Source organism: Pseudopodoces humilis, chromosome 4 (genome assembly GCF_049639895.1).
Source record: "Pseudopodoces humilis isolate 2021_Gansu_Grassland_sample_001 chromosome 4, ASM4963989v1, whole genome shotgun sequence".
In the NCBI taxonomy this organism is placed as follows: Eukaryota; Metazoa; Chordata; class Aves; order Passeriformes; family Paridae; genus Pseudopodoces; species Pseudopodoces humilis.
The window spans coordinates 30,835,051-30,957,077 of record NC_142203.1 but is presented as its reverse complement, the minus strand read 5'-3'; the positions used below and the strand labels follow the sequence as shown (position 1 = coordinate 30,957,077).

The following is a 122,027-nucleotide window of genomic DNA, read 5'->3' as shown; positions in this document are numbered from 1 at the left end:
CTTTTGGGCATCCCTGAGTGTCCCCAGCCATGCATTCAGCATCTCAAACGAGTGTCTCTTTGTAACCCTGCTGCTCCCCATCCCTCTTGTTGCACCTGCCCACAGCATAAGGTGCTTCTGTGCCGACAGTGGACAAGTGAACATCTCCTTTTGCACCTGGGCCACAGCACAAGCCATGGATTTGGCCTCAGCAGCATCTGACAGAGTTTATCCTTGGCTTGTGCACTGAAAGCCTTCAGAGCAGGAGGAACACTGTCCCAGACCCCCAAGATACAAGGCACTCAGTACTTACATAAAATAGAGCAATTGTAATTCACTGCTTTACTTCTAAAACATCTCAAAGGGTCAAATTTTGTACTTCAAGAAAAACCCTTTCATTACACAGGCTATTAGGTCCCCCAGCCATGTTTCAAAGCATGATACCACATCTGAAAACTAGCTGACAGGAGAGAATCAAAGTGTAACTGGCTCCTTTCCTTCCTTTTCAATCACATGCTCTTGCTTCTCACATGACACTCCCCCAGAGCCCCGGCAGATTTCCTGCTTATTTGGTTTTGGTGACAGGCAGGAGTTTCAGCCCCACCTGCCTGCCCCAGTGCAAGGAGTGCCACGTCACCCAAGTGACAGTGTGGGTCTGGAGCACAGGAAGCCACATCAGTCTTCACTGACTGGTGTGAGCTGAGGGCTGAGGAAGATGACATCCTGCTAAGAACAGCTCCCAGGTTCAAGGCAAACAACTCTCAGCAGAGCCCTAGTGATGCTCCTGCTTTCACAGGCAGGAGAGGGATTCTCTAGCACCTGGTGGTCTAAGTCCCAGATGGGATCAAGGCTGCATATCCAGCATGGAGATGCTCAGATCAAGAAATACTTGTTTCATGTGGTTTGGTTGGAAGACAGCTAGGAAAAGGCAGCAAGTTTCAATGTAAACACACAGTCTGGATATGCAGCTGGGAAAGGAATTACTACTCAAGGACAGGAAATGTAGAATTTCTGCTTGGCATTCTTTTCTATGCATTCCACAGGCCCACTCACCCTGTTTCACACTGACTTAATCTTACTTTCTTTTCTCTTTATTTTCTTTTCTCTTACAGTTATTGCACTTCAACCATAGATTCTTTCTGTGACATTCTGTTTGCTACAGAGAATGCTCTAACTGGCAGTAAGGCAAAGATCTTTTTTTCCCTATATTATCTTTTCCCATCTACTTCTATTTATGACAACATTCTGATTTCACCTTCTATTTTTCTGTTTTGCCTGTCCACCAGGTTTTTGATGAACTGTAGCATCAAAAACACTCTCTTAGGACAACCCAGAAAAGGTAGCACTGAAATCCACCTGCATTTATTGGAAAGTGAGATTTTATTAAAAGAGGTGCTCTCTGTCCTCTGCCCTTTGCTTACCCATATTATCCTGGTTATCAGTTCCTTGCAATACTTGCTCAACGCTGCAAGTTGCAGAGCAGGTGGCTCTTGCCTGAGTAACACATGGTTGTCTTTCAGGGGCCAAAGTACAGCAGCTGAAGTTCCCACCCAAAAGGCACATAACACATCTCCCTAGAAAATTTCCAGGGAAATAGAAACTGCCCCACCAAGCTGTGGCAGATAACAACCTGCAAATTCTTGGAAAAAGAGTCCAGGAATACCAGCAGGTATGTAGGTACCATTTATGTACCATTTGAGGTGTAAGAGGGGAATTACTATGTAATAATGTAATTATTGTATAATAATAATTTAATTATTACTGTGCAATAATGGTAGCCACAGCTGCATATACATACTAAGGTCAGCTTTGCCTTACTTGTCAAAAACAAACCAATACCTCTGCATCTCAATCTGCTACAATTTATATGCCGTGTCAATAAAATCATGCCATTCATGGAAACCACCCTTTCAAAATGAAATATCCTCCTACACACCACTTTCCTTTTCATGGAGTCTGGCTTTCATAAAAAATGTTGGTACCTACAGGGCAGAAAGGATGCCAGGCAGAACACTCCCCATTTGAGGACTGTGCCTTGCACAGCCCTGTTTGCTGTAAATTTGCAGCCCATTTTTGCCACGGTGACCCTGTCCCACTGGATATCCCACTGAGGATAAAAGCACTCTCAGTCTCATTCACCTAATAGCAATGCCAGCAGTATCTCCGAGATGGAAAGGTGTTACCTATTGTCATGGCTGTGCCACAGAGCTTCAGCAGGACTGTAAAAGATTCAGTGCTTTCTACAACAATCACAGCACCCTCGATAGCATCTGAGGAAGAGCTTAGAGACCGGTTTCCCCCAGCAGTACCATGTGGCAGCAAGGCTGAGCTGTCGGCACAGCTCGCAAGGAGCTTTGTCACATTGGCAGCAATACTGTCCTTAGCTGTGTCTGTTCTGTGCTGTCATTGTCACCACCGGCAGGAAATTGGTTCAGCTTGGCAATAAGCCCTAATCCCTCACTATTGAAGGGGAAACACACCATGTGGGGAGGTGGGGGAAGACAAAAGGGAGGAGGAGGAGGACTGGGAGTACGTAGAATTCGCAGTGTGTTTGAATGTTTTGTGTTCTGTAACTGCAGCTCTGAGACACAGCACGGGGCAGTGGAGGCAGTGGAAGAATTAGCTGCTGAATTGCTGCCATCTGCAGTTCCTAGGGAGACTGGAAGCCTTCTGCGGGTTAATGCATTTTGCCTCATCCAAAGGGCACAGTGCAGCAGGGGCTTGTTGCGCCTGGCTACAAGCCTTCCCAACTCTCTTTGGCTCATTTTTTTTTCCTCCAGGTTCCAAAACAAGAACGAAATGGAAGCGTGCCTTTCCATTTCCACCGTCCTACAGAGCCACCTACCTAACAGTCCATGAAATGAAGGCAGAAATTCTAGCCAACACTCAGTAGTGTTTCTGAAGCTCAGGGATGCTGTGATCTGTAAGAAACTTGATGGATGCTGAGATTTCCCCTGGCATCTGATCTTGCAAAATCCATCATAAGCAAAATTACAGGCTCACTAAGACAATCCCCAGGAAGACCAGAGGTATTTGGTATAAGTGTATTCCCAAAGAATAGACTCCTTAATTCAGCAAATCTTGTCTGTGCTCTGAATTTCTCATACCCTGAGAAAGATCTACCAAAGCATTGTTTCTTTTCTTAATGGATTCAGACAGATTGTACCTTTCACTTCAGGAATGGAGTTCTGTCAAAATAGCACTCCTACCTGCTACCTCAGGATTAATTTAGCAGCTAACCATTCCACATGACCTTCAGTTAACTTCAAGGCTTGTGCTTCTAGCTCTCATCACGAGTCCCCGCCCTGCAAGTCACACAATTCTTTGCTTCATTCTTCTATTAAATTTATGAAACTTGACTTGTTGAGGACATTACACAAAAGTGAGGGTACACAGAATTGTATGACCATACAAATAACTGTGACTGTGTTCCCTGTGACTTCCTCGGCATATGGTATTGATATTCGTCAGTAAATGTCAAACCCTACAGAAGTTGTATAGTTTCCTGTCCTTATGTGTACAGTTAATGACTGTGCACTGTGGAAGCACATGCATTTGTTGAATGAGACACCCCATTAATAACAGACAGATGGTCTGGTGATAGAATTCATATCAGTATGTGAGTGAGCAGTCATCCAAGACCAAAACTGCCATCTTTATTTTTTGATGCTGTGTCATTTGTAGTATTCAACTACATTTATTCCTTTTGTGGCTAACTGATCATTCTCCATGCTGAAGTCTTAAAGATGAAGTGCAATCACTTCTTTTCATGCTCTGCAATCTCCTTTCCTGCTCTATTTCCTAAAATCTGTTCATGCTTGCCAATGCTTTACCAAGATGCAATGGTACAGAGAAGAAGATGATAAGCAGTTTGCAGTAACTATTTTTTTTAATTTGGCCTTGCTCTTCAGAAGGAAAAGACATAACGAAATGCCTTAAGGCCAAGCAAAATTAAATCATACAGGTCCAAAGTGCTCCTGGGTTCTGCATGTTGGACCAGATTCGGGCAGAAAAGAAGAGTATGTTGCAACAGAGTAGTAATAACCTCTGTACACAGAAGGGATATGGTCTATGATCAACAGCAGGTCAGTAAATCACAGACCAAGAGCAACCTGTAAGAGAACCAGTATTTCAGATATTCCAAAAATGCGTTTCAGTAGCACCGGTATGCATAATTACTTCTTTCAATTAGCATGGTTGTTTTAGGAATTTTTACAGAAATATATTCTAATTATGATGCAAAACTATAGCAGCTACTTGCTAAGGATTTTTTTAAGATGGTAGATCATATAAACATTATGGTGTATGTACCTCATTTCATTACTAGTCTGCTGCACATGAAAAAAGTATTTCAATTCTGAGAACAGTTCCTTCTTGTTTCTCTTGTTGAACTCACAGATTTATCTTCAGTTTTTAAATAAGACTATATGATGGCCCAAGCTCCTAGTACTCAAATGAGGTGTGAATTGCTTCTTAACTTCTTTCTCTGTAGTCTTCCCTTAACTGCCTCTCCAAAAAAATCAGACATTCTCCAAACCCTAGCAAACATGGTTTGGTAAAAATTATAAATCTATGTGAAGAAACAGACAGAGGAACCTGGTGGGGTATCTCCCATGACATTTATCATGGAGGACTGGCTGACCTGGGCATCTGCATGACTGTTAACTTTAGACTTTTCTAGCAGTGCCAGGATGAGCCTCTCCAAGATGTCAATTTAAAAATGAAGATTTGCTAAATTTTGCTCTAGGTACTAGAAGTTTGATGGTACTTGAGTTCTTTCACAACTGGAAACTGCATTTTGAGACACAGTGATACATGTGTTAAGTGGCACAGTGCAATCCACTGCAAAAGCCAGCAAGTGAGACTGTGTCAAGGAGAATATACATTTCAGAACTGATGGCTCACATTCTATTTGCATATTTGAAAAAGCAGAGCTTTGAGGATGCAGTAATTCATAGACTCAAAGAATATGTTGAATTGGAAGGGACCCATCCGGATCATTCTGTCCAACTTTTGGCCCTGCACAGCGCCATCCCCAAGAGTCACACCATGTACCCAGGAGTATTGTCCAAACCTTTCTTGAACTCTTGTCAGGCTTCATGCTGTGACCAACTTACCTGGAGTGCCTATTCCAGTGCCCAAACATCTTTTCTGATAATCCCACCTAAACCTCTCCTGACTCAGTCTCATGCTGTTTCCTCAAGTCCTGTCACTGGTTGCAACAGTCAAGAGATCAGTGCCTGACGCTTCCCTTGTGAGGATGTTGAAAATTGCAATGTCTCCCCCTCAGTCTCCTGCAGGCTGAACAGAACAAGTGACCCCCAGCTGCTCCTCACATGACTTCCCCTCCTGACCCTTCACCAGTTTCATTGCCATCCTTTGAGCCTTCTCCAAAAGCTCAATGTCATTTTTCCATTTTATCACCCAGACCTGCCCCAGCACTCGAGGTGAGGCTGCCCCAGTACAGAGCAGAGCAGGACAATCCCTCCCTTGCCCGGCTGTGATGCTGGGCCTGATGTACCCCAGGACACAGGTGGCACTCCTGGCTGCCAGGGCACTGCTGAACCATGTTCAGCTTCCCACTGGCAGGACCCCCAGGCCACTTTCCATGGAGCTGCTCTCCAGCCTCTCATTCCCATCTATAAACACGCCCATGGTTGCCATGGCCCAGGCACAGAATCTGTTGCTTTTCCTCATTGAACTTCATACAGCTGATGCCTGTCCAGCCCTCTCATTTGTCCATGTTTCTCTGCAAGGCCTCTGAGGGAGTAGACAGCCTCTCCCAATTTAGTGTTGTTGGCAAACTTACTTGGTATCCATTCCAGTCTTGCGTCCAGGTAATTTATGAAGGTGTTAAAGAGCACAGGGCTGAGGACGGAGCTCTGCAGAACGCAATCAGTGACAGGTCACCAGTCTGATGTCACCCCATTCACTGTAACCCTTTGTGCCTGACCCATGAGACCAGGTGCTCACATATCACATGATGTGTTTATTTAGCTGAGTGCTGGATGTTTTGTCCAGAATGATACTGACAGAGACAGTATGGAAAGCTTTACTGAAACCCAAAAAGATTACATCACCTGTCTTCCTCTGGTCAGCTAGGTGGGTTATGTTGCTGTAAAAGGAAATCAGACAAGAAGGACCTTCCCCATATGAAACTACTGGCTGTGACTGATAACTGGGCCATCCTCCACGTGTTTTTCAGTACTCCCAGAATAATCTTTTCCATGATTTTACCAGGCAGTGAAGTGAGACTTCACTGTAGTTCTCAGGGTCTTCCTTCTTGAAAACCAGGATAGTGTTCATCAGCTTCCAGTCAGCTGGAACCTCTCCAGATTCCCAAGACTGCATAAAAACCATGGAGAGATGTGATGACATCAGCCAGCTCTTTTGATGAATCCCAATTCCTGGATGAATCCCAACAGGCCCTGTAGATTTGCAGGGATTCAGGTGGAGCAGAAGATTCTGAACATGTTTAGAGTCAACAGGAAATTGTTTCTACAGTCCTCCAGGTCAGGACACTGAGACCCCCTTGGCCCATTAGCTGTGTTAAAGACAAAGAATGCACTGAACACCTCTGCCTTGCCCCTGGTCCCTGTATGTGAGGTGACTCTCCTCATCCTGTAATGGGCTGATGTTATTTCTGCCTTTTGACATTATTACATTTGAAAAGACTTTTTATTGTCCCCATTTCTGGCCAGCTTCCACTCCAGTTGAGCTCTGGCTGCATAAATTTTCTCACCACAGTGGGAAGCAGCACCTCTGCATTCTCCCCAAGTTACCTGACCTTTACTTCCATTTGGCATATACCTTACTTTTTCCCTTATATGCAAGAGAAGATTCCTGCTCAGCCAAGATGGCCTCCTGCCTCACCTGCCTGACTTCCAACATTTAGGAGTTGCCTGCTATTGTGCCCCTAGGACGTGATGTTTAAAAAGTGACCACCATCAATGGACCCCAGCTCTCACCCAAATATTTCCCCAGAGGATTTTACTCACTAGCTCCCTGAGCAGTCTGCTATCCTCATGTCCAGAGCTGAGATTTTGCTGGGATTTCCCCTCCCATCAACAGAGATTTTAAACTCAACTGCTTTGTGGTCACCGTGGCCAAGATGGACACCAGTCTCCACTTACGAGAACCTCTCTGTTGACAAGCAGTAGGTCAAGGAGGGACTCTTTTCCAGCTAGCTCCCTTTGCTAATGTAAAGCTGTCACCAAGGTTTTAAAGAATGTTACAACCTGGGTTGTGCCAGCTGTGTGATGTATCCCAGCTTATTTCTGGCAAATTGAAGTCCTGCGTAAGGACAAGGGCAGTTGATTTGGAAGTGTCCCCTAGCTCCTCAAAGCATCATTGATAAGGGAAGATCCTTACGCTGTTAAATAAAGTCATCTACTCCTGAAGCAAGCTCCTATATCCTCCTAAAGCAAGGATAGCAAAGGCTAGAATTGGACAAAAGCTGCAGCAATGCCACTGCTCCTGAAAAGCCAAGCCCATCTATTGCACATGTAAGATTAAATAAGAAATTAGGAACCCTATCTGTCTTAAGCACACTGTCATTCCTGAATCACTTGATAAGCACTGTTGGCATGAAAAATCACAAATCATTTGCAAGGAAATACCACATCTGAAAGTCAGATGGTCGTGTGCACCAGTGTGAGCTGTGGGACAAGGAAGGTTACAGCAGACACACCAGACACAGAAACTAGAGTTGCAGGCAATAGTTAAAAACAAGACAGGAAAACAAAATCACGGAAGAGTACACAGGATACACTATCTGGTGGCAGTGATATGATTTACTGGAAGTTAGCAACAGAAATTGTCAGCTAATTATTGAAAACACTAGGAGACTCACAAGCAGTGATAACACAGGTTTGTGAGCAAAGACAGACACTGCATAGGCTGAAGAAGATGCTGTGACACAAAGGCAGGGAGCAGGGAGCTGATCAGGAAAGAGGAGGAGGGCAATTCTGCTCCTCAGGCTAGGACTGGGCATTGCCAAATTACCAGTGATGCTGGAAGCTGCTCCGCAATATACTCATGTGCAAAAAGTGTGGCTTTGCAAGTATCTGAGCTCACAGATTGATACCGTTCTCTTTTCCCTTCTCTCCCAAATCCAAAAGGTATGTGTGGGAACCTGCATAAGATTCCTGAAAGCATGAATGAATCTTCAAGTATGTCTGAGTACCAAGAAAACCTGCTATTGATGCAGCTATTAAATATCCTATGCAAATGAATACCTTTTAAGTAACTACATCTGTCAATTTAGTTTACATTTTCTTAAAACCAAAATCACAGAACTTTTTTTTTTCCTTCTTCTTTTATTGTTTTGTTTCACTACCAGTTTCCTGTGTGACCGTGGCTAATGAAACCATTATAACTCAGGATGCATCACTTACTACTGCTAAGGCGCTGCAAAAGTGTAACACATCTTCAGCTGATACACAGTGCAAATAGTAGGCCTAAAAAGCACACCTTTGTCCCTGCAAATTTTCATCTGGTAACTTCTATCTAAGTAAATAAGATCTTTAGAACACTGACCTTTTAGGCAAAGCTTTGAGCATGCCGAATTCTCACACTCTCAAAAATATGGTACAGCATTTCATATCAATTTCTTAGGCTCTCTCAACCTAAGAATAAAGTTGTGTGCTACAGTTAAGGTGGCAAAACACCCCCCCACAACACAAGTGCTGCTGCCAGTAATATTTCAATTTGCATGATCATGCACAGAAATATTCCCAATAATAAAAGAAAACAATACACTCCTCAGAGAAGGAACAGGACAAAAGTGTGTAAGTGTACATCATACATTTATTACCGAACAACTCTCTCAACTCCAAAATTGGGCACAGGGATTAAAAATAAAAATTCATTGCACTACCTAGTAAAGCATTACTAGTAACTCTCATAAAAAATGTACAAATTTTGTTAAAAATTTATCAAGCCTTCAAATGATTTGGTTACAGATATTTATAGTACATTTAAAACTACATGTTAAATGATACAATAGCATATGATTCAAAGAAAACACTTAACAAAATATGATTCCAACAAAAACCATAAGCTTTCATAATAATTAGCAAGTCTGAAACACAAGTAGCAAAATGAGGTAACAATGTACCAAAGGAAAAAACCACAGCTTTTACAAAGGCCCAAAGATAACTCAGTTGAAACTGTTTTCTACAATTAAAACTAAAACAGTTGGTAAGTCTCATCCCAAGTATTATGCATTGTATTAACAGCTGTGAAGTCACATTCAAGAGCCTGTATAAAATGACGTACAACACATGGCCTTACTTCTTTCTAAAGAAAGACAAAAAATGAGACACTGGAATTATCTGTAGGCCTTGATATCCACCAAAATGTCAAACTAAATTGACAGTTTATGCAAAAAAACACAGCAGTGCCAATATGATAAAGCAAACATATTGGAGGTCAGATATTTTTCTTTTTTTGGAGAAAAAAGAGTCATTGGCTGGCAGAAAGGCAATGAATATAAAGGAAGTGTTGCTGAATTCAGGTGCTGTCAGGCACCACGGCAGCTGTGCATAATACATGGCAGTTAAGAGCTGAACATAAATCCCCTGCCCTTGACAGTCACCACAGAGGATGTGGTTGTAGCCTGTCTGAGCTAATTCAAAACACAAGCATGTGTGCTCTTTGTACACACTAACCACGGGAAGCAAGTCCACATTCATCCATGCAAACCGAAGAACCATTCCAGAAGAGATGAGCCATAAGAGTGCAACAATTAATTGCAGGATTTTACCAACTTAGACCCTCCATCTCCTAGATCTCCCATTGTCTCACTGAATTTTAGTGGGGGAAAAGGGACATTTCTCCAGTTCCAGAAAGAGAACTACTTTCCCTCAGCTTCAGAAGTATGTGTCTTGTGCACTTGTATCAAGTTTAGAAAAAGTACCCTCTTTCCAAGCTTTGAACTGAATACTAAACACAGAAATGTTAGTCATGTTTAAATCTGTACATGGATTTTTTTTCTTTTGCAGTTATATAAAAGAGGCTAAGTTTTGTAAGACATACGTGGCATATGCTTTTTAAACATGATTTTATTTGTTAAAAAAATAAATTTTATTACATGTAATTTAACCTGCTAGGTGCTATTGTGAAAAGCCTATTCTTTAACTCCACTGGAAGAGAGGAAAAAGAAATTCTAATATTTTGAAGTGGAAGTAACGGCATTTTTATTTATTTAGTGTTCCTATGTAAGGATGGGTATGGAAAGCTTCACTGTTTTTGAGAGCTACCTGCGTAACTAAAGAGGGAAAAACATCTAAAACAGGGTAAAATTGTGCTTTTATTTAGCTGCACCAAGAGCTGTGACTGGTCTGTAAAATCTTCAAAGAGGAAAACCAGCATGGAGAACACCCAACACTGTTGGAAATTTTAACTGATACTAAAGCATAGCAGCATACAAAAGCATCAGAAATGATAAAGAATAAACTTAAAGCTGAGACTGGCAGCAAGCTGTAGCAATATTGGCAATTGTGCCACTTGTGCTGCTGCAACCAAAGTAATGACACTGTATTTATGAGAAGAGTTTAAATGCAAAAAGTGCATCCTTTTAGTAACTGTGGTATATACAGACCTAAAGATTTTGCTAGAAGACATCAGAGATGTTAACAGTGTAAATATTACAAAGAAAGCTCATTTTTTTCAATAGCCCAAATAAAATATTATTCAGAGCACTTGAATAGACATTATCCCCTCCTATTTCACAGAACTGTTCTGGAAAGTATTCCAAATTTCTCCTCTAGTGGAGCACTCTGGAAACTTGATTGCAAAAACCTATGGAGTTCCTTCTTCCTATTATACTCATCATGAAGTAAGGAAGGGAAGGAAGCAGCATTAGGGCAAGTGAATTCTGCAGTTAATGACCAAACCCTACCTCCTCTTGTGACGGGATGAAAGAAGTATTAAATTCTACTTCTCTGAGAAAACACTAAAAAATGTATTTTATTAATGAAATTGCAGGAATAAAATTGTAACCTTTTACAAGTTATTTTAGTTACATACCAACTTCCTTGTAGATGACAAAGAATGTATGTGATTAAAGCCAATGTTTATAAGCTAAAAGATGATGTCCTTAGCAAGTACAATGGGAAAAGTTAAGAGCTGTTCCACAAGATCAGGACACCCTCAGTGTACTTTCTGCTTCCTTTCATGGAACAAACACATAACTGGTAAACCCAGCTAGAGAATTTAAAAGGAAAACAGAAAAACATTGATATTCATATTAGCAATTGAAAACATTAGTATTGCTAAATGTGATATTGCAACCCTACATTGATAAAATAACTTGTAAATCAGCCATTAAAAAATACAGACTTTGTAACATATGATAAAACCCCCAAGGTTACTCATGTATGAGCAATCAATGCATTCTTTAGTGGTACACACTTAAAGCCTCCAGTGAAAGGGAAGCATAACAGCTGTTTGAATAGTAGTAGGTAGAAAGGTCGTTACACCTGTAAGTACGTTGGGGACAAAATACTAAATGTCTGTAATTGCTGCACCCATTGCATTCAGTGTGCAACTGCAAACACAAGGAAAGGAACCAGTGTACAGTACTAGTACTGTTTAAATAACACACAAGATTATACATTGCAGCATAATTATTACTACACACACACGTTTCTCAGTACATGCTGGTATATAGGTTCTCAAACACGCACACACACCCAGCCAGAAGCGCGCTTCACTCACCCTCTCACAGGCAAACACACATTCACACCGTTCATCCCCACTCACAGTATCTGAAGGCTCTATATAAGGTAGATTGCTATATTGTTTGGAGCTACCACTTTTTTTTTCTTTTTCTTTTATATAAAAGCACATGCTAAAAGATCACATCCACAGTAATCTCGCAGCAATACTCGGAATGATCACACAAAACCCAGGGAATGTTAGTGCACACACAGAATTAAGCTAAAAAAAAAAAAAAAAATTCTTTGGAGTTCCAATCACACTTGTTAGTATAACAATCCCGTAACTGTGAAGACTAGTTATAAGCTTTATAATTGATTAAGTCACACAGTGCAAAGTAAGGTCCATTGACCCTTTTGTGTAAAAGGGTAGGCTGGAAGCCACATGGGTAGGTAAGTTCAATAGAGTTCATATATACATGTGACCAGAAACACCCAAACCAGATCTGTGCTCTTAGATTGGTCATTCTGAATCACGATGCACTTCTGAAGCATCAGCTCTACAAATCGGGCAGGTACGATTTGCCTGTAAAACCAGAAAAACAAAAGAGAGTTAACAAGACTGACAAATACATTGTTAAAAAAATGTGTATGTGACAATGCTATCTGTGACAGCTGAAGAGCAATCCAAGAGAAGACAGAATGTACTTATGCCTTTTCTTATTTTGTTTTGTTATGTTTCGTTTATGTTTGAACAGTGTGATGAGTTTGCCAACTCAGAATTTACAAAAAAATAACTGACCCTTTTATTTTTAAAGACAAAGACAACAAATAAGGCTCTAGCTAAGTGATGGTGGTTTCATTAATGCAGACTCACAGTTACAGTATACTGCAGTTGGATGGATGCAACTAAAAACCTGTACTGTATGCTGCAGAGAAACCCACCAGAACAAATTGAGACATCTTGGGCTGCAAATAAACATTTTGTGTGATGATGTCATATTGTCACCAACTGATCAGGAATGACATCATACTTTGTTTTATTCAGTTATCATAATAGAAAAAACATCATATAGTCTTGGCCAAAGCTGAAAGCAAACCAGGGAAAAAGGGAGGGTCTTTTAGTAAAGTGGAAGGGGAATAAAAAAAAAATAAAGAAAAGATGACCCAACCAAGCAGGTATTCAAGTCATGTGCATCACCAGGCCTAGATTTAGCTCTTCTGTAAAACACACACTGAAAATATGTATGAAAATATAACTTACTTTTCTAGCTTCCTTAAAATTGCAGAAATTGTAAGCTTCCAGGAATTACAGAAATCTACTGTGCCAGGATAAAATGAATACTCATGGACACCACACCACAGCTTTTCAAGTAACTTTTCAAGATCCTACATGAACATCTGCTTTAAATTTAGTTGCATTCTTGTGTCTTTCATGAAATGAACTTCCCCCTCCTGGCATTTAATATGACTCTTTGACGTCAAAAGAGAAGTGAGGGGGACATAATATTGTAATATTGACCTTCTAACTTGCCACTCTTCCAGGCAGACTTAATTTTCTGCTGTAACTACAGAGTGCTGCACAATGAATTGATTGATTTATTTTTTTTTTTTATTTTATAGGAATTTATAGTTAAAATGAACTGCATTTAGAATAATGAAACTATAGGGCTACTAGAATCATCTAAAAACCACTGCACTACTTCGGTGTTAATAGAAGTAAAAGAAGTAAAGTAGTAAACTGAAGTAGTTACAGTTTGTCTTTTTCCATATATAATACAGCATTTCCTACCTAGCATTTCCAAGTACGTTAAATACAAAGGCAGGTTGTCCTTTTAGGGTTGCTCTAAACTCTCTGGGTGAAGACAGGTCACGGTGCCAAGCACTCCTTCGGAATGATGACTTTTATTTCATAGAAGAACACATTTCTCATGTTTCTCTCTTTCTCATACTTGAATAGAGGATATAGGCTAAGAAGTAGCCTAATGTTTTGAAACAAGAGAATTGGGAATACTACAGAAAGTAGAAGGGTAGAAGGGTAACCTCTCTCTTTTTAATTCTGTTGTTTCCTCCTCTGTATTACATCTTCTCTTGTCAACTCTTTAAGTTTGCTCAAATAGGGAACTATTTTAGCTGAAGTGGGCAACCTAATGCACTGTTACAGAACATCTCCTCTTACTTGCTCACCACCTAAAAAGATAGGACTGTTAAATATTCCGTGCATACAAGTCAAAGCTTTTTCAGTTTTTTTACTTCTCCATCACCACCAACATGCAACCCAAGAGGAGTATTTTTAAAGTGCTCAGATTGAATCACTAACCTTTTACTTATATCTTTCACTAAAGTGACATATGATGTAATTTAAAAAAGACTCAATTGCACTACATAGTTCTAGAAATAGTCCTAGATACCAGTCCTAGATAACAATTACACTCTCCAAAGAAATGAGATTGAATCAGTAAAAATAGTGACTAACCAATTATGTTTTTCTTTTTCTACCTTGAGGAATAATATTACAAGTACTAAAAGCTACAATTTTAACCCTCCCTTGTAGAATTCATGAACATGATGTTGGCTGGATGATGTGAACTGGGTGGATGTGGACATAATTATACAATCAAGATGCATTTAAAAAACTCTCAGATTCATAAAGGAATGGACAGAAGCAAAACTAAAGCACAAGAAAAATATTTTCCAGTTATCATCACTTCCAGATGTTAGCTTTTTAATTATAACCAAATTTAGACAGAGGCTTTAACTAAAATAGACTGGTTTTACAGGTAATTCATTACAGCTTCCAAAGCAAAATAGTCTTTATTTCAATATACCATCTCCAAACCACTGTAACTGAACCCACATTCAGTGAAAGTATTGTCTTAACGACCCTACACTAGGATGGGTTAACCTTGTCTATCTTATTTTGCACTCAGCTCTGGAATAACAATGTCAATGCAAGTTTTACTAGACTTAACTGTACCCCTCTACATTTTGATTGCATATCTTGCACCTCATTCTAAAGACTATCTTTAGAAAATACTACATGTGAAGATCTGTTAGGAAATACGGTTTCTAAGGTGGGACAGGAACATCAGCAAAACTACTTCACTGCTAGAATATGCTAGTATACTATGATTATGAAAAATCGCTAACACACTACGATTATGAAAACAGACTAAATTAAATATACTTTTTTTCATTTTTCAGTTCCAAATTCTATTCCCAGTTCATTAGCAATTGAAATGACTAACTCTCAACTTTAAAAGTAACATACTGAGTCCCAAAACAGATTAATTCAACATGCTTGTCTGACTCCTGAGTGTGATGTCAGGTAAGAAAAAGACAAGCATTATACTTTCCTGGTATGTTCTCTAACTTCCAGAAACCTACAGATCAGGGGTTCTATGAATCAGAAGTAAATTTTTTTAAAGTAAATTAGTAGCCTGGAAAGAGCTGTCCTTAAAGAAATCCACATAATAAACCTACAGCATGTACTGTCTCACAGGCTACGTCAAATGGCACTTTGTTTTTTTTTTTACAACATGGAGAGAATACTATCCCTGGATACTCACTGTACACACCACAACCAACTTAAGAGAGTTGCAGTGAAAGATTGACACATGTAGTGTAGATATTGCTTGACAAGGGAGACAATGAGGAACACCACTTCAATACACAGACTCTCCTCCAGAGGAAAACTGATAATATTATGTGGAGTCTGTGCTTGTGGCATTTTAGCATGGCAATAAAACAACCAGATGCTGACTCTTGAGCATGTATGTGAATTCAGATACTTTTGGACCATTTCTACCAAAAATTATGAGCATTACAAATAGTTACACTGGCCCTAGATTTTGCAGAAGCTTTAGACTTAGACTACCATGGGTACTGTAGCCAAAGGGCAATTTCACATCCCATTTTTTCAAATCCTTCTTATTATTCTTGGTATCTTCTCAGCTAAAAAAATACTTTCAATATTAATTTGATTTTTTTCATTCTCTGCACAGCATATTTTAGCATTTGTCTAAGATATGATGCCATATTTATGATGCCATAAAGGCAAGAGGGTTTTATTTCTCTCCAAAACAACGAACACCATCTATAATTTTCTAGGGACCATACCATCGTAAGATCACTGTAGTTTCCAATGTTCCACAAAACAGACTAAATGGATTAAAGCTGAATAGAATAAAATAGTCAAAAAAATGAGTCACGATGGGAATCAATACCTTGCTGGCAGCAGATATGGCTCAGTGCAGCCTGTAGAAATGTCTGCCAAAACCTACTTGTATTTCTTGCTCTCACGTTCTGCACAGCTGCTATTTAATCAGTGCTCTTACAGGGTGGTCCTGATTCTTGAGCCTTTGTTTTTTGCTCAAATTCTCTTGGATGGGTAAATAATTTTGTAAAACTGTAATTTCTATTTGTATATATTGTATTTCTGTGTATATGCATAAACCTAAACGCACACATGTAACCCCTTTATTTGCCCCAGAAACAAACAATAGCCAAGTGGGGAAGGAAATATGTTGGAACTCATTCTTGCACATTATTTTGTACACTGGCTGGGAAATGAAAATTGGTGGATCTGAACTACTACAGCAAGCAATGTAAAACAGTTGAAGCCACCATCACCATCAAACTCTGCATCACACCTCCTATACTATTTACTTTTTTTCAAGTCTTCTTTAATGTTGCATATTACTCAAATGCACAATTATTTTTTTAAGCAAATGGAAAACACAGTAAGAGATGTCAACACAAACAGCTGTATTCATACACATTTTCCCTTGTGCCAAATACTATGAAGAAACAATCTTCGTCAATTATTAGAATAATGTAATATCTAGGCAGTGCTTCCATTCTGCTGGCATTTTTAAGTATCAGAAACATGAAACAAGATAAAATGAAATGGAACAACAAAATATCCCCACCCTCTCCTACAAAATCACATAATCAATTTCATCTAAGATAGGATTACTTTTTCTTACCTTCAGCCATTTATCAACACACTTGGCATGGAACTCATGGTTACAGGGTAAGACTCTAAGTAGCTGCCTTGACTCAAAATCACACATGCACACCACACATCTAGAAAAGACAGTGAAGTTCAAATGTATCTGCTATGCAAGAACAACACAAATATGCAATTCCATACAAAACTTTACAGGTATGATTGCAACACAGTAGCTATTTTACTCTTTCAGTAGCTACAGCGATCTACATATCTGACAATGTAAACTGAGATTTGACTCTGGGGTTTTATGTGTGTTCTGTTATTTATTTACTGTGTTTTCACATCACAAAGCAAGTACTCTCGCTCTTCTGACCTAGCTGTTACTGCAAATTAAAGAAAATAACATCAAGCCACCTAAACTATGGATCTTTGAAAGATACCAATATACTTACAATGTCTGCTCTGACTGGTGATTGTTTGGATTGAACCTGTAGGATGGAAGCTGCTCAATGTCTGCTTTTGTTAATCCCCGTGGTTTGGCTTCTCCCAGACGTTCTGCCAAATTCAGCAGTGCCTGCAAAACATGGAAACCAGACATTTAAAAATTCACTGATCAAACAGGCTCTGGTTCCATTAGTGCTAGGGACTACCATCACATCTCACTACCTCAGCTGCTAGCACAAAACACCCTTCTATCAAGAAACGTTTAGAACTTTAGTTCTCCCATACAATACAAACTCCTTGGAAAGTCTTTCAGAACCTAACCATCTTTGTAATTATGTAAGATATTACCTCTGGGATTTCAAAACCCACTTCGCAAGGACTCAAATTCCAGTTAGTCCTGTGACTACATGCACAGCTCAGTAAATAATTAATTTCTAACTAACTCGCCTCACCCTGCTATGAAATTAACAGTGCTGTTGACCAGAAAAAAATTGCCAACTAATTTCCTTCATAAAAACACATGAATTTGGTCTTCTGAGAGAAATCATAAATTTAATGAGACAGCTTATGATTCCCACTCCATGTCTTGGGCTAGCTGAATTTAAATACGGAGATATTATCTTCAATCTGGAAAACAAATACATATCATCGAACTTTAAGCACTTTCTTGGCTGCTAATTTTTATGTTAATTTTCTGTAATCCAACAATTGCAACTAAAATCCTTTCATGTATATAATTTGCAATCTGTCGTGTATTTAACTCACGCTCCTTCATGAGGGTCCTAGGAAACAACGTCACTGGGATAGAGAATCAGTCTACAGAAAAGATCCTATGAAATGGTATTGATTTCTTAAACTTATGAACTAGGGCCCAAATTCTCAGAAGACATTGCTTCTTCTGAACCACCACAGAAGTTATTACAGAAGCGCTCATTGTTAAACTGAAGACGTGCAACTACAGAGATCTCAACGGGAGCACAGGCAAAGAGATGCAAAAGTCAGCGTTAATGATGACTAACTTAGGAGAAATCAAATGGAATCCATTAGCCTCAGAACCAACAAAGAAACAACAGTTGGAACAGCCCCATAATTATCTAGGATATTTAAGAGGGTTCTGCATCTCTAGATGTGAATTACCATCCTCTCCAGAGAGCAAGAAGAAAATGCAGTAAGGCAATTTTATAAACATTACGTTTAGATTAATTAATCCTATGATATTAAAACTATCCTGAAAGTTACACTCATAAAGCCATTAACTTACCCTTTTCTTTTCAAAGTGTTTCACTTCTGTTTGGTATTTAAAATAAATTAAATTTTGAAAGGAGAAGAGTAGCATGGAGAACATAAAAGTTGAACAATTTAATGATTACTAGACTGGATAGGTGAATTCTGAGAAAGAGCAATAGACAAGAAAGAAAGCTAAACACTTCTAATATCCAGTATTACAAAAAAAAATCTGAAAGAACCATTTTTGGATTCTGTCTTCACAGTCACTACATTTATTTGGAAGACAAAACCAGGATTAAAAGCAAAATATAATAAATTTTTTCCTATTGCTTGAGCTAACATCTGTTCTTTAAAGGTAGTTGTAGTTCACACACCAACCTCATAGTTTTCTACCTCTCCATCTTCCACATCCAACTCAAAGCTGAAAGCTGGTCCAACTGCCGGTGGCACTGGGAGCATTGATCTACCATGAGAGCAAACAAGGATAAGGTTCAGCATCTTGCTGAAGGAAAGCACAGAAACATCTGGCAGAGGTAAAGTAACCTTTCTGATGCCTCTCAAACCAACATGTTCTCAGAACTGGCAAAAATGTTATGTTTGAAATCAAGAACAGACATTTGAAGTGAAAGAGTCACAGGAAAAAGCTTTTTCTGACATTGGGAATGCTGACTTTTTAACTGCATGCACGTTTCACTCGGTACTTTTAACCAACAATAGTCTAATTATCACAGACCATGGAGACCAAAAACTGACAAAAAAATTGAAAAAAATTCTGGTTTTAAACATGTTTTATTTCTCTAAGTGGATAAAAGACCATCAAAGAGGAATGCTAAGTTCATTTAGCTCTCCAACATAAAAGTCTTGCAACTTCTGCAAGCCTAAAACACACAGTGAAGATAAATAGGATTTGCTACCGGACTAACTTCCATCCTGAAAGCAAGCACAAATTCACTTTCTCAGGTACTGTGATGTTGGTTAAAGCAGAATCCTTTCAGACTGAGAGATCAGAGAGATGTTTTTCTGGTTGTATATTAGTATGTCTTTTTACCCCCCTAGGTAGTACAATGGGTCAAAACTTCATCCACAGACATGGAAATCACAAATTCAAAGCACTACTACAGTAGAATCAGGAATTACTGTGCCACATCATGTCCTCAATGAATAGGCAAGAAGCTATGACTTTATTTTCAGACTGCAAGATGAAAAGTCGAACAACTTTGCTGAATCAGTTTTCTGGTGCCATTTTCATGCTACGTCTGAAATTGCACAGAGAGAATCTACAGATCTGGTGTCTTGGTTATTTCCTTGTCAATGTCACCTTTGCCACCAGAAACTTAATCTTTGTTTTCCAAACATTTAAATCTTACTTCCAATATAGAACACAGAAGACTAATACATCTGATGTGACAGACCCAAACTCTCTTCCAGAGAGTCTACTGTAACACACTACAGATAATTCCTAAACATTAATTGTCCCACATCTTTTCCAGAAACAGATACTCAGAGGCAGAACAGAAATATGGCAGCTGTGACAGAGCAGCACTTCAGCCAATGAAGAGTAACACATCACAGAAGTTCCCACTCTTGTGATTTATAAATAAGAACCAAACCAAATTTATTTATTCCATAAGTGAAGACTCCTACAACTTGATCCTACAGTATAACTATGCCTCTGTAAGAGTACCATAGAACTATGATTTAAAATCTGTTGAAGATTTTACCAAGAGTTCAGAAACAAGAGGCTAACTGTGCCTCAAAATACCTACAAAACTACACTGGACAAAAACGATTTACTTGTATTTTTCCTTGCTCAGTGGTGTAGGTTATTCAAAATAGGCTGAAAAGTTTACACAAAAACGGAAGTTTTCCTCTGAAACAGAGGTGAAATATGAGTGGTCTCTGGTAGAGTCCAACCATAAAAAGTGCCAAGATGTTTGCTGACTTCTTAATAGCCTATATGGAAGCAAATGTACTTTTCACTTACAGCACATAAGGTAATAGGCTGGGATGGTAAGGGTGTGGTGGTATTGGCTGCTGTGATCGGTATCTGCTGCGCCCTGTGAGTCTTCGAGGCATAAAAGGTGGGTAAGGCTGCAAGAAAGAAGAAAATAAGCTTCAACTGAAACTTGTGGAACTGGAACTTGAGTCCAGTTTTGAGCTCCCCAGCACAAGACAGACATGGACATATTGGAGAGAGTCCAACAAAGGGTCACTAAGATGGGACTGGAGCATCTCACATGTGTGAAAAGGCTGAGACAGCTGAGCCTGTTCAGCCTGGAGAAGAGAAGGCTCCGGGGGATCCTATCAATGTATACCTGAAGGGAGGGTGCAAAGAAGACGGAGCCAGGCTCTTTTCAGCGGTGCCCAGTGGCAGGACCAGAGACATTGGGCACAGACTGAAACACAGTAGGCTCTGTCTGAACATCAGGAAACACTACTTTAATCTGAGGGTGACTGAGCACTGGCACAGGTTGCCTAGGGAGATGGTGGAGTCTCCCTTTCTGGAGATACTCAAAAGCTGGCTGGACATAGTCCTGGACATCCAGTTTTAGGTGGCCGTGCTTGACCATAAAACCTCCCTTTCAACCTTATCCAGTCTGTGAGCCCATGATTCAACATTTTCTATGCTTAATCTCTACCCTCAGTAATGAAATCTACTTTCAGTAAATCATTATTTTAAAAATCCATACTCTGCTAAAATCTGTAAGAATCTCAGCCTCAATTTGAAATTACTATTCCCATCTATAATATACAATCATACCACTTCAAGTGAGAAAGTGGTAATATACAACAGAAATCCTTACAAGTTCTTGTGTGTTTACTGTTGGTATAGTTTGGGAAACAGGATGTGAATTGTTGACCCTCTTGTAAATAAAAAAGGCTAACGCACCTTATGCAGGCCTGTGCATAAGCAGTTGAGTAAAGAAGCCCTTAAAACTCATTAAAAATGAGAATTTTAAAAAAAATCTGTTTAAAAAACCTCTAACATTTAAGCAATGATATATATTTACGTTTAGGCTTAAAGGCTTGAAGTCTTTCAGGTGTATGTGGGAGGTTTAATCACTATAATTTCTGCAGCTGGACAACACATAGAGAGACACTCACGCCCAAAGTTTCAATGCATTCATTCCACAGAAAAACCAGGGCGCTTTTTGTCATCTTTTAGTAAAATGTTTTTGTGTTTTCTGCAACTGAAATTCATGTGTCCCTACTGAATTCATATTTGAGGGTCTTAAGACTTTTTTTTTAAACAAAGAACACTTATCTAAGCCTTTACTAACACATTTTTCTTACATGTTTGAAATCTAAAATCACATCACCCCAATGACTAACCTAAAATCCCCTAATTTTACATTATATTATAATTACATAAATTATAATTAGATAGCCATACATAAAAATAACATATGAATATAAACACAATGCAAAAGAACCATGTTCCTTTTGGTTGAAGTCTCAAACAAGATGTATCAATTTTGCTGCTTTGTGAATTCTGCAATCCAAAAACATAATTAGAAACTGTTGTGTACATGGAATGAGAAAGAATCAGAAATGCAGCTATTCTACTGTAATGTTAATGCAAATAAAGCCTTTTAAAGACTTATTATTACTTTATAAAAGGCCACATGGTTACTTGTAGTATGTCTCTATTCTACTCCTTAGCAATAAACAACACAGAGCTGAGGCATCAGAGAGGACAAATGCTACAATCTGCAGAAAATGGTATTATGTTCCCTATCTACTTTAACAACCAAACTTAAAAATTAAGGAAGTCTGACTCCAAGCAAAACATGTATGATTAGACTGACTCATCTAACAAGCATACTGAATAAAATACAAGCAGTTTATGGAAGCTTTCAAGTGTCCTGGACTCCAGAGTGTCTCATACTGCCTGAAAACTTCATTCAAAATCAGTACACTTTTAAATTATGAGTAAGTTGATCACTTTTTGAAATGGTGGACATTAATGTGAACCTTCATAAAAACTGCAGCAAGTATTTGTCTAGGTTCTGTGATTTCAAGGAGACTCAGTAATGACAAGGTATCTGCATATTCCGCAGCTGCAGGGCCTAAAATTTAATTATTATTTAAAATTTAAATAACAATATGCCCCTAAAACCACTGACAACTTCATGCACATGTCAAACAATAAAAAATTTCAGCATCTATACTTGGGATCTAGTTTTTTCTCCCAGCACCACACAGGCAGGAGAGAGGGCATTTTGTTTTTTTTTTAAAAAGTGACCCGCATGAAACAACCACAACAACGACAACAACAACAAAAACAACAACAACAAAACCCTGACCCATTTCAGGACTAGTATAATTACAGACTAAAGCAGATGACAAAGATTGTAGAAGTAGCATCACTGAACACACCACAGAAGCACACAATTCAACAAAATTCAACACAGATTTTATCCTGCACCACTTTAAATTTTATTTTGTGCCACTGCAGTTGAACTGGCTGTCAATCCCCTGAAAGCTGACTTACATCCAGCTTTATAACATGGCTATATTTATAATATATGGTGTGGTCTAAATCATGGAAGCACTCTACAACTGCTTAAAGAGAAAAACTGCTTTTAAAGCATTCTGGCTTTCCTGAGCTGTGGAAACTCAACATGATGAAGAATTAACTAAAAGAAACAATGTTTTTTTCTAAACTGTACTAACCAATTCTTGCAACCGAAGTCCTGGACTATGTGACAACATGGAAGTTTTCTAAGTAAATCCTGCTGCACTCTGCAGATAATGTTACTGGAAATAATTTGCTGGTGCCATTAAATTACCCTTGACTTGATTAACATAAGCTTAAAAAAAATACCACAGTATGCAGCTATTCCAACAATGGAATATGATTGTAAAAGTGTGACTTTTCAACCAAATGTACTACAGAGTAAGGATCGAGAATGTTAATGCAGTATGAAAGAGAATGTAGCATAGAAAACAATACTTACTACCCCAAATGACACCTCCTGGTGTAATGGATCATGGGCTAAGAACTGAAGAGGAGCTGAGGGAGGCAACGTTGGTGGATGGGCTGAGGGAGGGTATGTAAAACCTCCTACAGGAAGATGTTCTCCAAGCAATTCTACATCATTTTCTATCCTTTGAAGTGGCTACAAAAAAAACCAGAGATAGCCTTTGTTGCAATAATAGAGATGAAATCTTTTCCCCAGTAAAGAACTGCAGTCCCAGCTATATATTCTGTGCTGCTGTGATCAATTTTATAGTAACTCTGAACAACTCCTAGGTCATTAAAACTAACCAAAAAAAGCAAAGACAACACTACACATTTGATATAAATTCACCTTTTCCAGATAGCCATGCTTATAGACCAGGAATTTATGTGATCTAGCAAATATAGGAGTGACTGTAATTTCCTGTATCTTGCATTTTTCAGGACAAATATTAACTCTCCTTCTTGTCAGGCTGCTCTAACTGTATAATATGCCAGACAAAAAAAAAAAAAAAAAAAAAAGAACAACCATAGACAAGAACTGAAACTGTGCCAGAAAAACCGAAAAAACCGAAAAGTAGAGGGAAATCATGGTGGTTCCAGTAGATGAAACTGATAATGACATCCAGAAAGTAAGTAGAGACTTTCCTAGGAGGGTCATGCAAGCAGTCCTAACAAGTAGTCCTGAGGTTTTAGAACCATGAGATTCCAGAAAAGTTTTGTTTTCTAGTCAAATCTATTACATCAGTCAGGTCCAAAAGTGGCCAAGAAACAACCAGGAATTCTCACGGTTTCATAAATCCATAATTTTCTGTTACTGACACTGAATTCCACCATTTCAAGAAATTCAGCTAAGAAAGCCACCTTGTGGAACCAAAGGAATATTCTGTTTTCCTGCTACACACAACAAACAAGATATTCTTAAATCACTATGATACAAGCTTTTTGGCAGAACTGAAAGCTGACAGGCAAGTCTAGTTAGAAAACTAAGTAAGCAACTTGAGCTGAAACATGAGTCCATACATTTTCTAAAGCTAAGTCATGTAAAGATTTCTACCATAAAAAAACCACTTTGTTAGAATGATGGAAACTGTTCTCCCATCACTGTAATGAAGTGATTTCAATCCTATCCACACCGGAGATATGGCATGAAGGAGTCTCAGCAGTGTTTGCAACAATAAAGTTATATTCTATTTCTGTGTTACTGAAATATCTGCATCTTCTACTCAGCAGGGCAAACAAATGGACAAGTACTCAGATAACCACATAGAAAGAGTGATAGGCCAGAACTACAAAACCTGATTTCCCCCTAAATCTAAAACAGGGTCACATTTTCCCATGTCTGCACAGTCCATTTCACTAAGGTAAATCTGCTTAAGCGACAACATCAGTAACTTTCATAAGTGTAAAGGAAATGTCCTAGGAAAAGGACTGGTCATTTAAAAATTAATCAGGAAGTAATCCAAAAGAAACATGCAATTAAAGCAACACTGTGCTTTTGTCTCTGCTAAGCTTTTCTCCAAAATGCCTACGATATGCTTATACAACCTCCTCCAGATTCTATTCTGCCTCCTGGGAAAGAAATACCGGATGGTGAAGGAAATACCCATCCTTCTGAGAAGTAAAAGACTATGGAGAAACAGCACAGACAATGATGAAATCTGAAGTGAAACAGTGTAGAAGTATTTTTTCATTTTCATACCAAGCAGGTATTTCAACAATTTGAAAGAAAATCCTTGTTTCCTCACTCAGGTGTCAGTACTATGTGCCCATCCAGCCCACCAGTTCTACTGAGGGTGGAGTAAGAAGCATTACTTACCGACCGTGACTGCTGTGCTTGGAAAGGAACAAACTGTCCTGGAGGAGGTAAGTGAGGAGGGTGGTGTGTAGAGATATGAGGAGGATGCAAAAGAAATGGGTCACTAGAAATGAGGGGTGGAAATGCTGCATATGGTACAGGTAGGTGCTGGACTGAGCACGCCTGAAGCATCTGAAATAAAATGAAAACAATACATTTTTGGAGTGTACACATTCCCTATACAGTGTTCTATATTCTATGCATTTGTTATGGAAAGACATAATTGCAACAGAACAGTTATTTAGCCTTGCTGAAAAAGCCTCCAAAATGCACATAAATAATAACACATTCAAATACCCAAGGAACAGTGATTACTACAGAACAGGCTCTAGGAAGTAGCAGTGTGACATCTGCCATGAGCTGCTCATGAGGTCACCAGAAGTCTAGATCTTCAATACTCCAGGATTAGACAGGCTCCTAAGTTATGAGCAGACACCGTTATCCTAGTTAATTTTATTTTTCCTCCATATCATCATCAAAACAACATGCCAAAGCAATGGTCTTGCAACCACCTTAAGCTCCAGATGCAGGTGAGGGACTCAACTGTCACATAGTGCCTAAAGACCTCTGCTGCCTCATTATACCATGAATAATTCCTACAGTCTGCTCCATTTTGCACTTTTGGGTGAGTTCTACACTCTAAAATTAGCTCCTTAGTGACAGATACTACAGGAAATAGCTCTTTTTCTCACCTTCTTTAAATTCCTGACACAAGAGCAACTTTAGGCACTTATGTTTGAACACTAAAATGATGCAGGCACTGCAGGGGAACGGCAATGTGCTTTGTGGCATCATTGTTCAGTTTTACTTCCACCTTTATATATGGAGGAGCAAGGAACTTGCATTCTCTTTTTTGTTGCACTTTGATCCATTATGAGAGCATCAGACATTTGTTTTACACTTTTAACAATTACAAGACCATTTAATTAAGATATTAATACCCAATCTTGAAAAGAAAGACCACCCAGTTTTGAGCTCTCACTTTTTTTTCTTATTGGTAATGTCACACAGCATACATTTATATATTGATTATAATAGCATAAAATAATAAAAGGAATTAATTTTAAATTATTATTTCTGTAGTGGAGGAAACTATCATCTCAATTTGCTATGATCATGACCAAATATAAAACTCCAAATACACCAAAACACTAGTAGATTAATTTGATCCAGCTCCTATTTTTAATTTAAATGCTGACTGGTTCTTTTCCCTCAGTTACTACATAATTTTTTTCTAAAAAAACGAAACAAAAAATCATTAACAGTGTTTCTATGGTTATAATAAGTTTTTATTTTATTTTACTAGATTGAAAACTGTCCTCTGAAATAGCTGAAGATAAATTTGCAGGTAGAACACCTCACAGTCTTTTTCAGAACATGAGATTCTTTGGGAAACACTGAAATAGGATTCTGCATGGTAAAGATTACCATAGCTGCTATATGTTTGGAAATGTTTGACTTGTGCTATGCCTATGTCACTTTTTAAAGTTAGGGCAAATGAGCCCACACTAACTTCCAAGCAGAAAAAAAATTAAAATTACATGTTTATTCATTCAAGCTTTTAAAAAGTTCTTCAGTTTGGAGATATCATAGAATGACCTGGGTTGGAAGGCACCCTAAAGATCATTTTGTTCCAAACCCTCTGCCATGGGCAGGGACACCTTTTACTAGACCAGGTTACTCAGAGCTTCATCCCAACCTGGCCTTGAACACTTTCAAGGATGTGGCATCCATAACTTTTCTGGGCAACCTGTTCCAGTGCCTCACCACCCTCATAGTAAAGAATTCTTTTTCCTAATATATAATTTAAACCAACTAATTTTCTGTTCAAAGACATTCCCCATCTTCTTCTGTCACTACATGCCCTTACCAAAACTCTCTGTCCAACATTCTTGTAGGCTCCTTTCAAGTACTGGTGTTAGGGTTCCCCAAGGCCTTCTCTTTTCCAGGCTGAAAAACCAAATTATCTCAGCCTTTCTTAATATGACAGGTGCTCTATTCCTCTGATCATCTTGGTGTCCCTCCTTTGGACTCACTCCTGCAGTTCCATGTCCTTCCTGTGCTGAAGACCCCAGAGCTGGATGCAGGGTTCTAGGTGGCTTTCACCAGAGCAGAGCAGAGGGGCAGAATCCCCTCCCTCCCCTGCTGCCCACGCTGCTCTGGATGCAGCCCAGGACACGTTTGGCTCTCTGGGCTGGGAGTGCCCATGGCTGGGTCATGTCCAGCCTCTCAACCAGCAGCACCCCCAAGGCCTTCTCACAGGGCTGCTCTCCACCTGTTCAGCCCCAGCCTGTGTTGGTACGACCCAGATGCAGCACTTTGTGTTTGGTCTTGTTAAATCATGTGAGATTTCACATGGACCCCTTTCTCAAGCTTGTCTATGTCCCCCAGATGCCATCTTGTCCTTTGAAGAACTTTTAAAACTGATGAAAGTATTTAATAAATGGCATTTATTTACTTCATATTTACACATGCAGTGAGAGAGACAAATATTGTGAAAATAACAAAAGGCATTTGGGAAGTTCACAGATGAAACTGGTGAACAAAGTGACATGCTGGAGTACATGGGCTACCTTGAGATGTATTTTTAGAGGCTGGAGAAATTGGCTGACAGGAACTATGAAAAGTTCAAAGGCAAATGTGAAGTCTGGCACTGGAAAAGAGTAACTGAATGGATCAGGACACTCTTAGACTAATTGGCTGCAATCAGATTTTCAGAAAAAAGTGGGGCTGTGGTGGACATATACACAATACCCATAAATGTACTCAGTCAAAAAGGGCTATGGCATGTTGGGCTGCATGGCTAAGAAAGTAACTGGTGAAGCCAGTGAAGTGATTCTGCCCTTCCATTCAGAAACTGTGACATTAATCTCAAGTCCTGGGCCCAGTTTTCAGCCTCCAGTGCCAAACAGAGACAATGACAACATGATGACCAGGTCTTGACGAAAGTCACGATGACCAGTGACTTGGAGAAAACTGCATAAAAGAGGTGGCAGAATTAGACTTTTTCTTCTTTAAAAAGAGAAAACTAAGCAAAAACCTTATCCCTATGTCTAAGTATTTCTGAGAGTGGACACGAAGACTCCAAGTCCTCCTCAAGAAGCAAAATAAAAGAGCACAATGGAACCAAGATACTACAAAGAAAACTCAAGTAGAAATTCTTCATCGCAAGGACAGTCAAACACTGCAGCAGAAGCTTAGAGGAGTTCTGAAATCTCCATACTTGGAAGTTGGTACTGCAGCTGACAATCTCCAGAAGCCCCGCTTAACTTAAAACTATTCCTCAATTTTATGCTTTAACAGGAGAAAGCATGAAGTCTCCCTGTTAAGGCTACGGAAACTGAACTGTTTATATTCAACTGTACTGGATCTACTCTCTCAACACACTTGATTAACTGCTGAACATTCAAAACAAAAACCAGAGCTTTACTCCTATATGTATTAAAAGGACAGCTGCATTGTTGAATAACAATACATTTTATGAATTTCACAGATAATATACTAACTCAAAACATAGGGTAAGATTATTAGTATCATTTGGATGGCTTTCTCTAAGCCCCAATACAGTTTCAGATTTTTCTCTGTTGTTTCTTAGGACATGTCGCTTTTTACCTTGCTGAATTTACTATGAAAATATTGTTCCAGTCTCCGAGTACTTATTCTGAGATTGCTTTGTTCCACTAACACCACCACTAAACCAAAGAAAAAGGCTGTCTCTCATGCTGCCTCAGGGATACACACCAGCTTATGTAACACACTTTCACCAATTTGATGGGTAAGGGGAACTGATTCTCATTTACCCCAGAGTTGCCAGCAGCATGCTGCAGACATTGGGATAAATGGCACATGGGCATGATAAATGCAAATTACACTTACTTTTCAATGAGCAGCCTGAAGAAATAGATGGGTCATATCAAGGGTTTTGTTTCAGTGCCACACAGGTTTATTCATGTCACAGAATGCACCACAGGAAAAGCAAAGCTACATACTGCTGGCAGAGACCAACATTATACCAACCTCAAAAGTGTTCACTAGACCCTGTATACAGTACCATGTATGACATTATAAATTTATACTAGAGAAATAGATTGAAGCTGGTGTAGTTAGAGAGACCCACTTACTGGGGGAGGCACACTGCAAACTGGAAGGTGCTGGCCACTGAAAACCACTGAGCACCCTGGGACCTGCTGCGTGCTGCAGGCTGGAATGTGCTGGCCAGTGCAAAGTGGTATCCCATGAGGAGCCACAGTTGTCACTGTGTATGAAACAGGAACTGTGCCCTGATGGATCTGCAGCAAAAGGAAAAGAAAATGTATTTAATAACTTATTGCAAAGCCTTAACACTGTTGTACAGCACAGTAAGGTAACAAGCTTTTAATTACAGATCAGAAAAATAATATATTCACAAAGAAAGTATAAAAGGAGGTACACGATTGTAATTTCTGTTCATTAAAATGTTTTCATCAATGGAATATTTATTGATCAGAATTTCTGGGTAAGAGGGACCTCTCAGCTTAACATGTTAAAACGTCAGTGGCACTGTTCAGCCAGACTCGTCATGAACTTACAGCATAAAGCAAAACCATTATCTGATCACTAGCAGAAGTGTTAAAAATGTAAGTTTATTAGACTGCTAGAATGGCATTGGCTTCCATCCTTTCACTTGGCCATGACACCAGTGCTATGCAACTGCACTGAATGCAAACCAGCTTTTAAGCACAGATGTTACAGCTGCGTTCTGTGCACATGCAGCTTCCAATGCAGACATCCACGTAGCCAGGTCTATTCATGGCTATGTAGCAACTAGTGTACTTGTGCTGTGGCCTGTTTATTTAGTAAACAACAACAAAGGTTACCTCAACAGGATCACAGAATCATTTAGGCTAAAATACCCCTAAGTTTATCAAGTCCAACCATTAATCCAGTACTGCCACCCCTAAATCACATCTGTCATTGCCACACCTATGTGTCTTTTGAATACCTGCAGGCATGGTAACTCCACCACTTCCCTGGGCAGCCAGTTGCAATGCCTGACAATCCTTTCCATAATTTTTCCTAATATCCAATCTAAACTACGCTTGTGCAATTTCTTGTTCTGTCACTTGCTACTTGGGAAACCAATGTCCACCAGGTTATAACCTCCCTTCAGGTAGTGTTAGAGAATGGTAAGGTCCTCCCAGAGCCTCCTTTTCTCCAGGCTAAGCACACCCAGCTCCCTCAGCTGCTCCTCATGTGATTTGTGCTCCAGACCAAACCAGTTCCATTGCTCTTCCAAGAACATACTCCACCAACGCAATGTCCTTGTAGTGAGAGGCCCAAAACTTCTTTTACAGGTCCTCAGTTGCATAATTCTATACAAAGTGCTGTCACAGAGAGGAATTATTTACTGTCTGGACCAACTAAGTATAGAATTTTTTCATATAATTTACGGAGGAGTTGATTACGCTTGAAGGGTTAATTTAGGTAAGCAACAAAACTATCATGAGTTCTGCTGTCATATAGACAACCAACTATAGGCAATGTGAATTCTTCCTCTAAATAATACATTTTAACTATTTAATGACTCCTAAGCTAAGGTGAGGTATTTCACATGAAACAGAATACATAATTAATAAGTATCATAGCACACCTTTATCACAGGAAACTAATTACAAAAGCAAAACAACTTCATTTCAAAGGTTTAAGACAGAGACACAGAGAAATATGCCAGTTCACGCATTGACAAATTGGTAAGTACGAATTGTTAAGTATCAATCTTCCTCACTAAAAGTGTGAACTTTTTGGGTTTTTTTTTTCACTGTCTGTGGCAATGCTTCGTACACATAATATGCAACAAAAACCACCACTCTATAAGAAGTCAAATAGAATTTAGTGCTCTGTGACTTCACTGTCAGCTATGAGATGAGGTAAACTATTTGGTGAGGAGAGGGATCTTCAAGATGGAGGGAAAACCCCCCAAAACCAACCACCACATCTTGAACAGCCTTCTGTGCTCTAAAAATTTTACCTGATCATGAATGTCAACCATCACTGCATTCTGCTGTGGTGGGTGAGCAGCTGGGTGCAACATACGAGGAGATACATTCGGTGGGCGAAAGGCTCGAGGCTCTTCTATTGCTTGCTGCTGTCCATAGGAGAGATGGTGATAGTTTTCATCCTGGCTAATAGAATTATGTCTAGACAAACGATCTCTCCTTGTTCTCTGACGTCGAACAGGAGGACTGGAAATGCATTAGAAAAATTAGTGGTTATATAAATGACACAAATTCTTTTTAATAACTAAAACATCAAGAAAATAAAATATCAAGGAATTTTTTAAACTGGAAAATTTTCCTGGAACAAATTTATTAGATTGGAATAAAACTTTTTTACTGACAGAACTGCTAGAATCCTTATAAATGACACTTTTTTCAGTATGGAAATACTTAACAGAGCATAGCTTAATGCTGTTAGGGAAACCAAGAGAAGAACTCCTATGCAAATATTACTGTGTTAAAAAAATGACACCTGGATTGCCACAGCAGTGCTCAAAAGTCAAGATAGCAATCTTCACGACATTCCCATGCCTTTATTCTATCTAAGTAAAAATCCTTCATTAAATGATCACAGATTTCCCAGGGTCTTTGTTTCAACCACACCACAGATGATTGCTTGCTTAGTGACAGCAAAGCAGTAAAGTAACAAATTAATTTTTCAGCTCTCACATGTTCACTACGTAACTGAGTGCATTCTAAGATCCTTTCCAGAAGATCCTAGGGAATTATGATTGTGGTATTGTTTCTTTTTCAGAGTGGAGAACATCTGTAGATAAATTTAGACCAGAGCATATACCTCTTTTGAGCAACTGATCTACAGGTGTAGGATTTGATTATGTATTCTTATATAATGGTGTGTATGTTCTGAGCAAAGCTGCAAAGACCTTGAGTCAGAACTTCTAGAAATCAGAGACCAGTGGTTCAGGTTCAGCACTCAGAAAATGGTGCACACAAATGTGATAAACTTACTATGAGAAGTCTTGAACAAGTCACTTCTCATTTATTTGGAAGGGGAAAGCACTGAAAGCACAAAATGATCTTGCAGTACTTTTAGCACATGCCTTCCAATCTCCACAACATGCTCAAGTTACAGGTCCCAGAAGCAACAGCAAATTAAAGCTACACAGGGTGAAACCGTTTCCCATTTATTGAAACAGGCTAAAGGACCCAAACTGCAGAGAAGAGACAAAAAGGATCTGTGATCATTATTAGAACATGTCGTCTCCAACACTGCATGGAACAGAACTTTTGCTATTACCAAATAAAAATTAAATAAACCACCAAGCTGTTGGCAAATCCTAGATAATTCTCAGGTTGAGTCTAACTTTTGTGCTGCATGGAACAGACATACTCAGGGGAAGTGAGACCACATCACCAGCTACCCAGATCCTACTGTGAGCACATGATACACTGTCTCAAGCCACTATTTGTCGACCCTACCTCACCAGAGACTTAATTACTTCATTGCCTCTCTTAGAACTGAAACAAATTCTCAGCAGGTGAGACAGAAGGCATAAGGCCAGGCTGTATGTAACACAGCAAAGAAAAACCCAAAAATTTAAAATTGCATAACCACCTTAATTTTTATAAACCACATAGCAGAACATACAAGCTGTGTTTTCTTCTAACCACTGAGAACCTAAATTTAAGTTCTTACTAATATATTTTATCTTAAATCCAGTCTTCTTTCCTGAAGTTTTTGTTGCACTCTGTATTGCTTTATTACCAATATGATATAACTTAGACATTCTCCTTAGGTAAAATTAGCATATGTAACTTTTAAGCACAGAACTAGTAATGCAGATGTTTTACTGTTTGGAGTACTCAGGTTGTTTTAAATTTTCTATTTCCTGCAATGAAAAAGAAATGGTCTGAACATTTTAACGTAAAAATGCCTATGTGAGGATTTTTCTTTGGAAAAGCTCCAAAAATATAGAAAAGTTACAAAAGACAGCACCAGTGCTTCAGAACAGAAATTATCTTAATTGCCACCAGTACTTCAACAAGGTGGCTTCTTAGACAAGGTTGCTCTCATAAAACTAGTCTTGCCTCTGTCTTGGTTAAAAGGCCTGGTTTTAGTTTTCTATGAACCCAGAATTATGGAAAAAGCCAACAAGGACTGGCAAAACTTCTGGAATATCTTTTTAAATGAAAGAAGAAGTATCATTCTCTGGCAAAAAGCAAAGCTAGATTTTTTTTCCTGTGCAGAATTGTAAACATACTATCCTTTCAGTCAGCAAAATTCAGAGCATCTGGATACATAATCAGTTTCTGAATTATTGGAAATTACTTCAGAATAATTGGCAAGACATGGGTCTAAACTATTATTGAACTTCAGTAAAGAACTTGTGCTTAAAGACTTCAAAAACAGCCACAAAAAAATCCTCTGTTACTACATGCACAGTATAAACATGGTAAATGCCAGGTTAAAACAAAGAGACAGGATGAAAGTGGTGAAAAAATTGCAGGAATTCCTACCCTCAGGTAAGAACAGCCATCAAAAGGTATCCATAACTGCAGAGTTAGTATGTGCAGATCTTAGTATTTCTAACAAGGGTGATTTCTTTGCAGTAAGACATTCTTGAATCCCTTTAGTTCAGAATTACATTCAAGACAAGGAGGAAAGGAAGCACAGATGAAAGGTAAGGCACAGCAATGGTACAGATCCCCCCATTTCACAATGACTGATAAAGATAAATTGGAATGGACTTCTGTTTCACACAGGCATGCATCATGCTTTTACATTCATAAATTATCTGTGCAATATAAAAGTATCTAGACAAAACTAACCTTTCTGCAAATTCACACCAGAAGGCTATCTTTTTCAATGCACTATTTATTTGCTTACAATGAATCAGAATAAAAAAACCACAACAAATTAGGGCACTCTTGTTTTAGGCACAGTACAAAATTACTGATACCAAGAGGTAAGGTCCAAATAGTGAGGCAGGTAATGAAAAAAAAAAAAATCAAAAAAAAATTCCAGGTAATAAAAAATGCCAAGACAAACTGTCCTGACCAACAGGAGTCAACTGGTAGGATGAAAGAGTTAATGCTGATGACACTGGGGCAGCAATGCCCACACTAGACACACTTCAAAGGTATTGCCTGCACTTGCCCTAGCTTGTTTCCTTGAGTTCAATGACTATTTGCAGCTGGAGTGCACCTTTCATCTTATCTTAACCTGCAAACGTGGTGAACTCTGAAACCATCCTGCAATGAGAAGAGAAAACAAAGCCGGGAAAACAAAAAATTTGCTTCAAAGCATAGGCATAACCTCACTTAAAGCATTAATAACAGATTCACTTATAATTATCTTAAGGAATCAAGCTTTTGATCCATGAGAATGGCTATTAGTTCTGGTATGACTCCAGAGCACTCTTAAGACTCAGAAAGACTCCTGCAAAACAAGAAGCATGTGTGTATTGTTCCCCCTAAAAATCCTGGTCCCCCAATGGGTTAAAAAATGCTTCAACTCAAACGAAGGGAAACAAAGTACTGACACATTCAAATGTCTCTGATTTGCATTAGAAAGACTTGTGTTATTACCCAGGAGCAGGTGAGCTGGCCATAGAAAGAGTAATGTTTGTGTCCATAAAGCTGCAGCCAACCTAACAGCTCCTGCCAAACTGAAGATGACTTTCTAACAGAATGTCTCCCTGTTTACAAATGCTTTACTTGCAAAAGCCACAGGCTACTACCTCGGTAGCACTTGACTGCAACTGAATATCAAGACGCTTGTCCCATGCACATTCACCCCTTACACATTTCCATTTTTATCCTCCATCCCAAAGTATACCCAAACTGTCTAGATTCTGCTATCTAGCATTTAGCTTGTTAAGCATGCTGTTTAACTTTGCAGACGTTAATGCACATTGCAAAGAAATTTGTGTAAATTGACTGGACAACAAACAAAAAAGACTGAATGCACATACTCCAGGCATCTCAGTTCAAACCATTTGAGGTCAAGATCATTTTGTGGGACAAATACCCCTAACAGAGCATCCTTGTACCAAACTACATGAAAGGTATGATCTTTTGTCTTCACAACAACCCTTTTAAATTCATAATTTAACCTTTTTCCTAAATCTGACAATCTGCACCGAGAGCTGCGTATTTACTGACTGAAAGCTTTCAAATTCATTAAGCTGAAGCAAAGATATAAAATTAGCATGCTCTAAACTCTCTTGCTTCAAAACTACTGGCTGATCACTGTTGACAAATTTGATTTGTGGGATCTGAAGAAAACATATACCTTAAGCCTAAAATTCTTATTAATGAAAAAGGACAGACACTTTCTTTTATTTTTAGTACAAACCAAGCTAAAACATTTCATAGAATCAAACAGAGACAGTGTGTTTTAACTTGCATATGATGACTCAGTATATTTGAGGCAGAATGTGAGGCAACGAAAGCTTCTGTTCTGGGTAATTAGTATAACTAGAACAGCAAAAAATCTGTTGGTTTATGTTTTGCTAGAGTATCATCCATCCAGGCCCCAGTTCCAACATCTCTCTTCCATGACCACTGGAACTTACTCCAAAATCTCTGCTTTGAGAGAAGTTAATGAACCACAAGGTAAAACCAACATGAAAATCTAATTACTGTTTACAGGTGAATCACCCACCTCAGCAAATGTTTGACACTATGCTAACCTCCTCATCTCCCTAGCTGGTATCACTCATCTTTATTTTGATTGGTTTTAAGTATAAAAATAATTGTGACTGTAATGAAAATCATGGTATTACATGAGCAACACTTAACACTTTTTAAAGTACCCTGATAAGAGATTTTTCCTTGAGCTTTTTTACATGCTTTTTGCCTCAGTGCAGAGTAATAAAGAATTAGGTTCAGAATAAAACATGGAGCACTCTTTTCCTCAAGCTGACTTTTCACACAAATTACAAGATGATGCACAAGCCTGAATTACTTCCAGTAACTTTTTAGTCACAACTACATTATCTTACTGCTCAAAGGAAATGTTAACATGTTTACCATGTGCAATCTAGTCAGTGCTGCCCAAAACATACCTTCCTTGATCTAAAATCAGAAAGAATAAAAACTTGTTTCCCAAGCTACACTTGGGGCTTGCTTACCTCCTCCTGTTTCGTGCAGGTGTGTTGCATCGTTCCCCTGAGAAGTGGTGTTGGCTGGGTCGGGTCAAAGGAGGCTGCCTATTTGATGTCATCTCCCATGGTCGCATTGGTGGTGACGGGGCTGGTGATGCTGCTGTGTAGTCAAAGACTGAATGGGAAAGGCGTTGTCGCTTGGGACTAGGACTGTCTTCGCTCTACACCAGTGCAAAGAAAACCAAAACAAAACAGAAACAAAACCCACCTCCAAATGAGTGAATTAAAATCCATACTTCAGCACTGCTTTGCACCTAGCGTTTAGGAGTGACTCATTAAAGACTGAAAACTTAAACAACATGAAATTTAGCACCTGCAAGTATTCACCTTTATATTGTGGTTATAAACACAGATTTTTAATGGTTCCCTAACCCCTGGAAGCATTATTATTTAAATTATACTTTAGCAGCACTAAAATACAAAAACTCCAACATCCATGCAAAATTAAAACTCTATCCAAAAAGAGTAACATGAAGAAAATAAGGCATCATCTATTTTACATTACTCCTGCCTTAGCACTTACAGGCTACTGAAGCATGGGAAGATGTATAAACACAGTCTTCACAGCAGTGGAACCTGTACTAGTCAGGAGGCAGCTGCCACAAAGAGCTTGCTCTCTGCATTGCACCCCCTTCCTATCAGGTTTGTACTTGGCTAATCAGACACAGAGATGCTTTATCCTTCTAATTATTCAGGTAATTGTAACCATTCATACACATAACCTGAAAAAAAAAATCATCAATCTCTGGTTAAGTTTGTCTACTTCATTAAAATTCCACAAGGCCAACAAAGAGCCTGAAGTTTCCAGTGCCAGTGATGTGAAGGCTATTCATGTCCAAGCAATGTTTTCCCAGTTGGCTATGAGTACAACTACTTTTCACTGTGTGTCCAGTGCTATCAAACAATTTAATACAGCTGCCGTTCTTCTCAGAAGTTCACACCAATGCCTATGAAGCCAGCAGCAAATGCAATAAACATCCCTCCACCCCACTATTCTGTCAAAATTAAAACACGACATGTTGATAAAAGTCATGACAACCGAAAATAGAGAAAAATACACATCATACTTCAGAGATCACCAACTGAACAAAAACTGTAAGCAGATGAACTACCACTAGAACCATCCTTGAGTCCAAACACCACGTGAACTTCTATGACAGAATTCCTAGTGCAAACAAACTTGTAGTATTTAGTTGCTCTCCACCTTGTCCAGTCACTCCATTTCTCTTTCAGTCCACCACAGCACTATTTCAATTACATTTGCATGTAATTGCAGATAGCTGAAGCACAGAAAACAACCTGTCTGCAATGGCTCCGTGTTCCAGAACTGCCCACTCCCCCTCAATTGCTAGAGGTCTCACTTCAGACTTAATTGTAGACTGGACTGTGGACCTCTCCTGGCTCTTATCTTTACAGGGGCTAAAATTTTATTTTCTGAACTTAATAAAGTTGCTCCTTGGTAGGTTCCCGACATATAGTTTGTACTCCAGCCTTCTCTCCAGTACAAGGACACTCCTTTTAGGAAGTAGTAGTTTTGTCCACGTATTCAAGAGAAAAAAGGTATTTTCCATCTCTTTGACTTGTGGCCATTTTTTACAAAATTTTGGAGCTTTTCAGTCTCTTGTTTTCAAATATTTTAACATAGATTGTACTTTTTCCCTACTGTATCTTCTCTAAAACAGTCAGCTTCCTTAGGGAACCAGCCTAATAATGAATGCATCTGTTTGTTGCTCCATCTCTTTTGAACTCCTCAACCAACTGCACTTTAACTTTTTAGAGAAAAACAGATCAAAAGGCAAGTATGCACCTGATGGTTCATGACAGTAGATGTCCAGGTAAAGGGTGACTGTTCCAGAAGGCTGCTTGCCCTGAGAAGCTCAACGCCAAAAAAACTGGAAGAGATAGCCAGTAAGTGCCTTGAGAGCACAGCTTCTGTGAAAACATGTATTTTATTAGATTTCAGAGAACACTGCCAAAGGACAAATCTTAAAGGAACTATACTACAAGAGTCAGAGAAGGATGATTTGTGGCCCAGCTTTTTACACCATGATGACTAAGCCCATTCAAAGAGAAAGACTAGAAAAATGCTGGTAAATTAGGTGTGCTAGGATTTTGTGAGTGCGAAAGAAAAGGTCAAAAGGAGGAAGAAAAGACTGGATTTAGTGAAGCTAAAGGCAGAGGACAAAACCTTGAAAGAATACAATAACCACTCCTGTCCTAATACAATCTACACATGCCTTTGGCTGGGGATCTCCCGCTGCTACTGCCCTAATTTAAATGTGACACCCTTCCCAAGCATTAACACTAATATACCCTGCCCCATCGAAAGCAGTCTTTTTTCTTTTTTTTTTCTTTTCACTTTGGAAAAAAGGAGTTCTTCTATTGTTGTTATTATTATTATGAGTATTATTAATATTATTATTCTTTTCCTTTTGCATCAGGAGTGCATCACTTCAAAGACTGTGAAGATGCAAACTGCTAAGTAGTTTGCCTTCATCATTACTCCAGATTACTGTCACAGCTATTTCAAACTCCTTAAGTGCTAACTGCCCTCTGCAGTTAGCAGCAGTAATTTTACTCAAAGTTGTTTCCCATTAGAAAGAAAATAAAGGTAAATTTTTTTTTGGAACTACATGTACAGAGATTTTAAATGCAATTGTGTCTTCTTCTGAACTGAAAAAGAAGTAACCTAAAGCTAAGTTCAACTTATTTGCAAACAGATGTTATAAAAAACCCAAATGCAAACCTAATTAATTGGAGATGTGGTGTTATCTTAGTTTTTATTACGAAACCAATTATTGTGTGGTAATTGTATCAAGAGAATACTAGCATGCAGGAAAGTACAAGGAGCTAGTAAGAGACACATATCCCATATAATTTTGTTTTAATGTTATTTTCAATCAGCATGTAGAATAACTATATCTTGACAGTATGTTTTTGCAGTCTACATTATTACTGGTCAGTAAGTTCAGTAGTTTATTTATGGAATATGATACTTTACACAATGACAGGAGCTCTCAAAATCCCAAATCACTCTTACTGTTTCTTGTTAGTATTCAAAATATTTTCTGGGACTATTGCCACTTTTCTCAGCCATACACCATGTGTTTTTCTCATGTCCAACAGGCAACAAGAACAGACTGGATGGCAGTTATCAGGAACACTCTACCTAGCTTTTAAACAAGATAAACTCGCTGCCTGTCTTTAAAAAACACTGAACCAAAAGAGCACGATGAACAGATTACTTCGTATTTAAAGGAAGTAGTATCAGGACAAAGTCATCAGATTGTTACTAGTAAAAGAAGCAGTGTATGTCAGGCTACTAAAACCTGCAATTTCACCCCTGAAAGTCAGCATTTCACTGACACTCCTAAAAGTTATCATTTCACTGACATACATAGTACCATTTTGTCTAATTCTTATCTGTATACCCCATCAACTCTCCTAAGTGTAAGGGTAATCAAGGTGAATAAGAAGTATGCCTATTTGTAAAACACCCTTTAGAAGTGTTTGTTCTATTTCCATATATGTTTCTTGTGGTAATGTTTTATTTGAAGGCTTTTTCAATTTTTTGGGAAAAAGTAGGTATTTTCACCAGGACAACACCCTTTGAGGTGTGTCTTTTTCACTGTCCTTTCCAGTAAAATTATAAATACTGCATCTACACTCTGATTATTAATCATCACAGAAGGGAATTATTATCAAAGCAATTCCTGCAAATATCTGAAAATCAGTTTCCTCTCCAAATCCCTATATATTTCCACTTAATGATCCTACGAAACACAAAAAACTTCTCCATACCCTCCATCTCAAATTCAGAGAATAAACTACATCTATCCTGCAGCCCACAAAATACCTATATTTTAAAAGTAAACTAGTACTTCAAAATTATTCTCATGCATAGCCCACAGAAGGCTTTACACAAGGACAATCTGATGGGTATATCCCAGAAAACCCTACCAGGCTGAGAAGAAATAAATGAGCTGCATGTTTCCTCTTCACAAATACATACTGAAAAGGAAATTATTTTTCCCCACGATACAAGTTGGTAAACATCAACATTTCTAAGCATTTTCAAATTTAACTATAGGCATCTAATGGGCTAGTGCACTCAGTACTCTGCATATCCCATCTGCTCCAACAATTCTAACAACTGTAATTTGAATTACATTTCAACATTTCTGTTAAGGTCTGCTTGTACCTACAGTAACAGTATGTTCTTGGGCTGAACAGTTACATCCAAATGAACTGTAAGTACATTTTTTGGCCTCAGCTGAGTAAGCTCTGGAAGAACTGTACCCCACAGCCCTAAAACCAAGACAAGGGAAATCACTCATGCAATGGGATGGAGCCATTGCAGGCCAGATGGCTTTGTAAACATTACTGCCTTCTTCCATCTCTTCCACAGAAAGCAGCAGCAGCAGTTTAACTTAGGTGCGGCATTACAAGGTAGTCCCCTGTAGCTGGCACTATAGATACAAAATCTGCAGGAAGCCAACAAAGTAATTCAGATAGCTACAGCCCCTCCAGCTCCAGCCACCAAGAGACTCACCCACTTCCACCACAGGCACTGCCAACCTGTTGATGCAAACATCTCCAGCCAGTGAGAATACAGTTGCTGGCCTAGTTTCTACTCAAGCTGGTCTCAGCTAGCCCCTGCAGCACTCACACACATGGTACAGAAAGTGACATTACATGGAGAGACAGTTAAGAAAAGATCTAATAAAACAGGAGAGACTGCAGGGATCAGGCACAGAGCTCGGCCAGAAAAGCATACTACAGTTTACCTGTATCAGCCCTTTTTCTGTCTGGCCCTGTTTTGTCCCTTTCCCAACTCTCCTCCCTTGCAAATCACCTTCTCAGATGGCATAGTCTCACTGACCTGCCCCAACATCCTGGACCCTCAGGTTTGCATCCTTATCAGTAACAGAATTCTTGTTCACGTGCATTTTTCTGACAGCTCATCAGTTAGTGTGAGAGACAAGGTTTTGTTTCTTGTCCCTGTTTCCATGAAGTTTGCTTGGCAGGTTTGTGTCTCTCGCCATATCTTGTTTATGGTTTCCTCCTTTCCCTTATAATGCCATTTGGTGAGGTCTACAATCAAATAATCTCCCTGAAATAAACATTCTTAAATTCCAAACACCCTCTTCAATCAGTGACGGATCAGGGTTTTCTGCCTCCCTCATTTTTTGGTTAAACAGATTTGTACCTCAAAATGTTCCTATCTACTACAGCTTTTTATTCCTTGATCAGACACAACTTACATAAGCTGATGGTCTCTCCTTCCACATTTCTTTACAGATCACAAAATCCTTTCACAAACAACATGGAGTACAATTGTAACCACTCTGTCAACTCAGGAAGAGTGAAATGAAGACTGATTATTAAAACAGTAAAAGCTAAGAAGAATATGGGAATAAACAACAGCCCTTTACCCTTGTCCTAAACAAGAATATTTAATGAAAATGCAAAGGTTTGGTGTAGCGGATGAGAAGAATTTGTTATGGTAAGTTTGTCTCTCCCATCCTGTTGGAAATGGAAAAATGGAAAATTCCACAGATGCTGAAGGGTTCAATCTGCAGCCTTGGAAAGAGCTTAGGTTAATGCAGTGATGAAGGTACGCAGACATTGGGTAGAGAAATTATTAACTTATGTTTCTATAGTTATAAGTAAGAATGTCTTGAGTAAGTAAGAAATTATATTAGGTAAAACAGTGTGAGGTTTGAGCTGTAATAGTGTGACTTATAGAATAGGTTAGAGATCTAGAAACTGCAACAGAGGTGTGTATGAGTACATGACCTGTCAGCTTACTGGCTAAGAGACAGATGCAGTGCAGCATTAAGCAAAGGTGATAGGTTAATAAATGAAAACATGTCAACTGCCTATTGGGCTAAAATGTTATATATTACTGTGCAAAGAAGAAACTCTTGTCTTCCTTGAGCTATTGCTGACTTGTTGCTCCTCTAAATCTCACATCTTGACATCTGGCTACTTGAGCAATAAATCATGTCAAAGAAAGGTGGTCCCATCCCTCATTCTCCATCTCGACACCATCCAGGTATGTAAAGTCCAAAGGACATTCTATCTTTTTGTCATACACCCACCTGTAAGTACTTTAGCACCAGTAACATGAAAGGCCAGCTGCAGATCTTGGAATCAAGAAAGCAGCACCTGCACTAATCAGACAGTTCCCTAATGAGCAAAACAGGACACTACATATACATCGTATGTTAATAAGCACAGGTTGTATCATCCTTCCCTGTTGTGCTTTCCTTTGAGCTTCACTCCCAATCAGGTCCCCATTTGATCAGCACTGGTGTCCCAAGGCTCCCACAGTATTAACTCTCTGCATTCATGAAAGCCAAAGCTTTCTCACTGTCCTGCCTTATTGCTGAGGGATCCATATCTATATTTTGTGTAATATGGAGGAAAAAAAATAAAAAACAGGACAATGAAAGTGGCTTCATATTAACTTGTAAGCTGACAGATGAAAAGCTGTTGGGGAACCAACAGTTTGACATTTCCTTTAAATATATTCTTAAAATTCTAGCTTTAAATAAAACCAGAAAGAAGCTACTATAAGAAGCATCTATGGAGCAGTAAATTAAAAGCCCTGTGTCACAAGTGGTAAAAAGTACCAGATTTTATGAACAAGTGGGTTACTTTCAAGCCAAATTGGTGTGCTTTTTTCAAGACAAAATAAACAAGGATTATCCAGCTGGACTCCAAGCTGCATGACAAAGGATCTGTCCATGTATAAAGATTTGTCAGCAGAATCATACTGTAATGACACACATCTTTCACTGGCAAAAGCTCTTTAGAGGAACTTCACCTGACAAAATAAACACCAGAAATAAGGATCTTTTGCTAGTATAATTGGATTTGCCCAAAGAATTTTGCTGGCTTAGCTGCATTGGCCAGCACAGCGGTATTTTTCATCCTGCCAACTGTGCGCCAGTCCAACTACAGCATATTACACTACTTTTGAAGCCCTTTCCTTGCAAAAGAAGCAAAGTACAACTCAAATAGGACTTCTGGGTACTTGAAGATGTACCCTTGAAACACAATGTATCCCTGTGAGTACCTACAGTTCCCCACTGAACACCAGATACATCTGAGTATTCAAAAACGAAGATCATTTCTTTCTGCAATTCAGAACTTTTTTTCTTAGTTTTTTTTCTCTTAATTCTCACACTGTCAAGAATTAAGAAAATGAATCTGTAACTAGTTCTTGGGATGAAAATTCCACAGAGAACAAAAACCATTAAGCATGATACTAACAGTTTCCCTATAGCCACAGCAAAATCTAAAAAAAAAAAAGCAGTTAGAAAACCCACCCTCCTGGTGACATCTCTGTTAATTTATGAAAAGTATTTCAATTCAGAATAACAGAACAGTGCTTAGCAAGGCATATCATTCTGAAAAGAGGCCTACAATATTTTCTTTTACTTGTTTTTGATCATGGGGTAAAAAGAAAACTAGCCACTACATTTTAAAATGGAAACCCATGTTCAATAGCCATGTCAGGTTGCTGGTATAAAATTTTCTGTAGCAGCTTTCTATATCAGGTTTCTTAGTAATTCAGTAATTAGTAATTTACGTGAATTAAAGAGGCCTTCTGACAGTGGAACAACAAAACTTTCCACAACATTTAGTAAAAGGAACACAATTTTTAAAACAAGAGCAACATTACCAGATATGGTAAAAAGAAGATGCAAGTTCATCTTTTTTCTCAATGCTATGACGGTATGTATCAATTACATGGTACGTATCAATTATAGCTGTAACAATAGCTAACAACTGTACCAAGAACATGCCTCAGTAATCTTCCTGGCCATCCATAATTCACTCCTGGCTAAGAGGATTAATTCATTATTTAGTGACAGTGGGCACAAAAGCCAATGTGTTCTTCAGGAATCAGAACTGACAAAGAATCCTCCATGCAAAGTTTATCTGTAAAGACCTGAGGCATGCAATAGCAAATCACATAGCAGTAGTACAGAACTGTTTCAAAAAAAAAAAGCAGGTGACTGAAAGAAAGGCAAAATGAGAGAATTTTTTGCAAAAGATCTAGGAGATAGAATCTGGTGTGCAGTTCTGGGCTCCTACCACAAAAGAAACATTGACATACTGGACAGTCCAATAAAGACTTGCTTTATTTATGGTCAAAACACCATTAACAAGCTGAATATTTATTTTTTTGCTTATTCTACATCAGAGAGACCTTTTTTGTGTTTTTCCAGTGTTTTCTCAGTTTGTTCTCTGAAATGAATTTCTCACTTAACTGGATGTTTAGTACATACAAAAAACATTAAGAGACAGATACATCTGAACTGCTGAAGTTTCACACAGTAAGTATTGAAACAGTCCTAAGAATTTGATTACTAGATATCAATTTCTCATTCCAAACACTGGAATATTACTTAGCTGCACATGAATTTAAAATGCACAAAAATATTAGAAAAACATACAAATACCAGCATCATATTTATAGCATTATAAAAAGAAGGAAATTGTTTTAAGACTACGTGTTATTTTCAAGCTCTACTGTTCATATGAAATGGATAGTAAAATCCATATATCAGAACTGTAGCACCTCCTCTTCTAATAGTGAAGCAGGTTTAAGAACCAAGACAGTGCACAGCCATTTCAAAGTTCTTCAATTTGAATTTTATTAGTATTTACTACTGTTTGCAGTACTTGCTGTGAGCAAACAGTCCTTTGAAATATGAAAAGGTTTTGCAATAATTTTTTTCAGAAATGAATCAAAGCACTTTAAATGCTCCAGACTCACAAAGATGTCAGCAAGTATTTCTTTTTGTATGATGTCATCGTACTTTTTCTGAATGAGAATCTTTAATTCTCAATCCAAAATCACCAACCAAACATCAACATGGGAAGAAACCTCAGCTATACCTCCCTCTCTATTAAAAAAAATCAAATTTTTGGAAAAATACTGATTTCACCTTAAAATCTCAACTTACGGTCTTAGTTTTGAACTCAACTTTGTCAGTGGTATGTGTGATAGAAAATGGAAAAAAAATTGTATTATTTCTGCAGATGTTCCCTGCAATTAGTATGTACTATGATAGCAAACATTCCAAGCTTTCTTAAAACTGAAAATTGAAAGAGTTCTGCAACAAACAGTACCAGCATCCAGAAAGACTTGAAAAAAGTATTTTCCATTGATAATTTTTTATCAGTCAATCTCCAAAATGACTACCAAAATCTGAGGTAGTGTCCATGTTTTGACATCCACACCACCTTACACAACACAGAAAGTGTGATCTCAGGTGACGGTGTTAAAAGCTATCTCTGGGCCTCCACAGAGTCCTGATCCCCTCTTTCATATGCAAGCAGAAGATAAATTTTTAATTAAAATCACAGAATTATAGAAAGAGAAATCATTTTCCTACATACAAAACTGAAACACATTGAACTTTGCACATGTACCAGAAAAATGTACTCATTACTGTAAATACATTTCTTTAAATGTCATAAAATGTGCTGAAATTGACGTACTTAAAAATGATGCCAAGGCAAGAGTTAAGAGTGAAATCAAGGCAAGGTGTTCAGGTATAGGCACTTCTGAAAAAGATCACATTTTCAATTTCAAAAGTAATTCTGCTCCTTGTGCTTTGATGGGACAAGAGATCTGAAGAGAATCTGGCTCAAAACTGCTTCACAGCAAAGTCTATTCTACATAGTTTGATATTCAGTGTGTATTCACTAATGATTTTGCCATTTAGGCAGGTGAAACTGACAATACTGAACTGCGTTACCAAAAGATGGAAGTATCTGGTCAGCACACCACAGTTAAAAATTTCTCTGTGTGATGTAGTTTTACATGTTCTCAGTTCATACCACAATTTTCTCTCTATGTTGCTTCAGTCTCTCTGTACTGCTAGAAATTTGAAGCCCCAGCAAATACTCTACATCTACTTTAGAAGATACACAATGAATCCATAAAAACCTACCTACCTACTTATCTAATCAGTACAACCAAACTGACATATTAACAACACAACTCTCTTCAGTATACTCACACTGGTATCAGTGAAAAAAAAAACAAACAAAAAACAACAGAAGTCTTAAAGGATACAGCTTTGCAACCCCTGTCCTTAACTGTCACAGCAGCCTCCAACACCAAACACCCTGCTGCAACATCCTCTCACCATCAGCTCTGTCCTATTTATGATGTTTAATTTATTTTTTCTTTATTCTACAGAGTCTTCCACACAAAAAGCAGATTTTCACAGGCGAAATAAATACCAAGGCTTTACACTGCCCTTCACACAGTTTAGGACAAGTAAACTCTTCATCACCTGGACACAGTGGGTCACCAAGCACGATGTTATAATTGGCAATTTAACTATTTTTCTTTAAATTAATTTATTTACACAACATAGTACTACATGTTTGTACACTGCAAAACTATTGTTGTAGTTGATAGCCTGAAATGTATCTTTTCCCATCTTTTAGTTGGGATTCTCCCCCCACCCCCAGCTTCTCTTTCTCCTGTTTACCTGGTGTCAAGTTACCATGGTTACTGAAGTTTCTCTCCTCAGCACCACAGCGAGAGGCCGGATAGAGTAAAGAGAGGACCCCCGCTGGCATTTCCAGTTGCTTGAAGTTTCTTTAGCCCAGGAAAGCATGGGGTTGAGAGAAGAGAACCCTTCTTTCCAACACCGAAGTTTGTAACTTTTTCCTGTCCCAGAATGCCTCTAAACTATGGAAGCTGAGAGGGCATGCTTACCTTGCCTTCCCTTTCTTTCCCCCCTGTGTTGCCAGGAAACCAGGCCCCCCCTCTCTCCCCCGCTGCCCCTCTGTACAGAATACTCCTACATCTTTGTGGGCATTTGAAGAAGTTGGTGTCTGTTATTTCTTATCTTGGTGTGTGTAACCTTGATTTGTAGAAAGTTTGTAAGATGTACTAACTGAGAAAAATAATTGGTTCTTTCTCTGATGTTCCCTCCCTCCGAGAAACCCTGTTAAAAGAGACCCCCCCAGACCCCAAATCCTTTGTCTCTCGTCCTTTAGATTCCCCTTCACAGAAATAAACTGTGGAATGCAAACCAGAGAGAGAGTCCCCCCCTGATTTCTTTACTCGCTCTATAGACTTGGATTCTTGAAGAAAATCAGTGAACCCCACAAACATATGCTGGCTCGAAACTCGAGTGAAGAGAAACCTCATCACTGAGCTAGCCGGGCCACACTCGAGAAGATCGAGTCAGATGACGCCCAGAACGTGGGGCTGGCCTGTCCCTCAACAAAGGGGACAGAAGAACCACGGAAGGTGAGATTCAGACCACCGCTGGGACGACATCTACCCCAGAAGCGTCTCTTCGCTGTTCTAAGTGGAAGACGTGTTGGGGAGAAAAGCAAGAACCCCTGTGCACCAAGGGGCTGCTTTTGAGAGCGAGACAACGGCACGAGCATTCAGAAGACTGAATTCCCCAAAGGGGGGAAGTGGTGAAGAGGGAGTGGGTGAGAGAAGAGTCCCATCCCAGGTGAAACTTCTGGATGCAGAGCAGTTTGGAGCCGTTGGTGAAATAGCTGCGACGGACAGGTGAGATCACAGAGATGGGTGCAAGACTGTCTGTAGCACAAAGGGGGATTTTTAATCAAGTGATTGGCATTTTGCAAATTGGACAGAAACCGTTTTCTAAGAAAAAAGTGAAAAAATTAGTGAATTGGGTTTTTTTAAATTTTCCTCAAGTGTCTCCTGCAGATGTAACTTCTGTTTCCTTTTGGAACAGAGTGGGGACAAAATTGACTGAATCTGTGAATGCTGGAGATAGTTCAACAGAGAAAGTAATCCATTTGTTTATTTTGATTAGACTAACCCTTATTGAAAAAGAAGAAAAAAGGTTATCCAATCCTAACCCTGATAACACTGTTTCTTTACCTCAACCCTGTTACCCTAAGCTGGGAGAGTCCTCTCAGCACCCCTGTTCCAGGAGCTCTGGCCAAGCTGTTGGAAACCTTTCCCTAAAACCCATCCCAGCTCCCTCTCCTACCCCTCTTTACCCTCAATATCCCTCTCCTCTTGTTCCTGGTGGTCTTTTGGGTACACAAAATGGAGGAGACCACATGGTGAGCCTCCTCCCAAGTGTTACACAAAGGGCCCAGGAACTTCAAAATGGTGGCGAGCACATGGTCAACCCCCAGGTTGCTTCTTCTTCCCTTTGTTGCCCCTCCCCCCCTCAACCCTTTCCTCCCCCAAGACCTCCCCCCTCCTGGTCCTCCAGACCCTCCCTCCTCTGCCTCCGCCCCACCCCTCAGGGGTGTCTCCCTCCCAAGGCATCCCGCCTCTGACCCCTCCTACCCCCCCTGCAACCCCGCCTGCCCTCTCTCTGCTGCTGGCTCCCAGGTCACTCCCTCCAGCTCACACAGTGTGGAGAAGGGAGGGGGTGAAGGGACAATCCAGGAACAGAGGCCTGCCTTCTTTGCAGCACCTGTAACTTATGGGAGGGGAGGAACATTACCAGAATGGAATGCAATGTCATTTCGATTGAAAATGGAATTATGCAAAGCAGCAAAAGAGTTTGGAAAGGAAAGCCAATTTTTTAAAAGTCTTTTAAAGGCAACCCTCTCCTCCAACCAATTGGTCCCCCATGATTTGAAGGATTTGTTTTCCTGCCTTCTATCCCCAGGAGAATATTTGCTCTGGGAAGGGGCTTGGAAAAGATTGTTGAAAACCCTTTTGGGAGAATTACTGAGCTAGCCGGGCCACACTTGAGAAGATTGAGTCAAACTATCCTTAACAATAACACAATCTAGGACTCTGGGTTATGGCTGCTCACGATTTAGAGATGCCTTCTTTCCTTGGTAAAGAACTGGCTGAATGGTCCAGCCTAGAGAATTCTGGTGAATGGAGTTATATCCAGCTGGTGTCCAGTGACAAGTGGTGCTCCACAGGACTCAGTACTGGGGCCAGCCCTGCATAACATCTCTATCAACAAACTGGAAAAGGTTATCAAGTGACTCATCAGTAAGTTTGCAGATGACACCAAGCTGGGCAGAACTGACCTGCTGGAGGGTAAGATGGCTCTGAAGATGTATCTGGATAGGATGTACAATGTGCTGAGGTCCAAGTTCACAAGGCCAAATGGCAGGTCCTGCCACTGGGTCAAAACAACCCCACGCAGTGCTACTGGCTGGGGCAGTGTCTGGAAAGGACCAGCGAAATGGACCTGGGGCTGCTGGCTGACAGCCACTGAACATGAGCCAGGAGTGTGCCCAGGTGGCCAAGAAGGCCAGTGGAACCTGGCCTGTGACAGCAATAGTGTGGCCAGCAGGACCAGGGCAGGGATCATCCTCCTGTACTTGGCACCGAGGAAGCCACACCTTGAGTGGTTCTGGGCTCCTAACAATAAGGACACTGAGGTGCTGGAGCATGGTGGGTCTGGAGCATGAGTCTTATGAGGAGCAGCTGAAGGAGCTGGAGTTGTTTAACCTGGAAGAAAGGAGACCCAAGGGAAACCTTGTCTCTACAGTACCTGAAAAAAAGGCTGCAGCAAGGTGGGAGTTCATCTGCTTTCCAAGTCATAGGACAAGAAGAAATTACCTCAGTTTGCACCAGAGATGGTTTAAATCAGGTATTAGGAAAATTTTCTTCACCAAAAATCAATTCATCAAAATTTAAATATAATTTCATAAATTTAAATTTAATTAAATAAATTTAAATCAAGCATTTGAAGAGGCTTCCAAGGGAGGCAGTTGAATCACCATCTCTGGAGGTAATAAGATATATAGCCAAAAGGACATAATTGAGTGCCAGACTTGACAGAATGAGGTCAGTGGCTGGACTTGACGATCTTATGGGTCTTTTTCAACCTAAATGATTCTATTATTCTTCTCAAAGCTCATCCTACTTAGACTATGCACTTGTCCTGGGGTGACTTTATGATACTGGTATCCCCAATCGTCTGGTTTATGTTATATATTAAGTTCTGCACCTTTAAGACTGGCTTTGAGAGCAAGAGAAGGGGAAGAAGAAGCGCGCAGTTTGTGTTAAAGAAAAACATCACTCCCACACATCTCGCTTCTGGACTGTGGTGTCTGCAGCACGGACAGACAGCGGGACAGAGCTTCTCTCTGGCTTTTAGTTAGTTCTAGCTAGCTGAGGCAGAGGAGTTCCCTGGACCTTTGTTTGTTTTCCTTTTCTTGGATCTGTGCAAGCCTGCTCTGGACTGAACACCCAGCCAGATCCCGGGAGCTCACGCCTTTGGCCCACCGGGGCCTGGGCCTCGGCACTTTCCAGCGCCGGAGGGACTGATAAGAACCTGAGCGAGCCGAGCTACACCACATGAAAAGGACTTTTCTTCCTAGACTTGCCATCCCATCGAAGAGCGAGAGGTTTTATTATTTAATATTATTCAATTTCTGTTAAATAAACAGCTTTTTCCACTTCTCTCCAAGGAATATTTTTTTCCTTTCCCGGACCAGTTGGTGGGGAGGGGGCATTTCCCTGGGGAAATCCCATTTGGAGTTTTCCTCCCTAATTTGCCCTAAACTAGGACAGCGCTACATATTAGACACTACTTGATTTAAATATACACATGTAATTTAGTTTTTATTAACAGCTTGGATAAATTGGTAAGAGTTGCTTGAAAAAGCCTAAGGAAAAAAATGTTCTTCTACAGAGCTGGGATTTGAACACACCTTTTACCCACAGTACCTGGCAGAACTTCCTTTTTCACATGTGTTAGACTCAGTACAGGCACTGTAAATATATTAACTATTGCAGCAGAAGCTGGTTCCTGTACCACTACGAAATACACATGCTGGAAGGCTGTCATCAAACGGGTCATGTAATGGATAAAGAACTCACTCCTCAATGTAAGTGACAAATTATTTGAGATGACAAAACCAAGAAAGAACTGGCATTTTCTGCTAAATTAACCAAAATAAGGAATATATGAGAAAACAATGCAGGTTCTCATCTTCAAAAAACAGCTTCTACCTGTGTAGATCTTCTAATTTACTTTAGAAAGTAACAAATGAAGTCAAAGGAGAGTCAGTAAAAAGCAAACCACATGACACACATTAGATGATATGCAAAGGAACACGAGCCTCGCTCCCCCAAACACACTCAAGCATGGTTTGCTGACTCACTTCTTAAACATTATCTCAGACCTTTTATAAGGAGAAAAAAAAAAGGCATTAAGAACTTAAACTATGTGAGAAATTTGGTGAGATGTGTCCTTTTTTTTAAACATTCTCAAGCCCTGCACAGTGTTGAACAACACAACAGGTACACGTAACATTCACTTATGGAAACTAAAGCCAGAGAATACAAACACTATACTATGTCTCTGTATTTGAATTTGAGAAAAATTGCTCTGGCTGTTCTCTCATACAGTAAGGAAATTAAATATAGAGGAAGAAAGCTTCACATATGATCTCTAACCCATGCTCAGTAGAGCTCCACATACAAAATGACTAACTGTCTACTGGTCTTACCAGATCCTTTGTGTCCACATCTGAATGTTTATCCTAAAGCCATACTCATCCACTTGGAACTTGACTCGTCTTCTCAAGTTCCCTCCAGAACACTATGTTAAATGAATTTTCTAGTCTTTTATGTCTTTCATCTCTTCCCATCTTGCTTTATATTCAGTTCTGATGTTTTCCCAAGACACAAACACAGAAGACAGATCAAAAATGCCCTCCCTCAGTACCTGCCAACAAAATAGTCTTAAATCTCTTTGCAAGAGATTAATTTCCTAGAATCAGATTTTGAAAATGCAGCTCATGAAAAATATACATCACAATCTTTTAAAAGAACAGTCCAACACAGGTCATCTAAAGAACCTGAATAAGGAAGAAAAGTCCTAAATTTTTATCCAGAAAAGCATCTACTTAAGTTTTCTTAAGACTGCCAGACAGAGCATCTGCTCAGCAACACCATAAATTGTGCCATGAATGTTCTCATCCCTTCTCACACAATTTACTGTTACTGCAGAGTGACCAGAAAAAAACAACAAAACAAAGAAACAAAACTTGAAAAGCAAACCAAAACAAAACAAACACCAAAAACTAAACAAACAAACAAACAAAAATCTCACAACAAAAAACCCACAAAGAAAAAAATCTTGGCCACTTCTGTCAAAATTAACAAAGCTGGCAAAGACAGACCACAAGGCAAAGGTAAGAGGTTCTGTAGATAGAATGTAGCTGACTTAGGGCAATTTTAGGGCAATTTCTGGGTTTTTCTAGGACAGAGGAGTTCACAGATTTTGCAACAGGGACAAACTGCAAGACTGGTAAGATGAAAGAGCTACTTGAACAGAAAGTAAGCAAAGCACAGCCTATGTAGAAGAACTGGGCATTTCTGTAGTATCTGAGGCAGTACTGGGAAATACAAAAAAAGCGAAGTTATTGAAAATAAACAATAAGATCAGCAAACCTGGAATATATTTACTGAGAACCAGGAACTGAGACATTAAAGAAAGAATGTGCCTATCTTCCTGAGAGGGGAAAGGCAAAGGAATCAGTCTTTCTACTACTACAATGCAAACAGAAGACACTATCCAAGTCAGATACATGCTGTTTACCTACTTTTCTACCAGGTGAGGTATAGTACCCATGCAATACAGACAAACTGGTTGTAAAGCAAAGAGCAAAATATTCAAGGTGTAAAAGGGCTTCCTTTCTCTTTTTTCCCTTTCTGCTGCTCTTAAAAAGCTGCTGTTGTTAGCATTCAACAGCTATTATATATAAATATAAGCTGCTGTTAAAGGCCAAAACCTACACCAGTTTTTGATGTTCTGAAAAACAGGCATCAGTAGAGGGCACCAAAAAGCAAAACAAGTTTTGGTATCTTAAAAGAGCTTAGTAAAAGAGGGACCTACCTGCTCCCATGAGAAGTTGAAGAGTAAAAAAAATGAAAACCGTCCTGTTAAATCATAGACCTCATCAAGTTCTGCCCACAGAAGAATATTTCATATCAGAAATATTTCGTATTAGATTATTTAACTTAATATGAATTCTTATACAGAGAAGAAAATCACAGCTTCTATTTCCATATGAACTATTAAGTCAAGCCTGTATCTTCCACAAGTTTTAAGAATCACTCCTCCACAGTCAAGACAACTTTATGACTGAAAATAGAAAAAAAGTTCTGTTATCTTTCCTCTATCCTTATTTCCACCTTTCAAATCCTTCTGAGGCAAGGGAAGGTGGAGGTAGCAGAGCTACACACAAAGACTACGCGAGAAATTTGTAACTCGAAAATCTGCTCTGTACAAATTCTCATTAGATCCCCAGCAATTCAGCTCATGTAGTCTCTACAAACAGACATGTACGACAGCTTCGATTTACGACAAGAGTACTGTTTCATAGTACAAGACAACAATTCAGTATTAGGTAGGTCTGAAGAAGTAAATTCCCTCCCTAACCACACAATTTTTATACTTCAGCAAGACCTTGCATAAAAACCATCAAAACTCTTTAAGACCATCTTAGCAGAGAGCTGAAAAAGTAACTTGACTTCATCAACAATCTACTTTAAATCACAGAAGTTATCTCTTATGATAATGTCAATAATCCGTATTAAAAAAACATTTAGATAAGCTGACACGTAAACTTGACAAATCACAGGAGTAACTCATTCAACTAATACCAACTTCTGAGCCAAATTCTCATATTTCAGGAAAAGAAAAGACAACTATATACTGTGACTTCCACACCACTGCAGGTACAAAGCAAGGACTGATCAATATCCAACTTCAATTCAGTATTTCTTATACTTTTATTAATTAAAAAACCTCACAAAGTGAACCAGATGAGAATCAAATGTTTAACCTACGCTGTAAGTCCATGAGATAACAAAGTAAGATTCACAAAAGAGATAATGAAATCTTTACTTTATAAAACCCTTTTATTTACATACAACTTCTCATAATTAAAACTTCTCACAAGCCATATAACTCCTAGTAACAATTACCTGAAAACTTCCTTCACATTATTCTATGTATGCATGCATTTCATTTTTTGGCAGAGATTTAGTGATTAAGGAAGATCAAAAACATTATGAACTATCACTAGCCATGAAACCTGCCATAGAACCTATTTGCTCTTCCACCCTGTACTTAATCTAATGACTGCACCCTCCTTTGTCTTACAGCACACACTAGTATCCAAATGGAATTTTTTCTTCTCTCACAACAGTGATACCACACTGCAGTACCCCCTTGAAGGTAAAAAGGTAATGTAATATAATGCTGTGAAGCAGCTAAGTAGTCTGTTGGGTCAGCATATAGCAAGATCCTCTGGATGCAAAGAAATGCCATAAATTTGGCAAATGAAACCAAAGCAGTTGCTTCAGTGAATGATATTTAAGAACAAGCACATCACCAGCAACAGCAGATCAAACTGTAACTGTATTCAATACTTGAATACGGCAGACTTCTGGTAATCCTACTCATCTTAACATTCCAGTTGCCCCACTCAACATGCGAAAAACTTATCAGAAAATGCACGTCTGCTTCAAACAGTACCTTCAAAACTCTCTTTCAAAATGCAAATGCTATACATTCACAAACATTGTCACAACTTCCAGTTCAATGAACTTCTATGTAAGTAATAACTAAGCTACTTGCTCTAGACAGTTAAAATTTAAAATAGATGTCCTCAATTAACATCTCAATGCACAGTCAGTTTAAAAACTCAATTCTTAAGGAAACAAGATGCAACTTTAACGTTCAAGCATGAGATAAAAATCCCCTTTGTGTTTTTCAGGAATAGGAATTAAGTCACGTCTACTGAAAAATACCGAATGTCCTAACAGGTAGGTTTGCTAAATGAGTGTTTCCTTAAACAGTTGTTCTTTTGACTAATTCGGGGGGATTACAGATACCTAGAGATGTCACTTTACTATACAGATGGGAGGAAGTTCAGTGCTTCAGAAACACTTGCTACGGCCTTGCGCATTAACCTGCCGTCTCGAGGACAGCACACAGCAACTCAGTCCTGAGAACTCTGTCAATTTTTAGGTTCCAGTAAAGCAACTTCAACAAGATCATACAATTACAACCCTTCCCCAGCTCTCGTCCGCCTCGCGGGCCGCCCACGTGAAAGAAGCTCGGGCTCCCCGTCGGCCCAAGGCCACAGGGCCTCCTTCACGGTCTACCTGTACGGAGTGCGGCCCGGCGCCGCCGGGAGATCGCCCCTTCCCCTCCCCGGCTGACGGGCCGCGGGCTCCAGGCGGCGCCGGCGAGATCCCGGCCCGCGCGAGCCGCCGCTCCCCGCGCCGGTACCTGCGGCCCCGCCTCACCCCCGGGGCCGCCGCGGCCACCTCGGGCCGGGCCCGACCCTTCGGCGAGCGCTTCCGGGAGCGCGGACCCCGCCCCCCGGGCCGGTGACGTCACTCCCCGCTGGTCGGTGACGTCACACAGTGGCCGGCGCGGGGCGTCCTTTGTCTGCGCCCGCCGCGCGCCCAATGCGCCTGCGCGCTGTGGTGACGGCTCCCCCCCCGCCCCTGCCCCCTCGGCCCCCTTTTAGTTTCGGTTTCATAGGAGCGCAAGGCCGATTGCGTCGGGAGGCACCTCCGAGATTATGGGGGCCGATCTGGGGCCGATCTCCATTTTCTCAACGCCACCGTGCACTGTGTGTCACGTCCAATCGTTCCTTAAACACCTTCCGCGACGGCGGCTCCATCGCCTGCCTGCGCAGCCCGTCCCAGTTGTCTGACGAGCCGCTGAAGAAATCCTTCTTCATGTCCAACCCAAACCTCCCCTGGCGCGGCTTGCGGCCACGTCCTCTGGTTCTGTTGATAGAGGAGACCGACCTCCACCTTGCGCTAACCTTCTTTCGAGAGTCAGTGGAGAAACAGCATCAGCCTTCTGCTGAAGGTGCCAGCGCGGGCATGGGCTCAGGATGGAGCCCGGAGCAGCAAAGGGAGCAGACAGCCTCACAGAACTGATATACTCGAGCTGCTCCCCCTGAAATAAGATATTATCGCCTTATTTTTCACCTTTCAAACCTACCTGCACTCTCTACCTCAGCCTAATTAAAGTTTTCCCCAACTCTGATTCAAGAAAACAAATCATCTGCTGTAGGTGTAAAGAATTAACGTTCTAAAGGAGATGACTCACTAAGCATGAAACTGCTGGAAAACTGGTAAATGCCATCCTTGCAGCTGCCAGAGGTGAAATGAAAAAGTAAATGCTCAGTAAACACCGACAGAATGAAGTGGGACTAAGAGTGTGTGGGTGTGACAACAATACACACCATGAGGAATGAATCTCACCTGTCCTAACTGCACAAGAAAATTTTCCATTTTTCAAACTGGAGGGGGCAAAATAAATTCCTCCTAATATTCCCATTTTTCTATGTACTGCCCCTCACACATTCCCCACAAGAGGTGCATGCAGCCCTATATAATACATCATATATTAATAAATGTGATGGGTCCTTCAAATACCTGAATTTGTGAATCATTTTTTGTTCAGCTCTGTGTGAATTTCGTTGGCTTATGCTACCAGACACTACACTATACAAAGTAGAACACAAAACTGGTAGTTTTTACTTCAAGACTGGAATTCTAAAATACTTCCCTTCTTGTGAAAACATCTTTTTAATGAGTTGACAGGGCTCTGTGTTACAGACTGAGTACCTGATGTCCACGATGATGTCATTAAGACAGGCAAATGAGAGTAAGTTCATAAAAGCACAGAATTGTTAGGGATGAAAGGGACCTCTGGAGATCATCCCATTCAATTCCACTGTCAAGGCAGCATCACCTCAAGCCAGTGACACAAAAATGTGTGTGGAATATGTACAAACTAGCTGGGAAATTTGAAGGTTAGAAATAGTAAAATAAATTATGTAGCTATGTATTTTAATAATAAGAACCAAAAAGCAAAAATTCTTTACATACTGTGAAAGTAAAATAAATTAAGCTAAAAAAGGAGAAAAACAAAGTATAATTACCAACCCCTTAGCAGTAGTGAAAAAAATTCCTCTGGATTGCCCCACAGTGATTTGGTTTTGTTTTTGGTTCTTTTTCCCCATTACTACTGGGTCATCAATTTGGTTTTTAATTGCATGGAATAGATAACTTGGTAATATCTGTGAAAAGGGATATCGCAAGAGTAGTTAGGTGTTGTATCTTTGGACTTCCTGTTCAAGATGAGTTAGCATTCTCTAATGGAAGCACACCACTAGTAAAACAGCCACCAAAGGAATACAAAAATATTTTTAAAGCTAAATAAACTTGGTATGATTTAAAGGCTCTGCAGGATGATACATCTGCATTTTTCTGTAACACTAGTAGGAATCCACTGCTTAAGCATTAAAGCAACATACCAAGAAACACCAGCTCCTTCTTACACATACCTTTCCCTAAATGCTGTGCTCAACAAAGAAATGTATCCAGTTCTTTTATTTAATATTTATACTTTAATGCAAAAATCAAAGAAATTACAAACATGAATTGTGCCCTGACTCATGCACTGAAGTTTAAAAGCTCCCACCATGAAATAAACAAATTATTATTTTAATTAATTTAATTAAATTTATTTTAAAATAAATTTCAATTCTAATCACTTTTCTACCCCAAGTAAAATAAGAAATGTATTTTATACCTATGCTGTATTAGATTTCTCTGTAAGACAAGAAGTACTGTTTTTGGTGTTAGACAAGCTCTTAGCAGTATTAGTAACACTCTCAACAATGACACTTCCCTCTTAATGCAATGAGTCCACACATGAAAAATCTTAGACCTTGGTTTCCTGCTGATGTCACTGAACATGAATCTAAGATTCTCATGTGCCAAGTCAACAAAATCCAGTAACTGGGGTGGAAGCCTGGGAATTGTTTTCATTAAGATTGCAACATTCCTTTAGCATGTGTGGTGTGGCATGGAACTTTCCTCATGCTGTTGTCCAGAAAATGACAGCTGAGCTTGTAGAGAAGCTACTGTAAAATATATATAGGTTGCCAGTCAAATATTTACCTTTACATTTCTTCTACAATGCAAAAACCAGTTATGCGTAATCAGGCAAAAAGTAATAAATTATTTTGCTGAAATATGCCCACTGACTGATCAAAGACATGTCAAACTATTTTAAATGCATGGTTTTCATAAAGTTTCTAGAATGAATACAAAAAGGCCCAACAAGTAATAAATTTGTAGATAAATCAATTAAATCCTGCATTTAATATAATTTAAATTATATTAATACCAATATGAACAGGTGGTATCTCTCAGTAATGGCAGAATAAATCAGAACCTGATTTTCAAAGTAACTCATAGTGGAAACCATAGTGGAAACACAGTGTGACCAAAACTGACACAAGAATGTAGGCATATGTGCATACAAGCAAAAAGTGATAGGGAATTGCAATTGTACCCTAGTACAAGCTACTTTTAGAAATGATTAGTAATGATTTTAAAAAAGTATATACATATACACAAACCCTTTGGAAAAAATCAACAAACCCCCATCAATGGGCATCCAGAGGATAGTGGCTGAAATCTCAGAGTCCCAGTAAACATCAGTGACAGATTGTGTTCCATAGGGATCTGTATCAGGACCAGTGTTATTCAATACCTTCACCAGTGACATAGATGAAAGAATCAAGTGCCACCCCATCAAATTTGCAGATGACACCAAGCTCAGTACTGTGGCTGACACTCCTGAAGGACAGGATGCCATCCAGAAGGACCTGGACAAGCAGACTGTTCCTTGTTTTTCCAAACAAGTGGTTATTTTAATCAAGTAATCAACTAGAATTTCCTATAAAATTCAAGTCAGACAGCTTCATGCATTCTAACAGAAAAATCAAAACCCTTAACAAATAAACATGACACCTGAAGGAAAAAAACAGTCTTTTTAATAGACCCAAACCCACATTCTTTCTGCTTTTTATACTAGTTCTACTTCAGTAAAATTTACAGTTGGAAGTTCTTGCTCAATTGGTGCAGAATCAACCCCAATGACAAAGATTGTTTTCTTCCACCATCTCTAAATATGCAAAAATAACATTTGGCCCAATTCCTCTATTAATATGGAGACATATGGTATGCCAAACAACCACACTTCTGAAATTTATACCAGGTAAGCTGCCACACCCCTTCCTAGTCCCCTGCCCCCAAACCAGTGAAGCGCCCAACAAAAGCATTTTCCAGCAAGATTTAAACCAGTTTTAATTGCCTTGATACAATATAAAACTAAGGGAAGACTATCAGTGTAACACAAGAAATCGTCTTCCATGTGATGGCTCACAAAAGGAAAATGCTTAGGTTGGTGCACTAGGATGGCTTTGAAATTAAATTTCCCCTATACATTCCTCACCCAAGAATCTTCCAGTGCAGAGTACATAGGGCCCAAAAAAAACAAAGCAGTGAATACTGCCAAATATAGCTAACCAGATAATTAAGTGTAAACTTAGAATAATGTTGGCCATGTTCTGGATAGCATTCTGTGGGATGAACCCGTAACCAAATCTAGGGTGGTACCTAAAAGTAAAATTAAGCTAAAACACTAAACCACACCAAAAAAAACCCAACAATGCCTCCAAAAAATCCCCCAACAAGAAAGCAAATACAAACATACACAAAACAAACAAACAAACAAGCAAACAAAAAAAAAACCCCAAACCACAATAACAACACCCCAAAAAACCCCCAGACAAACAAAAGAACCCTAAAAACCCTATGAAATAAAACAAAACAAAACAAAAGCAAAACAAAAAAATACCCGCAAAATTGGAGGAAGGAGAGTGAGAGAGGAAAAAAAAACAGATAGGAAGGCAGTAGATCAGTAACAGAAACTCTTTCTGATAACAACTCTTGCTCTAGGATAAGCTGGAACAACTATAAAATTAACTTACTCCAGAATTTCAAAGCATAACGATTAGTGCACTTATTAAGGCAGTGCCATGCAGGTTGCATTTTACCTCCCAAGAAAAATGATTTAGAATTAGACTAATACCTGCCCCTTTCCAGGCATGTCTGGCCAAAAAGTTAGTTTACTATGACATGTCATACTTGCATATAATGTAAGACACATTACATGTTTAACTAATATTAATCAATTTGCAGTATTTACAGACAATAAAGCTTAAGGAAAAACCATCAACAGCCAGTCTCACAAGCAGTTCAATGTCAAAATTATTCCTTTCAAAAGTACTCTTTGTGTATGCCACAATTACAGTAGTGATCCTAGTATCATTGAACATTTAATACCCAATACCCTACCGACCCCAAGCAAACTAATCTGCAAATGTGTCAAAAAAAGGTTCCAGAAACACATGCACACGACTAGATAGGTTGCTATTTTGAGACTGCACCACTGAACAAAAAGTTCCAATCTGTAAAAGCTTCCCAATTCCAAAACAGGAAAATTCTGCTACAGTAAAAAAAAAAAAAAGCAGCTTTGAACACATAGCTAGGCTCTAAGTCAGAAGAAACAAGACATCCTACCTTATCTAGAAACGTGCAAAACCACTGTTGTTATTTATTAACTGAGGGTGTCAATATGGTGTATCACAAATATTTAGAACAGCAAAGGAACACAAGCATAAAAAAAAATACAATACTAAAGACAAATTTGTCATGAACTGTCTGAAAGATTGTCTGGAGAAAAATATATATCTTATTAGGCTACAGACAGTTCACAAAGTAACTCTGAAAACTGACTGTTATATCTGCAAAACAATACATCTTTGTGTAGTAAAAGCAATACATAAAAACCCTGGAAATGCATATGCATCTTGTGAATGAAAGATTCACATAAATCTCACCTTGTCACTGTCATCAGTACAAATGTGATCTTGATGGATTGAGTGGCATTGAAACGATGTACCAATACTACCTGGAAAACAAGGAGGGAAGGGAGAAAAAAATTACTAAAATGAAAATAAGTGTGCCAATGTCTTCCTATATACATTTTTTAAGACTTTTAAACAGAATACAATTATACCTAATTCATCAATCCAAAACAAAGAAATGCAGTAAAGTACATATGCACATATACAAATAAGGAGAAACTACGCAACTCGAGATTATATACTGTGCTATAGAATATTTTCAGCACGCTGGGTAATCACACACCAGACATTCCAGCAATACATTAAGAATAAAAGAGGAAAATTCCAGGGTCAAAGTTTTAATTGTGTCTAGTTTTCTGGTAATGGAATTTCTGCCTGCTTAATGTTTCTATACAAGTTTCTTTATGCCTAGGAACAAAAGCCTTCACCCCTATGAAGACTTACCCCAGTCCTGAGACTTTTGTCCAAGGAATATATGAAAATATTTTACAAAGCTTCTTTCTGACTTATCACTTCAGAAAAAATATTATTTTGCCATAGGAGTCACTGTACTGGCTTGAACAGCAGTAGAGCATGATCGTACTGTGTATTTTTTGTAGGAAGGGAAGGCAAAGAAAAAATCACTGTAGTTTCAAGGTGAAAAGGTAAAAAACAAACCAGTTTTAAACTGTTTGAAATATGCAGTGCTCCCCTCCTACTTGATTTAGACTTATGCAAACCACAAGTGTGTCACTACAAACACTGCACGCGTTTTCTTGAAACCAGAGTCAGTTCAAGCTCAAAAGCAACCTACAAAACCCAGGAGAACAGAGGATTAAAGGCAAGGCTTGATATCTTTCTGCCCATTACCCCAGAGGCAGAACTGATATGAAATACAACCTCTTTAATTGGTCTTAAGTAGGAAAATAGGCAACAAAATATAGTTAAGTTCAGCCAAATTACAACAAATACATATAAACTTGTTTCAGGCATTTATGCATGTAGATAGTGAAAGTAATTTCCAGAGGTGAAATTCCTAAGACTTACTCCCTAATAAATTAAAACTCATAAATGTGGGCCTGGCATTACAAATCCACATTATATGCTTTACAGGTAGGCTTTTCACGAACAGTGATCGCACACACCATCACAATGCTAAGCTGACTTTGTTCTAGCTGTAACAGATACCAGCAGTAGCAACACAGCTCCAATAGCAGAGGTACAAGTCAGTAATACCACACAAGGCACCTGGGCAGCTCATCAGTTTTCATGATGCCATACCTACAATTCTAATATCCACATTACCGAGAGAAAGTCTAGCTTAGGTTTTATCTACATGTTTCAGTCAAATTCAACTGCAGACAACCAAGTGCAGTTAGCAGAAAATATGGAAACATTTTCCTTTAAATTCTTTTTTTTTTTTCCTCTCAACAGGATTCATGGCCTTTATGACATATTTGTTTCATTTCCAGTCAACTAATATCCTACAGTACAACAGCAAGATGTAAGACACAATCCCTAACTGTGAAAAGTAAAGGCATTACACACATCCTGGCTGTTTTGCACCACTGAGTTGGCTGACCTCACCAACAGCCTCACCAAAAGCTGCCTTTGGAAAAGGATTTACATCAAAGACAGCATTGATAATGCAGTTCCTTGAATGGGGACAGCAGAGGTAACAGATCTGAAGACACTGACACAGTGGACTGCCGGCTAAAGGCTCTGCTTAATGTCAGTGCAATATATAGTGTTGAGTTACAAGGTTAGGAAATCCTGTAGGACTTTTCTGATCTTAAATATATATATATACACATATATAAAATAGAAAAGCATTTTTTAATAACTGAGTTATTATGTTTTTAGAGCACTTTCTTCCTGGCAGATTGAACCACAAACCTGAAGACAAGTTAATCACCTTTCATCCACCTGCAAGGAAGAGCAGAGTCAGAATCTCAAAAATTACCTCAGCAGCTCTCTAGGCTGTGTCAAAGACTTCTAAATTTTTGTTTAACCATTAAAGGTGCCAGAGGACTGAAAGGAACAAAAGCCAATCTGCATTGCACTGACTGCAGGGAGTAGATACAAACTCAGTTAAACTACTTTCATATCCCCAAATTTACAGGGAATTTCAAACCAACTCAAGACTAGCTGCACTCCAAGGCTAGCATATCCTAGGGGTACTACAATCAAAGCTTTAATTCTGAGTGAAGAATTATCTCTGCAAAGCTGACTGAGATGGAGGAAAATGCTATCAATATTCCACGTAAGGGGCAGAATGTGGCATGCAGAGCCATAGCCCTCAGCACCTTCCCAAATGCACTTCCTTGCTACTGCGTTCAGCAGATGCAACTGTGAGGTCTAATGCCTATCATTTTCTCAAGCCTAATCCCAGCTTGAATTTCCTCTCTCCCACAATCCAAAGCAATTTCACACGCTGTGCAAGTAACAGGGCACTTTGTAACAGTCAGTTGGTTTTCTCAGATTCACAGCTTGTAATACCTAGGTGACAAAAGAGTAGCCTCAATTTATGCTGAGACACCTCCAAAACACAGCAGGTATACACATGAAACACCAGATCAGGCATTCCTTCACCATTACCAGTATCAGACAGGGTAGAGAGTAATGCCCTTCAACTGAGGCACTATATGTGTATATATATATATAACACACCTTTCTTCAAATAAAGTGAGATACCCAGCTTAGTATTATGACTTGCACTCCAGGAAAAACATCAGCTCTTTTGGAACAGGCAAGAAAGAGTGGTGCACTCCCCAGCTGCCATAGGAAAGAGATTGTTCTTCTTCTAAACCCACACATTAAACTGAACAGCAAAAAGAATCTTCAGAATTGCATGGGTTCTGTCTAACTTCTGCATCATAATAAAAGGAGAATCAGTATCAGGTTTGAAAGGCCTGCTTCATGCTTGCCAATTTAAACTGTCTGAACACACAATCCTAGTCAAAGGGAAAAAGAGGTGTGATTTCAAACCTTTTAATTCAGTAACATCAGACCTACTGGAAGTATCTCATTGCATAAATGAATGACACTGATTAATACATTCACTGACTCTCCAGCACCAGTCTCATTACGAAATCATTTGTGTATGACACCTGTACTATTAAACCTACTTTATCTAGAGTTAAGCTGTTGAGTCTTACTAACTCGCATGAATCAGACAAGTCCTGGGCTAAAGGTTTGATTTGCAGACTTCAGCATGGAAACTACTAAATGCACATAAACAAAGTCTGAATTTGATCAAGTAGTAATTAACTGCTCCCTTTAAAACATCTGTGAGTTGAATGGAGTACATGTAAATATCTCTGGTGAGATACAGCCATGGATGGCTACTTTCAAGTCTACTTGAAAAGATACAAGGAAGGGAGGTTAAATTGTCTCTGATCTAGGAGCGTCACTTTCCAACAAAATAATGCAAACCACTCCTGCAGATTATTATCATGTGCTAGTCAACAATGTTCCTCTACCTGTGGCACATTACTTAGATTTTAGATGCTTCTTCTAATTCAAGAGCCTTTCAAACTGCAATGAAGAAGTTACTTAATGGGTAAACAGAATATTTTGCTGTTACAATAGAAAAATTAGAGGGGAGTTCAATACAAAATACAGCTACTCAGGTTGGTCAAGTAAGAGCAAGGCTGCAAATTAATCATTATAATACTCTTTAACTGTTTTCCCTATGCCTGCAAATCTGACCACAAAGAAGAAACATGATACATTGCATGCTAGCTGCATACTGTGCATACTAGGACTGCCATTCTTCCCTTCTTTCTTCCACCCCTTTCTTTTATAAACTCTAGAAATTTGAAAATCCCATGGATTTGCATCCACTTAAGTTGTTGATAGAATTTATTACACTCTAGCAAGAGCAATTAATTTTCAGTTGCATGGTATGGGACATAACATTGATAATTTAAAGCAATTCCTCAGCATGAAGTATCTAAGATGCTGTGATGAAACACTGGAACACATTCTAGCCAGAAGAAGCCTAAAGTCACTAGAGAAGAAAACAAAAAAAAAAAAAAAAAAAGATAAAATACCTCCTGAACTTCCCTCCTTCTTTTCCTTCTTCTCCCTCATCAAGAAATCCATGCTCTTGTCAAACTACAACCAGCATAGGTTTGATGGTGTTTTCTGAGTTCTGGTGTCCCCTTCCACACCCCAGCCCAGTCAACATGACTGGTAAACCTGACAGCCTCTTCTCCCCACCACAATGCTCAGCCAAGGAATGCTGTCCTGAATTCCACACACCCAGTGAGAACTTACATACCCAGTAAGCATCAGGAAGATGCAGAGGAACACTCTGCAAAAAAAGCTCCCTCAGCTTTTCCTTTTTCTCCAGCTATCAGAGAAACAAACAGCATGCTTACTAACCAGCAAGAAATGGGATAAAAATGACACAACTGAGAGTTCAAAATTAAATCTGGGCCTACATTAATTGCATATAAGTTAAGTGTACCTTCTAGTCAAACTTCTGACTGAATGACACCTCTCAGACATTTCTGGAGAAAAGGAGAGAAACCTAAAGGGAAGACTTTGTATTTTAAAACCTTGAAGTCTGACATATTTTAGCAATACCAGAGCTTAAAAAAAGAACAGACAAACTTACTTTAGTAAAGCAAAAAGCCTGAAGATGAGGCAGGCCTCATCTTCATAGACAAAACTCATATACAAAGCAGAACATAAGAAAATTCTTTTTACCTGAGGTTTCTGCTGTGTTTCTACAAGACTGCATGAACACTTTTACTTCAAGGAACATCCAATTTAAATTTACAGTATAAACTGGACAGCTTACTCCAGGAACTGTCCACAAAATGGCTCTCATAGCAGCCATCTGAATATAACCCCATCTACATACTGTTTACCTTAGTGTTGAAAATGTTCTAGTATTTGAAAGTAGGTATCTGCAGTCTGAATGGTTGCGACACAAGCTGAACTGTATCTGAACTAAAAGGTCATGTTGTGTAAGTAAAAGACGTATTATAGTGAAACCTGGAGCTGAAATTCTGAACGTTAATAACAATTAGTACAGACAAACCATGCAACTTAAATACTATTTTAAAATAAATAGCTAGAATAGACAGTCCATAGATTGTGGCTGATGAACTGTAACAACTATATTTCAACATGGACTATAAAACTAACAGAAACTCCCACCAAAACCAATCTAAGACAGTGTGAAGATGACCACATGGCAACCACTTGTTACGACATGATGAACTGATGAAGAGCAAGAAGACCCCAGACCCCAACATGGCTATTTTTCCAGACTGTCGCACAAGAGATGGCCAATCGAGATGAGAACATAGCGTCAAAAGTTTAGCACACTTATAATAATGGCCCCCTCACCTCATACAACAAGTACTGTGGCCTATCTGTTGCCTTTTTCCTTCTCCACTAACCTTAGCAGCTGCATGATTTTAATGAAGCGTGAGAACAACTACACTTCAGATACTAACCCACAGAGACAACCATTTCATTTCATCCCCTCCACAGCAGTCTGGGACAAGGAAAGAGGCTACTGCTTTGGCAGCCACCCAACTTCACCTTGCAAGGTCCAAATTCTGAAAATATTTGCTTATTTTTAAGCTAAGCACATGCCTGCAAAAATATGTGAATCACTTTCATGCTGTAAAGTGTTTGAAGGTTTCAACTCATCAGCAACATGCTTCCCCATATACTCTGTAGTTTTGCAGCTCAAGTGAGGTATCAAGTACAACAAGAGAAGACTTTTCCTCAACTAACAATGCATCATTACTGAATAACCAAAGACTCAATAACCATGAAGTATTCTAAAATGTGTGTTTTCATATCTTTACAGTGCACATACAAAAGCAAGAAATGCTTTCTGTAGGCTTATTGACAGCTCTATTTGCTTTGCTCTATTCTTTTTGCTTTGGTTTATTCCTGCTTATTCAAGGAGCTGTTCAGCAAAAAATCATGTGGTGAAAAATTTACAGCATCAATAAACCTTCAGGAAATCAGCTTAATGCAGAAATACTACTACACGCATAAACACAGTACCAGTATTTTACTGGTGCTCTTAACACTCAAAATGTCAAGACACAAACTGTATCTCAAGAGACTACACAGCCAAGCATGAACAAAATGTTAGCAGGATATTGAGTCTGGTTCCTAGTAGTAAGTCACAATCAGAGAAAAAGAACTATATAAACAAGTAAGGTAAAAGCACTATTTGTGTCAAGTGAGCTATTTAGACCATTCCCGCTCTGTTACCTCTGTATCCTATCTCTGACAAACCAAATTCATAAAAATCACACTGTTTCCAGCTGTCTCAAACAAGTTTTTTGCAAGTGTCAAACATGGAAGAAGAAATCAGGACCAGGAAATAATTTAAAAACTTTGCAACCAAAAATCCTGCACCAGAAGACAGTTCAGGGTAATTCCCTGGGAATTCAGGGGATTCCCTGGGAAAATTCACTGCTGATTCAATAGGGTACAAGCTAATTTCAAAGAATCATAGAACCATGTGGATTTTAAGGAACCTTTAAATACCATCTATTCTATCTATCATTAGACCAGGTTGCTCAAAACACTGTTCAACCTCACCTTCAATACTTTCTGTGATGGAACTTCTACAACTTCTCCACAACATCCACATGAGGGCAACCAGCTCCAGTATCTCTCTACCCTCACTGCTAAAACTGTCTTCCTTCTGTCCTCCTTATATTCCTAAATCTACCCTCTTTCCATCTAAAATCATGAAGACCCCAGAACTGGATGCATTACTATAGATGGGGGTCCCAACAGAGTGCAGTAGAAGGAGCAGAATCACCTCTCTTGACCTGCTGGCCATGCTTCTCTTCAGACATCTGAGGACATGGCTGTTAGTATGTCAGCATGTTGCCTGGCATGTTAGGACATGTGAGTTGTAAATACATACCGCTGACTCATGTGGATGTTCATCCACTAGTATACCTGAAGTCTTTCTTTGCAGGGCTGCATTCAATCAATTCATCCATGCTCCATGGAAATGGGGGATTGCACTGACCCAGGGGCAAGACCTTGCAGGTGGCCTTGTTAAACTCCATGAGGTTCACATGGGTCCTCTCAATGCCATCTAGAGATGGATGGCATCCCCTTCATCAAGCCTATCAACTGCACCACTCAGCATGGTGTCATCCACAAAATTGCTGAGGTTCTGCTCAATTTATGCCATTGATTAATGTATCAAAATGTGCTTGTCCCAGTAGAGACCCCTAAGAGACACCAGTTATTACTGGTTTTCACATGGATACTGAACTGTTGACTGTAACTCTTTGGACATGGCAGCCAGTCAATGTCATACCCAACAAGCAGTACATTCATCAGATCCTTCTCCCTCCAATTCAGCAACAAGAACACTGTGTGGGACCATGTCAAAGGCTTTGCAGAAGTCCAGGGAGATATCTGTACTCTTCCCTTGTCCACTGATGCAGTCAGGACATAGAAGGCTGTGAGATTAGTCAGGCTTGATTTGCCCTCGGAGAAGAAGCCCCGCTGACTGTCTCTAGGCATCTCCTTGTCCTCTTTATGATTTGAGATAGCTAGCAGTAGGATCTGTTCTATGATCTTGCTGGGCACAGAGGTGAGGCTGACTGGTCAGTAATTTCCAGGGCCCTTCTTTTTACCCTTTTAAAAAGGGTATGTCGAAAAGAAAGCGGAAAGTGCCTGTGTGATTATTGATTTTAACATAACACGAGTCTGAACCATCTCAACTGCTCTAAGGACATACAGAAATAACACCTAATATATAAGCCAACCTTTGTGTGGAGAAGGGAACGATTTTCCAAAACTATTTCCAAAAACAATTAGTCCCACAACCAGTATGTTTCTTAGTGGGTGATCTACCTGTACACTCTGCAGATAATTCCATGCTGCTACAGACAAGATGTACAGATTCAGAAGAAATTATTCCCATGGATATGGCAGTCAGGTACTTGAACCAAGTGAACAACACAATCACCAGTTCCTTCCCCTCTAAGCAGTCATTCTCTTTTTATCTTCTCTCATGACAAAATCATTCTGAGGTGACTTTCTGAAGAACTGACATAAACTTAAGCTGCAGCTTGAAACATACGACCTCTGCAGCTAAAGCACAAAAGCATACTTCCTCTTAACTGCTGTACTAGAGGACTCTTACAATACCCACCTAACAAAGAATACTTGAGACAGAAAGCTTCGTGCTTTAAGACACAGAGATTAAAGCAATATTTTATTTTCCATTCTAATCTCCTCTACAGTAATATTCACAGCTCCTACACTGGAGTTATCTCTGATACATAACAAAAATAATTCATAGTTTATTAACAATCTAGAATGAAATTCCCTTTCTACACTGAAGTTCTGCAAGAGAAGGACACTTTTGCTAGGAAACTCTGAACAGTATCTCCAGATTGTGGTATCTGGTTGCTGTGGCTGTTTTGCTCAGTAGATAGTCACAGTTTCCTTGCTGTTCCCTGAAGGCTGTTTCATCGGAATTGCTTCTGCGCAAGGATGCTTGCACCCTTCATATGCACATTTACAGCCATTCCAGAGAGAATGGTAACATTCTTCTACAGAGGAAGAGTGAGGTGAAACTCACCACAGAAAGTAGTACCAAAGGGCCAATATATAGCAGTACCTTTTCATAAGGAGCCTCTCCTCCAAGAAGTTCAATATCTACTTAGAAAGAAAGAAACTTTTTGACCATTCTTGTAATTTTTCAAAAGAAGGCTAACAGCAGCACGGTAAGCCCAAAAGGCATCCAAACACAGTTACCATAAAGCATATGCAAACAGCTAGAAAAGGAGAGAAAACAAGTCTTTCAATAACTCAAGGCTGACTTTTGCTGAAAGTAAATCAAATGTAGAACAAAGAATAAAATTGACAAGACACAAAGCACTTTAAAAAAAAGATAAAATCTTTTAATCTTGTTCTGGAATTTAGTTTTCATCAACCACTGTGTGGGAGCTGAAGCAAGAGATGCAAATACCAAGCACAGCTACATTAAAGGCCTGGTATGGGCATAAAAGATCACACAGATATCCCCTACACTGTTCTATTTCCATCTTTATAGGAATTTGAATTACTGGTTTTTAAGAATCAGTTGTCTTGAATGTCTGAGCCTCCTGAAGTTATTTTTCAAAAGCTACCTGAAATTTCAAGCCATTTGTTTTTCTCTATTTGTAACTACATTATTAAACTGATTTTCTTGAAATTAATCTTCTCTTGAGAATTTCATTTAGTCTCTAAAATAGCAATGTCTGCTATACAAATTTTCTGGATGCGATTAATAAAGGGCTTTCTATGGCATACATTTATTTTTAACAACAAAACCCAGCCATTATTACCCCAAAAAAAAACCCAAATAGGCATAGGAGCACAATTTTAACTCTAAACTTCAGCTTGTTGCCCCCTGCCTGTTTTTTATGTTATGAGTTGTCAAATCTAGCATTAACTTCAGAAAGACTGTAGTAATTGTTTGGTTGGGGTTTTCGGTTTTTATCGGGTTTTTCTAATAAAAGCCTTAAAGCTCCCATCCAGCCTAGCCTAGAGAAGAGAATGCTTCAGTGATAAAAATATTGCTGGTACCAATTCCTGTCGTCTTTGACACAAACAGGAAAGAGCCATGAAGTCCAATGTCAGTGAAATCCCAGAAACAAAGTTTTAATGCACTTCAATTATTTATTCTTTTGTCTTTTATTTTCACTGCATATTCAATCTAACCATAAAGCAAAGAGTAATAAAGAGGCATTTCCTACTTAGGAACTGACCTTGCAAGTATCTGTTTGAAACAGAATAAATTCTTAAAGCACTGTTAAAGGCACATGATCAAGCCACCTCTAGGAAATTGTTTCAAACTAGAGAGAGTCCAAGCTCCCTCTAATGACAGTTCATTTGATAAAATGTGTAAACCTGAACACAAGCAAGACTGCTCTAAGAGACAATTCAGAGAAGTGAGAGTTAAGTAGTGCTCTGTTACTGTGTATGAGTTCCCCACATCCCTCACCTCCCTGAAGCCCATTAAATGCTTACAACTGCAACTTACACTAATAATCAGTAGGAGCAACTTGCCAAAACTAAACAAAGAAGTTAATTTATATTTGACAGGCCATGAAATAAGTCTCTCTTCCTGTCTTTCTTGGTTTTGTTCCAATTAGTAAGCATTTGTCCCAGCATTGTTTCAAAGAAAAACATGTTAACAGTGAACATTTTATGTCTTTTTCTCATACATGCAGAGTATAAGGCCATCAGCAGGCAGAGACACCACACCCACTTCTCAAAAAAATCATAAAAAACGTTTAGTAATATTTCTGTCCCCTGAACAAACCAAGCTATGATGATAACACAGAAGTTACTTTGGAGTAAAAGAACAAAAGGTTGACAGAACGCCTCTTTTAACCCAGTGCTGCTTGTAGTATATTATAATAGAGATTTCAATTCCACAGTATCAGTTTTCCTCCCTTTTGGGATATATCCTGTCTCAAGCTGACAAGGCTTTTACAAACAGAGAAACATTTCAAGGAACCTCAATGTGGTTTATCACAAGCAGAAGTATCATTGTCATTAATGAGACAAAGCTTCTGAGAAGTAAGAAGAAAATTTAATATCTATGTACCATCAAATGCTGAATATTTCTCTGAAAAAGCAGGTTCTAAGTTTTTGGAGTAACATTCAGTAAGTAAAATTAAGCTTTACCAAATAACAATTCTGTGCTAATTCTGTCATGGGGAATTTTTTACAACTCCTTTTTTTGTACTCTGGCTTTTAAAACCAAGATGCACCACCACATACTTTGTCTGATCCTGGTATTCCTTTCCCAAGGTGCCTAGGCATCTCCACAGCTCCCAGTCCCTGTCCTCACCTATATCCCACTCGCCCATGTCCACCCTCTCTGCTCATTTTCAAAACCTTTTTCTTCTACACAATCTATCCTGAGGAAGGATATCAACTGGTATATAATCCCCAGTTTTAATTCTGTGAGAGACAGTTATTACAGGCATAACTCACAGGTAAAAAACTACAAGTAATTCTGTCAGCAATCAGGTACACAGAAAGCATCAGGTTTCTTGCTTTCAGTTTCCAGCTTTTCAGAATTTTTTGGATGATTTTGAGTTTTAAAAGTTCTTTAATTTAAAAGGACATCCATAAGGAGAGTAAATCAGAACACTGGCAACAGGAGACCAAGTCTGTGCCAAGTTTCAAATCTGAGAAGCATATTAGGTAACTGGAAATTTTTTAATGAAGAAGTACTCTGAGAAACTTATATTTAAAACCTTTGCTCCCTGCCACTACAAGTCTTGGCAGTAAATCTCTGTTCGTCTTTTAAATCTCCTTTTGAAAGGTCACAGTAAGGTCTTCCCAAAGACCTCTCTCCTCCAGACTGAACAACCTCCACTCCTCAAAGGAGAGGTGCTTCAGCCCTCTGACCATTTTTGTGGCCCTCCTTTGGAGCTGTTTCAACAGGTCCATGCCTTTTGTGTACTGAGGTCCCCAGAACGGGTGCAGTATTCCCACTGGGGTCTCATAAGAGCAGATAAGAGGGGCAAAATCACTTCTAGGATAGAGTTAACTTTCTGAGCCAAAATGCATTTCTCTTTGTCGTGAACCCTGGAGACTGCAGAATATATCTTCTAAAGTCCTCCCAAATTTAACATAGGAAAAATACTTTAGTTTCTCCAGCAATACCAGCAGACAAAAAAACTCCTCTGAAAATAACCATATGCCCTGGGATAGAGGTGAAAACCTTCTTGAGTTAAATATGCTTTTCACTGTAAGAAGAACACCCACAATGCCCTATTGAGTATTGCAATTAGGGCAACTCTTCAGTATGGTTGGATCAGTCATTATTTTTGCACAATGTTGCCTTTTCTCTTTTAAAAACAGAGAAAGTGGTCTATCCATATTCCACAGGCTACCAGGTCTTAGCAAGATCATTAAAGTTAACAGAAGCACTCTTCTGGTACATATTCAACACTCAGATTAGAAACCTGTCAGCCATGGAATGAGTTAAGTTTGTTTAACTTTAAATGGGAGCAAATGCTTACATTAATTTCACCTTTGTAAGACATTAATAGCTCCAGTAAAGAAGCTCTGGAAGCTTTGATAATTCAGAACAAATGGATAATCCTGTCTGGTCAATAGCAATTCTGTCTGGAGAGAGCACAGAAGATAGCACTGTATTTCTCCTTCTTTTGGCACAGCCTATTAGCTCACAACAAACAATAGTTCTGGGATCCTGGATCGGCAAGTTGCATGTAGATGGTGTTGACAAGTGAAGAGTGACAGATCCATCCCCCATAAATCTGCCCAACTATTCTCAGTCATCCACTTTTCATAACTAATTTAAACTCCACTCAGTTTTTCACTTCTGATAATCCTTGCATTTTCCAAAACTCATCTAAGGTTCTCAACAGAAAATATTTTTTTTCTTGGAAAGAGCACATTAACAAAATTAGCTCCAACTAACATGCTATTCTGAAATCACTGCAGGTAGTATCCACCAGAAAGGTAATTTACCTTTCTGTCAAGTATCTATTCAAGCAACACAAGCTGAACCCATCTGTCTATGCTAAATATTTGGAATCAAATGGCCTAACGTGACCAATATCAAAACCAACAAGATGGGTGATACCAAGGGTAAAGGTATCTAAAACTATCTATCTTTGGCTCTATAAAATATGCAGCATACAGGCAGTTTCTCATTAATTCACAGCATACAGAATACACATACAGAAAGATTCTTCCATCTGGAGGTCCACTGAGACTCAAACAGCCACACAGCCCCATTTTTACCACATTCTACTTGTCAGTTACTGAGAAGTCCTCAGAAGAGTATTTCTATTCCAAATCCTTTCATAACAAATGATAAAAAATGCAGAACAATGAAATGTCATAGTAATACATTGTCCAAGAAAATTTAAGATGGACCAACATAAAAATATATGCACAACCTTGATTACAATCCCTGATCCAAGGAAGAGTCTTTTAACATCAGAAACCAGCAGGTAAAAATATGAAAGTTTAAATTAAAATACTGTATTTAAACTTAATCAAAGCTATTTTCAAATGTACTTGAATTTGAAACCTAAGTTGTCTAGAACAAGATCCAAAAAGTAATAGAATACTTCAGAGAGTGAACATTAATCCTGAACTTTTAGGATCAGTTAAGCCTCTGAAGGAAGCTCTTGCCCAATCAAATGAAGCCAGAGACGTTTAGGATGTTCTTTCAAAAGCTAATGTCTTTTGTTCCTCTTCCTGTTGAAATGAGTTTAATAGCTTGCTCTTTCAAAGTTAGTAAATTTATTACAAATTCTAGAAGAAAAGTCTAATTTTTACGTATTGGAAAAAGAAGACAAAGTGAAGGTGAATACTAAATCACTAGTTCTACAAATACTACGTATCAAGAAAAATAATTCTTAAATTTTCATCTCCCCCAAATAATTTTGTTCCCATTTTCCTGATTTCTCAAAGCCACTCTATTTTCAGCACGCTGACAAAACACATCTGTCTTTCAAGACTGTTTTAAGAAGCTTGTTGCCTAAATTTAATTTATGTTTCTATTAAATAGAAGCCCATAATCAATTAAGAAATAAAAAAAAAATCTTATCAAGGGAAACAAAGTAAACCATACAGTTTTTCAAAAGCCTAAAACACAGAATGCAAGAAGCCAATAAAATGTGCAGCTATATAAATTCCTTAAATGTGTCTCTAAGTTACCTCCTTTCCTCACAAAATTTAGCAAATAAGACTTCAAATGTTATGTTCAATAGGAAATACACTCGTTCACTAGTAAGATTCAAGTTTTCTCTAGATAAATGCTTCAAAGTTAAACTGAAAACCATAAATCAAAGAAGTACCTTAACTGGCAATTCAAATTAATTAAAACCAAGCTAATTCAGTTGCCCTGTGAAGGCATTTTTGTGGTGGCCTATGGGTTTTGCTTCAGGCTTTTTCTCCCCCATGTTAAAGGTGAACAGAAGGCATGCACAACCTTTATGAATTCTAAAGAAGCACAATGTAAGGCACACTAGCATAAACATATGCTAAGTAAAACCAACAACAAAGTAAGACACATCATATCTTGACTTACAACAGCATTTGCTTTTAAGGTATGAAGTTGCAAAACCTGAGCAGATTGCTCCTCTGAAATGTAAAGCAACTTGCTAATTTGTTACTGGGATTGGGTGGTTGCTGGAAGCACTACTACAGATAAACAAAAGACCTTTGAATGGAACAATTATGAAACCACAACATAAATTATTTTTAAATAGTTACAGGATGAATATTAAAAGTGGTCCTGTAAAAATGTCTGAACTATTAGCTGTATCAAGTATTTAACCCACAGATGCTTGACATTTGAGGTACCTCCTCTTATACAGTTTATCCACCCAACAGTACATACACTCATGGCCAGGCACCACACCTGTGCTGACACTTTCTTTGCTACTTTGTAACTCCTACAGCCATCAGCACAAGTAGCTTGGCTCCTATACAAGGAGGAGAGATCTATGACCAAGAAAGTGCACAGAAAGTCCAGGGATCTTTCAGCTAGCTTCCCTGATCAGACTAGAACAGACCTGCTTAGTGACTCTTGACACAACGATAGAAATATTCCTCTCCATGCATCCATAGTCTTCTCAGACATTGTTTAACTCCATGCTCAGAAGTCACCAACTGAGCGAGAGGGGCATTGCCTGAAACCTGGCGCAATTGTAAATGGGATCCTCATCTGGAGCGACTGACCAAAGTTGCCATAGTGCAACTCTCTGCTATTACAACTCTCTGCCTTGTCCCCCCCTACTATAAACAGAGGGGTAACATGAGAAGAGTAACTTAAACTACTGCTCTTTATTTAACATCAAAAGCATGATGGATATAAAGAAATTTTTTCTCCCTACCCTAAGGACTGCATCTACTTTAAGTCTATAACCTAGAGAAATGGACTAACAAAAGTTTCCCAATGCAAAACTGTCCTCTGAAGTAAATAAAAGAGTCTTGTCCCTTCACCATAGTTAGGAAAAACAAAGGAATAAAAAATCAAGAAGCCACAAATGCTTAATTCATAAAAACATGCAATGCATAGTTTGCTTGTGAATCCTTCCCAGCACTGTTCCACCAGGCATTACAAGGTACCTAAAACCCAGTAAAACTGTAAGCAGTATGGTTTGCACTGGACAGGCTTATCAGACATTAGGCTGAGAGCAAAGTGCCTTCATCTACCAGACAAGTGAACTCAAATCCTAAATGAACTAGAACTAGAAGGAGCTCATGTTTTTCTTTCTTTCAATGTGTGTGTTAACTGTATCTGCCCATTTGATACCTTGCAAAATCTGTGAGTTGCCTCAACACAGTGCACAGTAGGACACAAATTTTAACTTTATTACTTTACCATCAGTTTTAAAAAGCTAAGGCAATACACATAAACATGGACATAATTTTAAAAAAAATCACAAATACTACTTCGTTTCAAAAGCAAACCTAGGTTAAAGATAATTTTTATATGTAAGACTGAGGCAGTTTCTCCCAGCAGAATATGATTTTGCCAATATAGCTGCCTCAAAGGTGTAACCTTGGTTTCCTAATCACAGCAGTAAATTAATTCTAGCTAAACTCTGTCATACAACACCCCTGCAACTCACTACAAAACAAAGTATTGTTTGTGGTCCTACTCCACAAACCTTTCTCTCCACAACCTACACTCTGAAGGCCACTTATGAGTACAAAAGGTTCACCTGCACTTCTCCAAAACGGTAGAAGTTAGTAAACAAAACTAGAACTTGACGCAGCAGAACTACCTACCATTATACAACAAACATCTGCTGAACAGGCTTCCCTCAAAAACACCCCCCTGCAAAATAATTCACAAGTAGAGCCTTCCTTTTAATCACCTGCTCAAATCACTGGGTCACTGCACAATGTCTGCAGCAAGAAGAAAAGAACTGAAAAGAATGAAGAACAATCAGAAATGTGCACACACTCAGATGGCAGGAGATGCAGCCCAAGAAGGCTAAACTGTGCTGTCAGTCTCACTGGAATCAGATGACAGCACTCGCAGGCAAACTCAAGTTGTCCAAGTCACAGCTCTGTTTTTCCAGCTACAACAAACTGTGTGTATGCATGGTCTGTTTCTGTGTTTGTGTGTTTACAGGGAAGCATTAAAATGTATTCAAATGGGTATTAAAAAAAAACCTCTAATACATTCTCGACATAAGCTTTACTGTTAGTTAACAGTAAACATTCAAGTATAACTTCAACACTGTGTACATATAATGGAAACAAATTAGATCACATTATTAATTACCCAGCAATTTGTATACAAACAGAATATAGCTGCAGGAACTATAAACACCAGCCAAATCCACAAAACCTCTACTACTCAGGGTCTTTCAAATCAAAATGAAATTATGTTTTTAAATTAAAAAAGGATCAAAGAAACCAAACAGTAGCATTTACTTGGGCTCTGTCCAGGAATGCCAAATTCTATTGCCTGCAGTATGTTTTAATTGCAAAGTGACAAATTCTGCCACAGAAGAGGTTATAGTATGAGCAGCAATCTCTAATACAACCCTAATAATAGAACATGAAACTGTTAATTCTATTTTAAGATTTGAAGTTGGTCACCAAACTCTCTTCCTCCTCCTCTCTTCCTTTTCTTGAACCATCTTAAAAATACAAAAACAAACAAACAAACAAAACCCCAAAAACCAAAACCATCAAACAAACCAACACGCACGATTTCGACAAGGGAGGTACCAGTGTTTGCAGCAGGCAAAAAAAAATAGTCATTGTGAATGGATATTATGCTTTCTGCTTACTTTCTCAAACAGCAGCATCAGTCAAGGCAATACATCAATTCTTACCAGCTAAGTTACTTTCAAACTCGCATCATCTCCAACTAGAAAGGGAGACTGAGAGATCAGTGAAGAACTGGACAGTAGCAGTAGAAAGAATAAAAGACCCTGAGTGACAAGAACGAGAGGAACTTAAGCAACATTACAGGCTGAAGGGGCCTCTGTCTGAAGTGTACATGCAACATATGCAGTCTGAAAACACACAGGAGGAGGAACAGGAGCTTTGCACCCAGTCACTACACAACGTGACCAGAATAACTGGGATCTGGCAGGAATGACAGAGCTGTGATGGACAAACAGATGCTCTTCAGGAATTGCAGGCAGAGAAGAAGAAGGTAAAGGGTGCCTTTATGCAGAAAACTAGTTTGGATATATGGAGCTCTTTTAGGGGACAACGGGTGGGTAAGGGTTTGTGGATTCACATCAGAAAAAGATGTCAGGAAATGCGGCATAGTGACAAAAGTCTTTTTTACAGACCTCCCACGAAGATGGAGCACCCTAAACAACTTGAGGATTGTTTCTGATCACAACCTTGGCTTTTATGAATTATTTTAATCTTCGTAACAAAACAACAGAGCAGGTGGGGATACACACTAAAAAGAACAGGACAGAACAGAACAGAATAGAATAGAATATCTATAAAGAGTATATCCTTAATGTAGGTACTGGACAGTCTAAACTGGGCTGGTGTACAACTAAGCACATCTGTGATTTGCTAGCTGGGAAGTACCAACTGAGGATCCAAAAATCACTGGCAGCCTCAGTGGTAATGACCAAAACATAGGGCAATTCTAAACCCTGGAGGCAGAGAGGAAGGTTACTGAAAGCTGTAATGGTGAGTAAAGGATCACAAGAAAGCAAGCAGGTCAAAGGACATTCTCCAAGCACTGGAAGAGTTCAGCCTAATACTCAGGAAATCAAGTACACGTATCAGCCCAGCCAAAGAACTCACGGTGGAACTCAACTGCTAAAAGGCAGCATACAGGCAGTGAAAGCAAGGCTAGGCTACAAAGGAAGAATTTATATCCATTACCTGAGCATGCAGGAGTGGCATTAGGAAAGGCAAAGCTCAGCTGCCAGACCTGCAAGCATCTGAAGGGTAACACAGAGTTTCTACTGCTCCATGAACAGTGAAAGGCTGACCTCTGAAAACACGGGATAGTTACTGAATGGAGTAGGTGATATAGTGTACCCGGGGACAAATCAGAGAGAGGTACAATGTCTTTGTTTCTTCCTTGCAAAGCACTCCTGTTCTTATAGACAGGGTTCAAAGAGGTTCAAAGAATGGCCACCAGTTGATGACGATTTAGTCAGAAATTGTGTAACAGAAGTTGATCCATGCAAATCCATGGGATGAGACTTGCTGAATCCAACAGTACTGAGACATGGGAAATCCCATGACAAGGCCCTCTCTCTCACTTCTAAAGTCATGTAAAAAACATGAAGACTGGGGAGGCCCCTAATGACTGGGAAAAAGCAAATGTTACACCAGTCTGGGGGAGAAGGCCAAAAGATCATTGGGGAACTGCAGAATGGTCAGATTCACCTTGATCCTTGAGGAAATCATGAAACAAGTGAGTTCTCTGAGCATTTTTTCCGAACATACAACTGGAAGGTGACTGTGAACAGTCAGCATTTGCTCCTGTAGTCCTCACTCTTACCACTAGTAAACAGGCTGAAGTTAATAAGGAATCTCTGCATATCAGTACCTGCAGCTGAAAGCCATTAAATTACCAACATATGGGGGGATGAGAGAGGAGGATGAACAGTGGTCAAAAGCACACATTTCTAATTGGAAACCTCCACTTAAGAGCTGACTATGGAAATATTAATCCAGATCCTAAAGCTTACATTCACTTTGAATACCTTTTTTAAGGAAACAGATAAAACAATGACATGAAATGAGACAAATTTCCAGAAAAGCTAGTTTTAGAGAAACAAGCTTATCACAGGTTTTACAGTAAGAACAGAAAAACAACTGGAAGCTCACAGAACTCTCAAGTTTTTAGGAAAGAAACTGCTCTTTTAATTGCCAAACTGTCAGTATTACTGCAAGCCGGTCTTTGCCACTGAAATACACGAATATACAGACCCCAACACACCTTCTTAAACAGAAAGAATGGGCTTTCTTTTTCAAAAAGAAGAGTATTTGCAGGTCTTCTTGAAAATTACTATCTCTAGCAGCTCTGGAGAACTCAGCTGGAACTGATATGCCCACAGCACCAGCATCCTCCCAAGTTTCAAAGCATGACATGACAGCACTCCTTGTGTTCTGACACAGAACACCCCTCAGACAGAAGAGGCTTGCATTCTACAAATGCCACCTGCTCCCTCATTACAGTATTATTGTCCAGAAACATCCACTAAAAGCTTTTGAGCAATTTGCAGCTTCACACAGATCCTCTGTCATTCTACCTCTACATTGTTCTGCTTGTGCATCGTACTGGCTCAAAATTACTTACTGAAAACCCATGCTCATGTAACAGAATCTGTGGTACAATATCCTTTCTAAAGACTCTTCCCTCCTCCCACCAAGGCCTCTTTGAGGCCTGAATTTGAGAAAGAAAAAACTGAGAATGAACATAAACAACCATCTCTTCTCAAAAATATTGTAAGCACATGGTTGCTTATTTTTCATTTGTTTGCTGGGTTTTTTTTACCCCCACTGTTAAAAGGTTGAATGTAAATGTGAGAAGGGAGGAAACAAAAAAGGTCAGAAGTCTAGAGGCTATGTAGTAAAAGAAGTTTGGTATTTTGTCTCTCTCACCCAGACTGCATGAAGTACACAAAGACAATTATTCTAGTAACTGTGACATGTAAGGAAATCTCCAGAGCTAGCAAGAAAACCCTGAAACCCTGTAACCCTACCTAGGGCACGAGAAGACTATGCTGTGATAACCCAGAGAAGCTCACCTCCCCTGATCAAGTATGCAGAGTCAGGAGCACGTCTTACGTTGTTGTTGCAGTAGGCTGGGACAGTTTGCTTCCCAGCATCCCCAGACCAAGTATACGGAGCCTCAAGCATATTTTATTTTCTCCCCTATGGTTCATCCACCCCATCTGCACATACCTTTGCACCACTTCACACGATGGAGGCCAGCTGAAGATCTCAGAATCCAGACAAAAGCATATGCACATCTTGTATTAAGCCCCTCAAGATCTGAATCAAACTTCACAATTTGTTTTGTTGTTGTCAATCAGCAGATGTAGCTAGACACGTATGATTAAGCAATTGCATTGTGAACATTATATGCTAGGCTAGTGTTTGTTTTAAGGAAAAGGGAAGACAATCCCAAGATGAATGGGCTGTCTGGATGAGAGCCACCAGGACTGAGCAGTAACTGGGGGAGAGGAAATTCCAGCAGTGGACCACCAACTCAGCGACCACCTACCCCAAACAGACCCTGGAGTCAGACACCGGGAAGAACTGCACCTGCAGACTAATTAGCAGGGCAAATAGGGGGTTGAATACTAATTAGTTAAAGTCACATCATCTGTAAACAATGGATGCTGATGCTTTGTTTGTTAAAACATACAAATGGGATAAAGTTTTGATGACTGGGGAGCCAGCCTTTTGTGGACCACCACCCTGCTCCCTCCTTTGCACAAACCAGAGTAAGAGGTAGAAATATCTTGCCTGGCTGTGTGAGTTGGTGCTGTGCACATGGAAAGGAGTCTGCAGTTGGGACAAGTTTTTGGTAACCCAAGTGAGACAGACAGGGTGCCCTGCCCAGATTGACTACCCACTCCAAGCACATGGGCTCAGTCAGACAAATTCCAGTGCATACCGACCTTCTGATTGGGGACTTCAGAAAACCCAAAGTCAGGACAATCGGCACAACACTTTAGAGAGGTATTTCATCAGTAAAGGGGGGTGACTGGGAACTGATAAAGAGGCAGGAGGATTTTGGTTTGGGGCTCTGCACAAGCTGCAAGAGAAAGCATTTTGTTTCTGCACTATGGTAACATGCATCTTGAATTTTTGGTATTTTGCACATACATTTTCACACTTCTTGGTAGAGTGGAAACATGTTTTAAGGTGTTTGCATTTGGACAGTTTATGAAACACTGGGAATTTGAGTACTGAAATGCGTTCCTCTGCTCCTGCAAAAAAAATTGTTTTAATTTGCTCTGCTCCTGGATGCGTCATAAAGAACAGGATTTCAGGGTGAGCCCATGACTCAAGAGAAATTGAAAAGATACTGTAATCAATGGTGGCCTGCACATGAAGTAAATGAGGGTGAAAAATGGCCAAAAAATGGGTCTCTGAAATATGATTATAATTTTATAGCTGATGTTATTTAACAGGAGGCAAACCAAATGAGATTAGGTCTATTATGTAGTTTTGTTTGTTGCTTTAAGAAATAATTGGGATGTAAGAAAACCTAATCCACACCTGCTTTTCATGAGCAAAATTTCAAAAATAAGTGTCTTCATCAGGCTGATAAACTTTCTTCATTCTTACGCCTTATCCTTTTAAACCAAGTGCAAATAATCTTTTCATCAATATAAAAGGAAGTAGGGAGGCCCAAGATGAAGGCCCTTATGTTATCATACATAGCACCAAAGAAAAAAAACTACAAGGACAGTAGATCCAGCACAGATGTATTAATCAAAGCAATAAACTGGACACACAAACAAAAAACTAAACCTTGGGGTATTGCAGCTTCAGTAGAATAGGTATAATGAGCCATTCTTACCATCCTGGCTTACTCAGAAAAGCTGAATGAAACACAGCTAACATTCAAACCTTGAAATGACAACACTCCCACACACCCCACATGTTAAATGAAATAGAAAAGGAATGACAGAATCATATATTGGTAAAAATAGAAAGGTCTTTCCCAGCAATGTATGGAAGTTCTGTTAGACCTTGACTACTACAGTGTATAAATAACATTTTTCAGCGATTAACTGTACATCAGGAAATCTCACACACACACACACAAACACTGTTGCATGCAGGACACGCTGACCCTCAATATGATTTCTAATTCTAATGCTTGATGCACAAACTGAGTATATTTCTAATGTAAAAATCACAAACTGAGTAGAACATAAAGAAAAGAAATCTAAAAACTAACCCAATTTTTAGCTAATAAAAATCACTCTACAAGGAAGCTAAACTATATTTCCAAATTATTTCAGATTACTTGGAAAGGCAGAGAATCTTTCAAAATTAGCTAAAATGGTGACTGAAACCAGTATCTACAACATTCAAGAACAACACTGTGGATAGTGCTTGGCTGGTTTTAGATGAGGTTATTTGGTTTAGCCAGGAATTTCACAATCTGAATGCCACCAGCATTCAGAATTGTTTTTCACGGTTTTTACTTTTTCCAAGTTTCCCTTAGCCAAATACAATCCAAAGACATCTTCACTGTATAACTCACCAGAATTCTACTCAGCAGGAACAGCAAGACTGAAAGCTACACACACAGACACACACAGAGTACAGCCCAGCTCCCAAGTAGGCGAGGAATCATGAGGACATAGCTAAAAAACCAGGATGCAATATACAGACAAACGAAGGGCAGTCTATGACCAGATGTAGAAACACCAGCACCATGCAGTAGTTTTGTCTCTCAGTACTAGTCTAAAAGATCATCTAGCATGTGACAGGAGCCTGAAGAAATATCTGTAAAAATAATTTTGTTACTAGGTTTTATTTCTAAGATACTCTCTTAAGGATTCAGTTCTGGAAATTCCTTCCCATGTTAACACATGAAACAGACAAAACAAAATAAGTGAATGCAGCACCATTACTGTATCACACCCTAATTCCTTCTAGCTTCTACAACCAGAACAAAACAGTCGCACTTCCTTCTGAAAGACTGAGAGAATTGGGACTGTTCAGCCAGGAAAAGAGAATGCTTAGGTGTGACCTGTTTGCAGTCTTCCAGCACCTAAAAGGAGTTTTCAAGACAGATGGAAAGAGACTATTTGCAAAGGCATGAGATGACAGAACAAGGGGCAACACCTTGAAACTGAAAGGCAGCAGGTTTAAATGAGATATCAGGAAGAAATTCCTTACTGTGAGGACGATGAAACAGTTTGTCCAGAAAAGTTGTTGATGCCCTATCCCTGTTCAAGGCCAAGCTGGATGGAGCTCTGAACAACCTGGTGTAGGGGAAGTTGTCTCTGTTCACAGTTGGGTTGGAACTATATGATCTCTGAGATGCTTTCCAACCCAAGCCATTCTACAATTATCTCATGTTACATTGGGAACAGCCTAATTCAAACTCTTTTCTCATCCCAACAAGTAGTACATACATAGCCTCCATTTAGAATTTTATGCCATGTTTATTTAGACTGATTGAGTGAAAAATGTGCTCCTGCAACTGGCATTGAAAGGTCCAAGGGCTCACAGCCCCCACAATGCTCCCCCCTGTGTATACAAGCAGCAGCCTCTCTGCTGGCAGGTACCTGTTAGTAGCTGGTAACATCAGTAAATGGGCCTGCAGTGACACCCACACTTGACACACAACTCAGGCAGCACCCACGGACACTGTCCTTCTTTATAATTCCTTTTTCAAACCTAGAAAATGTCAATGAGATCTGTACACCAGGGTCAGGTTGTCCGAGTTAAGCACAAAGCCACACATTTCACCAGCTCTGTAGGCAGAGAAATAGCAAGGAAGTTTGACTCCCTGTCTTTCAACAGTTAAATGCATTTCAGCTATTAAAACTCACTGATTGTACCTCAAGACAGAACATTCAAGCAATTTTAAAAAAATAGGCCACATTTGCTAAGGAATTAGAGAAAATTTAGTGAAAAACACAATTAGGTTTTATGTGGTTATTTATACCAGCTGCTGAGTGGGTTTGTAACTGTACGTATAAGCAGAAAAACATCATACTCCTTGCTCAAATACATGAAAGAAACACACAAAGAGATCACCAGAAAGGATCTGAGAAAGTAGATAAAAGTATTAAAAAATAAGACTCCATACATCAATTGTCATCACATACTTAAAGGTAACAAATTAGGAAAAACACTCCAGACTCTCTCAACTGCTTTCTAAACTTGTCCATTTTAAATGTTACACATAAGAGTTCAAAATTACAGTTCATACAAATAGCGCAAATAAATAGAACTTGTGAAGGTCACATAAGCAACATCTGCATTCTGTCTATATACCACAATAAAGAATACACATACTTAAAATCAAACTGGAAAGAGTAAAATAATGAAGTATTAGCAGAGTTGCAATTTGGGCAAAAAAGCTACCCTTTCTCAGGCTCTTTTCATGAAGAGGTGATTTATATGTTCAGGAAGGGGTGTTATTTGGTTGATTTGGGGTTTTTGTTTGTGGTTTTTGTCAGGGCATTTTTGGTTGATTTGGCGGGCACTGTTTCTTTTTTTAGGGTTTTTTTTTTGTGGGTTTGTTTTTTTGGTTTTTTTTGTAGAGGGTTGTTATTTTCTTTTTAATAACACTGACTGAACTTATTTGGACTGCTTGACTCTTAAGTAGCTTTTTTCTACAAGTTGTGTTGTCACAGAGAGGCCCTGCCTCCACATCAAAATTCACAGCAGCATCTATCCTAAAATTAGTTTCAGGGTCTGGAGATATTAAAAAAAACCCAAGTGGACATTGTCCTGGCCACCCTGCTGTAAATGACCCTGATTCAGCTGAGAAGCTGGACTAGATAATCTCAAAACATACCTTCCAACATGAACACTTTTCTGATCTGTGTAAAATGACAGAGCTTACTTTTGGCTGACTAAGGAAGCCATCTACTCCAGAAAAAGCTACATTATCCCATGGCACTTTAAAGCTTGCCACACCCCTTAAAGGACAACACTGTATGGAATGCCATGATTAAAAATAATAACATTTTATTTCAAAAAGAGCATAAAAAACTATTACTAAAAATAGATTACGGTATTCAACATACTACCTGATTTAATTCACAATCACTCTCATTCTCCTGCTGTATATCCAAGTACAGAGTCTATCTGCATTTTAGAAAACTTCTTTATAGACTCAGGCAGACTACTACTACATATTCCTGCTCTACAGTCTTTTCTCCATGCCAAACAAGCCCCGTCCCTCATCTTCTCCTTGGAGTGCAAGCACCCCAGATTCTGTGGTGCTTCATAGTTCTCTACTGTGATCACTCCAGTTCTGCACCATTTTTTTTCTTACTGGGGCATCAAAAGTGGATGCAGTATTCCAGATGCAATTTAACAAGTGACAAGTAAAGAGGAACCACTTGGTCTGATTTCCTTGCTACGCTCCTGTTAGTACAGTCCAGGATGCTGCTGGCTTTCTTCAGCTGCAGAGCACGCTCTCTTCATCCATGTCCACTGTCATGCATGACCTCTAAGAGCTTTCCAGAACAGCAAATCCCAGCCAGTCAGCTCCTGTCTGAGGGAAACAACACGTCCTGTTGCCGGTGTCTCTGTTCAATTACACAACATGCCTGTTGGTCCACTCTTCTAGCCTGTCTAGATTGTTATGGATGGCAGCCCTTACTTCAAGTGTATAAACTGCAAACCCAGACTGCAGTAATTCACAGATTTTAATGATGTGCATGATCAACAGCTGAACAAGGAGATGTGAAGACATTAAACAGATTTCGGGACACACACCTGTGATATTATTTTCTGGACACCAGCAGTATTACCCACCAACTACTACTTTCCCAGCTCAAACATCTAACCAGTTTTTCACACACAGAATCACAGATCAAAGAATCACAGAATATGCTGATTTGGGAAGAATCAGATCAGGATCACCGAGTCCAACTTCTGGCCCTGCACAGGACATCCCCAAGAATCACTCCATGTTCCCAAGAGTATTGTTCAAATGCTTCTTGAACTCTCTCAAGCTTGGTGCTGTGACCACTTCCCTGGGGAGCCTGTTCCAGTGCCCAACTACCCTCTGGGTAAAGAAATTTCTCCCAATATCCAATCTAAACCTCCCCTGACACAACTGCAGGCCATTCCCTTGGGTTCTGTCACAGGTCACTACAGAGAGATTATCAGCCACTCCTCTTCCCCTCATGAGGAAGTTGTAACTGCAGCAAGGTCTCCCCTCAGTCTTCTTTTCTTAAGTCTGAACTGACCAAGTGACCTCAGCCATTCTTCATACAGCTTTCTTCAAGGTCCTTCAGCATTGTTGCTCTCATCAAGTAGTTTTTCATCCATCCAGACTTTACCATCCCAACTTGGAGGCAAGGATGCCATGGGAGACCACAGCAAAAGCTTCGCTAAGAATCAAGGCAGAGGACAGCCTCAATTCTCCCATCATTCACAGATCCTGTCATTTAATCACAGAAGACAATCAAGTTGGTGAAACCTCCTACTTAACATACCCAGAAATGGCTTCAAAGAGACTTTACCCCACTCAGAACAATGTAGTCTGCTTCTCTCAAAATGGGGACTACTGTGCTGTTCTGTTTCTTAACTAATTAAAGATCCATATCACAGGGAGAGAATGTAGTCATTCTCCAGCCAAGGTGAAAGGAAGGCTGTAAATGCTTTATGAGACTTGTCTGATAATCTAAGTAAACTTGTAATACATAAATAATAGTAAAAAAAAATTGCTACGGAGACTCCCCTACACTGCCTTTTAACTTCTAAGTCAGCTCCCCCAACAATTTCCCAGAATCCATGTTTGTTTATTTCCGTATCCATATTTATTGTGGGGTTTGTATCTTGTCTTGGTGTGTCATGCAGACCTTTAATATGATCTTGCTCTACTTTGGTTTTACGATCTGCATTTAGGAGAGCGAATGCTTGCTTCTGGCCGCAGACACTGCACTGGACAGCAGGGTTCAGTCATTTAATCCCCTCCTGCACTGCACACATCTAGAATGTGGGCTTGAAGTAACGCAACTTGCTTCATGGAGCACTTTGGGAATACTTAAAACTGTCTAAAAAAGTACCAGAGCTTACCAACAGGTCTACAACACCAGGTAAGTTGCTTATTTAACTGCTCTGTAATGAGTTAGAAGTCCCTGTGCAAGCCAAGACTGGTACTATAAACATCTACTTGACATCTTCTAGTTTTTGGTTTGCATTGTCTTCAAAGAAAAATCAACAGTCTTTGATTTACACAGCTACTGTCAAGCATACTTAACTTTTTAACAATTTTAAAAAAGACATGTGATTGAGCTCAGCTTCTTCAAACTTCCACAGGTCTTTCTTTTAAATGTGTTTTTTCCTCATAGGGCAAACAGATAATAAAAATTAAGACTTCTAATGAATAAGGAAAATATAAAAACTTACGCCATTTCAGTACGGAAAATTACAGTAAACCCATGGGATAGTTGCCAGCTTCAGGAGAGTTCACTTAGCTAAGATCTGAATGACAACTAAAAACATTTTTCCTGTTTTCTGCCAAGTAGAAAACAGTAATCTGAAGAAGGGAGGGGCAGAGGCAGAGAGAGAGAGATACAGAGAGAGACAGAGAGGGAAGGACTTCAACAAAAAATCCAAAGGCTTTAAGAATTGCAAAACAGCCCACCTAACATAGAAAGCAAGCCCCACATTTTATTTGAGGGACCATGGAAGTCAGTTAAGTCAGCTGTTTGATTTGATGGAGAAAGGCATTAAAGACAAGAAAACATGACATAATTTGAGGGATAGAAGTAGAGTAGACTAGGAAAAAATCGACATTATTTTATTTGGAATCTGCAAATTAGTCAAAATCATTTGGATCATTGTGTTTTGATGATGTTTTTTACCTTTTGGGAAACATCAAGAATTTCTGTGCTTGTGTCTTAATGCTAAACTGGCAGCCCCTAGGCTGTTTGGAGAGTCTCTTTCACTTTGACAAAAACTGAAAGCATTAGAAAAGGCTTTTCCCTGATACAGACTGATCTACTACAGACCAGTATCAGAAGCACCTCTACAGTAATGCAACCCATACTTGTGCTTTTCACATTCACCAACACTTCATGTTTCAGTTATTAGACTAACATTTTCTAATAAAATGCACATACTCTTGCACTGACTGAAATGGAGTCTGTATAGGTACAGAGCAATAAAATGCACACAGCACTAAAAGCTGCTATTCCACGGCAGTAGTCAGTCACTGCACAGCAGCTGCGGTGTACAAACCTGCAGAGCTGCTGGTAATTCCACAGCTTGATGAATCTGTCAGTGAATCTACCATACAACAGAGGACACTGGCCATTAGAAACATAAACTGGCAAATCAAAAGAACCACGTATTTGACATGCCTGTGGTTAGGAAAAATGCAGGGGACAGTCTAAAGTGAGCTCAGTCAAGTCTTTGTCACTGCACTCAGCTGGAGGTCCAGTTTATCCAAAAGCCAACTAATATCCCTTAACTGTTGATGCAGAATTTCATGTTGTTAACAAGCTTAAAGAAAATACCAGTACAACAGAATTAGTCTTCTAATTATAATCATTTCGGTCTCCTCAATTTCTGCTGTAGGATGTGAGCAGTTTGAAACAAAACTTCAAAAAACTGTTGCAAAACATGAGCATTTGGTTTCTAAAAAGAATAAAAAATGTTTTAGATTACTTCTAACATAAATTCTATCCTCACCAACACTTGATTAAATAGGTTAGACGGTATCAGAAAGCTGGAGCACAGAAGCAAAAGTCCAACAACCACACACACACAAAAAATCCCCTGTTCTCTCCTTGTGTTTTCTGAACAACTTTCAGAGTCAGAGCAGCTGCAATGGAAAGCTACCAAACACAGGACATCCAGCTGATTTTTTTTGACAGCAATCCACAAAAGAGCCAGGTCAGAAGCAACTACTGGACTTCTACAGCACACAGTAAGTGTTCCCCTTACTCAATAACAGCACCTCTGCTTGCCCAGGATGAATTTATTATGATCCCCATGGCTTAGCTGTTGCAAGATTTGATGTGGGTAATTTTTCTGAAGAACTTCACTTTTGTCTAGCTGTTCTTTTGCGCACAGTTCATTTCTGTATGAAAGCCCTAGTGAACAGACTGCTCATACCACCTCCAGATGGCAAACTGCTTCAGAGACTGCCAGCCCGTCCCCCTACCTCCAAACATTTTTGCTGCTAAAACCTAAAATTCATCTACATGGTACTTAACAAAAGCTATGTGGAGAAGTGACAGTTGGTAAAAGTCGCCCAACAGATCTTTCTGTCTTGTACATTACTCTGGAATAACATGAGCTTTTTTTCTGGCAGCTCTTCTTTCATATTGAAGGGGGAAAGTTCTTGCAAGGTAAAGTACTACCTAAGCACTAAGCTAAAGAATACAGGAACAGATTTTCAATTATCAGCAATTTTTACTGCTGACACATCTAAATGTGTGCCTTGGTTGGACCAGCTCATTTATTTGGCACTCCAGAGGCAGAATATGGATTTTCACTTTATAGATTCATCAGAAATATATAATTTTTCAAATAATTTCTTTCTTTTTTTCCTTCATTCCTAAAATCTGCTTTTGTCCGCACATAAAACTAAAGAGTTTTAAGACCTTTTAATCTCAATGGGAAAACAAGCATATGACCTTGCATTCAAAAAGACTGTCACAACAAAACATTTCTGCAATAAAGCCAGCTGGTTTGTTTGGGGTTTTATTTTTGTTTGTTTGTATGGGAGTTTTGTTAGTTTTCTTTGTTTGTTTTGTTTTGTTTTGTTTTTTTTGAGCCAGCTAAATCTTGGACGGTTGCTGTTGTCCCAGAGAAGGAGTTCTCACTCTCACTGTAGGAAACCTTTTGTCACTTCTTTTCTCTTCATGAAGTGGGAATTTTTCCATGGGATTACAAGTTAAGACTACACTTGCTCACTGATAAAGCTTTGAAGGGCTAATGCTTCTCAGGAACATGGGAAGTTATGAACAAGATGACAAATTCAAATCAAAGCCAAAGTCAAAGAATCAAATTAAATCAAATCAAAGTCAAAATCAAATCTTCAGTCAAAGAATACTTCTCACTTTCCTTCATAAAATCCATCTGATATGTTACAAAAGACAGTCAGAAAATAGTATTTCTGGTTTCAGAAAAGCTGTCAATTCCTACTTAAATTCAAAATTAGAGTAACAGTTGACATTTTGAAAAATAATTAAAGTTTAGATTTGTCAAATATATTACTAAGGTACAAGTGCTTTAGCACAAATACGTACTTGCTGCAGGTGTCCCTCTCCTCCAAAGAGTTTACTATGGGAAGAAGCCTTCTTCAAAAACAGAAATTGGGATACTCTTCCTAAACTGACTTTCACCTACAGCCCACAACTGAAACTTAACAAATATTTGATTTTTACCTTCTGAAGTTTGTATAAATCAATTTCTGGTAAAATGTTTTTATTTGAAATGCCTCAAAAGTCACTTCCAAGTATTAGAAAAGAAAGCACTTTTGGAAGAAAGATAACTTTTTTTTGGAGGTAGGAATTTCCCATTTCATGCTTCAGAGAAAAACACTGACAGTTTTTTTAATGTGGAAGAAATAATCTGCCATCATTGCTTATTACTATGGAAACAAGTCTACTGTTAAAAAGACAAAGAATCACAGAATAACAGAATAGCTGAGGTTGGAAATGGAAAGAACCACTGGAGGAGGTCATCCTGTCCAACCTCCTTACTCAAACTGGACTACCCAGAGCAGGCTGCTCAGCACAATGTCGAGATGAGCATCTCCAACATGGGAGACTCCAAAATCTCCCTGGGAAACTTGTGCCAAAGTGCAATCCCTCTCTCCACTTACTGATGTTTAGAAGGAAGGTCTTATGTTTCAGTCTGTGCTCACTGTCTCTAATCCTCAACCCCACAATCAGAGTTTTCAAAACAGAAGGGAATACAACTACTACCTTTTCCTTTACATTTCAGCTTTTTGGCCACTTCTAGCCACATAGCATCCAACACATAAATGAGGTTAAAGGAACATAATGTATTGTCCACATGACAAAGGGCAAGAATATATTGATGCCAAAGAAAATGAAATTATAAATTACATATATGCTCCTATTTGGAGAAAAAGAAAGACCACCACCCATTCTTTTTTTTTTTTTTTTCCAATGTGCATTTGCAACCTTCTCAGTTGCAACATCAAAATATAAAAAGGCATTTTTATCCTCAGTAGGAGAGAGTACACCAGAGGAAAAAACATAGTTAAAGAAAAGTTAGCTCCCTAACAACAACGTTCAGACAATCAAAAGCCATGAATTTAGAAAACATGCTCAATTTAAAAGCTAACTTAACTTAGAAAAGTTCAATGCAAGAACTAGAAATGACTATGCCCTAACTCTTTTTTCCTCCTAAAAAAGGCATAATTTGGGAGGAACTTGCTGAGTAAAAGTTCTAAATCCACAATTTTAACAATGCACAATCAATTAATTCTGGCATGTATGCGACAAGAAATAGGAAGGGCTACAAGCCTTGAACAACAACTGACCATTAGCACCTGGAAACTTTTTAAAAGCCCTCCACAAAATGCTCCCCTTTTTCAGCCTGCTGTTTTCTGTGAAGTTTAAGTAAGAGCAGCACAGTTACCAAGTAGAGGACTCTACATAACTGACTGCAAAACAAACTGAACATAATGCCAAAGATGTAATAATTGCAAACACAGAATTTACATACTTATCCAAATACTCTTCCAGCAGAGTGATAAAGCCCATGGCACAATTTATTCATATTAAGGAAATTCATTACAACACTGTTCACTATCTGTGCTCTTGTCTGAAAAAGCTGTCATACAATACAGTGGTCAAAACGAAATACTACCTACTGGAAATAAGCAAATTAAGTTTTTTGAATAAAAATGCTTCTTTTCCAAAAATCCAATTTTATATATATTGGTGGACTCTTGCAAATTCTGTTTCTCACAAACTTAAAAGCCTAACTAGCTTCAAAGAGAAAATCTGAAGAAGATACCATATGCTGAGAGAAGACAACAGGTTAAGTTTCAGCAGTGGTCAAAGAAGGGAGTCAAGTGCTATTTATTGCACATACTGATTGCTAGTTCAGACTGTCAAAACTTTGTTGTGTTGTCACACATAAGTGACAGAGACCTGGTCTTCACTATTTCACTATCACTAAGCCAAATGAGGAAAGAATTCAAAGATGATCTAAGTACAATGTGAATTTTGCTTACTGTCAGGACAGTCTCCTGTCCTGTCTCCTCAACTCCAAACTACAATATTTGATACAGAAATGAAGAAGCATGGAGAACCCAACTGTACAATCTTTCCTTTCCACAAGTATGCTTTCTGAATCACTCCCTACATAAAAAAAACTGTACACTGAATGAAACTAATTATCACAGTACTGGGATTAGCACTTGTTTTTGTAACAGGTTATTTGCTTAGTGTTCAGTTCAGCGTATCTGTGCTAGACAAAATCTGCTACTTGATGCTTGGCTAGCTGGAGGTAACAGCTTACCACATTCACTAGGAGGCTACAAAGGGGATACCCAAGCAAAGCTTAAAAGGTTAGGAGAGACTAAACTGGTAGCAGCAGCACACTTATAGCTTATTTCAGTTCTACATCCTCTCCTTCACCAGCTCTCAGTGATTGAGGTGTGAAGATTACAAGAGAGCTGAATTGGCAGATGCAGAGCAGCAAGAATCAAAGGCATATACACCAGGTTATGCTCAAACCTGGCAGACAGCACAGTGGCACAGAGCAAGAATGATCAGGACATGAAGATCAGAAAAAAGTAAAGTAAAAAATAGTAAAAAAGCCATTACATTTTAACTTAGGGAAGAGGTAACTAAAGGACACTACACTTAAGCCTAAAAACATGAAGTCATGGGTTTACATAACAGTCTGAAAGTCAGAGATCAGAAACAAAATAATATCTCTGAAGACTATAGGAAAGACACACTGAAAGAGAAAGCAAAAGGTCAAGGGGCATAATGTAAGTTAAGGAGGGCACTTTTGCAAAACTTCTAGGAGAAATTACCGAGAAGGAGCTTTCACGCAGGAGGAACTGGGAAAAGCACTAAGTGAATCTCAATGCAATAAAGATCAAAATTGTTCAATAATATTACGTAACAAACTTACAGAAGATGTTTTAAAACTTATGAGTTTACAGGGACAAGAAGCTGCATATGTTGCTCACAGGGGAAAAACAGCAGTCGAAAAACTTCAGGTAACTGCCTGAATACTGAGGAGCTGAACTGTGATCATTGAACAGTCCTAACTCAGAATGGAGAAACAGGGAAGTTATCCTGTGTTTTCATAACCATAGCAGAAATTAAACCACAGGACACAAGTTTTTTGAATACTCTTGGAAACTCATCCTTTAAGCACATATGGTTCAGTATCACACAATTGTTTTAACTGTTCATTTTTCTTTCTCTCTTAACCCCAAATGTGCAACAGTTCTTTGCTACTATGACTAGATCTGCTATACCATCGTACAGAAATATCAAAACAACAATTTCTCTCACTTGCAGCCGTTTTAAAAATTTATTTCACTCATCCTCCTTCGTACTTGAGGCATATTGCAAGACTGACAACATGAAGTTAAACATCTAGCCAATAATCTAGACTAACCAGAATGCTAATGATAATGTACATCTCACCAAAGATTTCTTTTTAATTGAAAGTGTTAATGCTATCCAGAGAGAACACTTCAGCTTCCTCATCCATCAGAAGACTCAAATACTCACCCGTTTCTTAAGCTGGACAGCAAGCAGATGTTATGTATCAGAAAGCTTAGAACTCCAGTCAAAGCTTATTTGGAAAACATGAAGGATGTGGCTGCCACATTTAAGTACAGCAACTCCCCAGGGTAAATCCTTTTGCCTTTTCTCTTCCCACCAACTCAACTACAGATGCAAGATATGAATACTGCCTCCAGCACCTCCACTACAGCAAAAGTCCATACCAGCTTATTCCTTCCTTCTTTTGTGACGCTACCTCAATGAAAAGTCAATGTATTTACAAGAACATTGTCAGAACATAGTTCACTTTGCCTCTGAAAAAAACAGTTCTAAGAACAGGGAAACTGTCCTAGGTGTACTACGACCAATTAGTAGTATTACTAACTAGTAAATAGTACTAGTAGTACTACTAGTAACTAACTAATAGTAGTAGCAATACTATTGCTAAACAGTTACATTCAGGAGATTTTTTTCCTCAATTGAGTTGCTCAAATCTTCTATAAGAAATATACAGTTATTTACCATGCAGTGTAATTACCATCTGCCTTTTGTTCTCTGATTAGAACACAAACACAGCAGACATGAGATATACATTTTGGTATTGCTCATTTCAAGGAAGCAACAAGTTGATTTAGTTAGTGACAGAACCCAGGCTTCTCAAGCAGGTGCAAAAACACAATCTCAAATTGGAATACAGCAAACAGCTGGAAACACTCCTCAAAGAAAACCACTAGATTGTGGAGGTTTTGTAAGATCTTCCAAACTTCTTCCCATTCTAGTGCAATCACAGCTTTGTACACTCTGGCTTAACAGCAAGATCTTCTATTAAGATATCTCTTAGGAATGACATGGAAAAAAGGCAATCCCAGCAGTGGAATGTGTAGTGAACACCTTCCCAGAAAGCAGGGGAAGGAGAGATCAGGAGATTCACTAAGTCATCTTGAAAAAGCAGTGATGGGTTAATGTGAAAGCTTATTAATAGCAACTAAAAATCAAGGCTGTTGACCCAGTTACTTATCATTTTAAAGAGGAAAAATTATTTAAGTAACTTCATCAGTAAAAGCAGTGAGGGGGCCAAAAAATACCTTAGAGGAGATGAAAGGACGAGCAAGAAGACAAAACGATGATTGAAATCAGAGGGAGTTACTGTGTGCAACCTTTGTTCCCGTTGCCAGAGCACGGCCTCCACATTTCCAGAATGACCTCAGGACATGCTCTATTCAGGAGCAAGCAGAGTAGCACACTGCCAGTAAAGTAAATGTGGAAGACATGACCCAGCCAGTTCCACAGACAGGCAAATATACTTGAGTAAGTGTGGGCAGAATTGTTCAGCTACAGAGTGTTTATCCTCATCTGTCTAACATGGTTCTGCAATTAATGGACAAGGCCTTCAAAGCTGCAAAGCAGTCCATTTCAAAGCAATCCTCATTTTCTAGTCTATTAAAATCACTAACAGGCACGACCTGGTCAAATGGAAGAAAAATATACAATGGAATTATGACTCTACTTAACAAGAGCAAGTGAGGAGCAAATAAACTGAATGATGAAATTCAGTGCCAGTAATTACATAAGAGTACACACAAGGAGAAAGATAATCCCAGCTACAGCTATGGACCAAAAATTTCCTTTTGTCTTCTCCCGTTAAATGGAAACATTCTATTTGCTCATCTGTTAATTTTATAAGAAGTTCTGCATTAAGAATAATCAGAAAAAGACTACAGAACAAGGCTGAAAAATACCTTAGGGCTTTCCAGTACCTTGATAACTGCGTTCTTAAGAACTTGTAATTAGTCAGAGAACATTGATTAAATAGATGACTGTGGGGAAAGGCTGGAAGACAGCATACAGACCTGGACTCTTCAGCTTTTAAATTGCTTGAGTGTAATACTGCCAAAAAGAATGTTGATGAAGAACAGTCACTCTGCCCCAAAAGAAGTCCAGCCCGCTGAACACAATATGCCTGGTAGAACTTCCTCCTCTGGAAGTCCCTGACCAGGACTTCTTGAAGCTTGGTAATATGCTGGGACAGGTACAATCAGATCATATTTGTCAGATACCGGCTTAGCTAATATCTGACAAAACAGGAACAATTTTCTCCAAAAGCCATTGTTCACCCTATACAAATACTCCTCCAGACTTCTAAGTCCACCTATAGACAGATTCCAGGTTTTGGAAAACCCTTCAGTACTTTTGTGTGGTATCAGTAAAGCTGCAAGACAGAACAGGGCATCATCAACAGGACTGACAGCAGTCCTTTTCAGGAGAAGAAATCTGTTAATAGACTGTGTAGTTACTGAGGACAAGCAGTTTTTCTTAACCCTAGTAGTTCCTATCAGACTCATAAGTGCCTGAACAGGGCAAAAAGAACATCCCTGACCCCAGATCAGATAAAATCTATGTACTTTCTCCTTTCTCTGAAAGTAGTCTGCTTGATTATAGTTTTTCTTTTTTGCACCATCTATTTGCAGAATTTTGCAAGATACAGCCTCTCCAAGCACAACAGCAATGTAAGTAAAAGGATTCTGCACCATGAAGAAAAACGTAAGGTATGTTGTTTCCTGGTTCAGAAGCCCAATACCAAGCCTATGATTTTCCTGGAACACGACCAAACATCAGCTGTTCATTTCTAGCAGTGTACAAGCACTGAGGGAAGGCTTTAGACTGCTCAACACTTAACACATGATAGACCTTTTTGGGCTCAGGTACCTGGAAACTGAAGCCAGAAGGAAGAACAGCAGATAACATTAGGGCTATAGAAATCAAAAGAGAAGGAAGAATTTCTGGAGGAAATTATATTTTTGTTCCTCTTCTTCCTCAAGACACCCAGAGACAATGGGCAGTAATACAAGTTGGAACACAGGGAAATATTACTAGGAATAAGGATCTGAATATCAAGGAAATAAAAAAGAGTATGTGTGGCCAAGACTAAACGGTGACAAAAATGAACAGGAGAGAATTCCTGCCAGACACAAGCTCAGCCTGTCTACTACTAGATTTCCACTTCTTCTAATAATAGGATGTTATAACATCTTCAAAATATCCTTTCAAGAGAGCCCAACACAAAGCAGCAACTATAGTAAGTACTCTCAATACAATTCCTCAGAAAGACTGAAAGCCTTGCTTAGTGCTCCTAATAGACCTAGGTCCAGATCTTCTTTCAAGAGCCACTTTGAGAGACAAGAGCACAATTCAGATTATATAATTCAAGTATCAGCAATTTGCCTCAATAAACCATTTAATTTAATGCTATTTCTCCCTGAATCTAATGACTAAGCTATGCTCTGGGTTTCTAGACACAGATCCTCACTTGTCTAACTGCCAATATGTCTACATTATTTTCATAACAGAAGCAACATCTTATAATGGGAAACCCACTTAGTTTTTACAGGAAATTGTTTCTCTCCAAAAATGTCAACCATACTAAAAAGCTTATGAGAATGAGGAAGTTGAAAATAATTGTGACATTAAGATGTTTTTAATGAACAGTTCATCTAAGGGAGGAAGTGCAGTCAAACGTTTAGTTCTGTATGAGAGGGTTAATACATTTCTGTGAAATGATAACATGCTTCTGGGTGATAAGGGCAATTCAGGTTTTCTGCTTTTCACTTGATAAAGAAAAGCTGTCTAATATTCATTATATGTCTCGTACATGGTTTTACATCATATTTGCTTGTGCATATCAAGTACCAGACAAAAAGCACTAACCCTGTACTAGTACTGTACAGGAAGAAAGCATTGGGGCTGCATGAGCAATACATACATACAGCAGAGTTGGGTGAAAATTACATTCAGCAGCTGAGGCTGGCATTTACCAGCCTGCAAGCTTATGGTTTGTAACACTATTTGAGGTCAGGCAGAAAGGATCAGTGCCTCAAAGTGAGAGGTCTCTAGCCTCAGTCCCCTGATTTGTGAGGATTACTCAAAATTGCAGTTACAGAGTGCATAAGCTATTCTCTTTGATTCACGAACAATCTGAATCATATAAATGAAGGTAAAGTTCAAGGAAATATCTGCACATTGAGGCCACTGTCGGTGTGAAATTTTTAATTTGCTTTACACTACTGTAGAACTGTATTCAATAGAGAATATACTTTTGCTCCTGAAAAAACTAGTTTACTTTCTTCTCTTCCTCCCAAGTTCCCAAGTATCTTCATCACTGATGCTATCTCTATTACTATTTCCACATGGCAAATTCTTTAAAGAGCCAAAAATATAAAAATATCAATGCCATCACTATTTATTTACTTTTACAAAGCACTTATTTGTGTTTACTGTGTATATCCTAGTAGCCCTCTAAAAACTATCACAATGGACTGCAATAGGTACAATGGATGATGAAAGAAGGAAACAATTACCACTTGGAAGTTACTACACAGGCAGAAAAAAAGTGGCAATCTCTTTTCTTTCTTTTCTTGATCCCATCTTAGAGCAGCACTACAAATGAGGGAAACACTTCCAGATTTCCTACATACTGCTGGTATGTATCTTTAAGTACACTAGTGAACCTGGAAAAGTGGTTTCCCTCAGCTAACACCTACTGCTAGTGTTAAATTGCAGCAGTACCTTCATTCATTTTAGGAGTACAGTGGTCAGAAGCCAGGTGATAATGTGCAGCTACTTCTGCTATTCCCAGCTGCAGCTAAGAATACTTGAAGTTATTCCCTAGAAACACAGTTTTTGGGATATTCCTTGTATTATTTCTACATAGCTAATAAAAAGGTAGATGCCTGGTTCAGAGCTTCTTGACATGAATTAGAGAAAAGAGGCATGCACAAGTAAAATGTTTTATGAACACTGAAAAAACCAAAGCTGTCTTTATCTCCCTTAAACAACCAGAGTCAGCCTAATACTCACAAAACCACCACAAACCAAAACAGCTCTTGCAGCATATGTCTTGATTTCACCTTATTCCTCTGTTTTGTCCCAATGGTCCACAGTATCACACTCAATAAACGAAACACTGAAACACTTCTAGCAATGGATTCAGATGGTGTTCTTTAAAGAGACTGCACATCATCACAGTGAAAGCTTCACAGAGGGACAACCTACTTAAGAGTTCATGAAAAGGCCCCATACCCACTCATTCGAATGAAAAATGGATCCCTTCAAACACAAACCAGAAAAATTTCTTCAAACAATACAGATGTCTTTGATCACTTTGGAAAGGCTAGAAATGGGCACATTTTCACCACAGTACAAAATGCAAGATGGTCACCTACACCAACTGATGCTTACAAATACCAGTTTTCGCTTGGTATGCAAACCAAGTGCATCTGAGAAAGGAGCACTTCCTTAGAAGCATGAGGACTGAAGTAATTTCTCTTTTCTCCTTACTCATAAACCCATGCACTCTTCCAGAAACATGGTTTTGCTGCTGAGTCAAGTTTATTACTCTCTATTCCTGTCAACAACCTTGCTGATCTCTGTCCTTACATGAAAATACGCTATCAAAGCTCCCTCTGTCCTTGCGATGGATGTGACTGCTTTCTCAAGTTTTACTCTGAACATTGCAGCCACTGATATTTTACTAAAAGATGGGTATTAGATAGACATAATCCACCTAAAAGATTGTTGCAAAAATATGCTCAAGAATCTAGCTACCAGATTTAAAAAGACAACAGAAAAAGTGCAGAAATTTCAATCAAATGGCAAAGCAGCAGGTCAGCCATGAGTAGATTTTACTGAAAATCACAGACTAGTCTGAACACTATTGTTTTCATTCCATGTATATAGCTGGATTATTTCTGCATCTTTGTTAGTTCTGCAGTTGCATTCTCTCTGGTGTGTTTTTTGGCTTTCTGGGCGGGGGTGGGGGCCGAACCAACACAAGAAAAACCAAAAGAACAACCACCACAAAACCCCCACAATTTTCTGAAAGCTTCCAAGGTAAAGTTAAAAATCTGAAATCTCCGAAAAGCTAAGCAAAAGACATAATACATGAATCTCTATCTACATCAAAGAGCTGTGATTTAGCATTTCAATTGGAATTTCATTATTTTATTTTTTAATAATTCCAGACCTCTCCCCAACGGCAAACTTACAAGTACAAAGAGCATCTTTATTTCTGACAAGTAATCTAGTAGGATTCATAGCCATTATCTAGATCCTTCTGTATATTTATATTTCTTTTTTCAATAGAACGGCTGCCATGTAGTCCAGTTTAAATTTTAAATGCAAGGTATAGGACATGAAACCCAGAAAAACCTGCCTTTAGGGTCAACTATATTACCCTTTTCAGTTGTAGAACTTTTACAGGCAGCAAACTCTTTAAGTCATAAGCAGTCATAAACCAAAAAATACAACATGCTGAATTGACTCTACTTTCCTGCATTACCTTTTTCACCCAGTTCATCATACAACTCCATCCTGGCTCCAGGACAATGTATGGAAAGAAGCTGTGTTTCCTTCAAGTCTTGGAGGGGCATCAAAATCTTTGTGTAGCCAAAGGTCAGCTAACACATACATACAGGGAATGTTTGTCTGCACTGGTTACATATGTGGATAAGTAGAGATTTTTTTTCAGACTATCTTGTGTGGCAAGGTTTTGGTGGCTGGCTACAGGGACAACCTCTGTCAGATGATGTCAGAAGCTTCTTCTATGTACAAAAGTCAGTGCAGTGAGCTCCAAAATAAAACCACCACTGGCCAAGATTGGTGACAGTGATTGCATCTCTAAGAGAATATGCTTAAGAAGGGGGAAAACTGCTGTACAACAGCAGCGAAGCATACCTCAAGGTCAGTGAAAAAAAGGTGGGAGAGGAGAGGCCCCAGGCACCAGAGCAGAAATTCTTCTGCAGCCTGTGCTGAAGGCTGTAATGAGGCAGGCTATCCCCCTGCAGCCCACTGAGGTCCATGATGCAGCAGAGATCACCTGCAGCCCACAGAAGACTCCACATCTGAGCAGGTGCTTGAAGGAGGATGTGACCATGCTGGAAAACATACTAGAGCAGTTCATGAAGAACTGCAGCCCATGGGAAAGACTGATGCTGGAAAAGCTGGGAGGGAGCTCATACTGCAGCAGGGAAAGACATGATGAGGGAGGAGCAGCAGAGACAAGTGTGATAACTGACCACAGTCCCCATCCCCCATTTTCCTGAGCCACTCAGACAGAGGAGGAAGAGAAATCTAGAGCTGAAGTTGAACTTGAGAAGAAGGGAGGGGTGGGGAGAACATGTTTTAAGGTTTATTTTTATTTATCATTATCCTTTTCTGACTTTTCATTGGCAATTAAATGAATTTCTCCAAACCAAGTCTGGTTTGCCTGTGACCGTACTTGCTGAACTTTCTGCCATACTTTTTCTTCACTGTCCAGATGAGGAAGGTGAGTAATTAGAGTGACTCTGGTGGGCACCTTGTGTTCTGCTAAAGTTATCTCATCGAAACATAACCTCATTTCTCCATTGAGTTTTACTTTAGTTTCCATATTGTCTCATTTTATATGTTCTGCACAAACAAACTATACTCTGGAATTTGCTTCATGTCTCCTAATTCAGTAACATGCTACAGAGGCAATAGAGGATTTAGTATTTCCTTTCCTGTAGTTGCCAATTCTCAGCTTGTGATATCCTCTTTGACTTAGTAAAGTATCTCATTGCTGTGTGATCTCTCCTGGCTAGTTATCACCCATTCTCACTCTGTTCCATCAGGAATTCCCACAACCCCATCACACTCTTACCTTTCTCAAGTAAACAAGACCCAGCTCTCCCAAACACTCCTACTACCATAGCTCCTTGTGCTCCAACTGATACTCATGGTAACATCTGAAAGCAAAAGCAGCAACACAGATGCATGTCAGCCAATACCTGTGACATATCCACAAAGCTCAGCAGTTTTCAGTTGTTTGTCTAGCAGCTTAGCAGACAAAATACCCCTCTGACATGAAAACTTTGACAAAGAGGACAAGTTACTGCAGTTATATCCAGGCTACATGGTCATTTTAAGAGACTAACTTACTTTGATGGGGATTGTTATCACCAGCTTTTTTTTTACAACTGAACAAACTACCATTTTTGCTCTTAATGAAGGAATACCTCTCTCCAGTCCAGAAGACAGGGCTTCCACTTTTACACAAAAAGTATATACACAGATTTAAAGACACATATATATAGTCCAGTTTACTTTTAAGCATATTTCAGAAGAGAAGATCTGAGGAAAAGTAGCATACAGAATGGGAAGACAAGTTTTGAAGTAGCTGGGTCATCCAGTCCCAATAGCAAATCATTAGCTATACCACTGCATACTGTAGACAAGTTTCACAAAAAAAAAACCCTGTAAGTTTACAATGCATTCAGCACAGATAATTCTAGGAAACCATAGAGCCAGTTTCAGCAAACCTATTTTTCATACCTTACATAATGCACTGTGCTAATTAGAAGTTGAGGACTGTGGCCACTGTCAAATGGCAGATCTTTTTAAGACATACAGGGATAACTGTTCATATAAATGAGGTATCTAAGTTTGTGTGTCTGTCTGTGAACATTTCCACATCCATGTGCTGTTTGTCTCTAGAAGCAAACAAACTCAAAGTATGCATGTCAAAAGAAAAGTAATTACAACTTAATACACTGAATTTTACATTCACTGAATTTTTACATCAGCCATCTCATCACCAGTTTTGAACTCTCGAGCCTTCTTTAAGATCACCAGTATGTTAACATAAGTAATAGCTGGTGGAAAAATATAGAACAGTCAACAGAAATGTGTATGTAAAGGAGACTTTATTAATAACAACCTTGCGACTTGAGATATATCAATTTTTTGTTTCAGCACACTACCTTTTTCAATTTCAACAGCTTCTGTGTTGTCTTTAAAGCAAAACAAAGGTTTCCAATAGCCTCTCTATAGTAAAGAAGATCAGCCACCGGACTTCTGGAAGAATGCCTCTTGCCCTCCTCTTTACAAATACAGATTTCAGAGTACAATAAGCACAGGATAAACACAGGCATAAAGAGTGAAATCAACACAGACCAGTAGATCAGACATTAATCTTTCTTCATGATACTTGATTTGCAAAGCTGAAGAGTGACTATTTGTGGTTGATGTGAGAATTATGTCCACACTTCCGAAGGCAACAGAGCAAATTTGCTCCTAAAAACCTGCCTCCATCTGCTCTGCTTCACAATGCTTTCTGAAAAGTAGCATCTGCAGTGTTTGGGTGAGAAAATTTGGAATTTAAGCTCTCTGCTTAAAAACTTAAAAAACTGCCCAGGTTTTTCCAAAACAAAATATGCTATAGCCAGAGCAAAACTCCACAAGTTCTGACTTAACCAGAGATCAGACTGCCACATTTCTTTTTAATATATACAACAACCAAGTCCACTTTCCCTTCTTCCGTAATACATTTGTAACAATAGCAACTTGTGCAAAAATCATGAGCAAAAATCCTTCTTGGTAAGATCATAAGAAGAATGTTCTGAGCCCAGTTTTGCAGTTCATACAAAATCCTCACAAGGAATCCAAGCAGTTGAAGCAAGACAGCATTTTGTTTACCAGTGCTGAGAATCACTTTCACGTCCCAGAAGTCTGTCTCCCAGGCCATGATTCGTCACCCTCAGCCTGCTAGCTGTATTTTCCATTGAGCACTCTGGGCAGCCCTGGAGAACAGATAACCAACCACATGTTCTGGTTTCCCCTCTCTTAAGACTTTGTGATAGCTCTCCCCTTTTGATGCCACTGCTCCAATGATAACATAAAAAGCTTCAGTGGTCACAAGAATGCTGAACATAATAATCTGCAAGAGCCGCAATTCAGCTCACCAAAGATTTTTTACTGCACTTTAAAATTTGTTCCTCCAACAACAGCCTTGAAATGGACAAGCTTAATTGGTCTGGGAGGTAGCAAAAGCAAGGAAAATGCCTGGACAGCCATAAGAACAATCCAGGAGATTCCAGCATGCTTCCTCAAATGAGCTGAGGGGAACACAAAATTTTTAAACACAAGGAGCAGCAAACCTAAGACAGCAAGAGTTAGGCAAAGCAAGGTAAAGCCTTAAAACACAATTGTTTTATAGGAAATCATATCTTAAATTCATCACATGGACTGACTGCAAGGAACGGGCAGCTGACACCCATGCTCCAAAAAGGCACCACATGGGCCCCAGCATAGCTGAAAATTTCTTTTCAGTACCACACACAGCTTTTAGAAACTTGAAATTTCAAGCACCTATAAGCTCATGGTCTACATAAGAGAACACACAAGTGTATTTGTAAGGCACAATTCTTCAGATGCACTGTGTCTACAATCCAAGAACAGTGAGGTTATCATACCAAAATGGTCATATTGATAAGTCACCCTGTTTCTCAAAATAGGACAAACTCTCCCAGAATGAGCATTCCAAAGTCACTTTTATGTCCAAGAAGACCATCCTTGCCCCTCTGGATATACTGATTGAACAGAGCATAACTTTCTAGCACAGGCAATCCATAAGCAGTAACTCCAAAGACACTGCATAATAAATATCAAAGCATGTCAGTACACAGATATTCAATAACAGTCATACCAATTGTACTAAACAGCACTAAAGTATTCTCACCTACTTCTCTCTACAGAGATCATGAGGTCTTCCATGTTTATGTAGACCTTCGTCTTAAAGAGATGCAATAAACCTTAGACAACATTTCTTCTTCAAATTGTTTAAATTTAAGATCTTTAGAAGATCAAAATTAAAACCACTCTAGATGGCAATCATTCAGGTATCTCTTTTCTGGAAAATCAACCCTATTTTGAAAATCCAGAGATATAAAAGGCCATAACTAGATATGGTGCCTTGAAAACTAAGTTCTCTTACAGCGTTGTACACTGGTAGAATGATCTCCTATGTCTTGCTTTCTAATCCAATCTATTAGACTACTTCTTCACCTCTCTTGCTATTTGAGACAAAAAAAGTCCCAAGGGGCTAAAGCAGCAGAAAATGGAGATACACAAAGGTGCAGAACTAAGTTACTAGAAACAGTTACATCTCTATGACATCAGTCTAAATCAGAAAATGCAGCACCCAAAAAATACCTGATAGGAAACAAAATCTTGACATAATGCAGAAATGTAACACTAGAGAATAATAAATTAAACAAATGGCACTACTCTTTGTTTCAGAATGCTTTTAAACCACTTTTGTCCCAACCTAGATGAAGACTCAGTAACTCCAGAATACTCTGGCATCCTTGTTTGGCTTCACTACCCACCCTACCACACACCCTCCACACAGCCCATAAACAAGAGATACAGGTGAATCTTCAGTTAATTCACAGGAAACAAGTCCATAACAATATGGGCAACTCACTTGCTTTGAAAATTCTTTTTTATGGCACAGATATTTTAAGAGTGATCCTCAAAAGAGATAAGTTGTTACATGAACATCAGAAATAATGAAAATCTGTGTTCATGGAATTTTCTTATATATTTTTATGCTTTCTCCTGCAGTAACACAGTTTGCCTCCAAATCCTTACAGTTTCCATTCCCTGCAATTCCTTTGGTTTTCCTCAAGATCCTCCTTTATTTCCTGTGTCCTTGTCAGAGAGACCGTATAGAGAGACTGCAGCTGTGTGGAAGCAAAATACTGTCTAACTGTCCAACAACTACCCATGTCCACAGATCAATAAGTCAGACAAAATAGCATCAGATCCCTTCAAGCTGTTTGCTTGAGAAAGCAGACTAATTTATCTGATACTTAACCAGTAATGTACTAGAAACCTTTTTAAAAAGCCAAAAAGCCTCACTCAAGTTTGAAGCTTTTTACAGAGAAACAGGACTAAGCAAACAAGGATGACAATTTATTTAAGAATGCCAATTTTTAAGCTTTACTTAAGAATGCCAATTTCGCTTTTACATGGGAAAGCAGCCTGAGGAGGCCATATACTACAGTTTTTCACTCTTTTCCTACTTCCTGCTGTGTTCATATTTTCTATTATTGACTGAATTCTTGTTTGTACCATTCTCCCTTAAAAATACTATAAAAAATGTATACACCAGTAGAGTTATCATATTAGAAACACTGGTTTGGTAAAGACTAACAAAAAAGGATAAGAACACATCAGTGAATACATTTTTTTATTTTTTACATACCCTTCAAACTTGGAAAAAAATCCCTCTCATTGCTGAACACATCTCTCAGTTAAGTTACCTGGCACTTTCTGTACCAAGTTATGACAGGAAAGACAGGACCCAACATCCCCTATACTTCTAGGATTGAAAAATAAAAATTGAAGTGCATACTTTTGTCTGTCAGATGAAAACAGACTGTACATAAACCAGCAAGTAAGTCAGGAAGAAGGGCTGAAGGGCAGAAGTGTAGCTCTGCTTCAAATACAGAGCTATTGATGTTTTACCCAGAAGCATTTATAACTTAAATACCCAACTCAAAAGGTACTTTTGGGTGTGTGGGGGGGAAAGCACGTGAAAAACATCAAGGTTGAAAAAAAAGCAGTCTCACAGAATTGAGGTGACACTTGTATGACAAAGAAAACTGAGTTCTCACCATCATTTCTGACCTTGTGCAATCAGGCCAGTCCCAAACTGCTGCTCCTTTATTTGCAATGCCTGAAACAGGCATCCCCAGGCTAAAGGTAACATGCTTACTATACAGTAATTGAACGTTTTAAGGCTGCAAGAAACTGCTGGATATCTGATAATTCAATCCCCCTGCTCAGACCAGGCCAATTTAAAGTAGTGCCTTGTCTGGCAAAGTTCTGAATCTCTCCAAAGTTGTAAGGTTCATAATGTCCACAGTTCTCTGCTTCAGAGTGAAGGAAGATTCTTCCTAAAAATATCTGCCACATAGTTAGGTGCTTCAGCCTGAGCCCTGTTCCCAGTGACTTGCCTTACCAGCATGCCAAACTCTGGCACTAACTTTTCTTCATCTGCCATAAGAGGAGGAGAGAGGCCATTAGGATCTCTCAGCTGGGATCTCCCTGGGCCATCTCTTCAATCACGCTGGGAAATCCTAGTGTCCTCTACCTCTCCTCACAGTTCCCATGCTCCAGCCCCTATGTAAGCTTGCTGCCCTTGAACGAGCGAGCTCCACGAGGTCAGGAGCTGCTACCCACACATTCAATCCCCTCGTTGAAGGCAAACAACTCTGCCCCAGTGCAAGCCTCAGCCTTTGCTGAATGCCGTAAGGTCCCCAGCTCTCCAGGCTGTCAAGATCCCTCGGCATAGCACACCTGCACCCCAATATACTGACTGGTCCTCACCACAAACGTAATCAGTGACATCGCTGAGGATCACGATTCCACTAGAGATACGCTGTTCCATAACTGGACTTTTTCCAGGTTTGTAAGGTAACACAATCCTAGTCACTACTGAGAAATTTTTACCATATTTACCACTTTCATAGCTTTTTCCTAATCCTTCATATTCAATATGCCTCATCAAATAAAAAGCTGCCAAATGCAACAAATCCTGTAAGTTATTTTTCCTCAGTGTCCAAATTCATTATTAGTAATATTTTTGGTACCTCGTTGCATAAAAGTAGAACCAATATCCTATGGGCACAAGAGACTGACAGTGTTTTAAAAATAAATTGAGTTTTAATAAAGAAAAGAATATTTTTCTATGATTCACTTTTTCAGTCCAACTCAACAGGCCCTTATGACAAACAACATCACACACATCTTGACTCACTTTCTCAAAATAATGTCCCTGTAGTATGTACCTCAGTTTGCTGATCTTTACAAACATAAACACATATTTATGTCTTAAGTTTGAAGACACTTGTCTCACTGGTAGCTAAAAGCTTTCACTTCCAAGCCTCCAAAAATCAAAATGCATTTCTGAAACAGCTCAGACGTCTAACCTGTACCCAACCTCCAAAATAAGCTGCAAAAGCAATTTTCAGATCGTATCATAAACACTTTATGTAAACTTGCTCAAAAACACACACACAAACCACAATGATTACCGACTCACAGGGTTTCTGTGCCAAAAGGCTCAATATCCTACTACTAAATCTGCATGATAATTCTTTCCAAAAACTACTGCTTACTCTGCTTGGCTCTGGGCCATTTCAACTTATAAACAGGAAAAAAGTGATGCCATGGAAAAGATATGTACAGAAAGCCTGCACACACTAAAAAAAGCAGATAAACACATTTTTAATGGAAATTAAAAAAAACACTTTAAAACATTGACTTGTAGGTAGAGAGGCAAAAAAATCCACCACAATCCAAATCCAGCAAACATTTGCACAGGTTTTTAATGAAAGCAGAAGTATCCACGTGCCTAAAAGCCAAACCTTCACAGAGCAAGAACCCAAGCAGAGAGTAAGCACAAATCTCTAATATTCTCACTCTGGAACCTGAATATATTTTAGGTGCCAAGCAGCAAAAGATAAAGAGGAGATAACTTTCAGCTGTGCTGAAAAACCAGGCAGCAAATGTTTTCAAACTGTATGTTGCTGTTGTGTGGTGCAAGTTCAATCATACGACACAGGAGCTGTTCCAACAGACAGACCCAACTGTTCCATATACACAGCTAATGTTTCTAGCCATACTTTGTGGTTTAATAGCCATTCCTCGGGCTCTTACACAACTAGAAGTCATGCAAACAAATACAGTGCATGGCTTTCAGCAATTCTGAGACTATTTAAGGGTAGGCTTCCTAACAGGGAGTCTTCCAGGCATGCAGATTATGAAGCATTTTAATAAGATTCACAGAATTCATTCTTTACTCCTCCAGAGGCTGGCAGAAAACTTACAACATCACTACCTTCCTCATACCCTCCTTCCAGAAAAAAAGCACACAAGCACAAATAACATTTTTTTGGAAGTACAGATTGGTAGTATTACAGGAAGAAATGCATTTCCACTATTCATAAAGGGTATCAGATACAATCATAACACCCTCTAAAAAAAGTTAGAAGTTTAAAAAGTTAAAGCAATATTCTTTACTGATACTGGCTGCACACCCTTGTGCTACAGTTGTGTACCTTACACAGATCAGAAATTCAGTTAAAGACTTAAGTAAGTTTTTCAGGAGGTTATGTTGCTGTAACTTTTTTTCCTGTTGTTTGGGGGAGGGTTGGTTTGGTTTGGTTGTTGTAATTGAAATGCTAGAGTAGTTTCCTTTAATATTTTAGTTTCCCATTTGGGATTGTCCTAGAAACTGGTGACCAAGCCCAAATGCTTAGAGATGTGAACTCTGAAATACTACAATGTTGCATTGAAGGCTTATTATGACAGCCTATGTTCAAGAACACCACACCAGCTGCCAGACAATGCAGCAAGCAAGCCAGACCGTTTGTCTGGATGCAGAACCCCAGTTATTACAGAAGACATTAGAGAAGCATCTTGACACACTTTCCCAGCAGAAGACTGATAACAGATGTTACTTTTTCATGCATCATGGTGGCAAAGGGCTTGCATAAGACGGATGATAGAGAGACTCAACCTAAACACAATGCCAGGGATAATGGGAACAGCAACTCCGGAGCTTAGAGCTCAGTTGCCAGGCTGTCCATTGAGAAAATCTAAGGAAGAGTGTTTTAAGAATGAACATTTGGAGCATGTGTGTGCATTTCAGAAGTTCAGAAAACACTGTATGTCATGCTTGCTTAAAATAGTTGTGAAAATACCTATGACATACTTATTACTTATTTTAAAAACTTACCGCATTTTTCCTTAAGTGAAGTATGCATTCTTTGCCCTACATTACACAACAAGCAACTTCCTGAAGGAAGCTTTATTTTAAGTCATCAAAGCACAAGAACAAGAGTATTTTTCCTATCAAGAACGGAGGATCTTTTCTTTATGCAAGGGATTCTAACAACAAAGCATTTACTGTAGTTCACATAGAAAAACATGGAAAAAATGGTTTAGAATATGCATATAAGAATGCAACCAGAAGGTGTTAAGAAAAAAAAAAAAGGCACTAAAAAAGTACATAAGAAACATAAGAAAACAAACAAAACCCAGTAAAACAAAGGTGGGGAAAAGCAGCACTATCTTATTAAAATATTCATGTAATGGGAGCTCTCAGTGTGCCATGATTTAACCCTAAGTACCAGCAGCAGCTCTCCATGACTCTCCCCCTTTGCCAGTGGGACATGAGCAAGAATCAGAGAAGGGAAAACTCGTGTACTGAGACAAGAACAGTTCAGTAATTGAAATAAAGTAAAATACTAAAACAACATTAATGATATAGTATTACAATTGTAATGGATAGGGAGATGAGGAGGGTGGGAGGAAGGGGTGACCCAGGAATAAAACCCAAGAGAAACAAGTGATGCACAACACCATCAGTCGCCAAACACTGACTGATGCCCCAAGTACCTGCCAGGAAGAAAATTAACTCTATTCCAGCCAAAACCAGGACACTGAAAAAATCGTAATGTTTTCTCTTATTCTGATACCCTATCTTACTGTTAACCCATCCACATCTTGCATCACATTAACAGTGACAACCCTTAGGTTTAGATGATACATCTCCATTTGAACTTCCAATATGAAGCAGATGCCATACAAGACCATTTAAAATACCTAAGATGCAAGAGCTAACAAAAAGGTTGCAAAGCTATTAGTTGAAAAAGATTTAAAGCCTATCTTTCCCAGGGGGAAAGAAAAATAATAAAAAAAAATTGGTCAAAAAGATTCTGTCTGCATGTGGATTTCATTTTGCCAAGAAAATTTGTGGGTGAAAAAGGGCTGTATAAGCAGCAAAACTAAACATAAAAAGGCAAAGAAAAGAACTCTGAACCCCACTTTTATTTTTTAATTAAACACAGCTTTTCCAAGAATTTACAATGTTCTCAATCATGCTTAATAGTCTTTACAGAAGTTTCTCATTTTAACCTTTCTGTGACAAGGCAAAAATATTTCTCAAGCTCAGTATTTTAATGTCTTAGACCAAAAGGATAATTTAGATTATTTCATAAGCAGATGTTCCAAAGCAGAGCATGCATTTCCAAATTAAAGACATATCTCTGGTCTTCTTGCTATTATTAAACTGAAATTTGTATTTTAGAGAATATTCTGAATTTTTAATTTCCAGGCTTTTGCATATTTTACATCTAAAATATGACAGATTAGACAAGGATCAAGCTGTTCATACTCTATGAACTACAATCAGAAGAACTGTATATTAATATTATGTATTTTCTTTAAAATAGATTTGTTTCAGTCTCACACTATCCGTAAATACTTATGTTGGGGGTGGGGGGGGTGGCAGTATATTAACACTTGCTAGCATCCACTTGAGCTGCCTTGATGCTGGCACCTCCAAAGGCACACCTCCAAAGAACAATTTTAGGCCATAAAATCGTGATTTCCAGTTGCTGTAAATACTACAAGGTGAAAGTGAAATAAAAATATAAAACTGATAGTCACAGAGCATGGCATAAAATCGAAGTACCTTATCTGAAAATAATTAAGGAAGTACATTTGCATTTATTTTCCAAATAAATCCAATAAATATGCAACTCATATCTTTCATAACCAACTTCTTGAAACAAATGTTTATTATATGTCTATTAACATTAGATCTGTCATTATTATAATCTATTCAAAGTACAACTAATTTATGTAAAAAACAAAGCCTCCTATCTTCCTTTATAATCCAAAGGTAGTGAAACTAACATACCAACATTATAATAAGTAATTCTGATATGCTAAAGGTTGTTGCAATCTCGTGTCCAAAACAGATTATGTTCAAACATGCAAAGTAACAGATTTACAATATTGTGGTAATTCTAACCAGGAAGTACCATCAAGCCATTTCATTACATCACAGTTTGACCAAATTAAAATGGAGATGCTCCAGTGATAGTTTCTGGTTTCGGTGGGTTTTTTTTGTTCGATTGCTTATTTTTTCTTTAATCTATCAAAATCAATTGTAACTCTTGAAAAGTCTCCACATATTGAACATGCTTCACTTGTTCCTACCAAGAAGGTATCTTTCCATCTCATTTTATTTTATATGGTTATAAAGCTGTGAAGGCATCACCAGGTCATAAATAAACTAGTATCTATCACCAGCCATGCCAGAATTAAATATGACTCTCACTGTAAAGCCACATTAACTGCTCTCCAGTTTGAGAACAAAACCACAAATACCACACAGAGATGGTATAACTATGCACAACTGCTAAAAGCACAGAAGTTTTGTATGTGTCAATATGAACATACAATTCTACTGTAACTGCTCAGCATATACAGAATTAAGCAGAACCACTAAGAATTCAGCTTTCTACTGCACTTAACTGGCACCTCATATAACCTTCACAAGAAGTCCAGCTCCTCACATTCTACAACCAGCTAGGCTTGAAAACTGGCACTAATCCTTTCAGCAGAAGTTTCAGCTTCTCCAAACTGAAAGACTTAGCAAATGCATAGTTATCTGACAAAATAAGCACTTTCCATTTCCCCTCTTAATATAGGACTTAACCTCATGTGCACCTTTAAAAACAACTAAACTAACTAAAGACTTAGCAACAGAAGGATAGAAAGCAATATTAAGTAGACTTAGTAAAGTTCAACAGATGACATCCAAAGACCTGATACGAGTAACAAAGACGTTTAAGAGAAAAGCTGTTTTCACCAGTTATGGACATAACAACATGTCTAAAATACAGCACAACTTCCAAAAGCCATCTTTCCTTTCCAAATGTTGCAACAACTGAGAATATCAATACAGACCTGAAAAACAACAACAAAAAACCACACCACCCTAAGATTTTCCACTACAGACACATTTTTCCTAGCTGACAACCTTTCCTCTAGGTAAATTACTCTTTTTCACCAAGGAGATGCAGGTACCCCAGTGGAGGAAAAGTACTTTATGGAAGTGAAATGCCTTTTAAGATCAGGATCAATTTTCTAAATGAAGTAAAGAATCAGCAACATTTCTAGTCCAATATCCTTGCACATTTGACAGCCATGAATAGAGACTTTCCATACTGCTGGCACTGGAAAAAACACTTTTTCCATACTGGAAAAAAAAAAAAAAGAAACAACACCAAAACAGACCAAACCATCACTGAACATTTTTCTGCTGGGGGAAAAGGCATAGCAAAGATTCTCTCAATCTTAATTGCTGCTTAAAGTGCAGTGCCTCTCAATGTCTGAAGATTAGATAGTAATATGGGTTTTTACCAAAAGTTAACACATTAGGATCAAGAGTACAACTAAGGATGCTCAGCAAAACAATCTAAATTTGGCCCTAATGCCTGAGTTTAGTTCATCATTTTTCCCTCTGGTGACATATATTTGACTGCGAAAGATAGACCTTCATGAAGAGTCTTTCCCTTTGGAGAAAAGCAAGCAAAGAAAAAAACACTCCTCATGCCCAGTCTAGAAATCCCCTGGATTTGTCTGTAAATTATGACATTATTTCAAAATTATAATACAAACCACATATCATACCACCTAAAAATGTTTTATGTATTTTTTAGACAATGACTAGCAACAAACATTTACCTGCTGCTCTGACTTAAGTATACTGTAAAACTTCATTTGGGTGTCTGCAAGAGCTCTTTTGAGAAAAATCATTCTGGCTATTGCAAGTACCATTAAACACAGGATCCATGTTAGTGCATACCAAAACTTCAGAAGTAACCCCAAAAAAGCCCCTTTCTGGAGAACAAAAAAGTCCAGTATTCCTTAATCCAACATTAAGATCTTTGTACCCTAGGCTTATGATGATTTTATTATGTGGTAAAGGTTAGAGTACTTCTCTCTACCATTACTTTCCAAATCGTGGAAAATACAAAAGCTTTTATCTCCCAACAGTAGCATACTAGGTCAATTTGTCTATAGGATTGCTAAGAGCTTAAGAAGATTAAGAGAGATCAGGCTTTAAGATAAGGTTATCATCTATACCAGGAATGTCCATGCAATTTTAAAACAAAAAACTGAAATAAAGCTTCATCAGATAAAACCTCCATTTCCATATAACACATACTGGAAAAATATTTTTCTCCTATATATTTTATTTGGAAGGCCTGGGAGAGACTAATCTGCCCCATGTACTGTGCAGTCTCAGGACATAGCAAAAGCTGCTTTTGAAGCATGTAATACAATGCAAAAGTAAAATTTCAAACTCTCCCTTAACTTTCTGTATTGTAATCCTTTATTATGTTGTCAATCCCGAATTTCAAGAGCAGCTTGTCTTTAAAACCACTTCATTTCAGAGCAAGATTTCTATCAGTATAACCATCCATACCATAGACTCCGGTAAATCACCCAACTAAGTGCCCAAGACATAAGCACCACTAAAAATACACTCTAAGAAAAGACTTAATTAGACACCTCGTTTCCTCACCCTCCAGGCCCAAAGAACGATGTCTTGTTTTCTGACCTTCTCCCATACCACTTCCTAATTAGTAACTTCACATACGTATAAACAACTTCATTCTGGCTGCCATTCACAAAGAACAGCTTAGGAAAACATCTAAGGCCCTGATCCCAAAACCACACAGACACGCGTTTAAATATAAGCATGTGGGAAACTCCAGCATAGCCTTGGAAGCGGCTCTTGTGTTTGATTATAAACAAGCACATCAACCCATATGTTGAGACCACAGTCCTGAAAACATCGAAGCTTCAGGATGAACGAACCACATGCCCAAAACCAGCTCCTCAGAGGGATCCTGCTGTGGAGCGGTTTCTAAGAGGAAATCCAAAAACATGTCTATGGAACTGATGATGAGAGCCCCGAAGACACTCAACGGGGGTCTCACAAGCCAAAAGCCGAACTTGCAGTCAGGATTTTGGAGCAGCACGCAGGAACTTGCGACGACCAGTCACTGTGCTCCGTGAATTCCCGCAGTTACCGGCAGCCCGCCGCGAGGGGAGGAGCCTGGCTCCGGGCACGGATATGGACACGGACACATCGCCCCCTCTCTCTCTCTCTCTCTCACTCACACACACACACACACGCACACATACACAGGCACACATACACACACAAATCCTTCCAGGAGCGGGGCGCAGCCGGCAGGCTGCAGAAGGGCGGCAGCTGCTGCGCAAGGGAGGCAGGGCGGCAGAGCGGGCGAGGCCCCGGCGCTGCCCAGGGCACATCTAAGTGTGATGAGACGCAGGCTGGAGGGCGAGCGCACACGGTGCCCCGCACAGCGCAACCCCTGCGGCTGCACCGGCGGGCAGGGGCGAGGGGCTGGAGAGCGCCGGCGGTAGCAGCGCGACAGCCGGAGGCGCCCGCCCGAGCGCCAGCACTGCGGGCCGCCCGCGCTTCGCTCCGCCGCATCCCGACCGACCGACCGTCGGGGAAAGAGCCATCGCCGCGCCGGGCACCGGCTCAAAGGCGGCCCCGAGCTGCCGTCCGGGCGACACATGGCTTGCCGCCAGCCGCCGCCGGCGATTCGCCTCCCCCGTGCTCAGAACAGCGGGAGTTTGCCCTCCCTCCTGTCCCGTCCCGCCTGTGGCCCCCACTCGGGAACGGACCCCGGGCGCTGCGGAGGGCAACTCCGCGGCCCTGCGGCCCGGCTGCGCTGCCAACCGGGGGTGGGACGCCCGGACCCGCTCCCAGTCCCCCGGGGCCCCTCTCCCGCTCACCTGGTGGCGGGGCTCTGGCGCCCGGGACGCCGCGGGGTGCGCCGTGCCCGGCGGGGCTGCCCCGGCCCTGGCTCCGCGCTCCCGCCTCCGGCAAGCTCGGCCCGTGGAGGGGCGGCGGCGGGCAGAGGGCGGCGGGCGGCGGTAAGCGACCGGAACCGCCGCTCATGGCGAGTCCCGGGAAGCCGGAGCAGGAGCGGACACGGGCGCGGGTCTGGGAGAGTGCCGGGAGAAGGGAGGCAGCCGAGGGGGAGGTGGAGGCGGCGACGGCGGCCCCACCACCGGGGGAGGAGGCAACGGAGGAGGCGGGGGGCGGCGGAGGGGAGGAGGAGAAGGCAGGCAGGAAGGGGGCGGCGGAAGAAGCCACCCATCTGCCGCGCCGGCCCGCCTCGCCGGCCTGGCGATGGTGCCGCTCACCGCCGGTCTCCTCGCCCCGCGGAGCGGCGCCGCGGGCCCCCTGGCGGGCGGGGGCAGGGAGCCCGGCGCCGGGCTGCGTGCCGGGGACGGCCGAGCGGGCGGCCACCGGCATCGCTGGGCGCTCCGGCCGGCCGGTGGCGGCCGCCGGCCCAGGAGCAGCCCCACCGCGGAGCCGGCGGAGCGGTCAGCGGCAGCGGGGACGCGTGGGTGGCATGGGCGGCGTGGGGAGCCTCCGGCCGGGGCGCAGCCCACCGCCGGTCGGGCAGCGGGGGCCGGTGCCCAGCGGTGCCGGCCGCTCCAGCCGCGCTGCTGCTTACTGCTGCCGCCGAGGGGGAGGGGGAAGTCTCCCCGCCTGCTTCCCCCCTCCCTGCCTCCCTCCTTCCCTCCCTGCCTCTAGCCCCAGCGGCCCGCCGGCAGTCCGGCGCCTCCCCAAGGCCTCTCGCCGCTCGCAGCAGCGCTGCCGCAGGGCGTGACGACCCGCGGGGCGCGCACAGGCGCGGCCGCCCCGCACTGCGGCGGTGCCCCCTCGGGACAGCGGGAGCGGGGTCCATGCCGGGAACCCCGGCGGGCCGCAGCCCTCCCCGAGCAAGCCCTGCGCGCAGAGCCCGGAACCATCCTGCCCCGGGCCGCGTTCCGTCTCCGCGAGACGGGGCGCCGCCGCCGCGGGCCCTTCACCCTCGCTGTCCGGCTCCGCGCCCCCCGAGTCGGCACGGCGCTCCCGGGACGGGGCGACGGCCCGGGGCAGGGGACAAAGGTCGCGATCTACGGGCCAGCCGGCCTCCCCAGGCACGTGTAGGGAGCGGGGACCGCCCCATCCAGGCGTCAGCGGGGGGCGGTGGGTACCGATCACTCACAGGGACACACCGCGCTTGCTGGTGTATGCAAAACAGTCAAGGATGTCGGTAAAGGGATAGGTTAAGGACAAGGGATGTCCTTAAGCTGTCACGATGACGCCGGTTTCGTTGTCAGATGAGCAACATTCTAGCAAGTCAGTTGGCTTGAGGAGACTCTAGGAGCGCAGCTAAGATTTTCTCTGAAAGTAAGGGAAATGCCTCTGTGCCCGGGAACATGCGTCTCTGCGGTGCGGAGAAACAGCTCCGTGTGCGGAGCGAGCCCAGCGGCTTTGGTTCTCAGGATGGGCGGAATGGTGGGGAAAATTACACCCGCGTTAACAAAGAAAATTCACAGCGAAATTTACTACCTAGAGGGGTAAACACTTGCTGTCCTCGGTGGACTAACTAATTCTTTGAGATCTAAATGTGCAGACAGAGAATTCGTTTCATTTTGCGCATCACGGTAGTGCTGCCTTCTCCTGTGCAATGCTGTGTGTGGGAAATGTTTCCACAAATCCTGCATTTACCAGCATTGCCCCACCGTGCCAGTCTTTTCCCTCACTCCCTGTCTTTTGGTTGAGGTTTTCATCCAATGTGGAAGCAGGTGATTTTGTGATGAATCATTTTTCACTCACTTCCTGGGGGGAAGTTGCTTTAAAACTACTCCTGTGTTGACGGTAATACCTAAAAGTGCATTGTGGCACACACTTCTTTTTTTGTGAGCCCTCCAAAAATTTGAATACTAATTATACACTACAGGAAAAGGTGTGAAAATAGCACCAGTCCTTCAGATAAGACAATCTTTACAATCTTTTTGTATGTAGATTGTCTTCCAGAAATAAGCAAGAAAAGATACTTTTGCAGTATGAAGTTACTTCCACTGTTGACACGCTCCAGACTGCAGGCTGTCTGGAAGTTCAGGAAGGCTGTTCCTGTGCATTTTGGGGCAGGAGTCTTGCAGACGTAAGCTGACAGTTGCGGTGCACTGCACGTCATTTGCTTCTGGAGCTTTGGTGTTCCATTTTCCTGTTAGTTCTAAATTTAAACAAAGCCTTTTCAAGATAACTTAATTGCAAAACCTAGATCCAGATTTTATTTTTTTTTTTTTCCTGGAGTCATTTTACTCAAGTATGATAAGAGATACTACCTTTAGTTTAATACCTTATTAGAGTAAGTGCCACATTTGGAAAAGAGGCAAGCTTTTAACAGTGGACAAAAAGCCTTCAGACCTGCTTAAAGTCTTCAAGTACTTAAAGACAAGGTTTTGTCTAAGGTTTAAAACAAATTGTTTTTCTAAACATAAACATACTCATGGCTATCCAGAATTACAGTCCTAGGTAGTTTATATCAAGCAGATCGAGGGAATAGTTATAAAAAACCTTTTTTCCCTCCTTTGTTGTGATTTTTTGTTTTAAAGTGTACAAACTTGCAATGCTGCCTAAAAACAGTACAAAATTTGGAGTCTAGGTTTCCATACCTCTCCCAATGATCTGGAAGAATCAGTTACATGAATGATTTTCAGGGTTCTTACTGTGATACAATGTTGAAAACTGTGGGATTAGATATTTCTTTCACTAAAAATTGAAAAAGTTAGACATCCACTGTACCCAGAGCATCTCTTAAAAGCTGATAGCCTCTGAAGTGGTCTCCATAAGCCAGACTTTGCAATGGGGTGATTTCCACCATGAATTCTTTATCTCTGTTTTGCTTCGGTTGGTGCTGCTGAAGTCCCTGATGATTTGAGAAAGAAAATTACTGCAAGTAAGGCTGGCAAGATTGAAAAAGCTGATTATGGACCTTGAAATTGATGTGATAACTGACCTGTGGAATGCCTGAAAAGACATTTGAGGTATTCATCTGAAGAGGTGAGACAACCTGTAACCTGGGTGAAGTGTCCATGCAGCGATGCTCATGGCACGGGTAACAGCAACAGCTGGAAACCACGGTGCTGCTGGAACACTGCGGTCTAACCACAGTAACTGAGATGTGGAGGGACAAGCTGCGTGCTGGAGCACTGCACCAGTGGCTAGGAAATGTTCAGAAGGGGCGGGCAAGTAGGGAGGAGTCAGGATGATATTACCCTCAGTGTGAAAAATGGATGAACTACAGGGAGCTGCCATGGAAAACCAGCAATGATCAGGTAAAATGGGTAAAAATATATAGGTAAAAAGTGGGGTCAAGCAAACAAGGGAAACCTCATGGCTGATGTTTACTACAGGCCACCAGATCTAGGGGAGGATGTTAATGAAGTTTTTGGTTCAGCTACAGGAAGATTCACACTCCAGGCTCTGATCCTGATGAGGGGTTTCAGCCACTCTGCCATCTGCTTTAAGGAGGCCAGGAGGCTCCAGAGTGCATTGAGGTCTTAATCCAGGTGATAGCACAGCCAAAGGAGAAACTTTACCACAATAATAAGAATAATAAGAAAGACTTGTGCAGGTATGTGGTTGGAAAAGGAGACCAAAGAAAATGTAAGCTCCCAATAAATTAGACAGGATAACTGGCCTCATATAGAAAAGGCTGAGGCACTCAACATTTTTTTGCCTCACTTTTCAGTGGTAAACTCTCTTCCCACATTTCTCAAGCCCCTTGTGCCTAATCTAAATTAACCCCTCTTTGGTTTAGACTAACTCTTCTCCATTAAGTTTTGATTTGTACAGAAAAAATAGGCACTTCAAATGTGTATGAGAAATACAATGTGGAAGGGACAGTGCAGGCTAGATAGATGGTTTCATCATGCATTTTACTTTATCAGTGGCAGGATGTTTCTCATCCTTTCAGTGGCTGCTCTGGATTAAACTGGATAGTCAGGCTCTATGTAGATTACAAGATTTTTGCCCTGTGGTGGCAGGTTTTCCACAAGAAACTAAGGTAAAACAGTTTCAGTCATTCTAAATTTCTTATACTCTAGTCTTTGGATATATTAAAATGCCCATCAAAGAGGTATGTTGTGAAGCTCTTCCATGTTGCAGTGGAGAATGTGACATTTTTTGTAGTAGATAATGCATCTTTATCCCACACTGAAAAACACCATGCATCCATCCATCCCTCCCTCTGTTTCTGAACAAACAGTAGCAGAAATATGAACCAGATTTTTCAAATGACTATTAGACATGGTGGCTAATATTTAAACCCAATGTGAAATTGCATGATTGTCATAGCTACCAATTAATGGTAAAAGAGTGTAGCCAGACTGAATGGGATGTCAAACTGAAGAAAATTAGACCTGCTACTGCAGATTTAAAAGCTATCCTTTAGGCAGTTAGACTCCTGGACTATGTTCACTCATCTCCTGCTTGGATTTTAGCAAGCTCTTGTTGACATTTTGCATTACAAGCTACCTTCTAATGCTATCCATCCTGTGGATTGAGGAAAGAATTGGATAATTGAATTGAGATGATTTTGAATTTATATTGATAGAAGAACTGATATATTAGTGTCATAACTGTTAAAAGAACTAGAGGAGTGAGGAACTGTTATTAAGTCTCATTCTCCCTGTGCAGCTGCCAGTAAAAAAGGTCTCATGGCACATGGCAACTGCCAATAGTTTACAGAGCTTTGAACAGTGTCCCTGAACCACTCACTGCAGCTGTTCCCAGGAAAAGTGATGTAGTTAATACTCTTAATGAATAAGATGCACGTACTGAACACCAGCAGTATACTTCAAATATCTTGGTGTGGTATTTGTAAATCAGGAGAGGATTCAATACCTCTTACTCAAAAAACACAGAGTTGCTTTGCTGGACTTTCAAGGGAGAGGAATAAGGGAAACTGTGATAATGAAACTAGTCATTACTGAGGCTTGGATACAATCCAAGACTTAAGTTTTCTTTCTCCTCCACTAGGAACTGATAAATGAGTAAGTGAAAGCTGTCATTCAACCTGCATACTACAGAAGCTAACTATCTAGAACATATACTAAGTATTCCCTGGAACTTTATTAATGCTCTGATGATGGAAGAATGTTGACATATAACTGGAGACAACATATAATGCTGACAACATCTGAAAAGATAGGAAGCTTCATGTATCAGACAATGCTAACCCTTGCATTGAGAAATCTGGTATTCTGTATTGTAAACCCACAAAAATTGGTAAACTCTGCAGTAACTTGGACAGTGAAGTTCAAATATCAAAAATCTCACATCAATGCTGGCAGAATTCTAGACTTCAACTTGATCTGTATGCTTAGGACCTGCATGAATAAATAAATAAAGCATGATACCTGCTGGAATTTTTTGAATCACAACAGAAATTTAACAAACTGCTGGGCATCATTGGTGTGATATTTTTATGGGATTCACACCATCTGCATCTGGCATATTGCATCTTATATCCTATGACCATTGTATTATTGTGTTCTGTTTTATTAGCCTTTTTTATTCTTGTGCTGGTATATTTGTATATTGTTTTTCTCTCCTGGTCAAAAATATATCACATTTAACACATGAATTGTTAAATGATTACCTGCCAGTAAGAATACTGTCTCCTTCCAGATGTTCCATCATAGTGTATAAGAAATGTGTATATAATCAACAGAAGACCTGCAAGGACTACTCTGAAAGCTAGGTTTATATTTGCTTATTCACTGACAGATCTTCAGAGCCTGTTTAAAATAAATAATCAGTATCCAGTCTTGAACTGTGGCCAAATTTCAATTTATTTTTTTTTTCCCAAAAAATGCCTTTAAATATCGTTGCACCTCCCCTAAAGAATTAAAAGGTACAGGAAAGGAGGGAGGAACAAACAGCCATTTGATTCAGAACAGCGTTGTTATCAATCATAGTGACTGGAGTTTAGTTACAGAGAGAGAGGAGGACAAGCTAGAGTAATACAACTTGAGCTAGAGCAT

The 122,027-nt window shown here is 39.6% G+C and overlaps 1 protein-coding gene across 4 annotated transcripts; it reads right to left on the bottom strand.

The window, feature by feature from the left end:
- Nucleotides 1-8,769: 8,769 nt before the first annotated feature.
- Nucleotides 8,770-116,454, bottom strand: RNF38 (ring finger protein 38). Of its 4 annotated transcripts, XM_014260979.2 has the most exons (12): nucleotides 115,929-116,454; nucleotides 61,006-61,076; nucleotides 36,217-36,410; nucleotides 31,093-31,306; nucleotides 29,207-29,374; nucleotides 25,047-25,217; nucleotides 23,226-23,387; nucleotides 20,249-20,355; nucleotides 18,643-18,727; nucleotides 17,046-17,167; nucleotides 16,628-16,727; nucleotides 8,770-12,225 (listed from the first exon to the last, which is right to left on the bottom strand). In XM_014260979.2, exons 1-12 carry the CDS (start codon nucleotides 116,452-116,454, stop codon nucleotides 12,163-12,165), a joined length of 1,983 nt encoding a protein of 660 aa, XP_014116454.2. In that variant the 3' UTR covers nucleotides 8,770-12,162. The 4 variants fall into 4 exon arrangements, with proteins under 4 accessions (XP_014116454.2, XP_087910553.1, XP_014116455.1 ...); XM_088054427.1 differs by lacking the exons at nucleotides 61,006-61,076; nucleotides 115,929-116,454 and adding an exon at nucleotides 55,515-55,575; XM_014260980.2 differs by lacking the exons at nucleotides 61,006-61,076; nucleotides 115,929-116,454 and adding an exon at nucleotides 55,388-55,493.
- Between the last annotated feature and the right edge of the window lie 5,573 nt (nucleotides 116,455-122,027).

Excerpts from the sequence above, each read along its gene's own strand:
- RNF38 (XM_014260979.2), bottom strand. The coding sequence starts at position 116,454 with ATGCCGGTGGCCGCCCGCTCGGCCGTCCCCGGCACGCAGCCCGGCGCC. Across the intron at positions 36,411-61,005 it reads GTACTGATGACAGTGACAAG|AGCGAAGACAGTCCTAGTCC; the intron begins GTGAGATTTATG and ends GCACTGGTGTAG. Across the intron at positions 23,388-25,046 it reads AAGCACAGCAGTCACGGTCG|CCACTTCAAAGGATAGAAAA; the intron begins GTAAGTAATGCT and ends TTTTTTTTGTAG.